This window comes from Amblyraja radiata, chromosome 15 (assembly GCF_010909765.2).
Source record: "Amblyraja radiata isolate CabotCenter1 chromosome 15, sAmbRad1.1.pri, whole genome shotgun sequence".
Classification (NCBI taxonomy): Eukaryota; Metazoa; Chordata; class Chondrichthyes; order Rajiformes; family Rajidae; genus Amblyraja; species Amblyraja radiata.
The window spans coordinates 55,147,827-55,271,855 of NC_045970.1; the positions used below are offsets into that span (position 1 = coordinate 55,147,827).

At 49.4% G+C, this 124,029-nt stretch overlaps 5 protein-coding genes across 5 annotated transcripts; 2 read left to right on the forward strand and 3 right to left on the reverse strand.

Annotated features, from left to right (window-relative positions):
- Positions 1-14,227: 14,227 nt before the first annotated feature.
- On the reverse strand, positions 14,228-21,661 carry LOC116981461 (gastrula zinc finger protein XlCGF17.1-like). Its single transcript, XM_033034513.1, has 3 exons — positions 21,570-21,661; positions 15,311-15,991; positions 14,228-14,725 (listed from the first exon to the last, which is right to left on the reverse strand). The coding sequence occupies exons 2-3, from the start codon at positions 15,941-15,943 to the stop codon at positions 14,228-14,230; spliced, it is 1,131 nt and encodes a 376-aa protein (XP_032890404.1). The 5' UTR covers positions 15,944-15,991; positions 21,570-21,661.
- A 30,154-nt stretch (positions 21,662-51,815) lies between these two features.
- On the forward strand, positions 51,816-56,782 carry apex2 (apurinic/apyrimidinic endodeoxyribonuclease 2). The gene is made up of 7 exons (XM_033034514.1): positions 51,816-52,090; positions 53,300-53,383; positions 53,570-53,741; positions 53,957-54,103; positions 54,951-55,020; positions 55,436-55,900; positions 56,081-56,782. Exons 1-7 carry the CDS (start codon positions 51,919-51,921, stop codon positions 56,711-56,713), a joined length of 1,743 nt encoding a protein of 580 aa, XP_032890405.1. The 5' UTR covers positions 51,816-51,918; the 3' UTR covers positions 56,714-56,782.
- A 6,858-nt stretch (positions 56,783-63,640) lies between these two features.
- Positions 63,641-85,477, reverse strand: LOC116981399 (zinc finger protein 239-like). Its single transcript, XM_033034450.1, has 3 exons — positions 85,335-85,477; positions 70,597-70,638; positions 63,641-64,938 (listed from the first exon to the last, which is right to left on the reverse strand). Exon 3 carries the CDS (start codon positions 64,817-64,819, stop codon positions 64,136-64,138), a length of 684 nt encoding a protein of 227 aa, XP_032890341.1. The 5' UTR covers positions 64,820-64,938; positions 70,597-70,638; positions 85,335-85,477; the 3' UTR covers positions 63,641-64,135.
- LOC116981398 (zinc finger protein 239-like) lies at positions 72,396-73,772 on the forward strand. The gene has a single exon (XM_033034449.1). The coding sequence runs from the start codon at positions 72,462-72,464 to the stop codon at positions 73,482-73,484; it is 1,023 nt and encodes a 340-aa protein (XP_032890340.1). The 5' UTR covers positions 72,396-72,461; the 3' UTR covers positions 73,485-73,772.
- Positions 83,899-115,461, reverse strand: LOC116981463 (oocyte zinc finger protein XlCOF6-like). The gene is made up of 5 exons (XM_033034515.1): positions 114,319-115,461; positions 86,090-86,776; positions 85,104-85,173; positions 84,581-84,796; positions 83,899-84,080 (listed from the first exon to the last, which is right to left on the reverse strand). The coding sequence occupies exons 1-5, from the start codon at positions 115,459-115,461 to the stop codon at positions 83,899-83,901; spliced, it is 2,298 nt and encodes a 765-aa protein (XP_032890406.1).
- Positions 115,462-124,029: the final 8,568 nt, after the last annotated feature.

Sequence of the window (124,029 nt, forward strand, 5' to 3'; positions counted from 1 at the left end):
AAACTGGACTTCCATTGCTATGCTGATGACACCCAGATCTATCTCAGCACCAAGTCCCCCCTACCACCCCCCTCTCTCCCATATCAACTCCTGCCTGTCAGCCATCAAATCTTGGATGCAACTCAATTTCCTTAAATTAAACAGTAACAAAACAGAATTTCTCCTCATTGGCTCCAAATCAACACTTACCAAAATTAACAACCCCACTCTCACTATTGACGGCACCACTGTCTCCCCATCTCCTCAGGCCCGCAACCTTGGCGTGATCTTTGACTCAACCCTCTCCCTTGAGCCTCACATCCGCCATGTTGTCAAAACATCATTTTTTCACCTCCGCAACATTGCCAAAATCAGACCCTCTCTCACACCTCCCGCTGCTGAAAGACTCATCCATGTCTTCATCTCCTCCCGACTGGACTACTGTAACTCTCTTCTCTTTGGCATTAATTCCAGCAACATCAACCGACTCCAACTGGTCCGAATGCAGCCGCCCGACTCATTACCCACACCAAATCCTGGCACCACATCACCCCAGTCCTCAAAGAACTTCACTGGCTTCCCATTTCCCACCGGATCATCTACAAAATCCTGGTCCTCACCTACAAAGCCCTCAACCACTTGGCCCCCCCTTATCTCACTGACCTCCTCTCCCCCTACCAACCCTCACGGTCCCTCAGATCCATTTCAGCCGGTCTCCTCTCCATTCTGAAATCCAACCTCTGCACTTTTGGAGACAGAGCCTTCTCCAGGGCAGCTCCCAGGCTCTGGAATTCCCTCCCACAATTGATCCGAACTTCTGAGTCCCTCACCATCTTCCAGTCCCGCCTCAAGACCCATCTCGTCACCTCTGCCTATCCTTAGTCCCATGTCCCCCTCCCCTTTGCATCTCTGTCTTACTGCTCTATTTTGTTTTGTTCTTGACTCACCATGTAAAGCGACTTTGAGTCCTTGAAAAGCGCTATACAAATAAAATGTACCATTATTATTATTATTATCTCCCACCCCTGTCCCATTGTGATATATTATGTAAATTAGATCCATTGTGCTTGTATATCTGTGAGATGTCTCTGTGACTCATGCAGCAGTTTGGTTTTAGTGGGACCACGTGAACGTTCCCGATGTTGTGGGAGTCCAGATGACACAAAGCTGGGTGGCAGTGTGAACTGTGGGGAGGACAATAGACAATAGGCAATAGGTGCAGGAGTAGGCCATTCGGCCCTTCGAGCCAGCACCACCATTCACTGTGATCATGGCTGATCATCCACAATCAGTACCCCCTTCCTGCCTTCTCCCCATATCCCCCGACACCACTATCTTTAAGAGCTCTATCTAACTCTCTCTTGAAAGCATCCAAAGAATTGGCCTCCACTGCCTTCTGAGGCAGATAATTCCACAGACTCACAACTCTCTGGGTTTTTTTCCTCATCTCCGTTCAAAATGCCCTTTTTCTTAATCTGTGGCCCCTGGTTCTGGACTCCCCCAACATTGGGAACATGTTTCCTGCCTCTAGCGTGTCCAATCCCTTAATAATCATATGTTTTAATAACATTCCCTCTCATCCTTCTTAATACCATGGTATACAAGTCCAGCCGACTCATTCTTTCATTATATGTCAGTCCCTCCATCCCGGGAATTAACCTGGTAAACCTACGCTGCACTCCCTCAATAGCAAGAATGTACTTCCTCAAATTTGGAGACCAAAACTGCACACATACTCCAGGTGTGGTCTCACTAGGGCCCTGTACAATTGTAGAAAGACCTCTTTGCTCCTATACTCAATTCCTCTTGTTATGAAGGATATTTTCCACACAGAGGGTGGTGGGTGTATGGAACGAGCTGCCGGAGGAGATAGTTGAGGCCGGGACTATCACAACGTTTAAAAGACACTTAGACAGGTACATGGATAGGACAGTTTTAGAGGGATATGGGCCGAATGTGGGCAGGTGGGACTAGTGTAGATGGGGCATGTTGGTCGGCATGGGAGAGTTGGGCCGAAGTGCCTTTGTTTGTGCCGTGCGACTGCTGAATTATTATCTTTTGCGGACTTTGGTATTTTCAAGAGTCAAGAGAGTTTATTGGCATGTGTCCCAGATAGGTCAATGGAATTCTTGCTTTGCTGCAGTACAACAGAATATGTAAACATAATACAGAACAGGAGATAAAAGTTCAGTGTGTCTATATACCATAGACCATATATATACACAATAAATAAACAGATAAAGTGCAATTGTAATAATAGACTGTTATTGTTCAGGGCTCATTTGTTGTCGTGTTTAATAGCTAGATGGCTATTTTGCACGTTTATTGATTAACCTGCAGCAGGTAAGAATTTGTAGGAAGAAACTGCAGATGCTGGTTTACACCGAAGATAGACGCAACATTTTGGAGTAACTCAGCGGGTCAGGCAGCATCTCTGGCAATGTTGCATGACCCTCTGAGTTACTCCAGCACGTTGTGTCCATTTGTAGGTAAGGGTTTGATTGTTCCAATGGTACCTGTGTCAATTGAACACGCCTGACTCTTGAGAATTTGTGAGGCGGCATGAGGGACGTGACGGGCGATGGAGAAATGCACGCTCTGTTTGGGCTGCTCCTGTCAATGCATGGGTGCAAGGGCGCATTGCATTGCAATGGCTGCATTGTAATGGGAGATGCATTTTGCAATGGTTGCATTGTAATGGGAGATGCATTTTGCAATGGCTACATTGTAATGGGAGATGCAATTTGCAATGGTTGCATTGTAATGGGAAATGCATTTTTGCCATGGTTGCATTGTAATGGGAGATGCAATTTGTAATGGTTGCATTGCAAAGGGAGAGGTTAAGCGGGGGGGGGGGGTTGTGGTGAGCGCTCTCGAATACTCACGGCACAAGCGACAGCAAGGTCTTTGTCCCTTTAAACTGGCTCCACACACACAGGGCTCTCAGCAACCGCAGGGTCCCCTGTTTAAAGTCCCATCCACCGAATTCCGATGCAATGCAACAAATGCAACCATCCCCTCACCGGCCCGGCTGCATTGACCGTCGGGCAGCATTTAAAACCAGACTCCGAGGCCGCTCGGCCGCGCAATCGGCCTCCTCCCCCATCGCAGACAATGAGTCCCGGGCCCACTGACGTCATCCATTGGCTGCGCCTGCGCGGCGCCGGCGCCCACGTTCCGTCCGCCTGACGCACGCAACGTCTGACGTCGGTCGACGAGAGAGATAAATGTCCTTTATTTTTATTTGCTTTCTCCGGTCCGGTTGGATTCACATCGACGACAAAAACATTTATTAAATGTCCATCTGTGAGTTCCAGCACTTATTAAAGCCTGGGATTGTCTGCGCATGCGTTATACTACACGCACAGGTGGATGAGAACTACATCTCCCGGCGTGCACTGCGCATCCAATATTCAGATTCAGATTCAGATTCAATTTTAATTGCCATTGTCAGTGTCTAGTACAGAGACAACGAAATGCATTTAGCATCTCCCTGGAAGAGCAACATAGCAAATTATTTGAATAAATAATAATAAGTGCATATAGATTAGAAGAGAAGATTACGGAGAGTCGGTTTGTCAAGGAGGACTCTCTCTAACTTCTACAGGTGCACAGTAGAGAGCATGCTGACCGGTTGCATCGTGGCTTGGTTCGGCAATTTGAGCGCCCTGGAGAGGAAAAGACTACAAAAAGTAGTAAACACTGCCCAGTCCATCATCGGCTCTGACCTTCCTTCCATCGAGGGGATTTATCGCAGTCGCTGCCTCAAAAAGGCTGGCAGTACCATCAAAGACCCACACCATCCTGGCCACACACTCATCTCCCTGCTACCTTCAGGTAGAAGGTACAGGAGCCTGAAGACTGCAACAACCAGGTTCAAGAATAGCTACTTCCCCTCAGCCATCAGGCTATTAAACCTGGCTCGGACAAAACTCTGATTATTAGCAACCACTTTCTGTTATTTGCACTACCAGTTTATTTATTCATGTGTGTATATATTTATATCATGGTATATGGACACATTTATCTGTTTTGTAGTAAATGCCTACTATTTTCTGTGTGCTTAAGCAAAGCAAGAATTTCATTGTCCTATACAGGAACACATGACAATAAACTCACTTGAACTTGAACTTGAAGTGTCCGTGGGGGGAGGTGATTGGCAGTCACCGAGGTACATTGTTGAGTAGAGTGACAGCCGCCGGGAAGAAGCTGTTCCTGGACCTGCTGGTTCGGCAACGGAGAGACCTGTAGCGTCTCCCGGATGGTAGGAGGGTAAACAGTCCATGGTTGGGGTGAGAGCAGTCCTTGGCGATGCTGAGCGCCCTCCGCAGACAACGCTTGCTTTGGACAGACTCAATGGAGGGGAGCGAGGAACCGGTGATGTGTTGGGCAATTTTCACCACCCTCTGCAGTGCCTTCCGGTCGGAGACAGAGCAGTTGCCATACCATACTGTGATGCAGTTGGTAAGGATGCTGTCGATGGTGCAGCGGTAGAAGTTCACCAGGATCTGAGGAGACAGATGGACCTTCTTCAGTCTCCTCAGGAAGAAGAGACGCTGGTGAGCCTTCTTGATCAGAGTTGAGGTATTGTGGGTCCAAGAGAGGTCATCGGAGGTGTTGACTCCCAGGAACCTGAAGCTAGAAACACGTTCCACCTCCGTCCCGTTAATGTGGATGGGGGTGTGCGTGCCGCTCCTGGACTTCCTGAAGTCTACAATGAGCTCCTTGGTCTTCTTGGAGTTAAGGGCCAGGTTGTTGTCAGCGCACCATGCTGCTAAGTGCTGGACCTCCTCCCTATAGGCCGACTCATCGTTGTTGCTGATGAGGCCAATCACCGTTGTATCATCTGCATACTTGATGATGGTGTTAGTACCATGTACAGGTGTGCAGTCATAGGTGAAGAGGGAGTAGAGGAGGGGGCTCAGCACACAGCCCTGTGGAACGCCGGTGTTCAGGGTGAGGGTTGAAGAGGTGTGCTTGTCTAACCTAACAGACTGGGGTCTGTTGGTTAGAATGTCCAGTATCCAGTTGCAGAGGGAGGGGTCGATGCCCAGGTTACCGAGTTTGGTGATCAGTTTTGATGGTATAATGGTGTTGAATGCTGAGCTGTAATCGATGAACAGCATTCTTACGTAAGTGTCTCTGTTGTCAAGGTGGGAGAGGGCGGAGTGAAGTGCCGTTGAGATGGCATCCTCCGTACTCCTATTCTTGCGGTAGGCAAACTGATAGGGATAGAAACATAGAAACATAGAAATTAGGTGCAGGAGTAGGCCATTCGGCCCTTCGAGCCTGCACCGCCATTCAATATGATCATGGCTGATCATCCAACTCAGTATCCCGTACCTGCCTTCTCTCCATACCCTCTGATCCCCTTAGCCACAAGGGCCACATCTAACTCCCTCTTAAATATAGCCAATGAACTGGCCTCGACTACCCTCTGCGGCAGGGAGTTCCAGAGATTCACCACTCTCTGTGTGAAAAAAGTTCTCTCATCTCGGTTTTAAAGGATTTTCCCCTTATCCTTAAGCTGTGACCCCTTGTCCTGGACTTCCCCAACATCGGGAGCAATCTTCCTGCATCTAGCCTGTCCAACCCCTTAAGAATTTTGTAAGTTTCTATAAGATCCCCTCTCAATCTCCTAAATTCTAGAGAGTATAAACCAAGTCTATCCAGTCTTTCTTCATAAGACAGTCCTGACATCCCAGGAATCAGTCTGGTGAACCTTCTCTGCACTCCCTCTATGGCAATAATGTCCAGTGTGGGAGGTAGGCAGCCTTTAAGGTGTGCCAGGACCAGCCTCTCGAAGCACTTGGTGGGGGTAAGTGCAACTGGGCGGAAGTCGTTGAGGCTTGCCGCAGTGGAGTGTTTTGGCACTGGCACGATGGAGGTGGTTTTAAGGCACGAGGGGACAACTGCTTGGGCAAGTGACAGGTTGAAGATGTCAGTCTAGACGTCTGTCAGCTGCGCAGCACAGGCCCTGAGCACGCGCCCGGGGATGCCGTCAGGGCCAGCAGCTTTACGTGCATTAGTCCTACTCAGTGCCACGTATACGTCGTAGGGGGTGAGTGTGAGACAACAGGTGCAGGAGTAGAGGCCATTCAGCCCTTCTAGCCAGCACCACCATTCAAGTTCAAGTTCATTGTCATAGACATAGAAACATAGAAAATAGGTGCAGGAGTAGGCCATTCGGCTCTTCGAGCCTGCACCGCCATTCAATATGATCATGGCTGATCATCCAACTCAGTATCCTGTACCTGCCTTCTCTCCATACCCCCTGATCCCTTTAGCCACAAGGGCCACATCTAACTCCCTCTTAAATATAGCCAATGAACTGGCCTCAACTATCTTCTGTGGCAGAGAATTCCAGAGATTCACCACTCTCTGAGTGAAAATGTTTTCCTCATCTCGGTCCTAAAAGATTTCCCCCTTATCCTTAAACTGTGACCTCTTGTTCTGGACTTCCCCAACATCGGGAACAATCTTCCTGCATCTAGCCTGTCCAACCCCTTAAGAATTTTGTAAGTTTCTATAAGATCCCCCCTCAATCTTCTAAATTCTATCGAGTACAAGCCGAGTCTATCCAGTCTTTCTTTATATGAGTCCAACAAACAGCTAACAATGGCCTTTCCTTTATCATCATTATTTTTTACCATATCTTTCATTCATTGTTTTTTTTATCTCTCCGCATTTCAGTCTATGTTCCCGATGTTGGGGGAGTCCAGAACCAGGGGCCACAGTTTAAGAATAAGGGGTCGGCCATTTAGAACGGAGATGAGGAAACACTTTTTCTCACAGAGTGTTGTGAGTCTGTGGAATTCTCTGCCTCAGAGGGGGGTGGAGGCCGGTTCTCTGGATATTTTCAAGAGAGAGCTAGATAGGGCTCTTAAAGATAGCGGAGTCAGGGGATATGGGGAGAAGGCAGGAACGGGGTACTGATTGTGGATGATCAGCCATGATCACAGTGAATGGCGGGTGCTGGCTCGAAGGGGCGAATGGCCTACTCCTGCACCTGCTGTACTATATTTCTTGTTTACCTTATCCCTAACCATTCTGAGGAAGGGTCTCAACCCGAAACGTCACCCTTTCCTTCTCTCCAGAGATGCTACCTGCCTGTCCTGCTGAGTTAATCCAGCTCTTTGTGTCTATCTTCGGTTTAAACCAGCATCTGCAGTTCCTTCTTACATATTTTAACTCCCCTTCCCATTTCCACACAGACATTTCCCACTCCGACCTCAGCATAAACGTCAGAGACTCCGAAAATCGTAAGACTACGTAAGGCTGTTCTCCGATCAGATTTAAGGGCTTCAATGAAAGAGGATCTGGCAGAAGCAATTCTGTTCCGAAGGACAAGTTATTAATAAAGTTTAGGTATGTTTAAGCAACAACTGCAGACGCTGGTAAAATCGAAGGTAGACAAAAATGCTGGAGAAACTCAGCGGGTGAGGCAGCATCTATGGAGCGAAGGAATAGGTGATGTTTCGGGTCGAGACCCTTCTATCATCAGACTGATGTGGGGGGGGGGGCGAAAAAGAAAGGAAGAAGCGGAGACAGTGGGCTGTGGGAGAGCTGGGAAGGGTAGGGGAAGGAGGGAGAAAGCAAGGACTACCTGAAATTGGAGAAGTCAATGTTCATAACGCTGGGGTGTAAACTACCCAAGTGAAATATGAGGTGCTGCTCCTCCAATTTGCGGTGGGACTCACTCTGGCCATGGAGGAGGCTCAGGACAGAAAGGTCGGATTTGGAATGGGAGGGGGAGTTGAAGTTCTGAGCCACCGGTAGATCAGGTTGGTTATTGGATATTAATTTTAGATATGTACTTTTTAGCAAACTTAATTACCTCTGCAATTAGTTTAAATTTCTATTGGACTTGAGAAAAAAAAAATTGTGTTAATTTAGCCATTTAGCTCATACCTGTGGCCTTCGTTTATTAAATTTTGGAGTAATGCTTTTATAATTTTAATTTAATTCAATGGAATTTTAATTTTGTCATAATCCTATATGTATTTTTTTTTCTTTTAGCATAATGAATTATGTTTTTTTCCCTCAAGAATAACCAATAAAAACAGCCACAATAGCATAGCTACAACCATTAGACTCATAACTCTATACTCACGACTGTGTAGCCGGACATAGTGCGAACTCCATCATCAAGTTCGCCGACAACACCACTGTTGTGGGACGAATCACTGATGGGGACGAGTCAGAGTATAGAAGTGAGATCGACCAATTGACCAAATGGTGCCAGCACAGTAACCTGGCTCTCAACACCAGCAAAACCAAGGAACTGATTGTGGACTTTGGAAGATACAGGATAGGGACCCACAGTCCTGTTCATATCAATGGGCTGATGGTGGAAAGGGTCAAGAACTTCAAATTCCTGGGCGTGCATATTTCCAAAGATCTCTCCGGGTCCCAGCACACTGATGCAATTATAAAGAAGGCACATCAGCGCCTCAACTTCCTGAGAAGATTACGGAGAGTCGGTTTGTTAAGGAGGACTCTCTCGAACATCTACAGGTGCACAGTAGAGAGCATGCTGACCGGTTGCATCGTGGCTTGCTTTGGCAACTTGAACGTCCAGGAGCGGAAAAGGCTGCAAAATGTTGTAAACACTGCCCAGTCCATTATCGGCTCTGACCTCCCTACCATCGAGGGGATCTATCTACAGTCGCTGCCTCAAAAAGGCTGCCAACTTCATCAAAGTCCCACACCATCCTGGCCACACACTCATCTCCCCGCTGCCATCGGGTACAAGGTACAGGAGCCTGAAATCTGCAACATCCAGGTTCAGGAATAGCTACTTCCCCACAGCCATCAGGCTATTAAACACATCAAACAAACTCTGAACTATAACAGCCTATTGCACTTTATCTATTTATGTATATACTGTATATATGGTCTATGGTATATTGACACACTGATCGGTTCTGTATTTATGCCTACTATATTCTGTTGTGCTGCAGCAAGCAAGAATTTCATTGTCCTATCTGGGACACATGACAATAAACTCTCTTGACTTGAACTTTAAGGACATGGGTTTAAATGGTAGCCAGATGATTAATTTAGTTCTTATGAAATGCCGTCTTGTGTATTGTGTGCAGTTTTGGTCTCCTAATTTGAGGAAGGATATTCTTGCTCTTGAGGGAGTGCAGCGTAGGTTCACCAGGTTAATCCCCGGGATGGCGGGACTGTCATACGTTGATAGAATGGAGCGGCTGGGCTTGTATACTCTGGAATTTAGAAGGATGAGAGGGTTTCTTATTGAAACATATAAGATTATTAAGGGTTCGGACACGCTAGAGGCAGGAATATGTTCCCGATGGTACACAAAAATGCTGGAGAAACTCAGCGGGTGCAGCAGCATCTATGGAGCGAAGGAAATAGGTGACGTTTCGGGCCGAAACCCTTCTTCAGAACGTCACCTATTTCCTTCGCTCCATAGATGCTGCTGCACCCGCTGAGTTTCTCCAGCATTTTTGTGTACCTTCGATTTTCCAGCATCTGCAGTTCCTTCTTGAACAATATGTTCCCGATGTTGGGGGAGTCCAGAACCAGGGGCCACAATTTAAGAATAAGGGGGAAGCCATTTAGAACAGAGATGAGGAAACCCTTTTTCACCCAGAGAGTGGTGAAGTCTGTGGAATTCTCTGCCTCAGTGGGCGGTGGAGGCCGGTTCTCTGGATACTTTCAAGAAAGAATTGCCCTGCCTTTGAAATCAAGCCGTCACAATCATGCACGAATAGTTAGCATTTAAAAAAAATATATATATACAGAGCAAAGTATATCAAGAGATAACCCTCTTAGAGATAGAGTCATAGAAACATAGACATAGAAAATAGGTGCAGGAGTAGGCCATTCGGCCCTTTGAGCCTGCACCGCCATTCAATATGATCATGGCTGATCATCCAACTCAGTATCCTGTACCTGCCTTCTCTCCATACCCCCTGATCCCTTTAGCCACAAGGGCCACATCTAACTCCCTCTTAAATATAGCCAATGAACTGGCCTCAACTACCTTCTGCGGGAGAGAATACCACAGATTCACCACTGTGAAAAAAGTTTTCCTCATCTCGGTCCTAAAAGATTTCCCCCTTATCCTTAAACTGTGACCCCTTGTTCTGGACTTCCCCAACATCGGGAACAATCTTCCTGCATCTAGCCTGTCCAACCCCTTAAGAGTCAAGGGATATGGGGAGAAGGCAGGAACGGGGTACTGATTGTGGATGATCAGCCATGATCACATCGAAAGTAGCGGTACTAGCTCGAAGGGCCGAATGGCCTACTCCTAAACTGATTGGGTATTTTAATGTAATCCTAGCAGATGTAGAATGATTATACCTAGGGGTGGGGTGTTTTGGGCATCGACTCCACGGCCCTGCTTGCAACATTGAACTCTCTAATTCTAGGCGTGTACAAAACTCCCTCCTCATATCATAGAAAATAGGTGCAGGAGTAGGCCTTTCGGCCCTTCGAGCCTGCACCGCCATATCCTGTCATGTGCCGCCAGACCATCCAATCAGAGCCCGGATATCCTCCACTTCCGGCACGTGACGAATGCCCACGCATCCTAGCCCCGACGGGCCGAGTGCCCCCGCCTTCCTCCCCAGACAACAACTGAGGGGGAAAAACACAGAAGAAACCTCTTCCAACCCCCGAATCCCTCAGGGAATGTCCCTGCCCTGCCAGTGAAATCAAGCCATCACAATCGTGCACAATCAGTTAGCATGTTTTTTAATATATATATATATATAGACAGAGGAAAGTATATCATGGGATAACACTGATTATTTGGGGGCCTATCTACATTTTTTTTGTTGCTTAAAAAACGACATTCATTTCATTGGAATACATCTTGGTTAACGAGTAAAAGTCCATGTTTACAGCAGCCGGGATCTTGCGGACGTCCAAGGGCGGGGAGCGAGATCCCACCGTTCGGAGTTGAGGGGGAACGGCCGGGGGATGGGAAGCCGTGACTCTGGATTAATCCTGACACCAGCGATCAGGAATGATGGAGAGATGGCCCACGGGGGGGGGGGGAATGGACACCACATTCTCGACAGGGCCAAGGAGGGCTTATATTAGGAACACTTCTCCATCCGTATCTCACCACGGATGGCTGACCTGCTGAGTTCTACCGGCACTTTGGAGGGGAATGGACAGGCGACGTGTCGGGTCTGGACCCTTATTTGGACTGATAGAGTCGGGGGGGAGGGAGCTGGAAAAAGCAGAATGGGTCGGGACAGACTCCAGGACTTGATTAGAAGGGGAGGAGGGGGGAGAGTCTTCTTAATTTGGAGAATTCAATTTTCTTGTCATTGGGCTGTAAGCTATGAGGAACTGTTCCTCCAGTTTGCATGTCACCTCACTCTGGCAATGGAGGAGGCCCAGGACAGAAAGATCAGTGTGAGAGTGGGAAGGGGAGTTAAAATGGCTGGCAAGCAGGAGATTCAGCAGGCCTTGGCGGACTGAGTGCAAGTGTAGGGTGAAATACACGCCTAGTCTAGATACAGGAACAGCAGATGTTGGTTTACAAAAAGACACACAATCTCCTGGAGTAACTTGCACCTCTGGAGAGCATGGACAGGCAACATTCTAGGTCAGGACCCTTCTTCAGACTGCTTGGTGTGGGGGGTGGAGAAAGTTGGAAAGGAGCGGTGGGAGTGTTCGCCTTAGATTCCCTTCCCTCTACAGATGCGGCCTGACCCACTGAGTTCCTCCACCGCATTAGAGGGAATGGACAGACGACGTTTTGAGTCAGGACCCTTCTTCAGACTGATTGGAGAGGGTGGGGGAAGGAAGCTGGAAAAGAGAGATGGGGGCTGGTCAAAGCCTGGCAAGTGATAGGTGGACACAAAATGCTGGAGTAACTCAGCAGGACAGGCAGCATCTCTAGAGAGAAGGAATGGGTGATGTTTCAGGTTGAGACCCTTCTTCAGCAGTGATAGGTGGATATAGGTGAGGGAGACACAAGAAACTGCAGATGCTGGAATCTTGCATAGAACACAATTTAGTTAGATGCACAGAATCTCTTGCCCTGAGTGGGGGAATCGAGGACCAGAGGACATGGGTTCAAGGTGAAGGGGAAAAGATTTAATAGGAATCTGAAGGTAACTTTTTTACACAGATGTATGGAACGAGCTGCCAGAGGAAGTAGTTGAGGCTGGGACTATCCCGACATTTAAGAAACAGTTATATACAGGTACAGGTACATGGATAGGACATGTCTGGAGGGATATGGACCAAACACAGGCAGGTGGGACTAGTGTAGCAGGGACATGTTGGTCGGTGTGGGCAAGTTGGACCAAAGGGCCTGTTTCCACACTGTATCACACTATGACTCTAACACAAAGTGCTGCAGTAACTCAGCAGGTCAGACAGCATCTGTGAACATGGATAGGTGACGTTTCACAGAGTGCTGGAGGAACTCAGCGGGTCAGGCAGCATCTGTGGAGAACATGGATAGGTGACGTTTCACAGAGTGCTGGAGTAACTCAGCGGGTCAGGCAGCATCTGTGGAGAACATGGATAGGTGACGTATCACAGAGTGCTGGAGGAACTCAGCGGGTCAGGCAGCGTCTCTGGAGAACGTGGATAGGCGATGTTTTGGGTGGAGAACCTGAAGAAGTGTCCCAACCCTAAACGGTGCCTATCCACGCTCTCCAGGGATGCTGCCTGACCCGCTGAGTTGCTTAAGTATTTGGTTTCCTTTATCAGAATGATGTCTTGATTACAGAGCATTAGCTATAGGGAGAGGCTGGACAGACGGGAATTGTTTCTCTGGAATGTCAGAGGCTCATGGGGAAACTTCATAGAAGAAAATATAATTATAAAGGGCATTGATAGTGAAGACAGTCAGATCCCTTTAGTCGAGGGTTAAATTATGAAAGTCTAGGCAGCATGTTTTTAAGATCATAATGATCTTAAAACCAACCAAAACCAAGGATGAGAGGAGATCTTATTGAAACATATAAGATTATGAAGGGTTTGGACACGCTAGAGGCAGGAAACATGTTCCCGATGTTGGGGGTCCAGAACCAGGGGCCACAGTTTAAAAATAAGGGGTAAGCCATTTAGAACGGAGACGAGGAAACACTTTTTCACCCAGAGAGTTGTGAGTCTGTGGAATTCTCTGCCTCAGAGGGCGGTGGAGGCCGGTTCTCGGGATGCTTTCAAGAGAGAGCTAGATAGGGCTCTTAAAGATAGCGGAGGCAGGGGATTTGGGGAGAAGGCAGGAACGGGGTACTGGTTGGGGATGATCCAGCATTTTGTGTCTATCTTAAGTCTACTCCGCCATTCAATCATGGCTGATCCACCTTTCCCTTCTGACTCCATTCTCCTGCCTTCTACCCATAACCTCTTTAGTTTCATTTAATTTAAAGATACAGCGCAGAAACAGGCCCTTCGGCCCTCTGCGTCCGTGCCGACCAGCGATCCCCGCACACTAACACTATCCTACACACACTGGGGACAATTTTTCCATTTACACCAAGCCAATTAACCTACAAACCTGCGCATCTTTGGAGCGTGGGAGGAAACCGAAGATCTCGGAGAAAACCCACGCGGGTCACGGGGAGAACGTTCAAACTCCGTACAGACAGCACCCGTAGCCGGACACGCTAGAGGCAGGAAACATGTTCCCGATGTTGGGGTGTCCTGAACCAGGGGGCACACAGTTTAAGAATAAGGGGTCGGCCATTTAGAACGGAGTTGAGGAAAACATTTTCTCACAGAGAGTGGTGAGTCTGTGGAATTCTCTGCCTCAGAGGGCGGTGGAGGCCGGTTCTCTGGATACTTTCAGGAGAGAGCTAGATAGGGCTCTTAAAGATAGTGGTGTCAGGGGATATGGGGAGAAGGCAGGAACGGGGTACTGACTGTGGATGATCAGCCATGATCACAGTGAATGGCGGTGCTGGCTCGAAGGGCCGAATGGCCTCCTCCTGCACCCGTTGTCTTTGTGGTGCACACACGGTGAGTGGTGGGGAAGGGATGGTACATGTGAAAACGCAAGGTGATGGCACGGCCAGGACTTCACCACACTGCCGTACGGTGATGGTTTGCGGCGAGCATGTGGCGGACATTCCCCGGCAGGGAGAGAGTCTGGGACTGTTCTTCGGGAGAGGAGGGGATTGAACAGGGCGCTGTTGGGGGGTTGGGTGGTGGGGGTTCTCCTTCAATCCCTCCCCCTCAGCGTGATGGAGCCGGACACAACCTCTCCCGCCTGGTGCCTTCCTTGCCCCTCCCCGCCACTTCAGTGGGGAACGGCAGCTTCCGCGGGGGCTGGAGTTTGAGGGGGGGTGTGGGTAGTGGTACCGCCCCCCTCACCCGCGCCCGGGGACCCCGCCTCCTCGGGTGCTGGCAGACCAGCCTCGGGAGAGGGGGCAGGACCGGGACCGGCCAGCTCCGCATTGGAGGAGAGGCCGCCGGGCGCGGGGGGGAAACCGCCGGCGTCGTCCGGCGCTGCCTCCCCGCCGTGCGTGGCCCGGTGAGCCCGGAGCGCTGAGGGACGTCCGAACACCTGGCTGCACTCGGGGCATGGGTGTGCACGGCGGCGCGCCAGCAGGGGGCGGCCGAAGGCCTTGCCGCGGGCGAATGGTCTCTCGCTGCCGTGAGCGCACCTGTGCAGCAAGAGCCCCGACGAGCGGGCAAAGGCCTTGCCGCAGTCGGTGCAGGAATACGGGCGCTCACCGGCGTGCAGCCGCCGGTGTGCCAGCAGGCCGGAGGAGCGGGCAAAACGCTCGCCACACAGCTGGCAGGTGAAGGGGCGTTCGGTGCTGTGCACGGCGCGGTGTGCCAGCAGGCTGGAGGAGCGGGCAAAGGCCTTGCCACAGAGCGGGCAGGTGAATGGGCGCTCGCCAGTGTGGACCCGCCGGTGCTCCAGCAGGTGGTCAAGGCGGGTGAAGCCCTTACCACAGGACGGGCAGGGAAAGGGACGCTCACCGCTGTGGGTACGCCGGTGCTGCCACAGGCTGGACATGCGGGTGAAACCCTTGCCGCACTCAGCGCACACAAAGGGTCTCTCTCCGGTGTGTATGCGCTGGTGCTCCCGCAGCCCCCGTGCGCTCTTGAAACGCTTGCCGCAGTGGGAGCAGCCGAAGAGTCGCTCGCCGGCGTGGGTCCGCCGGTGCTCCCGCAATGCCCGCGAGCTGTCAAACGCCTCACCGCAGTACGGGCAGTCGTACGGCTGGCCACTGGTGTGCACGCGCTGGTGAGACAGGGCGTGGGAGGCCATGGCAAAGCGCTCTCCACACACCGGGCAGGGGAAGGGACGGTCGCCGGCGTGCACCCGCTGGTGGGACAGCAGCTTGGAGGAGTGGGTGAAGCCCTTGCCGCACTGGGCGCAGGTGAAGGGGCGCTCGCCGGTGTGGGTGCGCTGGTGCTCCAGCAGGCTGTTGGAGCGGGTGAAGCCCTTGCCGCAGTCGCTGCAGGTGTAGGGCCGCTCCCCGGTGTGCAGGCGCCAATGCACCTTCAGGTCTGGCGACGTCTTGAAGCCTTTTCCGCAGTCGGAGCAGGTGAAGGGCCGCTCACCGCTGTGCACCCGCCGGTGACGCAGCAGCCCCGACGACTGGGCAAAGCTCTTGCCGCAGGTGGAGCAGCCAAAGGGCTTCTCGCCCGTGTGCACCCGCTGGTGGATCTTCAGGTCCTGCGCCGTCTTGAAGCCCTTGCCACAGTCGGAGCAGCCGAAGGGCCTCTCGCCGGAGTGCACGCGGTAGTGCCGCAGCAGGCTGTCGTAGCGGGTGAAGCCCTTCCCGCACTCCGAGCAGGCAAAGGGGCGTTCTCCTGTGTGCACCCGCCTGTGGGTCTCCAGCAGGCACGGGTACAGCCAGGTCTTGCCACACACGTCGCACTCATAACGCTTCTCCTTGTTGTGCCCCGCCATGTGGTCCTCCACTGCCGCCAGCCCCTCGAAGCTCAGCCCGCACACCGAGCAGATGTGGGGGTCTCCGGCAATCAGGCCGCCCTCCATGGCCGCTCACGTCCCCGTCTCTCCGTCCACGGTAATGGCTCCTAAACCCTGCAGGAGGGGAACATAGAGGGTCAACAAGCTGGCAAACAGGACATTACTAACACATATTAGGTGCGTTTATGGCGGAGAAACGGTTATATAATTCTGGGCGGCACAGTGGCACAGCTGCTGCCTCACCGCCAGAGACCCGGGTTCAAACCTGACTACGGGTGCTGTCTGTACGGAGTTTGTACGTTCTCACCTTGACCTGCGTGGGTTTTTACTCCGGGTGCTCCGATTTCCTCCACCATTTCAAAGACATTCAGGGTTGTAGATTAATCAGCCTCCACAAAATTGTTAAATTGTCCCTAATGTGCGTAGAACAGTGCTAGTGTACGGGGTGATCGCTGGTCAGCGCGGACTCCGTGGGCTGAAAGGCCTGTTTCCGCGCTGCATCTCTAAACTAAACTAAACCAAAGAAGAGTCTCGACCCAAAACGTCACCCATTCCTTCTCTCCACAGATGCTGCCTGTCCCACTGAGTTACTCCAGCACTTTGTGTTTATCTTCCCCACAGATGCTGCCTGTCCCGCTGAATTACTCCAGCAATTTATCATAGTCATAGTGATACAGCGCGGAAACAGGCCCTTCGGCCCAACTCACCCACACCGACCAACATGTCCCATCTGCACTAGTCCTACCTGCCCGTGCTTGGTCCATATCCCTCCAAACCTGCCCTATCCATGTACCTGTGCAACTGTTTCTTAGACGATGGGATAGTCCCAGCCTCAACTACCTCCTCTGGCAGCTTGTTCTATACACCCACCACCACCTGTGTGAAAAAATTACCTCTCAGGTTCCTATTAAAGCTTTTCTCCTTCACCTTGAACCCATGTCCTCTGGTCTTCGATTCCCCTACTCTGGGCAAGAGAGGCATCTATTCCTCTCATGATTTTGTACACCTCTATATATCCCCTCATCGTCCATGGAATAGAGACCCAGCCTACTCAACCTCCTCCTATCGCTCACACCCTCTAGTCCAGGTCTTCTTAAACTGGTGAATGGTTCACCCAAGGGTGAATGAAATTATTTTGGGTTGAATGAAGGGTGAACGACATAATTTATTCAGATATTTATATATATTTTTCTGCACTTAAAAAAGGCATTGCCATGAAAGTGGTGAAACATAGAAACATAGAAATTAGGTGCAGGAGTAGGCCATTCGGCCCTTCGAGCCTGCACCGCCATTCAATATGATCATGGCTGATCATCCAACTCAGTATCCTGTACCTGCCTTCTCTCCATACCCCCTGATCCCTTTAGCCACAAGGGCCACATCTAACTCCCTCTTAAATATAGCCAATGAACTGGCCTCAACTACCTTCTGTGGCAGAGAATTCCAGCGATTCACCACTCTGTGTGAAAAATGTTTTTCTCATCTCGGTCCTAAAGGATTTCCCCTTTATCCTTAAACTGCGACCCCTTGTCCTGGACTTCCCCAACATCGGGAACAATCTTCCTGCATCTAGCCTGTCCAACCCCTTAAGAATTTTGTAAGTTTCTATAAGATCCCCCCTCAATCTTCTAAATTCTAGCGAGTACAAGCCGAGTCTATCCAGTCTTTCTTCATATGAAAGTCCTGACATTCCAGGAATCAGTCTGGTGAACCTTCTCTGTACTCCCGCTATGGCAAGAATGTCTTTCCTCAGATTTGGAGACCAAAACTGTACGCCAGGTGTGGTCTCACCAATACCCTGTACAACTGCAGTAGAACCTCACTGCTCCTATACTCAAATCCTTTTGCTATGAATGCTAACATACCATTTGCTTTCTTCACTGCCTGCTGCACCTGCATGCCTACTTTCAATGACTGGTGCAGCATGACACCCAGGTCTCGTTGCATCTCCCCTTTTCCTAATCGGCCACCTTTTAGATAATAGTCTACTTTCCTGTTTTTGCCACCAAAGTGGATAACCTCGCATTTATCCACATTATACTGCATCTGCCATGCATTTTCCCACTCACCCAGCCTATCCAAGTCACCTTGCAGCCTCCTGGCATCCTCACAGCTAACAGCCCCCCAGTTTCGTGTCATCCGCAAACTTGGAGATGTTGCATTCAATTCCCTCGTCCAAATCATTAATATATATTGTAAATAGCTGGGGTCCCAGCACCGAGCCTTGCGGTACCCCACTAGTCACTGCCAGCCATTGTGAAAAGGACCCGTTTACTCCTACTCTTTGCTTCCTGTCTGCCAGCCAGTTCTCAATCCACTTCAATACTGAACCCACAATACCGTGTGCTTTAAGTTTGTATACTAATCTCTTATGTGGGACCATGTCGAAAGCCTTCTGGAAGTCTAGATATAACACAACCATTGGTTCTCCCTTATCCACTCTACTAGTTACATTCTCGAAAAATTCTATAAGATTCGTAGACATGATTTACCTTTCATAAATCCATGCTGACTTTGTCCAATGATTTCACTTTCCAAATGTGCTGCTATCCCATCTTTAATAACTGAATCTAGCAGTTTCCCCACTACCGATGTTAGACTAACTGGTTTGTAATTCCCCGTTTTCTCTCCCCCTCCCTTTTTAAAAAGTGGTGTTACATTAGCTACCCTCCAATCCTCAGGAACTACTCCAGAGTCTAAAGAGTTTTGAAAAATTATCACTAATGCATCCACTATTTCTGGGACTACTTCCTTAAGTACTCTGGGATGCAGCCTATCCGGCCCTGGGGATTTATCGGCCTTTAATCCATTCAATTTACCTAACACCACTTCCCGGCTAACCTGGATTTCACTCAGTTTCTCCATCTCATTTGACCCGCGGTCCCCTGCTATTTCCGGCAGATTCTTTATGTCTTCCTTTGTGAAGATGGAACCAAAGTAGTTATTCAATTGGTCTGCCATGTCCTTGTTCCCCATGATCAATTCACCTGTTTCTGACTGCAAGGGACCTACATTTGTTTTAACTAATCTCTTTCTCTTCACATATCTATAAAAACGTTTGCAGTCAGTTTTTATGTTCCCTGCCAGTTTTCTTTCATAATCTATTTTCCCTTTCCTAATTAAGCCCTTTGTCCTCCTCTGCTGGACTGAATTTCTCCCAGTCCTCTGGTAGGCTACATTTTCTGGCTAATTTGTACACTTCATCTTTTGTTTGATGTTTTTTTTCTCTCTAACTAATTTTCTAATTTCAAAGTAACAGGATATTACCCAAATTTACTGTATTTTTAGGATAGAAACATAGAAATTAGGTGCAGGAATAGGCCATTCGGCCCTTCGAGCCTGCACCGCCATTCAATATGATCATGGCTGATCATCCAACTCAGTATCCCGTACCTGCCTTCTCTCCATACCCTCTGATCCCCTTAGCCACAAGGGCCACATCTAACTCCCTCTTAAATATAGCCAATGAACTGGCCTCGACTACCCTCTGTGGCAGAGAGTTCCAGAGATTCACCACTCTCTGTGTGAAAACATTTCTTCTCATCTCGGTTTTAAAGGATTTCCCCCTTATCCTTAAGCTGTGACCCCTTGTCCTGGACTTCCCCAACATCGGGAGCAATCTTCCTGCATCTAGCCTGTCCAACCCCTTAAGAATTTTGTAAGTTTCTATAAGATCCCCTCTCAATCTCCTAAATTCTAGAGAGTATAAACCAAGTCTATCCAGTCTTTCTTCATAAGACAGTCCTGACATCCCAGGAATCAGTCTGGTGAACCTTCTCTGCACTCCCTCTATGGCAATAATGTCCTTCCTCAGATTTGGAGACCAAAACTGTACGCAATACTCCAGGTGTGGTCTCACCAAGACCCTGTACAACTGCAGTAGAACCTCCCTGCTCCTATACTCAAATCCTTTTGCTATGATAGCTAACATACCATTCGCTTTCTTCACTGCCTGCTGCACCTGCATGCCTACTTTCAATGACTGGTGTACCATGACACCCAGGTCTCGCTGCATCTCCCCTTTTCCTAATCGGCCACCATTTAGATAATAGTCTGCTTTTCTGTTTTTGCCACCAAAATGGATAACCTCACATTTATCCACATTATACTGCATCAGCCAAACATTTGCCCACTCACCCAGCCTATCCAAGTCACCTTGCAGTCTCCTAGCATCCTTCTCACAGCTAACACTGCCCCCCAGCTTAGTGTCATCCGCAAACTTGGAGATATTGCCTTCAATTCCCTCATCCAGATCATTAATATATATTGTAAATAGCTGGGGTCCCAGCACTGAGCCTTGCGGTACCCCACTAGTCACTGCCTGCCATTGTGAAAAGGACCCGTTTACTCCTACTCTTTGCTTCCTGTTTGCCAGCCAGTTCTCTATCCACATCAATACTGAACCCCCAATGCCGTGTGCTTTATTTTGTATACTAATCTCTTATGTGGGACCTTGTCGAAAGCCTTCTGGAAGTCCAGATACACCACATCCACTGGTTCTCCCCTATCCACGCTACTAGTTACATCCTCATTTACTGTATTTTTAGGATGTTCAAAAAGTTGAATAAAACAAACACTTAAGAAATGAGGGTGAACAAAAGTGCTGGATAAACTCAGCGGGTGCGGCAGCATCTATGGAGCGAAGGAAATAGGCAACGTTTTCGGGCCGAAACCCTTCTTCAGAAATTAGTTAATTTAATTTAACTTAATTTAAGTTTAATTTAACTTAAGAAATTAGTTAATTTATGTTTTTTGCTCATGTGTCAAAATAAATTCTATATAAAATTATACACAATGGAGAATAAGATGAAAATTACAAAAAAAACATAAGAAAATGTAGTCATAGAAACATAGAAAATAGGTGCAGGAGGCGGCCATTCGGCCCTTCGAGCCAGCAGCACCATTCATTGTGATCATGGCTGATCGTCCCCAGTCAATAACCCGTGCCTGCCTTCTCCCCATATCCCTTGACTCCACTAGCCCCTAGAGCTCTATCCAACTCTCTCTTAAATCCATCCAGTGACTTGGCCTCCACTGCCCTCTGTGGCAGGGAATTCCACAAATTCACAACTCTCGGTGAAAAAGTTTTTTCTCACCTCAGTCTTAAATGACCTCCCCTTTGTTCTAAGACTGTGGCCCCTGGTTCTGGACTCGCCCAACATTGGGAACATTTTTCCTGCATCTCGCTTGTCCAGTCCTTTTATAATTATATATGTTTCTATAAGATTCTGCCCCTCATCCTTCTAAACTCCAGTGAATACAAGCCCAGTCTTTTCAATCTTTCCTCATACGACAGTCCCGCCATCCCAGGGATCAATCTCGACAACCTGGTCCAGGGTGAATGAAATTATGTGATAAAGACTCAATGGTGAATGACACTGAAGTAGTTTAAGAAGCACTGGTGTAGTCCTTTGTGTCTGTGTTCTTCACCACAGATGCTGCCTGAACTCCCCCTCCTATCCCCCTCCCTCATCGCTCTCCACCCCCCTCACCCTCCATCATCCCCCTCTCATCTCATCCCCCCCCCCTCACCCTCCATCATCCCCCTCTCATCTCATCCCCCCCCCCCCCTCCCTTCCCGCTCCTCCCCCCGTGAGGCGGGACCATTTCTCCCTGAGGGGGCAAGGGTGAGGGGGGAAGGGGAGGGGATGGGGGAGGGGAGTGGGGGTAAAGGGGGGGGGGCCGCACCGACCTGGGGGCGCCGAGCATCCGGTAACCCCGTCGAGCCGCTCGTCCGCTCGCCCGCCCGGGGTCGCGCGCCCTCCGCCCTGACGTGCGCGCCGCCCCCTGCGCCGTGACGTCGCGCTCACCCCGCCCCCCTGCGCCGTGACGTCCGACTCACCCCGCCCCCCTGCGCCGTGACGTCACATTGCCCACCCTGCGCCGTGACGTCCGACTCACCCCGCCCCGCTGCGCCGTGACGTCCGACTCACCCCGCCCCGCTGCGCCGTGACGTCCTGATTACCCTGCCCACCCTGCGCCGTGACGTCCGACTCACCCCGCCCCGCTGCGCCGTGACGTCCCGTTCTCCCCGCCCCCACCCTGCGCCGTAACGTTCTGATCACCCCGCCCCCCTGCGCCGTGACGTCTCCTTACCCACCCTGCGCCGTGACGTCCTGATCACCCCGCCCCCCTGCGCCGTGACGTCCGACTCACCCCGCCCCCACCCTGCTCACCCCGCCCCCACCCTACGCCGTGACGTTCTGCCATCCCGCCCCCCTGCGCCGTGACGTCCGACTCACCCCGCCCCCACCTGCGCCGTGACGTCACCGCCAATCCGAGGGAAGATGGCGGATGATTTAAATGTCGAAGGTGGACGCGAAATGCTGGAGTAACAGCGGGATCTCGGGAGAGAAGGAACTGGGCGACGGGTCCACCACGGGGGGACGCGCAAACTCCACACGGACAGCGCCGGTGGTCGCCCTGCCCGGAGTCAGGCCCTTCGGCCCCTCATGTCTGTGCTACCCCGGGCTTTCTCCAACACAGCTTGCACTGTTCTGCACTGGATGTTGCATTTATTGCGTTTGTCATCACCGTATGTGCACTGTCTGCTCTGGCGGCTGCGTGTGAACGGACGATTTCATCGCCTCCCGGTCAATGTGCAGAACAACAAACTAATGAAGCATCTGGAACACAGTTCTCCTGGGTTGCTGCAGGCTGAAGCATCAAACTACTACCCTGTTCAGCCCCGTCAGTCCCACAGCACAGAAACACACAGCCATGCCTGTCGAAGCTAGTCCCACATGCCCACGTCTGGCCCCTCACCCTCTCTGCCTTCCCCACCCATGCCTTTAGAAAGGAGATGAGGAGGAATTTCTTCAGCCAGAGGGTGGTGAATCTGTGGAATTCATTGCCACAACGGCAGTGGAGGCCAAGTCACCAGCGTATTGTTTAGATTTTAGATAACAATCAGCACGGGAGCACCTTAAGGCTGCTGCTCAGCCCCCTGCTGTACTCACTCCATACTCATGACTGCGTAGCCGGACATAGTGGGAACTCTATCATCAAATTCACCGACGACACCACTGTTGTGGTACGAATCACTGATGGTGACGAGTCAGTGTATAGAAGTGGGATCGACCAATTGACCAAATGGTGCCAGCACAATAACCTGGCTCTCAACACCAGCAAAACCAAGGAATTGATTGTGGACTTTGGCAGGGGTAGGATAGGGATCCACAATCCCGTTTATATCAACAGGATGATGGTGGAAAGGGTCAAGAACTTCAAATTCCTGGGCGTGCATATTTCCGAAGATCTTTTCCAGCACATTGATGCAATTATAAAGAAGGCACATCAGCGCCTCTACTTCGCTTTGTCAAGGAGGACTCTCTAATTGCTACAGGTGCACAGTAGAGAGCATACTGACTGGTTGCATCGTGGCTTGGTTCGGCAACTTGAGCATCCAGGAGCGGAAAAGAATGCACAAAGTTGTGACCATTACCCAGTCTATCATCGGTCTGACCTCCCCACCATCGAAGGGATCTATCGCAGTCGCTGCCTCAAAAAGGCTGCCTACATCATCAAAAACCCACACTGTTATATTCTGAATGGCAGAATGAATAACAACTTACACGCTGGTTGCCTGGATCACGAGAGAGAGAATTATTACCCAACATTCCCTGCTTATATTGAACACCAACTCATTAACATATACATGAATATGTGTGAATACATTACACTGCGCTCTTTTTTTAAAGTATTAAATCTAAGTATTTAGTTACAATTTTGTTGTTGTGATACTTCATTTAAACCAGTATTTATGAAATCTTAAATGATAAACATAATATTTTTGTTTAAGAAGGAACTGCAGATGCTGGAAATTCGAAGGTACACAAAAATGCTGGAGAAACTCAGCGGGTGCAGCAGCATCTATGGAGCGAAGGAAATGGGCAACGTTTCGGGCCAAAACCCTTCTTCAGACTGATGGGGGGTGGGGGGCGGGGAGATGAAAGGAAAAAGGAGGAGGAGGAGCCCGAGGGCTGAGGGAGAGATAGGAAGGGGAGGAGACAGCAAGGGCTAACAGAATTAGGAGAATTCAATGTTCATGCCACCAGGATGCAGCCACCAGGATGCCCAAGTGGAATATGAGGTGCTGTTCCTCCAATATCCGGTGGTGCTCACTCTGGCCGTGGAGGAGGCCCAGGACAGAGAGGTCGAATACGGAATGGGAGGGGGAGTTGAAGTGCTGAGCCACCGGGAGGTCAGGTTGGTTAATGCGGACCAGATTGGAGGTGTTCGACGAAACGATCGCCAAGCCTCCGCTTGGTCTCACCGATGTAGATCAGCTGACACCTAGAGGAGATGCAGGTGAACCTCTTTCGCACCTGGAACGACTGCTTGTGTCTTTGAATGGAGTCGAGGGGGGAGGTAAAGCGACAGGTGTAGCATCTCTTGCGGTTGCAAGGGAAAGTGCCCGGGGAGGGGGTGGTATGGGAGGGAAGGGAAGAATTGACAAGGGAGTTATGGAGGGAGCGGTCTTTGCGGAAAGCAGACAAGGGGGGAGATGGGAAGATGTGGCCAGTGGTGGGGTCACGTTGGAGGTGGCGAAACTGACGGAGGACTATTTGATGTATGTGACGGCTATTGGGGTGAAAGGTGAGGACTAGGGGGACTCTGCCCTTGTTGAAAGTGGGGCGATGGGGAGAGAGAGCAGTGTTACGGGGTATGGAAGAGACCCTGTTGTGAGCCTCATCTATGGTGGGGGAAGGGAACCCCCGTTCCCTGAAGAATGAGGACATTTCAGATGCCCTGGTGTGGAACGCCTCATCCTGGGAGCAGATGCGGCGTAGACGAAGGAATTAGGAGTAGGGGTAGGAGTCCTTACAGGAAGCAGGGTGGGAAGAAGTATAGTCCAGATAGCCATGGGAGTCAGTGGGTTTATAGTGGTTGTCGGTCAGAAGTCTTACCACCTGCGATGGAGATAGTGAGGTCAAGGAATGGTGACTCAGGGGAGTGTCGGAAATGGTCCAGGTGTATTTGAGTGCCGGATGGAAGTTAGTGGTGAAGCGGATGAAGTCAGTCAGTTGTGTGTGGGGGCAGGAGGTGGCACTAAAGCAGTCGTCAATGTAACAGAGGTAGAGGTCGGGGATGGGGCCCTGGTACGCCTCGAACAAGGATTGTTCGACGTACCCGACAAACAGGCAGGCGTAGCTGGGGCCCATGCGTGTGCCCATAGCTACGCCTTGTATTTGGTGGAAATGGGAGGAGTCAAAAGAGAAGTTATTGAGGGTAAGGACCAGCTCCGTTAGGCGGAGGAGGGTGTCAGTGGCCGGGTATAGGTTGCTTCTCCGGTCGAGGAAGAACCGGAGGGCTTTGAGGCCATCCTGGTGGGGGATGGAGGTGTAGAGTGACTGGACGTCCATGGTGAAGATGAGGGGGTGAGGGCCTAGGGAATGGAAGTCCTGGAGTCGACGAAGAGCGTGTGAGGGGTCTTGAACATAGGTAGGGAGGGATTTAACCAAGGGGGATAGGATGGAGTCGAGGTATGTGGAAATAAGTTCGCTAGGGCACGAACAGGCAGAGACAATGGGTCTACCGGGACAGTCAGGTTTGTGGATTTTGGGGAGAAGGTAAAATCGGGCCGTGCGGGGCTGGGGAACGATGAGGTTAGAGGCTCGGGGGGGCAGGGAGCCGGAGTTGGTGATGGTGCTAGAGATGGTGGCCTGGTGCTCGTCTGTGGGGTCATAGTCCAAGGATAAGTAGGAGGAGGTGTCTTAGAGTTGGCGCGTGGCCTCAACCTTGTAGAGATCAGCGCGCCAGGCGACTACGGCACCTCCCTTGTCGGCAGGTTTGATCACCCAGTCTGGGTTGTAGCAGAGTGAGTGGAGTTCAGGGGGGGAGAGGTTAGAGTGAGCCAGGGGAGTGGAGAAGTTGAGGCGGTTGATGTCCTGCCGGCAGTTTAAAATTAAAAGGTCTAAAGCCGGAAGATGGCCATGAGGGGGGATCCAAGAGGAGGGGGTCCGTTGGAGATGGGAGAAGGGGTCATCACTGGGGGGGCGATGATTCCTGCCCATGGAAGAACGCTTTGATGCGGAGGCGACGGAAGAAGAGCTCCACATCGTGGTGGACGCGGAACTCATTGAGGTGGGGACGGAGGGGGACAAAGGTGAGGCTTCTGCTGAGGACAGACCGGTCGGTATCAGAGAGGGGGATGGTGAACACACGGCAAGGATGGGGCTTGGGGCCGGAGGAAGGCAGGTGAGTGGACTGAGGCCGAGGCGATGTCTGGTGGGGGGGGGGGGGGGTGGGGGGGGGGGGGCGGGGGGGTATGAGGACTGTAGTGTGGGTGGGGAAGAGCTGGGGTCACATGGTTTGAGGGGGAAGGGGAAGACCCAGTGGAACAATCAATCAATCAATCAATCGACCTTTATTGTCATCTTGCAAGGCAACAATTGTACAGTGCAAAATGAGAAGACGTTTCCCTGGGAATACCAGAGCATCGCACATAAAACTTAAACATTTCACACATAATAACAGTAAAAACAATCCAGTCCCTGATGAAACAGTATAAATAATTAAAAGCAGGTAAAACCACTGAGGTTCCCTGTGTTAGGGGGACTAGCACTAGGACCCAGCGCAGTCAAACCCTGAGGAGTTGGAGTCTGCAGCGTGGAGACTTCAGGCCCGGTGCTGAGCCTGGGATTCAGGTAAGGCGACGGCTGCGGTGTGCTGGTGGGCGGTGGAGTGGCGAGGGTCAGTGGAGTCGATGGTGGAGGCCCGCGGGGAGTGGAGTCCGGGTCAGCGGGCGGAGCGTGGGAGGTCCCGGTGGGCACATGGTCGGTGAGGCGGCGATATTCGGCGGTCCCGGTGAGGCGGCGAGGTCAGTAGGCCCCTGTGAGGCGGCGAGTTGAGTAGGCCCCGGTGAGGTTCGGCGGGCCTGGTGAGACGGCGAGGTCAGTAGGCCCCTGTGGGGCGGCGAGTTGAGTAGGCCCCGGTGAGGTTCGGCTGGGCCCGGTGAGGCGGCGAGTTGAGTAGGCCCCGGTGAGGTTCGGCGGGCCCAGTGAGACGGCGAGTTGAGTAGGCCCCAGTGAGGTTCGGCTGGGCCCGGTGAGGCGGCGAGTTGAGTAGGCCCCGGTGAGGTTCGGCGGGCCCGGTGAGACGGCGAGGTCAGTAGGCCCCAGTGAGGTTCGGCGGGCCTGGTGAGGCGGCGAGGTCAGTAGGCCCCTGTGGGGCGGCGAGTTGAGTAGGCCCCGGTGAGGTTCGGCTGGGCCCGGTGAGGCGGCGAGTTGTGTAGGCCCCAGTGAGGTTCGGCGGGACTGGTGAGACGGCGAGGTCAGTAGGCCCCTGTGGGGCGGCGAGTTGAGTAGGCCCCGGTGAGGTTCGGCGGGCCTGGTGAGGCGGCGAGTTGAGTAGGCCCCGGTGAGGTTCGGCGGGCCCAGTGAGGCGGCGAGGTCAGTAGGCCCCTGTGGGGCGGCGAGGTTCGGGGGTCACGTTATGGTGACGATAGTAGTCGGAGGAATCGGGGAGGTAGCGTGGGTCGGCGTAATCGGTGAGGGGGCGATAGTCAGAGTTAGTGGTGAGGCAGTGAGGATCGGGGTCATCGGTGGGCAACGTGAAGATCAGGCGGCAGTATCGACGTGGAGGTCTGGGCTGTTTCCACAATTCGGTGCAATTTCCTGATGCTTGCTGAACTTATTTATTTTTCTGGGGGGAGTTTAGTTTATTGTCATGTGGACTGAGGCATATGGTCAACATGGCCTGACTCTCTTCAGTTTAGCTTTATTACCATATATTCATCTTGAGAACCTACACGGCATGATTAGCTGGTTTGCCGATGGTACTAAAGTAAAATTGGTTAGTACAGTGTCGGGGGTTATGGGGAGAAGGCAGGAGAATGGGGTTAGGAGGGAGAGATAGATCAGTCATGATTGAATGATGGTGTAGACTTGATGGGCCGAATGGCCCAAGTCTGCTCCTACTTGTGGGAGGGTCTAGGACTAGAGGTCATAGCCTCTGATTTAAAGGACGTTTCTTTAGGAATGAGATGAGGTGGAATTTCTTTAGTCAGAGGGTGGTGAATCTGTGAAATTCTTTGCCACAGACGGCAGTGGAGGCCAAGTCGGCGGATAACATAGAAACATAGAAAATAGGTGCAGGAGTAGGCCATTCGGCCCTTCGAGCCTGCACCGCCATTCAATATGATCATGGCTGATCATCCACTCAGTATCCTGTACCTGTCTTCTCTCCATACCCCCTGATCCACAAGGACCACATCTAACTCCCTCTTAAATATAGCCAATGAACTGGCCTCAACTACCTTCTGTGGCAGAGAATTCCACGGATTCACCATTCTCTGTGTGAAAAATGTTTTTCTCATCTCGGTCCTAAAAGATTTCCCCCTTATCCTTAAACTGTGACCCTTTGTTCTGGACTTCCCCAACATCGGGAACAATCTTCCTGCATCTAGCCTGTCCAACCCCTTAAGAATTTTGTAAGTTTCTATAAGATCCCCCCCTCAATCTTCTAAATTCTAGCGAGTACAAGCTGAGTCTAGCCGAAGTCAAGCGAGTATAAGGCAGAGGTCGGAGTCGGGACTTTTTTTTATCGACTCCAGCAGCACCAAAATTGCTTCAGACTCCACAGCCCTGCTTCGGAGAGCCCGGAAGAAGGCTGGAAAGCAGGAAATCCAGGGTGGTTATCTCCGGTTTGCTTCCAGTTCCTCGTGCTGGTGATGGCAGGAAATAGGGGATCTGAATGTGTGGCTGAGGAGCTGGTGCAGGGAGCAGGGATTTAGATACTTGGACCACTGGGATCTGTTTTGGGGTAAGGGTGAATTTTACAAAATGGACGGGTTGCAGGCGGGGACCTGTATTGTGACCGGCAGCTTTGCCACTGCTACACGGGTGGATTTAAACTAAATAGTGGGGGGGTGGGGGGATACGGGAAGGGGGAGACGGGAGACAAACTGGAAATACAAGGATGGAGTTAAAGGGAAAGAGAGTGTAGGAAAAGTTAAGAAAAACACCAGAATTAACGGGGCAGAAAGCTCAAGAAGGGATAGGAGAGTATGGCCAAGTGAAATAGGAATCAATGTGAAAGGTGTGATGAGTAATGGATTAAAAGTATATATGAATGTGTGAAGTATAAGAAATAAAGTGAATGAGCTTGAGGCTCAGTTAGAAATTGGCAAGTATGATGTTGTGGGAATTACAGAGACATGGCTGCAAGAGGGCCAGGGCTGGGAACTGAATATTCAAGGCTATACATCCTATTGAAATGATGGGCAGAGGGGGTGGGGTAGCTCTGTTGGTGAGGAATGAAATTCAGTCCCTTGCGAGGGGTGACATAGAATCAGGAGATGTAGAGTCAGTATGGATAGAACTGAGGAATTTTAAGGGTAAAAAGACCCTAATGGGACTAATCTCCAGGCCCCCAAACAATAGCCTGGACATAGGACACAAGTTGAATCAAGAGTTAAAATTGGCATGTCGCAAAGGTAATGCTACGGTTGTTATGGGGATTTCAACATGCAGGTAGACTGGGAAAATCAGGTTGGCACAGGACCCCAAGAAAGGGAGTTTGTAGAGTGCCTTCGTGATGGATTCTTAGAGCAGCTTGTAATGGAGCCTACCAGGGAGAAGGGAATTCTGGATTTAGTGTTATGTAATGAACCAGATTTGATAAGGGAACTCGAGGTAAAGGAGCCATTAGTGGGTAGCGACCATAATAGGATAAGTTTTATAGACAATAGGTGCAAGAGTAGGCCATTCGGCCCTTCAAGCCAGCACCGCCATTCAATGTGATCATGGCTGATCATCCACAATCTACAATTTGAGAGGGAGAAGGGAAAATCAGAGGTGTCAGTATTGCAGTTGAACAAATGGGACTAACATAGCTGCCACGTAGTACGGATTTTCTGTATTTCGTAGGGAAATAGAAACATAGAAATTAGGTGCTGGAGTAGGCCATTCGGCCCTTCGAGCCTGCACCGCCATTCAATATGATCATGGCTGATCATCCAACTCAGTATCTTGTACCTGCCTTCTCTCCATACCCCCTGATCCCTTTAGCCACAAGGGCCACATCTAACTCCCTCTTAAATATAGCCAATGAACTGGCCTCAACTACATTCTGTGGCAGAGAATTCCACAGATTCACTACTCTCTGTGTGAAAAATGTTTTTCTCATCTTGGTCCTAAAAGATTTCCCCCTTATCCTTAAACTGTGACCCCTTGTTCTGGACTTCCCCAACATCGGGAACAACCTTCCTGCATCTAGCCTGTCCAACTCCTTAAGAATTTTGTAAGTAATGCGATACGAATACGGAAATACGAATTTGCGTTGTTAAATACTGATTAAAAATTTTTTTTTAAACGACCATGGCTAATCATTACAAGTCACTGCTGCACTGGCAATGTTGCAGGAAAATCGCCTTGGAATTTTACATTCTTAAAAAGCTCGGGTTTAATGAGCCCAGTCCATCATCGGCTCCGACCTCCCCACCATCGAATGGATCTATCGCAGTCGCTGCCTCAAAAAGGCTGCCAGCATCATCAAGGACCCACACCATCCTGGCCACACACTCATCTCTCCGTCGCCATCAGGTAGAAGGTACAGGAGCCTGAAATCTGGTACTTCCAGGTTCAGGAACAACAACTTCCCCACAGCCATCAGACTATTTAACACGACATCAAATAAACTCTGAACTGTAACAGCCTATTGCACTTTATCTGTTTATTTATGTGTATATATATGGTCTCTGCTATATAGACACACTGAACTGTTCTGTATTTATGCTTACAGTACTCTGTTGTGCTGCAGCAAGCAAGAATTTCATTGTCCTATTTGGGACACATGACAATAAACTCACTTGATTTGACTACTACAGAAAGATTGGAGTCATTTATCACTTGATTCAACTGAGATGAAAAATATTTATTAATTCCGCTGTTAGCAACTTGTTAATTGCCAGTAGTTAACACGTAGTTATACAATGAATCACCAATACATCAAACTGCATTCCTCAGTCAATATAATTGTGTTTTGACCAAGTATTAACGACGCCGTGTTCCTTTGAATAAAATTCACTGGACAATTTCTTAAAACTCACTGTCCTTAAGGACTCTGGACCAGGAGCACGGGCTTCTTCCTGGTGTGCAGATACAGTCATTCACCTATGTTATGTTTAAGAAGGAAGTGCAGATGCTGGAACAATCGAAGGTAGGCAAAACTGTTGGAGAAACTCAGCAGGTGAGGCAGCATCTCACCCGCTGAGTTTCTCCAGCATTTTTGTCCACCCACGTTATTTTGTAATTTGTACCTGTCATTTAGCGATGTTATATGAATTTTTATAAAAAAGTTTATGTGTGTTTTCTCTCTCTCGCCTTCAAGGTTAGTTCTTCTGTTTGCCTTTATTTGCTTCAGTTTTATTTAGTTTTATTTATCACTGGATCCCAGCATCACACGGGAGGGCTGGTCACCAACGCAATATTCCACCTCTCCACCAATTCCAATATTGCTCACCAGTGGGGGGGGGGGGGGGGGGGGGGGGGGGGGGGGGGGGGTGTATGGATGCTTGGGCAGGCATCCAACTGTTGCAACAATTTTAAAAGCCAAGCCAAGGCAAACAATTGGGCTGCAGACACCCGACAACCAAAATTCATTTTGTGAACACAAACTTGTTAAAAAGGGCTGCAGCCGCTTTACAGCCGCATCGTGGGGACTCACCGTGGAGTAGACGTGTGTTCAGTGTTATTCGCAGCTCAGTCTCTGCCAGACCCTCTTGCTTCCTGGGTCTGGCAGAGACTGAGTGAGGCACGACACTTCCTGGTTTTATAGTCCCTCCCCCAGCCGCCAGCGGGGGCAGCAGAGAGAATGGGGAATTTTGTAAAAACATTAATATCTCTCTCATTTTTCATCGACGGAAGAAATCCTCCGCACTCATACGGCGGAGGGGGGCTCTGAGCGAGGTGGCCAAAAATGACGGCCGTAGGTGGCGGCGTTCTCTCGGAAATCGCTGCACAGTCGGTCACAAGCGGTCAAGATCAGAGATTTAGTAATATAGATAGATGTTGTGGTTGTAGCTTTTGAACGTTTAAACGTATCGGATTTTAAAAATTCATATAAATTCATAGCGTTGCCCGACTATCTTTCACGACTTGACTCGTGCTCGAGAGATATGATTTCAGGATGCTCAGATGATCTTCTAATGCGGTCATTGTACGGAGCGCCAAATCCCTTCAGCTGTACCTGTAACTCAAGCTACGGGTGGATTAGTAGACCTTGAAGAGGCATTGCCACTTTGTTTTTATGTAGAGGGGTAATCGAGGTAAGGTATATGATGTGAGAGTAAAGTATCGTCTGTGGGGTAAAAAAATAAGTACGACTAACTCATCACCGCTGCTAAATGGCATCCACATCCACAGCTCACTGACTGAATGACACAGACGTCCTGACTGAAAATCACACCCTTCCGATCCATTATTTTAGGATGAGCCTTTCTAGAGAACATGCTACTTTTTGCTTCACCCATTTTCAAAACATAGAATTTAGAATTTGCTGTTTGATTGGTACAAGGAGACTACAAAGCTCGTAATATCTTTTTTTTTACACACTGTAACTTTCTACATTTCTACTTTGGGGTATGTATGTGGCAATTATGGCTCATGGAATTTTCTCCCACACTACTAATTATATTCGTAACAACATATTTAAATACAAGTGAAACTTTCCATCGTTCCGAACCCTTTAAAAAATGTCTGTAGAAGGGACTCGACCCTAAACGTCGCCTAGCCATTCCCTCCATACATAGACACAAAATGCTGGAGTAACACAGCGGGTCAGGCAGCATCTCTGGAGAGAAGGAATAGGTGACGTTTTGGGTCGAGACCCTTCTTCGGACCCTCCATAGATCCAGCCTGACCTGCTGAGTTCTCCAGCATTTTATGTTTTGCTCTTAAAATAAATCCGTGGTCCACTGAAGAAACAACATGATAGACCACTCTGTAAGTGCAAGTTTTGCTGTATACTTCATACAGTAGAGCACATCATAATACACCCTGAGTGAATTAATGGGGTTAGATGATTTTTTAAAATCTGTTGTCTAGAATTAATCGATACCCACCCGATGTACTTTATATCCGATTTAAATCGGAATTTCGATTTTTTTGTTTGTTTTCCTATTTGTCAATTTTTTTGTTGCCTGATTATTTGGCGGCCAATCAACTGCTGTCTCTAAGGGGGTTGCGTCCAATCACCGACCAGCTTCCCTTAAAATTCCCGTCCAATCAACAAATCGGTCTCCTCCCGTCCAATCAGTCGCTGTCTCCAGGGGCATTGTGTCCAATCACATAATGCGCTGGTCACTCGACGGCCAATCAGATGCAGTCTCCGAGGGGCGTTGCGACCTAATCACCGGCCAGCTTCCCTTACTGAAGCAGATGATGGCTGCAGCCAACAGAGAGAGAGAGAGATATGCAAAAAAACTGCTGTGGCCTATAATACACAATAAACTATTACAAATACACAATCAACAAGTTATGCATTCTTGTACTTATATCGGTATGACTGCACCTAAAAAAAATATTTTTCAGTAAAATGGCACCGCGTAAAATACTGATTTTCTCAGCAAAATACAGATTTTCGGGGTACTAGAATACTGAAATGCTCTGACATAACTTGGTAGCTCTGGACGAAGGAGCCATGAGGGAGGAGCTGGCCAAAGTTGACTGGATAGATACCCTAGCAAGGATGACAGTGGAACAGCAATGGTAAGCATTTCTGGGAATAATACAGAAGGTACAGGATCAGTTCATTCCAAAGAGGAAGAATGATTCCAAGGGGAATAAGGGGCGACCGTGGCTGACAAGGGACATCAGGGACAGTATAAAAATAAAAGAGAAGAAGTACAACGTAGCAAAGATGAGCGGGAAGGAAGAGGATTGGGCGACTTGCGAAGATAACAAAAAAGACAATACGGGGAGAAAAGAAGAGGTACGAAGGTCAGCTAGCCAAGAATATAAAGCAGGATAGTAAAAGTTTCTTTCGGTCTGTGAAGTGGAAAAAAATAGTTAAGACCAAAGTTATACCCTTGAAGACAGAAACAGGTGAATTTATTATGGGGAACAAGGAAATGGCAGATGAGTTGAACAGGTACATAGAAACATAGAAATTAGGTGCAGGAGTAGGCCATTCGGCCCTTCGAGCCTGCACCGCCATTCAATATGATCATGGCTGATCATCCAACTCAGTATCCCGTACCTGCCTTCTCTCCATACCCTCTGATCCCCTTAGCCCATTTATATCAACGGGTCGATGGTTGAAAGGGTCAAGAGCTTCAAATTCCTGGGCGTGCACATCTCTGAAGATCTTTCCTGGTCCGAGAACACTAATGCAATCATCAAAAAAGCACATCAGCGCCTCTACTTTCTGAGAAGATTACGGAGAGTCGGATTGTCAAGGAAGACTCTCTCTAACTTCTACAGGTGCACAGTCGAGAGCATGCTGACCGGTTGCATCGTGGCTTGGTTCGGCAATTTGAGCGCCCTGGAGAGGAAAAGACTACAAAAAGTAGTAAACACTGCCCAGTCCATCATCGGCTCTGACCTTCCTTCCATCGAGGGGATTTATCGCAGTCGCTGCCTCAAAAAGGCTGGCAGTATCATCAAAGACCCACACCATCCTGGCCACACACTCATCTCCCTGCTACCTTCAGGTAGAAGGTACAGGAGCCTGAAGACTGCAACAACCAGGTTCAGGAATAGTTACTTCCCCTCAGCCATCAGGCTATTAAACCTGGCTCGGACAAAACTCTGATTATTACCAACCACTTTCTGTTATTTGCACTATCAGTTTATTTATTCATGTGTGTATATATTTATATCATGGTATATGGACACATTTATCTGTTTTGTAGTAAATGCCTACTATTTTCTGTGTGCTTAAGCAAAGCAAGAATTTCATTGTCCTATACAGGGACACATGACAATAAACTCACTTGAACTTGAACTTGAACTCAATCTCCTAAATTCTAGAGAGTATAAACCAAGTCTATCCAGTCTTTCTTCATAAGACAGTCCTGACATCCCAGGAATCAGTCTGGTGAACCTTCTCTGCACTCCCTCTATGGCAATAATGTCCTTCCTCAGATTTGGAGACCAAAACTGTACGCAATACTCCAGGTGTGGTCTCACCAAGACCCTGTACAACTGCAGTAGAACCTCCCTGCTCCTGTACTCAAATCCTTTTGCTATGAAAGCTAACATACCATTCGCTTTCTTCACTGCCTGCTGCACCTGCATGCCCACTTTCAATGACTGGTGTACCATGACACCCAGGTCTCGCTGCATCTCCCCTTTTCCTAGTCGGCCACCATTTAGATAATAGTCTGCTTTCCTGTTTTTGCCACCAAAATGGATAACCTCACATTTATCCACATTATACTGCATCTGCCAAACATTTGCCCACTCACCCAGCCTATCCAAGTCACCTTGCAGTCTCCTAGCATCCTCCTCACAGCTAACACTGCCCCCAGCTTAGTGTCATCCGCAAACTTGGAGATATTGCCTTCAATTCCCTCATCCAGATCATTAATATATATTGTAAATAGCTGGGGTCCCAGCACTGAGCCTTGTGGTACCCCACTAGTCACTGCCTGCCATTGTGAAAAGGACCCGTTTACTCCTACTCTTTGCTTCCTGTTTGCCAGCCAGTTCTCTATCCACATCAATACTGAACCCCCAATGCCGTGTGCTTTAAGTTTGTAAACTAATCTCTTATGTGGGACCTTGTCGAAAGCCTTCTGGAAGTCCAGATACACCACATCCACTGGTTCTCCCCTATCCACGCTACTAGTTACATCCTCGAAAAATTCTATAAGATTCGTCAGACATGATTTACCTTTTGTAAATCCATGCTGACTTTGTCCAATGATTTCACCACTTTCCAAATGTGCTGCTATCCCATCTTTAATAACTGACTCTAGCAGTTTCCCCACTACCGATGTTAGACTAACTGGTCTGTAATTCCCCGTTTTCTCTCTCCCTCCCTTCTTAAAAAGTGGGGTTACGTTTGCTACCCGCCAATCCTCAGGAACTACTCCAGAATCTAAAGAGTTTTGAAAGATTATTACTAATGCATCCACTATTTCTGGAGCTACTTCCTTAAGTACTCTGGGATGCAGCCTATCTGGCCCTGGGGATTTATCGGCCTTTAATCCATTTAATTTACCCAACACCACTTCCCGGCTAACCTGGATTTCACTCAATTCCTCCAACTCCTTTGACCCGCGGTCCCCTGCTATTTCCGGCAGATTATTTATGTCTTCCTTAGTGAAGACGGAACCAAAGTAGTTATTCAATTGGTCCGCCATATCCTTGTTCCCCATGATCAACTCACCTGTTTCTGACTGCAAGGGACCTACATTTGTTTTAACTAATCTCTTTCTTTTCACATATCTATAAAAACTTTTGCAGTCAGTTTTTATGTTCCCTGCCAGTTTTCTTTCATAATCTATTTTTCCTTTCCTAATTAGCCCTTTGTCCTCCTCTACTGGTCTCTGAATTTCTCCCAGTCCTCCGGTATGCTGCTTTTTCTGGCTAATTTGTACGCATCATCCTTCGCTTTGATACTATCCCTGATTTCCCTTGTTATCCACGGATGCACTACCTTCCCTGATTTATTCTTTTGCCAAACTGGGATGAACAATTTTTGTAGTTCATCCATGCAGTCTTTAAATGTCTTCCATTGCATATCCACCGTCAACCCTTTTAGAATTAATTGCCAGTCAATCTTGGCCAATTCACGTCTCATACCCTCAAAGTTACCTTTCTTTAAGTTCAGAACCATTGTTTCTGAATTAACAATGTCACTCTCCATCCAAATGAAGAACTCAACCATATTATGGTCACTCTTGCCCAAGGGGGCACGTACAACAAGACTGCTAACTAACCCTTCCTCACTTTGGATCTTTCTTCACTAAGGAGGACACAAACAATCTCCCAGATGTACTCGTGGCCAGAGGATCTTGGGTGATGGAGGAACTGAAGGAAATTCACATTAGGTAGAAAATGGTGTTGGGTAGACTGATGGGACTGAAGGCTGATAAATCCCCAGGGCCTGATGGTCTGCATCCCAGGGTACTTAAGGAAGTGGCTCTAGAAATCGTGGACGCATTGGTGATTATTTTCCGATGTTTTATAGACTCAGGATCAGTTCCTGGGGATTGGGGATTGAGGTTGCAGGGTGACTTGGACAGGTTGGGTGAATGGGCAGATGCATGGCAGATGGAGTTTAATGTGGATAAATGTGAGGTTATCAACTTTGGTGGCAAAAACAGGAAGGCAGATTATTATCTGAATGGTGTCAAGTTGGGAAAATGGGAAGTACAACGGGATCTCGGGGTCCTTGTACATCAGTCACTGAAAGTAAGCATGCAGGTTGCAGCAGGCAGTGAAGAAAGTGAATGGCATATTGGCCTTCATAACAAGAGGAGTTGAGTATTGGAGCAAAGAGGTCCTTCTGCAGTTGTACAGGGCCCTAGTGAGATCACACCTGGAGTATTGTGTGCTGTTTTAGTCCCCTAATTTGAGGAAGGACATTCTTACTTTTAAGGGCGTGCAGCGTAGGTTCACCAGGTTAATTTCCTTGATGGTGGGACTGACAAATGATGAAAGAATGGGTCGACTGGGCTTATTTTGTTGTGGTTTACAAGACTCAAAGTTTGGATAAGATGACACAGACACGGAGAATTCTTCAAGAAGATGAAAAGCTTTATTTGCAAACAATTTGGCTTGGAACATTCAGAGCCACCACGGCCTGGCCATTCTCCAAATGTTCTCCGATTCATAATTTCAGACAGCGTTTTATTACAGTTTCAGTCCTTATCTTTGGCTGCTTAGCATGCATGTTTTACTAACTTTAATCTCTCACTGTCCTTGCCCTCTAATTTCTAATTTCTGAGCCTACCATGATGTTCTTAGCTAAAGCAAAATAAACTAAGCAGTAATTTGTTTTTGTGCCTTGACGTCTGATCACATAAAAATAGCTGACATCTGCGAGCTTTACTAAATGTTTTAAGCATATTGGTAAAATTAAGAAGTAACGTGATTCTTCTATATATATTCTATATAACTTCTATATAACTTCTATAGTATTCACTGGAAATTAGGATGAGAGGAGATCTTATAAAAACATATAAAATTCTTACATATAGATATAAGGACAGGGTAGAGGCAGGAAACATGTTCCCGATGTCCAGAACCAGGGGCCACAGTTTAAGAATAAGGGGTAGGCCCTTAGAACGGAGATGAGGAAAACGTTTTTCACCCAGAGAATTGTGAATCTGTGGAATTCTCTGCCACAGAAGGCAGTGGAGGCCAAGTCTCTGGATGCTTTCAAGAGAGAGTTAGATTTAGCTCTTGGGGCTAATGGTATAGCAAAAGGATTTGAGTATAGGAGCAGGGAGGTTCTACTGCAGTTGTACAGGGTATTGGTGAGACCACACGTGGAGTATTGCGTACAGTTTAGGTCTCCAAATCTGAGGAAAGACATTCTTGCCATAGATGGAGTACAGAGAAGGTTCACCAGACTGATTCCTGGGATGTCAGGACTTTCATATGAAGAAAGACTGGATAGACTCGGTTTGGACTCGCTAGAATTTAGAAGATTGAGGGGGAATCTTATAGAAACTTACAAAATTCTTAAGGGGTTGGACAGGCTAGATGCAGGAAGATTGTCCCCGATGTTGGGGAAGTCCAGGACAAGGGGTCACAGTTTAAGGATAAAGGGGAAATCTTTTAGGACCGAGATGAGAAAAACATTTTTCACACGGAGAGTGGTGAATCTCTGGAATTCTCTGCCACAGAAGGTAGTTGAAGCCAGTTCATTGGCTATATTTAAGAGGGAGTTAGATGTGGCCCTTGTGGCTAAAGGGATCAGGGGGTATGGAGAGAAGGCAGGTACAGGATACTGAGTTGGATGATCAGCCATGATCATATTGAATGGCGGTGCAGGCTCGAAGGGCCGAATGGCCTACTCCTGCACCTATTTTCTATGTTTCTATGTATCAAGGGATATGGGGAGAAAGCAGGAACGGGGTAGTGATTGTGGATGATTAGCAGTGATCCTATTGAAGGGCCGAATGGCCAACTCCACCTATTGTCTATGTTTCTATGTACAAGCTTTTCACGGCACATCACCGTCTAAATCTCTCCTGCGACTCAGTCTGAGAAAGGGTCTCAACCGTGAAACGTCGCCCATTCCTTCTCTCCAGAGATGCTGCCCATCCCTGCAGTTACTGAGTTACTGCAGCATTTTGTAACTGGCCCCCCTTGAGGTTTTATCTCAGGTTTGCAGCCTCTGCAGCTGCTGTAATTGTTTCCCCTTCCCCGTCGCAACCGTTGCTTGGGCAGGAGCTTCTTCTTCTGTCGTATGTCTTTGAGACCTGCAGCTCCGTTGAGGCGAGCCAGGCCAACGTGTCATGGTCCAGGTCAATCAGACCTAGTCCTCACCTTTCAACCCACCAGCCGTCACATACAACAAGTAATCCTCTGTCAGTTTTGCCACCTCCAACGTGACCCCACCACTCGCCACATCTTCCCATCTCCCCCCATGTCTGCCTTCCGCAAAGACCGCTCCCTCCACAACTCCCTTGTCAATTCTTCCCTTCCCTCCCGTACCACCCCCTCCCCGGGCACTTTCCCTTGCAACCGCAAGAGATGCAACACTTGTCCCTTTACCTCCCCCCTCGACTCCATTCAAGGACCTAAGCAGTCGTTCCAGGTGCGACAGAGGTTTACCTTCATCTCCAACCTCATCTATTGCATCCGCTGCTCTAGATGTCAACAGATCTATATCGGTGAGACCAAGCAGAAGTTGGGCGATCGTTTCGCCGAACACCTCCGCTCGGTCCGCACTAACCAACCTGACCTCCCGGTGGCTCAGCACTTCAACTCCCCCTCCCACTCCATATCCGACCTCTCTGTCCTGGGTCTCCTCCATGGCCAGAGCGAGCAACACCGGAAATTGGAGGAACAGCACCTCATATTCCGCTTGGGGAGTCTGCATCCTGGGGGCATGAACATTGAATTCTCCCAATTTTGTTAGTCCTTGCTGTCTCCTCCCCTTCCTCAGCCCTCCTGCTGTCTCCTCCCATCCCCCAGCCTTTGGGCTCCTCCTCCTTTTTCCTTTCTTCTCCCCACCCCCCCACCCCCCATCAGTCCGAAGAAGGGTTTCAGCCCGAAACGTTGCCTATTTCCTTTGCTCTATAGATGCTGCTGCACCCGCTGAGTTTCTCCAGCTTTTTTGTGTACCTTCAATTTTCCAACATCTGCAGTTCCTTCTTAAACACTCGTTCAACATTTGGTGGCCGGTGTTTGGGGCAACTGGTGATGATGTGCTCCACTGTCTGTGTTGGGTCCCCTCATTCGCAGGAGGCGCTCGCTGTCCACGAGGCCCCACCTCTTCATCCTACTCCATAGCGTCCGACGCCCGTCCTCAAGCGGTTGAGGGTTGTCCACTGCTTTCGGGGGAGGTCCTGGCCAGGGACGTCCATGGGGTCATTGATGTACTGGTGTAGCCTAGATGGTTCCGCTGACATCCACTGGTCTCTCCATCTCGTCTTGACCCAGGCGGCCTTAGAAGCGTCAGGTGTTGTGCAGAGCAGCTCTTGGGCTTGCGTGGCAAAGGGGCGCCGTGACTTGAGGCGCACTCGTTGTGGTGTCTCTGTGACGATCTGATGGAGGAGGTGGGATTCACAGGTCTGTGCCTTTCGAGAGAGGGCCAGCGTGGCTGCTTCTCGTCTGATGTTGGCTGGGGCGATGCTAGCGAGGACGGGCAGTTGGTTTACTGGGGTGGCTCATAAGCATCTGTCTTCCTTCTGTTGAGGGCAGCATCCAGCTTCTTGGCATGATGGATGGCTCCAATTGGCTGAGGGAGCTATCTGTTCGAGGTTCCCCTTACAACCCCCTTTGAACTCTCTACCTCAGAGGGCGGTGGAATGCCGGTTCTCTGGATAATTTCATGAGAGAGCTGGATAGGGCTCTTAAAGATAGCGGAGTTAGGGGATATGGGGAGAAGGCAGGAACGGGGGACTGATTGTGGATGATCAGCCATGATCACAGTGAATGGCGGTGCTGGCTTGAAGGGCCGACTGGCCTCCTCCTGCACCTATTGTCTATTGAAAGGGTTAAATGCTTTAAATATATAATATTTAAGAAGGAACTGCAGATGCTGGAAAAATCGATGGTAGACAAAAATGCTGGAGAAACTCAGCTGGGGGGGGGGGGGGGGCAGCAACTATGGAGCGAAGGAATCGGTGATGTTTCGGGTCGAGACCCTTCACACCCCCAAATATATAATAGAATCATTATGGGACTAGTTTGTAGCTTTGTATTTCTTCTTCAGCAGGCATTCTCCAATGGGAAGGTACCAACTGATGAGAAAGAGAAGCACAAACTTGCCCTTGTTTGCTATATATTGGGGTCGTGAGTAGTGCCTTTGGAATGTCTTGCCCTGAATGTACCCCAGACTTGTCCCGGACTGATGTGTGTTGAGACAATGACTAATGCCTTTGAAATGCCCTTGTCCTGTAAGTACCAATTGATACGAGGCAAGCTCAGACTATCCTAGAGTGATGTATATTGGCTGCATCTTGTGACCATGACTAATGTGCTTTGGAATGTGACTAACTGATACACAGTATAAAACACCCTGCGAGTCTTTGTTCATTGAAGTGCTAGCTCGTGGAAGTCGTGTGTCTGTTGCTTACTTGACTGGTGTATCCCCTACACTTCCGCCGGCTGATCATTCAGTAAAGCTTGAGGTGGTTTACCTAACCCATTGTGTATTGTCTGTTTGTAAGTAAAGGAACTTTATCACCTTCAAGCACTGGTAATGTTCACGCGTTAGTAATGTCCTGTTTGTCAGCTTGTTGTCCCTCTGTGTTCCCCTCCTGCAGGGTTTAGAAGCCGCTGCTGTAGACGGGACGTGAGCGGCCACTGAGGGCGGCCAGGGTGCCGGTGAGCCCCCCCCCATCTGCTCGGTGTGCGGGCTGAGTTTCGATGGAGGACCACATGGCGGGGCACAACAAGGAGAAGCGTTATGAGTGCGACGTGTGTGGCAAGGCCTGCCAGAAGCTGTGCCAGCTGAAGATCCACCGGCGGGTGCACACGGGAGAACGCCCCTACAACTGCTCTGAGTGCGGCAAGAACTTTGCCCACTACGGGACCCTGCTGGGGCACTACCGCGTGCACACGGGCGAGAAGCCCAATGTCTGCTCCACTTGCGGCAAGGGCTTTGCCCTGTTGTCGGGGCTACGGCAGCACCAGTGGGTGCACAGCAGTGAGCGACCCTTCACCTGCTCCGACTGCGGCAAAGGCTTCAAGTCGTCGTCGGACCTGTTGATGCACAGGCGCCTACACACTGGGGAGCGGCCTTACACCTGCAGCGACTGCGGCATGGGCTTCAAGACGACGCATGACCTGAAGGTCCACCGGCGGGTGCACACGGGCGAAAAGCCATATGGCTGCTCCACCTGCGGCAAGAGCTTTACCCGGTTGTCGACGCTACAGAGGCACCGGCAGGTTCATCGCAGTGAGCGGCCCTTCACCTGCAGCGACTGCGGCAAGGGCTTCACCCGCTCCGACATCCTGTTGCAGCACCAGCGCACCCACACCGGCGAGCGCCTCCATAAAAGGACCATGACTAATGCCTTGGTGTATGACCACGTGATCTACACAGTATAAAAGACCCTGTGAGTCTTTGTTCATTGGAGTGGTGCCTCGGGAGAGTCAAGTGTTTGTTGTTACTTGACTCGTTTATCCCCAACACTCCCGTCGGCTGAAGATCAGTAAAGCTTGAGTTTGTTTACCTAACCCATTGTGTGCTGTCTGTTTTTAAGTAGCGAAATTTATAATTGGCGTAGTCGGCAGGATCTCGCTGGGACCGTCAACGGAAGACTGCGTAAGAGGCTGCAGAGTGACCGGGACCAGACAGGGAGAAAACTGGGCTCTAGTCGGACCCCTTGAGACTGACCTCCCAAAGAAGCTCCCGGGAACATCTGTGGTCCCTCGTCAGAGGTTGATCTGGTTCCCTATCGAGATCCTTAAAAAAGAAATTTGAGGTAAGACCAAATTAAAATTGGAAAATAGAGTTAAAGTCGACAACCTACACTCCTACAGTAAGATTGTTACACCTAAGGTACTGGAAGAGAGAAGGTGGGATGCAGTGAGAAAGGGAGGGAAGCATGGAATGCCAACGTCCCCGGGTGTTGTACCTCTTGTGAACAGGTTCACCCACTTAGAAGCTGTCGGGACAGAAGACGTTTTAACACTGGGCGGCGGACTGGCTTGTGATGCGAATAGGGCTGTTGAGCCAAAACCAAAAAGGCCAAAGTCAGGCAACGCCATTGTAGTAGGAGACTCCATTGTGAGAGGTACGGACAGGGGTTTCTGCGGCAACAGACGGGATGCGAGGATGGTGTGCTGCCTTCCTGGTGCCAGGATCCAGGATGTCTCGGACAGAGTGCAGAAAATCCTCAAGGGCAAAGGTGAACAGCCGGAAGTGGTAGTGCATGTCGGCACAAACGATGTCGGAAAGAAGGGGATGAATATTCTGCAGGGTGACTTTAGAGAGCTCGGAAAAATGCTGAAAAGCAGGACCTCCAGGGTTGTTATCTCCGGTTTGCTTCCAGTTCCTCGTGCTGGCGAGAGCAGGAACAGGGAGATACGGGACCTGAATGTGTGGCTGAGGAACTGGTGCACGGGGCAGGGATTTAGATTCTTAGATCACTGGGATCTGTTTTGGAGTAAGAGGGAACTGTACAAAAGGGACGGATTGCATCTTAACAGGTGGGGGACCAGCATTCTGGCAGGCAGGTTTGCCACTGCTACACGGGTGGTTTTAAACTGAATAAGGGGGGTGGGGTGTCGAATGGGATAGTGGAGGATGGAGTTAAAGGGAAAGGGTTTCTTAAATGTGTGAGCGTAGAGACAGAGGGGTGTAAAATGAGGGTAGAAGCAATAGGTAGCAAGGTGAAAAGTAAAAGTGGCAGGCAGACAAATCCAGGGCAACAATTAAAAAGGGCCACTTTTCAGCATAATTGTATAAGGGGTAAGAGTGTTGTAAAAACAAGCCTGAAGGCTTTGTGTCTCAATGCAAGGAGCATTCGTAATAAGGTGGATGAGTTGAATGTGCAGATAGCTATTAATGACTATGATATAGTTGGGATCACGGAGACATGGCTCCAGGGTGACCAAGGCTGGGAGCTGAACATCCAGGGATATTCAATATTCAGGAGGGATAGACAGAAAGGGAAAGGAGGTGGGGTAGCGTTGCTGGTTAGAGAGGAGATTAACGCAATGGAAAGGAAGGACATTCGCTTGGAGGATGTGGAATCGATATGGGTAGAGCTACGAAACACTAAGGGGCATAAAACGCTAGTGGGTGTTGTGTACAGGCCACCTAACAGTAGTAGTGGAGTTGGGGATGGCATCAAACAGGAAATTAGAAATGCATGCAACAAAGGTAAAACAGTTATAATGGATGACTTCAATCTACATATAGATTGGGTGAATCAAATTGGCAAGGGTGCTGAGGAAGAGGATTTCTTGGAATGTATGCGGGATAGTTTTCTAAACCAACATGTAGAGGAACCAACGAGAGAGCAGGCTATTCTAGATTGGGTATTGAGTAATGAGGAAAGGTTAGTTAGCAGTCTTGTTGTGCGTGGCCCCTAGGGCAAGAGTGACCATAAGAGTTCGTCATTAGAAACATAGAAACATAGAAATTAGGTGCAGGAGTAGGCCATTTGGCCCTTCGAGCCTGCACCGCCATTCAATATGATCATGGCTGATCATCCAACTCAGTATCCCGTACCTGCCTTCTCTCCATACCCTCTGATCCCATTAGCCACAAGGGCCACATCTAACTCCCTCTTAAATATAGCCAATGAACTGGCCTCGACTACCCTCTGTGGCAGGGAGTTCCAGAGATTCACCACTCTCTGTGTGAAAAAAGTTCTTCTCATCTCTCCAATTAGGATGGAGAGTGACATTGTTAATTCAGAAACAAGGGTCCTGAACTTAAAGAAAGGTAACTTTGAGGGTATGAGAAGTGAATTGGCCAAGATAGACTGGCAATTGATTATTAATGGGTTGACGGTGGATATGCAATGGAAGGCATTTAAAGACTGCATGGATGAACTACAACAATTGTTCATCCCAGTTTGGCAAAAAAATAAATCAGGGAAGGTAGTGCATCCGTGGATAACAAGGGAAATCAGGGATAGTATCAAAACAAAAGATGAAGCGTACAAATTAGCCAGAAAAAGCAGCCTACCAGAGGACTGGGAGAAATTCAGAGTCCAGCAGAGGAGGACAAAGGGCTTAATTAGGAAAGGGAAACTAGATTATGAAAGAAAACTGGCAGGGAACATAAAAACTGACTGCAAAAGCTTTTATAGATATGTGAAGAGAAAAAGATTAGTTAAAACAAATGTAGGTTCCTTGCAGTCAGAAACAGGTGAATTGATCATGGGGAACAAGGACATGGCAGACCAATTGAATAACTACTTTGGTTCTGTCTTCACTAAGGAAGACATAAATAATCTGCCGGAAATAGCAGGGGACTGGGGGTCAAATGAGATGGAGGAACTGAGTGAAATCCAGGTTAGCCGGGAAGTGGTGTTAGGTAAATTGAATGGATTAAAGGCCGATAAATCCCCAGGGCCAGATAGGCTGCATCCCAGAGTACTTAAGGAAGTAGCCCCAGAAATAGTGGATGCATTAGTGATAATTTGTCAAAACTGTTTATATTCTGGAGTAGTTCCTGAGGATTGGAGGGTAGCTAATGTAACCCCACTTTTTAAAAAGGGAGGGAGAGAGAAAACGGGGAATTACAGACCAGTTAGTCTAACGTCGGTAGTGGGGAAACTGCTAGAATCAGTTATTAAAGATGGGATAGCAGCACATTTGGAAAGTGGTGAAATCATTGGACAAAGTCAGCATGGATTTATGAAAGGTAAATCATGTCTGACGAATCTTATAGAATTTTTCGAGGATGTAACTAGTAGAGTGGATAAGGGAGAACCAGTGGATGTGTTATATCTGGACTTTCAGAAGGCTTTCGACAAGGTCCCACATAAGAGATTAGTATACAAACTTAAAGCACACGGTATTGGGGGTTCAGTATTGATGTGGATAGAGAACTGGCTGGCAGACAGGAAGCAAAGAGTAGGAGTAAACGGGTCCTTTTCACAATGGCAGGCAGTGACTAGTGGGGTACCGCAAGGTTCAGTGCTGGGACCCCAGCTATTTACGATATATATTAATGATTAATGAGGGAATTGAATGCAACATCTCCAAGTTTGCGGATGACACGAAGCTGGGGGGCAGTGTTAGCTGTGAGGAGGATGCTCGGAGTCTGTAAGGTGACTTGGATAGGCTGGGTGAGTGGGCAAATGCATGGCAGATGCAGTATAATGTGGATAAATGTGAGGTTATCCACTTTGGTGGCAAAAACAGGAAAGTAGACTTTTATCTGAATGGTGGCCGATTAGGAAAAGGGGAGATGCAACGAGACCTGGGTGTCATGGTACACCAGTCATTAAAAGTAGGCATGCAGGTGCAGCAGGTAGTGAAGAAGGCGAATGGTATGTTAGCATTCATAGCAAAAGGATTTGATTATAGGAGCAGGGAGGTTCTACTGCAGTTGTACAGGGTCTTGGTGAGACCACACCTGGAGTATTGCGTACAGTTTTGGTCTCCTAATCTGAGGAAATACATTCTTGCCATAGAGGGAGTACAGAGAAGGTTCACCAGACTGATTCTTGGAATGTCAGGACTTTCATATGAAGAAAAACTGGATAGACTCGGTTTGTACTCGCTAGAATTTAGAAGATTGAGGGGGGATCTTATAGAAACTTACAAAATTCTTAAGGGGTTGGACATGCTAGATGCAGGAAGATTGTTCCCGATGTTGGGGAAGTCCAGAACAAGGGGTCACAGTTTAAGGATAAGGGGGAAATCTTTGAGGACCGAGATGAGGAAAACATTTTTCATACAGAGAGTGGTGAATCTCTGGAATTCTCTGCCACAGAAGGTAGTTGAGGCCAGTTCATTGGCTATATTTAAGAGGGAGTTAGATGTGGCCCTTGTGGCTAAAGGGATCAGGGGGTATGGAGACAGGATACTGAGTTGGATGATCAGCCATGATCATATTGAATGGCGGTGCAGGCTCGATGGGCCGAATGGCCTACTCCTGCACCTATTTTCTATGTTTCTATGTTTCTATGACAAGTGTTGTAAACTGTCAAAAGAAAGATGGTGGCAGATTGGCTCCGCAGGTAGAAAGCCTGTCGTTCCCAATTAAGGAAGTGTTAAAAGACACTGCAATAATGGGTAACAAGTTGGACAAAAGTGACGGGGGAACGCCTGCACAACATGTGTTATTTGAATCTGAAAAGTAATGAAGATTATAGAGTGTTAAGTTATGCAATTCCTTCTGCAGTTGTACAGGGCCCTAGTGAGACCGCACCAGGAGTAATGTGCGCAGTTTTGGTCCCCTAATTTGAGGAAGGACATTCTTGCTATTGAGGGAGCGCAGCGTAGGTTCACCAGGTTAATTCCTGGGATGGCAGGACTGTCATATGCTGAGAGAATGGAGCGACTGGGCCTGGACACTCTGGAATTTAGAAGGATGAGAGGGTATCTTATAGAATTATTAAGGGTTTGGACACGCTAGAGGCAGGAAGCCTGTTCCTGATGTTGGGGGAGTCCAGAACCAGGGGCCACAGTTTAAGAATAAGCGTTAAGCCATTTAGAACAAAGATTTTCACACAGAGAGTGGTGAATCTCTGGAACTCTCTGCCACAGAGGGTAGTTGAGGCCAGTTCATTGGCTATATTTAAGAGGGAGTTAGATGTGGCCCTTGTGGCTAAGGGGATCAGAGGGTATGGAGAGAAGGCAGGTACGGGATACTGAGTTGGATGATCTGCCATGATCATATTGAATGGCGGTGCAGGCTCGAAGGGCCGAATGGCCTACTCCTGCACCTAATTTCTATGTTTCTATGTTTCTATGAGGAAACACTTTTTCACACAGAGAGTTGTGAGTCTGTGGAATTCTCTGCCTCAGAGGGCGGTGGAGGTCAGTCCTCTGGATACTTTCTAGAGAGAGCTAGATAGGGCTCTTAAAGATAACGGAGTCAGCGGATTTGGGGTGAAGGCAGGAACGGTGTACTGATTGGGGATGATCAGCCATGATCACATTGAACTAGTTTAATGATACAGCGCGGAAACAGGTCCTTCGGCCCAAAGAGTCCGCGCCGACCAGCGATCGCCCGTTCACACACTAGTTTAATTTAGAGATACTGGGCGTAAACAATCCCCCCGGCCCACTGAGTCCCCACCTACAGCACCCGTGGTCAGGACGGAACCCGGGTCTCTGGCGCTGTGAGGCAGCAACTCTACCGCTGCGCCACCCTGCCGATCTGACTCAAAAAGACCGCATACACACACTCTCGACATCACCCAGACTGTGTGTGTGCATGAGAGGGTTTATATATTAGCGTCAGGGCGATCGCTGGTCAGTGTGTCCACGCTGCATCTCTAAACTAAACTGGTGTGTGAACGAGCTATCGCTGGTCGGAGCGGACTCCGTGGGCCGAGAGGCCTGTTTCCACACTGTATCTGTGAAGCTGAAACGATTAATTTTATTTTTGTCATTTAGGTGTCGATCTCGTACCAATTAAATCTATTTCTAACGTCGTAACATTACAGGAAGATATTAATAATAATAATAATAAATTTTATTTATGGACGCCTTTCAAGAGTCTCAAGGACACCTTACAAAAATTGAGCATGTAGAGGAAAAACATGTAAGGGGAATGAAATAAATAGTAGAGATATGACTAGTACACAAAGTAAAGACAGAATTCAATACAAAACACAGTATGAGGCAATTAATGCACAGATGAAAAGGGAGGGGGACGTGGGGCTAAGGATATTACAACTGAAAAATGCCGACAGGTATGTTCCCCCCCCCCCAGTATATATCCAAGAATCTACCTATGCACCTATAAGATCATCTGTAAGATCACCCCTAAAAGATCACTCCTCATCCTCCAGCGCTCCAAGGAATAAAGTCCTAGCCTGCCCCAACCTCTCCCTGTAGCTCAAGCCCCTCGAGTCCCGGCAACATCCTCGTAAATCTTCTCTGCGCCCTTTCCAGCTTGACAACATCTTTCCTATAACACAGTGCCCAGAACTGAACACAATACTCTAAATGTGGCAACGTGGCCTCCCAACTTCTAGACTCAATACTCTTCACTGTGTAAGTCCTGCCCTTGTTCGACGTCCCAAAATGCTACACCTCACACTTCTCTGTATTAAATTCCATCAACCATTCCTCCGCCCACCTGGCCAATCGATCCAGATCCTGCAGCGATCGTTCACAACCATCTTCATTACCTGCAAAATCACCAGAGTGTGTTATAGTGTGTGTTATATGGCGTGTGTTGTATGGTGTGTGTGTGTGTGTGTGTGTGTGTGTGTGCGTGCAGATAGACTGAGATGGGGGGGATGTGCCTTGGGGAGCCTGGACAAGATCCTGTCAGAGACAACACGGCTGTACGGCAAGACAACGTCACACTCGGCCTCCGACTACAGCACGTCTGACAGAGGGTGGAGCGCAGGACCTAGCGGCCCCGGGAATCTCCCCACCCCTCCACTCCCCTCCCCACCCCCACCACTTCCCCACTCCCCTCCACCACTCCACTCCCCTTCTCTCCCCTCCCCTCCGTTCCCACTCCACCCTTCCCCTCCCCACCACACCACTCCGTTCCCACCCTTCCCTTCCCCTCCCCACCAGTCCCCCCCCCCTCACCACCCCACCACACCCCTCCCCACCACTCCACTCTGTTCCCACCCCACCCTTCCACTCACCACCACACCCCTCCACACCACAATCCACCCTTCCCCACCACCCCTCCCCACCCACACTCCCACCCCTCCCCACCATTCCACTCCCCCAGCTGTATAACATTCCCTCCTAACCGCCCCTTCTTCACTCTGTGTAACGTTCTGTAGCCACATCAATAATCTGCATTCAATCCTCCTCCTGTGTTGTGTGCTGTTGCTGATCCTGTGGCTGCACTGTGTGTAGGAAGGAACTGCAGACGCTGGTTTACACCGAAGACAGACACAAAATGCTGGAGTAACTCAGCGGGACAGACAGGCAGCATCTCTGGAGAGAAGGAATGGTTGACGTTTCGGGTCGCGTCCCTTCTTCAGACTAAGTTTAGTTTATAGATACAGCGCGGAAAGAGGCCCTTCGTCCCACAGAGTCCGCACCGCCCAGCGATCCCCGCACACTAGCACTATCCTACACATACCGGGGACAATTTTTACATTTACACCAAGCCAATTAACCTACAAACCCGCACGTCTTTGGAGTGTGGGAGGAAACCCGAAGATCTCTGAGAAAACCCATGCGGTCACGGGGGGTGAACGTGGAAACTCCGTACAGACAGCACCCGTAGACAGGATGGAACCTGGGTCCCTGGGGCCGTGAGGCAGCACTCTACCACTGCGCCACTGTGCCGTCTGAAAAAGGGTTCCGACCCGAAATGTCACCTATCCATGTTCTCCACAGATGCTGCCTGACCCGCTGCGGGGAGCTTCAAGAAGCTAGAATCGCAGAGATAGTTTAGTTTATTGTTGCCACATGTACTGAGGTACAGTGAAAAGCTTGTTTGCATGCTATCCAGTCAGCGGAAAGACAATATGTGGTTACACAGAGTGCTGGAGTAACTCAGCAGGTCAGGCAGCATCTGTGGAGAACATGGATAGGTGACGTTTCACAGAATGCTGGAGTAACTCAGCGGGTCAGGCAGCATCTGTGGAGAACATGGATAGGTGACGTTTCACAGAGTGCTGGAGTAACTCAGCGGGTCAGGCAGCACCTGTGGAGAACATGGATAGGTGACGTTTTGGGTCAAGACACGTCTTCAGGGAGACAGATATACATAGAAACATAGAAAATAGGTGCAGGAGGAGGCCATTCGACCCTTCGAGCCAGCACCGCCATTCATTGCAATCATGGCTTATCGTCCCCAATCAATAACCCGTGCCTGCCTTCTCCCCATATCCCTTGATACACCTAGAGCTTTATCTAACTCTCTCTTAAATCCATCCAGTGACTTGGCCTCCACTGCCCTCTGTGGCAGGGAATTCCACAAATTCACAACTACTTGTGTGAAAAAGTTTTTTCTCACCTCGGTCTTAAATGGCCTCCCCTTTATTCTAAGACTGTTGCCCCTGGTTCTGGACTCGCCCAACATTGGGAACATTTTTCCTGCATCTAACTTGTTCAGTCCTTTTATAATTTTATATGTTTCTATAAGATACCCCCTCATCCTTCTAAACTCCAGTGAATACAAGCCTAGTCTTTTCAATCTTTCCTCATATGACAGTCCCGCCATCCCAGGGATCAATCTCGTGAACCTACGCTGCACTGCCTCAATCACAAAGATGTCCTTCCTCAAATTAGGAGACCAAAACTGTACACAATACTCCAGATGTGGTCTCACCAGAGCCCTATACAACTGCAGAAGAACCTCTTTACTCCTATACTAAAATCCTCTTGTTATGAATACAGCGAGAGAGGGTGTTGCAGAACTCTCGTCGGAGAGAGGAGAACTTCTTCAGAGTACGCACACCTTGAGGGCGAGGAGGGAGAAGTGAGGGAGAGGTGGGGATGGAGGGAGGGGGAATAAGAGAAAAACAATAAGGGGGTGAATGAGGGTGACCGGCCGCGGGGCGGCGCTGGTGTGTCCTGTCCTCCCGCTGCTCCTCCAGGCCGTGGGGCGGCGCTGCGGTGCCCGGTCCTCCCGCTGATCCTCCAGGCCGCGGGGCGGCGCTGCGGTGCCCGGTCCTCCCACTGCTCCTCCAGGCCGCGGGGCGGCGCTGCGGTGCCCGGTCCTCCGGGTGATCCTCCAGGCCGCGGGCGGCGCTGCGGTGCCCGGTCCTCCCACTGCTCCTCCAGGCCGCGGGAACGTGCCCGGTCCCGTTGCCGTGGAGACCGAGCCGCGGCCTAGCTGCGGCCATGAAGCCTGGGCCTCGCCTGCGCCTCCTGCCAGCTCCCGGGGCCGGGCCCGGCCGCCTGCGCCTCCTCACCTGGAACGTGAACGGACTCCGCACTCTCGGGCGGCGGCTGCGGCCGCGACTGGAGACGATGCGGGCGGAGATCAGCTGCTTCCAGGAGACCCGCGTCTCCCGTCAGTACTGGAGGGGGATGGGATGGGGGGGAATGAATGGGGGAGAGGGGGGTGAATAGAAGAAGGGGAGGGAGAGGATGGGGGAGGATAGGAGGGAAGGAGAGGGGGGGGCTGGGTACAAGAGTGAGTGAGGGAGGTTTCTTCTTGGTCCTGCAAAATATTCCAAATTGAATTTTAAGTAAGTAAGTTATTGGCCAAGTATTCACATACAAGGAATTTGCCTTGGTGCTCCGCCCACAAGTAACAACATGACATACAGTGACAGTTACGAATGACTCAGAAAACACTAAACATTATTAATAATAAAACATTAATGATAAAACACCATTGATCAAGCGTGTGAACAAACAAAATACCAGATCAAAGGGACGCTACAGATTTTTGGCTGTTGAGTAGAACAACTACTCATGGATGAAAGGTACACAAAAATGCTGGAGAAACTCAGCGGGTGCAGCAGCATCTGTGGAGCGAAGGAAATAGGTAACGTTTCGGCCCGAAACGTTCCACAGATGCTGCTGCACCCGCTGAGTTTCTCCAGCATTTTTGTGTACCTTCGATTTTCCAGCATCTGCAGTTCCTTCTTGAATACTCGTGGATAAAAACTGTTTTGATGTCTGGCTGTGGCAGCTTTGACAGTCCGGAGTCGCCTTCCAGAGGGAAGTGATTCAAAGTGATTCAACTGGAGGTGGTGGAGGGAGGACTTAAGCCAGAAGGGTTTTTGGGAAGAAAAAGCTACTTTAAATTTAGTTGCATCTGATTGGGTAACTATGGTAGGGTGAAGATTTTTCCATGCTTTAACTGTGCGGGGGAAGAACGAATTGCTGTACACAACTGTCTTGGTAGCTGGGATCTCAAATTGGATCGATGGAATGAACCCTCCCCAAGACAGACCTGTTTGACCTGTTTTTACAAAATGTTAAATGGTCTACTCGACATAGATTACGAAACCTACACCATACCCAAACCAATTAGGAGCAGACGAGGGCATTCGATCCAATTTGAGATTGCAGCTACCAAGACAGATGTGTACAGCAATTCATTGAAACAGTGATCTGATCTCCTCACCCTCTCCTTCCTCTTTCTCCCCCTCCCTCCTCTCTCCCCCTTCCCTCCTCTCTCTCCCCCTCCCTCCTCTCTCTCCCCCTTCCCTCCTCTCTCTCCCCCTCCCTCCTCTCTCTCCCCTTACCTCCTTCTCCCACCCCCCCTCAGGAGAGGGACTGACGGAGGAGTTGGCCGTTCTCGAGGGCTTCACCTCCTACTTCAGTCACAGCCGGACCCGACCCGGGTACTCGGGTGAGTGCTGGAGACCCCTCTCCCTCCACCCCCCTCACTGCCCCTCCCTCCATCCACCCCTCCCCATCCACCCCTCCCTCTCCCCCCATCCCCTCCCTCTCCCTCCACATCGCCGTCCTCCTCTCCCTCCCCCCCTCCGTTACCCCAGTATAGCCGCCCCGTCACCTCCCCTGCACCCCCACCCAGGTGTTGCCACGTACTGCAGGGATGAGGCGAGACCATTCTGGGCGGAGGAGGGTCTGTCGGGGCTGCTGACCCTCGGTGTCCGGGCCACGGGCATCGGCGAGGAGATGACCGACAGAGAGCTGAGGGAGCTGGACAGTGAAGGGCGGGCGGTGATCACCAAGCACCGCGTACGGTAAACGATTCCGGTACTTACGGGGGGGGGGGGGGCGGGGGGGAAGGGAGGGGCGGTGAGGAGGGGGGAGGGGGAGTGAGGGATGGGCAGTGAGGAGGGGCGGGGGGGAGGGAGGGAGGAAGGGAGGGGGGAAAGGGAAGGAGGGGGGTCGTGGTGAGGAGGGGGCGGTGAGGGTATGTGACCCCGTGTCTCTCTCCCTCTCTCTCTCCCCCCAGGCTGTGTGAGGGGGAGACGGCGACACTGGCCGTGGTGAACGTGTACGTCCCGCGAGCTGACCCAGACTGCCCGCCCCGCCAGCGGTTCAAACTGCGATTCCTACAGCTGCTGGAGGCCAGGGTCAACGGCCTGTTACAGGAGGGAGAGTAAGTAGTGACCCCTCACCATCCCCCCGTGACCCCCAACCCCTGCCGCAACCTCTGACCCCCCACTATGGCCTCCCACCCCCTCGTCACAACTCCATTTTGTGTCTATCTTCGGTTTAAAGCAGCATCTGCAGTTCCTTCCTACACGTGTGACGCTGAGGCTCTATAAGGCGCTGGTCAGGCTGCATTGGGAATATTGTGAGGAGATTTGGGCCCCATATCTGAGGAAGGATGTGCCAGCTCTGGAGAGGGTCCAGAGGAGATTTACAAGAACGATCCCAGGAATGAGTGGGTTAACCTATGATGAGCGTTTGTCGGCACTGGGCCTGTACTCGCTGGAGTTTAGAAGAATGAGGGGGGACCTCATTGAAACGTACAGAATAGTGAAAGGCCTGGATGGAGTGGATGTGGAGAGGATGTTTCAACTAGTGGGAGAGTCTAGGACCAGAGGGCTCAGCCTCAGAATGAAAGGATGTTCTTTTAGAAAGGAGATGAGGAGGAATTTCTTTAGCCAGAGGGTGGTGAATCTGTGGGATTCTCTGCCACAGACGGCGGTGGAGGCCACAAGTCAGTGGATATATTTAAGGCAGAGATAGATAGATTGTTGATTAGAGCGGGTGTCAGGGGTTATGGGGAGAAGGCAGGAGAATGGGGCTAGGAGGGAGAGATAGATCAGCTGTGATTGAATGGTGGAGTCGACTTGATGGGCTGAATGGCCTAATTCTGCACCTATCACATGACAATGACCGCGATCTAGCCCCCCAGAGAGTGACAAGGGCGGGGGTGGGAGAGGGGGTGGTCAGTGCTCCCAGTCTCACCCACCCTCACCCCTCTCTCCCCACCACAGACATGTGATTGTGCTTGGCGACCTCAACATTGCCCACAGGCCGATCGACCACTGTGACCCTGGAGACCTGGTAGGTGCGCGATGCCACGCTGTGTCCCACCTGCCCCGTCACCTCTCCCACCCCCCCCCGGCTCCCTCCCCCTCTCTCTCCCTCCCTCGCCCCCCACCCGCGTCCCTCCAACCCACCTATCTAGCCCCTCCCAAATTCCACCCGCCAGCACCGCCCCTATCTCCCGGGACCCTCGATCGGCCAAAGTCGCGCCACCCGGGACGAGACAATCGTTATTTTCCCACAATTTCTGCTCCCTCTCCTCCCCCTCTACCTTCCTCTCTCCCCCCTCTGTATTTCCATCTCTCTCTCTCCCTCTCTCCCCCCTCTCTTTCTCTCTCTCCCCCCTCTCCCTCTCCCTCGCTCCCCCTCTCTCCCTTTCTCTCTCTCTCTCCCCCTCTCCCCAGTGTTGACCTCTGCCCTCTCCCGGTTGTAGGAGCAGTTTGCGATGGACCCGTCCCGCCAGTGGCTGGACCGTTTGCTCAGTCCCGCGTCTGGGGGCCCGGGAGAGGAGGAGGGGGGAACGGCGGTGCCCGGCGAGGGGCCGCTGGTGGACGGGTACCGGCTCTGCCAGCCGGCGCGGCACGGCGCCTACACCTGCTGGCGTGTCAGCACCGGGGCGCGGGCCACCAACTACGGCGCCCGCATCGACTACCTGCTGGTGAGCCGCGCCCTGGCGCGACGCTCCCTCGCCCGCTGCGCCCTCCTGCCCGGCGTCACCGGCTCCGACCACTGCCCCGTCGTGGGCTGGTTCACTGCCCTCTCCCTCCCCTCACCCCTCACCCCCCCGCTCTGCACCAGCAACATGCCAGAGTTCACCGGAGTCCAGCAGAAACTTGTCCCCTTCCTCGTCAGGAGGGACCGGGGGCGGGGAGGGGAGGAGGGGGAAGAGGCAGAGAGAGAGGGGGGAGAGAGGGGGACAGACGGGGGTGGAGAGGGAGGAGGAGCGAGGGGAGCAGAGGAGGGGGAAGAGGCAGAGAGAGAGGGGGGAGAGAGGGATGGAGGGGGAGAGGAAGAAGGGGGGGCGAGGGGAGGAGAGGGGAATGGGAGGGAGAGGGGAGGAAGTGGAAAGAAGAGGGGAAGAGAGGCGGGAGAGGAAGAGGTGATGGTTGGAGAAGAGGGAGATCGGAAGAGGCTGGAGAGGGGAGGAGAGAAGGGGGTGGGGAGGGGGAGGGGAGGAGTGGGGAGGGGGAAGGGGAAGGGGACGAAGAGCAAGGTACATCCAGCCCCAGCCATTAACCTCCTCTCCTTCTTCAAACCCATCGCAGTGGCCCCGGCCCCTCCCCCCGACCCGGCCCCTCCCCTCGACCTCCCCCCATCCCCGGCCCCTCCCCTCGACCTCCCCCCCTCCCGGGGCCCTGCCGCCTTCTGGAAGGTTCTGCTGGGGGGCCGCCCCCCTCCCCCGCTCTGCACGGGTCACGGGGAGCCCAGCGCGCTTCGCACGGTCCGCAAGTCGGGCCCCAACAAGGGGCGGGGCTTCTACTGCTGCCCCCTCCCCCAGGGGCCCCCCGGTCACCCCTCTGCCCGCTGCACCTTCTTCCGCTGGGCGGAGAGAACCCCTTTACCCCACGCACCCCCAACAGAAGCACCCCTACCCCACACACCCCCAACCGAGCGAGCCACTCTAGCCCATGAACCCCCAACGGAAGCACCTCTACCCCACATACCCCCAACAGAGGGAGCCACTCGACCCCACGCCACTCTCGAAACATAGGAAAATAGGTGCAGGAGTCGGCCATTCGGCATTTCCTGCCAGCACCGCCATTCAATATGATCACGGCTGATCATCCACAATCTGTACCCCGTTCCTGCCTTCTCCCCATATCCCTTGATTCCGTTAGCCCCAAGAGCCCTATCTAACTCTCTCTTGAAAACATCCGGTGAATTGGCCTACACTGCCTTCTGTGGCAGAGAATTCCACAGATTCACAACTCTGGGTGGAAAAGCTTTCCCTCGTCTCAGTCTAAAATGACCTAACCCCAATCTCCAATAGAAGGGCTTGTAAGCCACTTTGTACAAAATATTCCTAATAAATAAACTATATTTCAGCACATAGGCTCTTCATTGGTCATTGAATATAGAGTGTAGAATGACACAGAATGCTGGAGTAACTCAGCGGGTCAGGCAGCATCTCTGGAGAGAAGGAATGGGTGACGTTTCGGGTCGAGACCCATCTTCAGGTCTATCTTCAGAAGGGCCTCGACCCGAAACGTCACCCATTCCTTCTCTCCAGAGATGCTGCTTGCCCCGTTGAGTTACTCCGGCATTTTGTGTCTATCTTCGGTTTAAACCAGCATCTGCAGTTCCTTCCTACAAATATTGAGTGGAGGTTGGGGGGTTGCGTTACAGTTGTACAAGACGTTGGTGAGGCCACATTTGGAGTATTCATGTCACAGGAGCAGAATTAGGCCATTCGGCCCATCAAGTCTACTCCACCATTCAATCATGGCTGAACTATCTCTCCCTCCCAACCCCATTCTCCTGCCTTCTCCCCATAACCCTGACACCCGTACTAATCAACAATCTACCTCTGACTTAAAAATATCCATTGACTTGGCCTCCAAGTTACTCTAGCATTGTGTGTCTACAATAGATATGGATGGGTAGTTAGAGATGTAAATATATATATAGCTATAGACTTATATAAATACTAGACAAAGTGGGCCCCGTCCCCTCAAAGACCAGTTGCAGTGGGGGGGGGGGGGGCAGCCTGCGGCATCACACACACACACTAACCACTCCCCCACGCACTAACCACTCCCATTGATATTATATTAATATTCATTCGCTCCTTTTACCCCATCCCTCGCCCTATCCACTCACTCATAGCCCCCAACTCCCAGGCGCGGCAGAGAGAGGGAAGGGCAGAGAGCCCCGAGTACCTATGAGAGAGAGGGGCAGAGAGAGGGAAGGGCAGAGAGAGAGGGAGGGGCAGAGAGAGAGGGAGGGACAGAGAGTCGGAAGAAGGGTCTCGACCAGAAACGTCATCCATTCCTTCTCTCCAGAGATGCTGCCTGTCCCGCTGTCTACTTCAATTTGTGTCTACCTTCAATTTAAACCAGCATCTGCAGTTCTTTTCTACACATTCATGTCTATTTATCCATATCTTTCTATTTATCTCTCTTTCTATCTACAGGTGTACATATATGTGTATGTATGTAGGAAGGAACTGCAGATGCTGGATATGTTTTTTCAACATGTTGAAAAATGTCCACGAGAGCCCCGAGTACCTACGAGCGGCTATTACCGTAATTCTCCGAGTTCGAATCGGGAAACTCGGGGGAATACTTAGAAACATAGAAATTAGGTGCAGGAGTGACAGTGGGCCTGTCCCACTGTACGAGGTAATTCAAGTAATTCAAGGGATACTGAGTTGGATGATCAGCCATGATCATATTGAATGGCGGTGCAGGCTCGAAGGGCCGAATGGCATACTCCTGCACCTAATTTCTATGTTTCTAAGTATTCCCCCGAGTTTCCCGATTCGAACTCGGAGAATTACGGTAATAGCCGCTCGTAGGTACTCGGGGCTCTCGTGGACATTTTTCAACATGTTGAAAAAACTTCACGAGCCGCTGAGAGACGTCCCGAGCTCCGATGTACCCGCTATGTACATTCTATGTACTTACCACGAGTTTGATTTTTTTTTAAACTTGGGAGAGCTCTTGGGTAAACTCGTATAGTGGGACAGGCACATAACTCAACGGGTCAGGCAGCATCTCTGGAGAACATGGAAAGGTGACGTTTCACAGAGTGCTGGAGTAACTCAGCAGGTCAGGCAGCATCTGTGGAGAACATGGATTGGTGACGTTTCACAGAGAGCTTTATTTAGTGTGTTTTAAAATGTCCTCTGGTTTGTTTTATGTGGGGGTGGGCTGGCAAAATATTTTTTTTCAATCCCTTACCTTGCCAGAGATGCGATTGCTTTCCGGATCGTATCTCCAGTCGCTCTGCTTGGAGCTGGCGGCCTTGCTCGAGACTGACTTGGAGCCCCACCGGGGGGCCGCGGACTTATCATCGGAGCCTACAATCCCTTGCCTGGGATCGACGCTCCAACCGCGGCCTGCGGATTGCAGCATCGAGGAACTCGCAGTCTCGGGAAGAGACTGATGTCAGGAAGCTCCAAGTCGCAGGAGGTTCGACTAACCCCGAAGTGGTGAAATCATTGGACAAAGTCAGCATGGATTTACGAAAGGTAAATCATGTCTGACGAATCTTATAGAATTTTTCGAAGATGTAACTAATAGAGTGGATAGGGGAGAACCAGTAGATGTGTTGTATCTGGACTTTCAGAAGGCTTTCGACAAGGTCCCACATAAGAGATTAGTATACAAACTTAAAGCACACGGTATTGTGGGTTCAGTATTGATGTGGATAGAGAACTGGCTGGCAAACAGGAAGCAAAGAGTAGGTGTAAACGGGTCCTTTTCACAATGGCAGGCAGTGACTAGTGGGGTACCGCAAGGCTCAGTGCTGGGACCCCAGCTATTTACAATATATATTAATGATTTGGACGAGGGAATTGAATGCAACATCTCCAAATTTGCGGATGACACAAAGCTGAGGGGCAGTGTTAGCTGTGAGGAGGATGCTAGGAGGCTGCAAGGTGACTTGGATAGGCTGGGTGAGTGGGCAAATGTATGGCAGATGCAGTATAATGTGGATAAATGTGAGGTTATCCACTTTGGTGGCAAAAACAGGAAAGCAGACTATTATCTAAATGGTGGCCGATTAGGAAAAGGTGAGATGCAATGAGACCTGGGTGTCATGGTACACCAGTCATTGAAAGTAGGCATGCAGGTGCAGCAGGCAGTGAAGAAAGCGAATGGTATGTTAGCATTCATAGCAAAAGGATTTGAGTATAGGAGCAGGGAGGTTCTACTGCAGTTGTACAGGGTATTGGTGAGACCACACCTGGAGTATTGCGTACAGTTTTGGTCTCCAAATCTGAGGAAGGGCATTATTGCCATAGAGGGAGTACAGAGAAGGTTCACCAGACTGATTCCTGGGATGTCAGGACTTTCATATGAAGAAAGACTGGATAGACTCGGCTTATACTCGCTAGAATTTAGGAGATTGAGGGGGGATCTTATAGAAACTTACAAAATTCTTAAGGGGTTGGACAGGCATAGATGCAGGAAGATTGTTCCCGATGTTGGTGAAGTCCAGGACAAGGGGTCACAGCTTAAGGATAAGGGGGAAATCCTTTAAGACCGAGATGAGAAAAACATTTTTCACACAGAGAGTGGTGAATCTCTGGAAGTCTCTGCCACAGAGGGTAGTTGAGGCCAGTTCATTGGCTATATTTAAGAGGGAGTTATACAGTGGCTTGCAAAAGTATTCATACCCCTTGAACTTTTCCACATTTTGTCACGTTACAACCACAAACGTAAATGTATTTTATTGGGATTTTATGTGATAGACCAACACAAAGTGGCGCATAATTGTGAAGTGGAAGGAAAATGATACATGGTTTTCAGATTTTTTTACAAATAAAAAACTGAAAAGCGTGGCGTGCAAAAGTATTCAGCCCCCTTTACTCTGATACCCCTAAATAAAATCCAGTGCAACCAATTGCCTTCAGAAGTCACCTAATTAGTAAATAGAGTCCACTTGTGTGTAATCTAATCTCAGTATAAATACAGCTGTTCTGTGAAGGCCTCAGAGGTTTGTTAGAGAACATTAGTGTACAAACAGCATCATGAAGCCCAAGGAACACACCAGACAGGTCAGGGATAAAGTTGTGGAGAAGTTTAAAGCAGGGTTATGTTATAAAAAAATATCCCAAGCTTTGAACATCTCACGGAGCACTGTTCAACCCATCATGCGAAAATGGAAAGAGTATGGCACAACTGCAAACCTACCAAGACATGGCCGTCCACCTAAACTGACAGGCCGGGCAAGGAGAGCATTGATCAGAGAAGCAGCCAAGAGGCCCATGGTAACTCTGGAGGAGCTGCAGAGATCCACAGCTCAGGTGGGAGAATCTGTCCACAGGACAACTATTAGTCGTGCACTCCACAAATCAGGCCTTTATGGAAGAGTGGCAAGAAGAAAGCCATTGTTGAAAAAAAGCCATAAGAAGTCCCGTTTGCAGTTTGCCACAAGCCATGTGGGGGACACAGCAAACATGTGGAGGAAGGTGCTCTGGTCAGATGAGACCAAAATTGAAGTTTTTGGCCTAAATGCAAAACGCTATGTGTGGCGGAAAACTAACACTGCACATCACCCTGAACACACCATCCCCACTGTGAAACGTGGTGGCAGCATCATGCTGTGGGGATGCTTTTCTTCAGCAGGGACAGGGAAGCAGGTCAGAGTTGATGGGAAGATGGATGGAGCCAAATACAGGGCAATCTTGGAAGAAAACCTGTTAGAGTCTGCAAAAGACTTGAGACTGGGGCGGAGGTTCACCTTCCAGCAGGACAACGACCCTAAACATACAGCCAGATCTACAATGGAATGGTTTAGATCAAAGCATATTCATGTGTTAGAATGGCCCAGTCAAAGTCCAGACCTAAATCCAATTGAGAATCTCTGGCAAGACTTGAAAATTGCTGTTCACAGACGCTCTCCATCCAATCTGACTGAGCTTGAGCTATTTTGCAAAGAAGAATGGGCAAAAATGTCAGTCTCTAGATGTGCAAAGCTGGTAGAGACATACCCCAAAAGACTTTCAGCTGTAATTGCAGCGAAAGGTGGTTCTACAAAGTATTGACTCAGGGGGGCTGAATACTTTTGCACGCCACACTTTTCAGTTTTTTATTTGTAAAAAAATTTGAAAACCATGTATCATTTTCCTTCCACTTCACAATTATGCACCACTTTGTGTTGGTCTATCACATAAAATCCCAATAAAATACATTTACGTTTGTGGTTGTAACATGACAAAATGTGGAAAGGTTCAAGGGGTATGAATACTTTTGCAAGCCACTGTATGTGGCCCTTGTGGCTAAAGGGATAGAATAGAATAGAATGCTATTTATTGTCATTCAAACCTAGGTTTGAACGAAATTTCATTTCTACAGTTTTTTACATTACAAAACAATCCAAGACCCACACTTAACACAGTTTACATAAACATCCATCACAGTGAGTCTCCAACATCTCCTCACTGTGATGGAAGGCAAAGTCTTTATCTCTTCCCTTTGTTCCTTCTCCCGCGGTCCAGCAGTCCAACTGCAGTGTCGAGACAAACTGGGGCTCCGATGTTAAAGCCCCCGGCGGGCGATGGTAAGTCCTGAGGCCGTTTAAGCCACGCCGGGCGATGTTAGGCCCCGGCTCCATGTCCTTAAACCCGCGATTCCAGCGGGAGAAGTCGCCGTTGCGGAGCTCGGAAAAGCGGTCTCCCACCTGGGACCTGCGAGCTCCCGAAGTTCCCGTCCACCGGGTCTGCGGCCGGTGCCTCCGAACTCCAAAGTCGGGTCACAGCCGCACGCCACCACAGCTCTTCCCGCTCCGAAGTTGGCCAGCTCCGCGATGTCAGTTACGCAGGCTCTGTAACTGGAGCCCTCAGGTTAGTCCCGGCCGGAGGTCGCCGCCGGCTCCACGATGTTAGGCCCAACGACATCCGAGACCCGACAGGGAATAGTCGGGTCCCCGCACAGGGAAGAGATTTAAAACGGTTTTCCCCACATATACACAGTTAAAAAAATAATAAAAACTAACTCAAAAACATACATTTAACAAGACAAAAATAAAAAAAGACAGACTGTAGTCAGTCGAGCCGCTGCCGTTAGGCGCCGCCACTGCAACTGATCAGGGGGTATGGAGAGAAGGCAGGTACGGGATACTAAGTTGGATGATCAGCCATGATCATATTGAATGGCGGTGCAGGCTCGAAGGGCTGAATGGCCTACTCCTGCACCTATTTTCTATGTATCTATGATCACCCGGCGCGGGGAGCTGTGATCCTCCTGATGCGGGAGCTTGATTGCCCCTATGCTGAGGGCCCGACCGCCGACCACGGGAGCCAAGATCGCCCAAATAACAGAAGGTTCAAGTGCCCCGACCGCGGGAGAACAAAGAAGAGAAGAGATTGAACTTTTTTTCGTCTTCCATCACAGTGAGGAATGTGGAGGAGTCACTGTGGTGGATGTTTATGTTAAAATGCATTTTGTGTGTCATGTTGCTTTTTATTGGTATGACTACGGCAAATGAAATTCCTCGTGTGTTGCAAAACATACTTGGCGAATAAAGTATGATTCTGATTACGATTAGGCCATTCGACCCATCTTGTCTGCTCCACAATTCAATCATGACTGATCTATCTCTCCCACTCAACCCCATTCTCCTGCCTTTCCCCCAATAACCCCTGACACCTGGACTAATCAGGAACCTGTTAATCTCCGCATTAAAAGGCACGAAATGGTGATGCAGCGGTATAGTTGCTGCCTCACATCGCCAGAAACCCGGTTCTATCTTGACTACGGGTGCTGTCTTTGTGTAGTTTGTACATTCGCCCCGTATCCTGCGTGGGTTTTCTCTGGCTGCTCCGGTTTCCTCCCGCATTCCAATGACGTGTAGGTTTGTCGTTTAATTGGCTTCTGTAAAATTTTCCCTAATGTGTTTGGATGTGACAATTGGCAGCTCTCGCTTGACCAGGTGCAGAAAAAGTTTGTGGGAATCGACAAAGTAAGATTGGACGTATTACCTACAGTCTGGGAATGTGACGAATTGCGGATGGTAAATGTAAACATGAAATGGGAGGAGATAACAAAGCTTGTTTACATTTCTGAGACGTTACAGTGGATCACCCGCGCCCTCTACCGCTAGTAGCGTAGATACGTTGTAGTAAATGGGAGGCTTATGATTGGCTCGGAATGGGGATGGTGGCGTGGGCCGCTTAAAAGATGAGATAGAATAATGTCAAGATTCTCTTGTTTTGCCTTTGATTTGTATTAACCATCTGTTGTTGAATAAGATTAACATAAGCGAACAGTATGAACAGACTAATTAAATAATTGGAGCCGATGTGGTGATAGAATGTTTTTGTAGAATAGTATCTAACAAAAGTAAATGGTGTGCAGACGCCTGTGCTGCTGTGCTGCTTCAGTTCTGTGGACAACTTGAAGCCTTTGCCGCAGTCGGAGCAGCCTATGGGCTTCTCGCCTGTGTGCACCCGCTATGTGGTTCTTCAGGTCATGTGCCCCCTTGAAGTCCATGCGGCAGTCATAGCAGCTGAAGGGCCTGGGGAAGGGACGGTCGCCGGTGTGCACCCGCTGGTGGGACAGCAGCCTGTGGGAGTGGGTGAAGCCCTTGCCGCACTGGGCGCAGGTGTAGGGTGCTCGCCGGTGTGGGTGCGCTGATGCTCCAGCAGGCTGTAGGAGCGGGTGTAACCCTTGCCGCACAGGGCGCAGGTGTAGGGGCGCTCGCCGGTGTGGGTGTGCCGGTGCTCCATCAGGCTGCTGGAGCGGGTGAAGGCCTTGCCGCAGTCACTGCAGATGTAGGGTCGCTCCCCGGTGTGCAGGCGCCTGTGCACCTTCAGTGCCGTGAACGACTTGAAGCCTTTGCCACAGTCGGAGCAGATGAAGGGCCGCTCACTGCTGTGCACCCGCCAGTGGACCCGCAACCCCGACAACCGGGCAAAGCCCTTGCCGCAAGTGGAGCAACCATAGGGCTTCTCGCCCGTGTGCACCCGTCGGTGGTTCTTCAGCTCATGTGCCGTCCGGAAGCTCTCGCCGCAGTCGGAGCAGTCGAAGGGGCGTTCTCCCGTGTGCACCCGCTGGTGGATCTCCAGCTGGCTCGGGTGCTGCCAGGCCTTGCCACACACGTCGCACTCATAACGCTTCTTGTTGTACCCCGTCATGTGGTCCTCCATCGAAGCTCAGCCCGCACACCGAGTAGATGGGGGTGGCGGGAGGGATCACCGGCATGCTGGCCACCCTCAATGGCCGCTCACGTCCCCGTCTTTCCATCCACAGCAACGGCTCCTAAACCCTGCAGGAGGGGAACACAGAGGGTCAACAAGCTGGCAAACAGGACATCACTAACGTGTGAACATTACTAGTGCTTGAAGGGGAGGTGGGTGGAAGGGCAGGAGGGCGAGTGTGGGGGAAGGGGGGAGGGTGAGAGTATGTGTGTGTGTGTGTGTACATGAGTACGTGTGCGCGTGTATGTGTATACATCTGTTCGTGTGTACGTATGTGTGTGCATGTACTTGTGTGTATGTGCGTGTACGTGTCCCACTAAGCGAGTAGTTGATCAGTACTCCCCACCACGGTCCTTGTGTGTGTGTGAACGTGTGTGTGCGTGCATGTGTGTCTGTGTATGTGTGTATACGTGTGTGTGTACCAATGCTTCCACACCTCAAAAAAAATTCCTGAAATAGAATCCCAAATTTCCTAGAATTTGATGTTATTTCCTGAAATGATCAAAAATGCTTCCTGCGTTGTATTTGTTGTTGTTGTTTTTCTTTCGCGGGCACACGTTAACAACACAAAGAACAAGGCAAAACAGATCTATGTAACTACACCGTAGCTGCCTACTTCTGTTACTCACTTGTACAATGTTACAAGCCTGGTGTCGCTCTTGTACTGTGTTTACAAGCCTGGTGTCGGGTCATGCCCGCTGCCAGGACTGGGTTCAGATTCAGGCGTTCCCGTTCCCACCCAGCGACAGGAGAACAGTCTCCCCGGGCCGCTGGCAGCGAACCCGCTCCCTGGATGCCAGGATGAAAGAGGTGGAGAGAGTGAGGGTGGACGGGGAGAAAGAGAGTCGGGGGAGAGAGAGGGAGGGTGGGTGGAAAGTTTATTGATTACCCTCCTGAGATGGGGGTTTATTGATTATGTTCAGCGTGGGGGAGAGATGGAGATGGAGAATGGGGAGAGGGCGAGTTTACTGATTATTTACCTCATATATCCACTCAGACAGAGGTTTATAACATTATTTACCCGTTTCTCCCCCAGATGTGTAGTTTATGTGGAGAATTACCTCAGTGTTCCTCACATATTGACACTCTTCCGCTCCCCTGCCGATTTATAACATTATTTACCCCAGGACACTGCTCCAGACGGCGAGTTTATATTATTTACCCCCAGACGTGTAGTTTATGTGGTGATTTACCTTAGATCTCCCCCAGACCGGGTTTATTCAGCTCCGCTGCTGATTTATAACGTTATTTACCTCAGTGAATAAGAGGGGGAGGTTTATAATGAGTTTGACCCCAGTTTTCCCCATACACGTGTGTTTTATGTGATGATTTACCTCAGTTCTCCCCCCATATTGACCCTATCCCGCTGCCCTGCTGATTTATAACATTATTTACCTCCGACCGCCGCCCAGCGGCGACGACACCAACTCCCGCTTTTCCGCCGCCATTTTCATCCGGTCGATGGGGAGGCTCGGCGGGCGGCCACCTTGGTGAGGGGTTGACGGCTGCCATCTTGGTAATGGGTTGACGGCGGCCATCTTGGTGGGGGGTTGACGGCGGCCATCTTGTTAGGGTCTCACCCTTCAAAACGCCATCTTGAGAAGGTGCCAATGACCTACTCACTTTTGACCCATTCTCCCCTCTAAAACTGTCTTGTCCACGTACCTGTCCAAGCATCTTAGGTTCCAACCCTTTGCCCACCAATGGCCGATCGATGTGTGGAGGAAGGATTCTGTGAATGCTGGTTTAAACCGAAGATAGACACAATGTGCTGGAATAACGGCACGACGGGCAGCATCTCTGGAGAGAAGGAATGGGGGACGTTTCGGGATCAGCAGAGGGATCTAGGAGCGCAGGGACACGGTCCCCTGAACGTTGTGTCACAGGTAGACAGGGAGTGTTGCGGAGCAGAGGGATCTAGCAGCACACGTACACAATAAGAAACATAGACAATAGGTGCAGGAGTGGGCCATTCGGCCCTTCGAGCCAGCACCGCCATTCAATATGATCACGGCTGATCATCCAAAATCAGTACCCCGTTCCTGCTTTTTCCTCATATCCCTTGATTCCGTTAGCCCTAAGATCTAAATCTAACTAAATCTAATTCCATCGGGAGGCGCCACCATATTGGCTGCCTCGCCAACGGTCTGTTCGTCCTCTTCTCTGTTATTATTTTAAGTATGTCTTGAATGTTTGTTTTAATGTTTCTTGGTATGTCTTCGTGTCACATCTCCGCCCCCCCCCCCCCCCCCCGCGGCTAACAGCGTAGAGTGGTGCGGCCTTTCCTGGAGTCCGGCCTGGAGCTTGAAGCCGCAGGCACGGCATGGCGCGGCGCGGACTTACCATCATGGAGCCTGTGATCCTTTGCCAAGGATTGCCTGCGAAGGGGCTCCAAACACGGGGCCTGTGGACTTTAACACTGTGAAGCCCGTGGTCTCCGGTAAGAAGAGGCCGACTCGGGGACTCCATGCCGCGGAGAGTTCCGATCCGACACCGGAGTTTCCAAAATCCTGACGAGAGGGGTTGAACAGCGGACCATCGGCAGCGGCAAGTGCGGAGGGTTCAACAGCCCCGACCACGGGTGAACAAAGGAGGAAGATGACTGAACTTTATTGCCTTCCATCACAGTGAGGAATGTTGATTCCACTGAGGTGGATGTTTATGTTAAACTTTATTTCATGTGCTGTGTGTATGTTTGTTTTTCACTTAGTATGGCTGTATGGTAACTCAAATATCACTGTACCTTTGGTGCATGAGACAATAAATTGAACTTGAACATGAAGGCGGGCAGTTTTGTTTAAGAAGGAACTGCAGATGCTGGTAAAATCGAAGGTAGACAAAAATGCTGGGAAAACTCAGCGGGTGAGGCAGCATCTGTGGATCGAAGGACGTTTTGGTTCGAGACCCTCCTTCAGACTGATGTGGGGGTGGAGGGAGGGGGGAGTGGGAAGACAAAAGGAAGAGGCGGAGACAGTGGACTGAGGGAGAGCTGGGAATGGGAGGGGAAAGAGGGAGAAAGCAAGGACTACCTGAAATTGGAGAAGTCAATGTTCATACCGCTGGGGTGTAAACTACGCAAGCAAAACATGAGGTGCTGCTCCTCCAATTTCCGGTGGTGCTCACTCTGGTCATGGAGGAGGCACCGGACAGAAAGATCAGATTCGGAATGGGAGGGGGAGTTGAAGTGCTGAGCCACCAGGAGATCAGGTTGGTTGTTGCGAACTGAGCGGAGGTGTTGGGCAAAGCGATCGCCAAGCCTACGCTTGGTCTCACCAATGTAGAGCATCTGACACCAAGAGCAGCGGATGCAATAGATGAGGTTGGAGGTCGGGCAGCGTTGTTGCCAACAACATACCCAACCCCGATGAGATTCATGCATTCTATGCACGCTTTAAACAGGTTGGTGGACTAAAGTCTTTCGCCCTGGCAACAGCCCCGGTTGCGCCTGTACCCACGGTCTCTAGTGCAGATATAAGATCTGCCTTCCCTGAGAGCGAGTCTGTGGAAAGCAACCGTCCCAATTGGAGTCCCCGGCTTGTAACCTCTCACTAATCCTTTCCAAAGTTCCCACCTGCTTTAAGAAGACCATTGACATCCCAGTGCCACAGAAATAAGCTCTGACATCCAACATCAAGAAGTGCTTCAAGAGGCTGGTGATGGTGCTTAACACCGGTGTCAAGGGTTATGGGGAGGGCAGGAGAATGGGGAATGAGGAAAAGCTTTCTCACCCAGAGAGTTGTGAATCTGTGGAATTCTCTGCCTCAGAAGGCAGTGGATGCCGGTTCTCTGGATACTTTCAAAAGAGATTTAGATTGGGCTTAAAGATAGCAGAGTTAATGGATATGGGGAGAAGGCAGGAACGGGGTACTGATTGTGGATGATCAGCCTTGATCACAGTGAATGGTGGTGCTGGCTCGAAGGGCCGAATGGCCTACTCCTGCACCTATTGTCTATTGACAATTCCCCTCATGATTTTGTACAACTCTATAAGATCACCCCTCATCCTCCTGCGCATCAAGGATTAGAGACCCAGCCTACTCAACCTCTCCCTGCAGCTCACACCCTCCAGTCCTTTGTGTCCATCTTCTCCACAGATGCTGCCAGACCCTCCCCACCCTCACACCCCTCCCCCTGAGTGCAGGAGGAGGTGGGGAGGGGGTGAGGGCTGAGTAGGGGGAGGTAGTGAGTGAGCGAGGGTTGAGTGGGGGGTGAGGGTGGGATGAGGGGGGGTTAGTAGGCGAGTGGGGGAGAGGGTGAGTGGGCGAGGAGGGTAGTGGAAGGGGTAAGGGGGGAAGAGGGGGAGGAGTGATTGTGGGCGACGGTGGGGGTAGTAGTTTGAGGGGGTGAGGTGTTTGAGGGTGGAAGGAGGGTGAGGGGGCGAGAGGGGGAGGGTGAGGGTGGGGAGAGGGCGAGAGGGTAAGTGGGAGGAGGTAGTGAGTGGGGGAGAGGGTGAGGGGGAGGGTAAGAGGGTGAGGATGAGAGGGGAGAGGGGGCGAGGGTGAGGGTGGGGAGAGGGCGAGAGGGTAAGTGGGAGGAGGTAGTGAGTGGGGGAGAGGGTGAGGGGGAGGGCGGAGAGGGGAGGGGGGAGGGTAAGAGGGGGAGGGTAAGAGGGTGAGGGCGGAGAGGGGGAGGGCGAGTCGGCGAGAGGGTGGGGACGGGTGAGAGTGAGTGGGGAGAGGGGTGAGTGCGCGATTGGGGGAGAGGGTGAGGCGGAGAGGTGGGGGGCGGGGTGAGGGGGTGGTCGTGGTGAGGGTGTGATGGGGGGTGAGAGAGTGAGGGGGAGAGGAGGCGGTGGGGGGGGGGGTCGTGGTGAGGGTGTGATGGGGGGTGAGAGAGTGAGGGGGAGAGGAGGGGGAGGGGGAGAGGCGGGGGTCGGGGGGAGGGTTGTGATGGGGGGGTGAGGGGGGAGGGGGAGGAGGGGGTGAGGGGGAGGGGGAGAGGAGGGGGTCGGGGTGAGGGTGTGATGGGGTGAGGGGGTGGTCGTGGTGAGGGTGTGATGGGGGGTGAGAGAGTGAGGGGGAGAGGAGGCGGTGGGGGGGGGGGTCGGGGTGAGGGTGTGATGGGGGGGTGAGGAGGGGGTCGGGGTGAGGGTGTGATGGGGGGTGAGGGGGAGGGGGAGAGGGAGAGGAGGGGGTCGGGGTGAGGGTGTGATGGGGGGAGAGGGTGAGGGGGGAGGGTGTGATGGGGGTGAGGGGAGGGGGAGAGGGAGAGGAGGGGGTCGGGGTGAGGGTGTGATGGGGGTGAGGGGGGAGGGGGTCGGGGAGAGGGTGAGGGGGGAGGGGGTCGGGGTGAGGGTGTGATGGGGGGTGAGGGGGAGAGGAGGGGGTCGGGGTGAGGGTGTGATGGGGGGTGAGGGGGAGGGGGAGAGGAGGGGGTCGGGGTGAGGGTGTGATGGGGGGTGAGGGTGAGGGGGTCGGGGTGAGGGTGTGATGGGGGGAGAGGGGGAGGAGGGGGTCGGGGTGAGGGTGTGAGGGGGGGAGGGGGAGGGGAGAGGGGGTCGGGGTGAGGGTGTGTGATGGGGGGAGAGGGAGGAGGGGGTCGGGGTGAGGGTGTGAGGGGGGGAGGGGGAGGGGAGAGGGGGTCAGGGTGAAGGTGTGATGGGGAGAGGGTGAGGGGGTCGGGGTGAGGGTGTGATGGTGGGTGAGGGGGAGGGGGAGAGGAGGAGGGGTCGGGGTGAGGGTGTGAGGGGGGGGAGGGGGAGGAGGGGGTGAGAGCGCCGCACCGACCTGGGCATCGGGGAACCGCCTCCAGCCAACCGTCCGCCCGCCCTGCGCCGTGACGTCTGTCCGCCCGCCCTCCCGCCCTGCGCCGTGACGTCTGTCCGCCCGCCCTCCCGCCCTGCGCCGTGACGTCGCCAGTGCGCGGGGGGGAGGGGCTGAGCTGACGCTGGTTTTAAACCGGAGGCGGACACAAGATGGCGGAGACACTCAGCGGGGAACGTTGAGAGAAACACAAGGGGGTTGGCGACGTTTCGGGGGGAGGTCGAGGCCCTTCTTCAGACTGAAGGTAGACACAAAATGCCGGAAACAGTAACTTTGTCATAGATGTTGGACCAAAACGCTGGAGAAACTCAGCGGGTGAGAGAGGCGGCGTCTGTGGAGCCAAGATGGGAATGGGCGACGTCTCGGGTCGACAACCTTGACGCTTCTTTCTTCCGACTGTTTTTCCCCGAGTCACAGATGTAATGTCTTGTGTGGGACCCTGTTGTGACTCGTCCCACATCTTATGAGAAGAGTTTATTGTCAACAACGCACAGAAACCTCTAGAACCTCTGCCATGGATGCCCTCCACCGAAAACGGTGTCTGAGACGGGCCGGGGAAATCATCAAGGACCCCTCTCACCCTAACCATCAAAGATCCTATAGCGCTATAAGATCTTTGCTAACCATGGACTGTTTACCCTCCTCCCATCAGGGAGGCGGTACAGGAGCCTCAGGTCTCGCACAAGCAGGCTGAGGAACAGCTTTTTCAACAACACCATTACACTGCTGAACTCGGAGTCCCGTCGCTAGCTATCTTTAGACTCTCCTATTTGTATACAGTTATTTGCCTATGTACCAGTTTAATTCATCCACAACCCACACATTGTTAACCAGTATTTTTATTTTGTATTTTTTATTTTTACTTCTACTATCTTGCACTATGACCAGACGCTAAACTGCATTTCGTTGTACCTGTACTCGTATTTGTGCAATGACAATAAAGTTGGGTTGAATTGAATTGAATTGAATTGAATAGAAGGTGACGTGTTGTCAGTCATGAGGCGCAGGCGCACTCGCCAGCTTCTCCTCCTGGCCTCAAGGGGGCGCTGGCTTTGACGTCACATCTCCCCCCTCAACCTTATTTACATTACCATAGTGTCACAGTGTGGGATTAGGGCCGAATGGCCTACTCCTGCACCTATTGTCTATGTTACCTTCTCCCAACTAACAATGACCTATTCTACATGTTCCTTGAACTCCATTCTCTTTGTCCTGTTTTCACTCCTTACACTTCCTTATCTCTGTACCTCCCATCAGACTGAAAAACGGTGCCGACCCGAAGCGTCACACATTCCTTCTCTCCACAGACGTTGCCCGACCTGCTGAGTGGCTCCCCCACTGTGTGACCTTCTTCCCATGATGCATGCCACCCCCCACGTAACTCTGTGCAATGGCAGGGGGTGGGGCCAGCAGTCCCCCTCGGATTGGCGGTGACGTCAGGGTGCCGGCTGTACACACGTACGTGCGTGCGGCTGACGTCACGGTGCAGGTCGGACTGGGATGCGGTTCCCAGATGTTCGGCGCCCTTCTCACCCCCCCCTACTGTCCAAACCCTACTTGCCCCACCCCCGTCACTCACCCCTTCATCCCTCCTTCCGCTCACACCCCCTCACTCCCTTCCCCATTTCTCCCCCCTACCCGTTACCTCCCTTCAAGCACGAGTAATGATCATGCGTTAGTGATGTCCTGTTTGCCAGCTTGTTGACCCTCTGTGTTCCTCTCGTGCAGGGTATAGGAGCCGTTGCTGTGGACGGAGAGACGGGAACGTGAGTGTCCATTGAGGGCGGCCAAGGTGCCGGTGTGTGCGCTGAGCTTCAGTGGATGACCACATGACGGGGCACAACGAGGAGAAGCTTTATGGGTGCGACGTGTGTGGCAAGGCCTGGAAGCACGCATGCAAGCTGGAGATTCACCGGCGGGTGCACACGGGAGAACGCCCCTTTGAATGCTCCGACTGCGGCAAGAAATTCCCCCGCTATGAGTCCCTGCTGCGGCACAACCGCGTGCACTCCGGCGAGAGGCCCTTCACCTGCTCTGACTGCGGCAAGAGCTTCAAGGTAGCGGATAGCCTGAAGGTCCACCGGCGGTTGCACACGGGCGAGAAGCCCTATGGCTGCTCCACCTGTGGCGAGACCTTTACCCAGTTGTCGGGGCTGTCGGTGCACCGGCGGGTGCACAGCAAGGAGCGGCCCTTCACCTGCTCCGACTGTGGCAAAGGTTTCAAATTGTCCGCGCAACTGATGATGCACAGACGCCTGCACACCGGGGAGCGGCCCTACACCTGCAGATACTGCGGCAAGGGCTTCACCCGCTCCACCAGCCTGCAGGTGCACCAGCGCACCCATACCGGCGAGCTCCCCTACACCTGCACCCAGTGCGGCAAGGGCTACACCTATTCCGCCAGGCTGCTGGAGCACCAGCGCATCCACACGGGCGAGCGCCCCTACACCTGCGCCCAGTGCGGCAAGAGCTACACCCTCTCCAATAGCCTGCTGGTGCACCAACGCATCCACACCGGCAAGTACCCCCACACCTGCGTCGTGTGCGGCAAGGGCTTCACCCACTCCTCGACCCTGCTATCCCACCAGCGGGTGCACACTGGTGACCGTCCCGTCCCCAGCCCGGTGTGTGGAGAGCGCTTTGCCAAGGCCTCCCACACCCAGTCTCACCTGCGCGTTCCCACCAGTGGCCAGCCCTATGACTGCCCGTACTGCGGTGAGGCGTTTGACAGCTCGCGTGGGTTGCGGCAGCACCGGCGGGCCCACGCCGGCGAGCAGCTGTCTCAAGAGCGCGCGGGGGCTGCGGGAGCACCAGCGGATACACACCAGAGAGAGACCCTTTGTGTGCACTGAGTGTGGCAAAGGTTTCACCCGCAGGTCCAGCCTGTGGCAGCACTGGCGTACCCACAGCAGTAAACGTCCCTTCCCCTGCCCATCCTGTGGTGAGGGCTTCACCCACCTTGACCACCTGCTGCAGCACCGGCCAGCGCCCCTTCACCTGCCCGCTATGTGCAAGGCCTTTGCCCACTCCAGCCGCTGACACTCCTCGGCATGGATAGGCACTGTTTAGGTAGACACAAAATGCTGGAAGGAATGGGTAACGTTTCAGGTCGAGACCCTTCTTCAGTCTCGACCCGAAACATCACCCATTCCTTCTCTCCAAAGATGCTGCCTGTCCCACTGAGTTAGTCCAGCATTTTGTCCTTTTTTTCAAAACAAGCATCAGCAGTTCCTTGTTTTTAAACCATTCTGGTTAACCATCTCTGCACCTTCCCCAAAACCTTCACATCAGTCCTGTAATGGAGTGACCAGAACTGTATGCAATACTCCAAATGCTGCCTGACCAATGTCCCTTAAAGCTGCATATATACATTCCTCTCTCCTTATCTCACACCCTTTTATCTCCTTATTTTCTCTCGCCTCTGTCATCTACTCCACTCATCTGCCGACCACCCCCTCATCTGTAAACATAGTGCCGGTCTGAAGAAGGGTCCTGACCTGAAATGTCACCTATCCATGTTCTCCACAGATGCTGCCTGACTCGCTGAGTTACTGCAGCACTCTGTGAAACGTCACCTATCCATGTTCTCCACAGATTCAGCCTGAACCGCCGAGTTAATGCAGCATTTCCTGTTACAGTGATACAGTGTGGAAACAGTCCCTTCAGCCCAACTGGCCCACACCTCCCAACATGTCCCAACTACACTAGTCCCACCTGCCTGCGTTTGGCCTACATCCCTCCAAAGCCGTCCTATCCATGTACCTGTCTAACTGTTTCTTAAACATTGGGATAGTCCCAGCCTCAGCTACCTCCTCCGGCAGCTCGTTCCATGCACCCACCACCTTTTGTGTGAAAATGTTCCCCCTCAGATTCCTATTAAATCTTTTCCCCTTCACCTTGAACCCTTGTCCTCGATTCCCCCACTCTGGGCAAGAGATTCTGTGCATCTAACTGAATTGTGTTCTATGCATGATTTCAGCATCTTCAGTTTCTTGTGTCTCCCTCACCTATATCCACCTATCACTGCTGAAGAAGGGTCTCAACCTGAAACGTCACGCATTCCTTCTCTCTAGAGATGCTGCCTGTCCTGCTGAGTTACTCCAGCATTTTGTGTCCACCTATCACTTGCCAGGCTTTGACCAGCCCCCATCTCTCTTTTCCAGCTTCCTTCCCCCACCCTCTCCAATCAGTCTGAAGAAGGGTCCTGACTCAAAACGTCGTCTGTCCATTCCCTCTAATGCGGTGGAGGTACTCAGTGGGTCAGGCCGCATCTGTAGAGGGAAGGGAATCTAAGGCGAACACTCCCGCCTCTCCTTTCCAACTTTCTCCACCCCCCACACCCAGCAGTCTGAAGAGGGTCCTGACCTAGAATGTTGCCTGTCCATGCTCTCCAGAGGTGCAAGTTACTCCAGGAGATTGTGTCTCTTTTTGTAAACCATCATCTGCTGTTCCTGTCTAGGCGTGTATTTCACCCTACACTTGCGCTCGGTCTGCCAAGGCCTGCTGAATCTCCTGCTTGCCAGCCATTTTAACTCCCCTTCCCACTCCCACACTGATCTTTCTGTCCTGGGCCTCCTCCATTGCCAGAGTGAAGTGACACGCAAACTGGAGGAACAGTTCCTCATAGCTTACAGCCCAATGACATGAACATTGAATTCTCCAAATTAAGGAGACACTCCCCCCTCCTCCCTTCGTAATCAAGTCCTGGAGTCTGTCCCGACCCCATCTCTTTTTCCAGCTTTATCCTTTGATTCATTCGGTCCAAAGAAGGGTCCAGACCCGACATGTCGCCTGTCCATTCCTCTCCAAAGTGCCGGTAGAACTCAGCAGGTCAGCCATCCGTGGTGGGAAACGGATGGAGATGTGTTCCTAATATAAGCCCTCCTTAGCCGTCGAGAATGTGGTGTCCATTCTTGGAATGGGAGGCAAGGTCCGAGCCGACCAGTCATCACAGCCCCCCCCCCCTCCCTTGGGCCATCTCTTCGTCATTCCTCTGTCTGATCGCTGGTGTCAGGATTAATCCAAGGCAAGGCAAGGCAACTTTATTTATATAGCACATTTCATACACGAGGCAGACTCAAAGTGCTTCACATAAAAACATGTCATACAATAAAATGAAATAATAAAATGAAATAAAATAGAAGAATTAAAAGAAAATAAAAGCAAAGTTAAAAATGCATTATAAAAAGTGCAAAAGTTAAAAGTACAATGTAGTTAAGATTTAGCTGAAAGCTAAAGTAAACATAAAAGTTTCCAGTCTTGTTTTAAAAGTGGTCAAAGTTGAGGCAAGTCTTAAATCTTCAGGAAGTTTATTCCAGCTATTTGTTGCATAGTAACTAAATCCTGCTTTCCCATGTTTTGTATTTACTCTGGGAATCACTAACAGATTGGTCTCAGAAGATCTTAGGCTTAGGTCTTAGGAAGATCTTAGATCTAGAAGGCTTATATAGTGGAAGCATGTCAGTGATATACTTTGGTCCTAAACCATGTAGTGATTTATAGGTGAGCAGCAGGATTTTGAAATCAATTCTCTGACATACAGGGAGCCAATGTAAGGATTTAAGAATTGGTGTAATGTGTTCAAATTTTTTGGTCTTTGTTAGAACTCTAGCAACAGCGTTCTGAACAAGCTGTAGCTGCCTGACAGTTTTTTTCGGAAGACCTGCAAGGAGACCGTTACAATAATCTAGCCTACTAGTAATAAAGGCATGTACAAGTTTTTCTAAGTCTTGAGCTGACATGAGTCCTCTTAATCTTGCTACGTTTTTGAGGTGATAGTAGGCCGATTTTGTTACTGATTTGATGTGACTGTCGAAATTTAAATCTGAATCCATAATGACCCCAAGATTTCTGGCTTTGTTTGAAGTTTTCAGGGACAGAGGGTGAAGGTGTTGGGTTACTTTAAGCCTTTCTTTTTTAGCACCAAAAACAATTATCTCCGTTTTGTCCTTATTTAGTTGGAGGAAATTTTGGCACATCCAGTCTTTGACTTGCTCAATGCACTGGCACAGCAGATCTATGGGGCGATAGTCATTTGGTGATAGCGCTACATAGATTTGAGTGTCATCGGCATAGCAGTGGTCAATATTATTATTTTGCATGATTTGCCCTAGTGGGAGCATGTAGATGTTGAATAAAGATGGCCCTAAGATCGAACCTTGCGGGACTCCACACGTCACGTTGGTTGGTTCTGATACAAAGTCGCCAATGGGAACAAAATAGTTCCTATCTTGTAGATATGACCTGAACCAACTTAAGACTGTGCCTGAAAGCCCCACCCATTTTTCCAACCTGTCCAAAAGTATTGAGTGATCAACAGTGTCGAATGCAGCACTGAGGTCTAATAGCATTAATATTGAAACTTTGCCAGAGTCTGTGTTAAGACAGATGTCGTTTACAACTTTAATAAGGGCGGTCTCGGTGCTATGAAGAGGTTGAAATCCTGACTGGAAGTTGTCGTAGCAGCCAGTTGAAGCCAGGAAGTGATTAAGTTGCTGGAGGACAACTTTCTCAATGATTTTACTTATGAAAGATAGGTTTGATATTGGTCTATAGTTGTTAATAATAGAGGCATCTAGGCTCCGCTTTTTTAAAAGGGGGTTAATAATTGCAGTTTTCAAGGCTTTTGGGAAATTGCCTGATTGAAGAGAGCTGTTAACTATTTGCAGTATGTCTATTGCTAGGCAGTCAAAAACATTCTTAAAGAAGTTGGTAGGTAAAGCATCGGCAGCAGGTGGATGGCCTTAGTTGTGTCACCGTTTCCACAAGAGTTTTAGAGTCTATGACATTAAAGCATGTCATCATTGCCACGTTACTTTTGCCTAAACAGGGTGGTGATCCAACATTTTTATTTGAAGCGGAGATATTAATGGCACGTCTGATGCCTTCAATTTTATCAGTATAAAAGAATGCAAACTCATTGCATTTCTGCGTGGAATGGAGTTCAGGTGGTATTTGAATAAATCCAGAGTCACTGCAAAAAAAAAAAAGTAGATTGGCCCCCAAATAATCAGGGTCAACCGGGTAGCGCCACCAGCACTGGCTGCCTCGCCAACAGTCTGTCTGTCCCTTCTACTGTTTTTATTATTTTAAGTATGTTTTAAAAGTATGTTTTAGTGTTTCTTGGTTTGTTTTATGTGGGGGGTGCGGGGGAATTGGGGGAAACTTTTTTTCAGTCACTTACCTCGACGGAGATGAGATTTTTCTCCGTGTCGTATCTCCGTCCCCCCTTGCGGCCTAACAATGTGGAGTGGTGCAGCCTTTCCTGAAGACCGGCCCAGAGCTTCAAGCCACGGGCGCACGGACTTTAACATCACGGAGCCTGTGATTCTTTGCCGAGGATCGCCTGTGAAGAGTTCCAACCGCGGGGCCTGTGGACTTTAACACCGTGAAGCCCGCGGTCTTCGGTAAGAAGAGGCCGACTCGGGAGCTCCGTGCTGCGGAATGTTCCAATCCATCCCGACGCCGGAGTTTCCATCATCCCGACACGAGGGCTTCGGACATCGGACCGTCGGCAGCGGCGACTGCGGAGGGTTCAACAGCCCCGACCACGGGTGAACAAACGAGGAAGATGATTGAACTTTATTACCTTCCATCACAATGAGGAATGTGGATTCCGCTGTGGTGGATGTTTATGTTAAATTTTATTTTACGTGTCTGTGTGTCTTGTTGCGTTTTACTTAGTATGGCTGTATGGTCACTCCAATATCACTGTACCTTAATTGGTGCATGTGACAATAAATTCAAACTTGAACTTGATCAGCTTTCCTCTATATATATTAAAAAAAAAAGAATAATGCTAACTGATCGTGCACGATTGTGACGGCTTGATTTCAAAGGCAGGGCAGGGACATTCCCTGAGGGATTCTGGGGGGGTTGGAAGAGGTTCCTTCTGTGTTTTTCCCCTCAGTTGTTGTCTGGGGAGGAAGTCGGCAGCACTCGGCCTGTTGGGGCGAGGATGCACGGGGGGAAGGCTGAGCTCGGATTGAGGCTTGGAAGGCTGAGCTCGCCTCCCCTGCCACGATCTGTGGGGAGAGTGCAGTGGTCGCCCTGCCCAAAGACACGCTTTTAAGCCCCTCGTCCGTGCTGCCCCGGGCTTTCTCCAACAAAGCCTTGCAATGTTCTGCACTGGATGTTGCATTTATTGCGTTTGTCATCACAGTGTGTACACTGTTTCCTCTGGTGGCTGCGTGTGAACGGACGATTTCATCGCCTCCTGGTTGATGTGCAGAACAACAAACTAATGAAGCACCTGGAACGCAGTTCTCTTGGGTTGCTGCAGGCTGAAGCATCAAACTACTACCCTGTTGAGCCTCATCAGTCCCACAGCACAGAAACACACAACCATGCCCACCGAAGCAAGTCCCGCATCTGGCCCCTCACCCTCTCTGCCTTTCCCACCCATGCCTTTAGAAAGGAGTTGAGGAGGAATTTCTTTAGCCGAAAGGTAGTGAATCTGTGGAATTCATTGCCACAGACGGTGGTGGAGGCCAAGTCACCGGGTCTAGATTTTGGAGATACTGCGCAGAAACAGGCCCTTCGGCCCACCGAGTCCTTGCCGACAAGTGATCACCCCGTACACTAGCTCCATCCTACACACACTAGGGGCAATTTTACAAAGCCAATTAACCTACAAACCTGCACATCTTTGAACCTGGAGAAAACCAACACAAGTCAGTGGGAGAACTCTGGCAGCACTGCACCCCTGCTTCTGTGTCATTAAAGAAGTCAATCTGGATCTCTCCTTTTGCAATTGGCAACTTTAAAACATGAATTGATTGTTTGTCCTTCAGCCTTTTTATCATCTCTCCTATTTCCTCCGCTGTTGCTGGAGGTCTAGTAGCTACAGTCAAGTGTGACAACAACTTAGTGTCTCCCATCTCAAATCGATCCTTCTGGTTTTGGGAGAGGTGGATCATTATTCCTAATCCCGGAACCCCAAAGAACAAATAAGGGGTCACTGTTAATTGTTTGAGTTTATTCAACCAGGGGGAGACTTTCCTGGTATCCGGGATTAGGGAGGCATGTATATAATGCAGTGCAATGTGTTTGCTTATGTTCTTGGCTGGTTTCAACAAGATACTGTAAATACTGGCCTTTTGAATCCTGCACTCTTTACAGAGCACAATGGATTTGATTAACCAATTGACTGTACGGATTGCTACTAAATAGCCAACAATATAGGGGCATCTTTTGCCCTTGTTCTTCCTCCTTAATTAAATTTAGCAATTGATGTGTCTGCATTTGAGGGAGTTCCATAAACATACCGTCTGCAGTAAGACTGCTCCCAGTTTACACAGAACCTGACTTCCCAGTAACTGGAGTGGGGCCGTTCTAGAGATGATAAAAGTATCAGTAAGTGGCTTGCCATTTATCCTAGTACGAGTGGGTTACATAGAAACATAGAAAATAGGTGCAGGAGTAGGCCATTCGGCCCTTCGAGCCTGCACCGCCATTCAATATGATCATGGCTGATCATCCAACTCAGTATCCTGTACCTGCCTTCTCTCCATACCCCCTGATCCCTTTAGCCACAAGGGCCACAACTAACTCCCTCTTAAATATAGCCAATGAACTGGCCTCAACTACCTTCTGTGGCAGAGAATTCCAGAGATTCATCACTCTGTGTGAAAAATGTTTTTCTCATCTCGGTCCTAAAGGATTTCCCCTTTATCCTTAAACTGCGACCCCTTGTCCTGGACTTCCCCAACATCGGGAACAATCTTCCTGCATCTAGCCTGTCCAACCCCTTAAGAATTTTGTAAGTTTCTATAAGATCCCCCCTCGATCTTCTAAATTCTAGCGAGTACAAGCCGAGTCTATCCAGTCTTTCTTCATATGAAAGTCCTGACATCCCAGGAATCAGTCTGGTGAACCTTCTCTGTACTCCCGCTATGGCAAGAATGTCTTTCCTCAGATTTGGAGACCAAAACTGTACACAATACTCCAGGTGTGGTCTCACCAATACCCTGTACAACTGCAGTAGAACCTCACTGCTCCTATACTCAAATCCTTTTGCTATGAATGCTAACATACCATTTGCTTTCTTCACTGCCTGCTGCACCTGCATGCCTACTTTCAATGACTGGTGTAGCATGACACCCAGGTCTCGTTGCATCTCCCCTTTTCCTAATCGGCCACCTTTTAGATAATAGTCTACTTTCCTGTTTTTGCCACCAAAGTGGATAACCTCGCATTTATCCACATTATACTGCATCTGCCATGCATTTTCCCACTCACCCAGCCTATCCAAGTCACCTTGCAGCCTCCTGGCATCCTCACAGCTAACAGCCCCCCAGCTTCGTGTCATCCGCAAACTTGGAGATGTTGCATTCAATTCCCTCGTCCAAATCATTAATATATATTGTAAATAGCTGGGGTCCCAGCACTGAGCCTTGCGGTACCCCACTAGTCACTGCCTGCCATTGTGAAAAGGACCCGTTTACTCCTACTCTTTGCTTCCTGTCTGCCAGCCAGTTCTCAATCCACTTCAATACTGAACCCACAATACCGTGTGCTTTAAGTTTGTATACTAATCTCTTATGTGGGACCATGTCGAAAGCCTTCTGGAAGTCTAGATATAACACATCCATTGGTTCTCCCTTATCCACTCTACTAGTTACATTCTCGAAAAATTCTATAAGATTCGTAGACATGATTTACCTTTCATAAATCCATGCTGACTTTGTCCAATGATTTCACCACTTTCCAAATGTGCTGCTATCCCATCTTTAATAACCGAATCTAGCAGTTTCCCCACTACCGATGTTAGACTAACTGGTTTGTAATTCCCCGTTTTCTCTCCCCCTCCCTTTTTAAAAAGTGGGGTTACATTAGCTACCCTCCAATCCTCAGGAACTACTCCAGAGTCTAAAGAGTTTTGAAAAATTATCACTAATGCATCCACTATTTCTGGGACTACTTCCTTAAGTACTCTGGGATGCAGCCTATCCGGCCCTGGGGATTTATCGGCCTTTAATCCATTCAATTTACCTAACACCACTTCCCGGCTAACCTGGATTTCACTCAGTTCCTCCATCTCATTTGACCCGCGGTCCCCTGCTATTTCCGGCAGATTCTTTATGTCTTCCTTAGTGAAGATGGAACCAAAGTAGTTATTCAATTGGTCTGCCATGTCCTTGTTCCCCATGATCAATTCACCTGTTTCTGACTGCAAGGGACCTACATTTGTTTTAACTAATCTCTTTCTCTTCACATATCTATAAAAACTTTTGCAGTCAGTTTTTATGTGCCCTGCCAGTTTTCTTTCATAATCTATTTTCCCTTTCCTAATTAAGCCCTTTGTCCTCCTCTGCTGGACTGAATTTCTCCCAGTCCTCTGGTAGGCTACATTTTCTGGCTAATTTGTACACTTCATCTTTTGTTTTGATACTATCCCTGATTTCCCTTGTTATCCACGGATGCAATACGTTCCCTGATTTATTCTTTTGCCAAACTGGGATGAACAATTGTTGTAGTTCATCCATGCAGTCTTTAAATGCCTACCATTGCATATCCACCGTCAACCCTTTAAGAATCAATTGCCAGTCAATCTTGGCTAATTCACCTCTCATACCCTCAAAGTTACCTTTCTTTAAGTTCAGAACTCTTGTTTCTGAATTAACAATGTCACTCTCCATCCTAATGAAGAACTCAACCATATTATGGTCATTCTTGCCCAAGGGGCCACGTACAACAAAACTGCTAACTAACTCTTCATCATTACTCAATACCCAGTCTAGAACAGCCTGCTCTCTCGTTGGCTACTCTACATGTTGGTTTAGAAAACTATCCCGCATACATTCCAAGAAATCCTCTTCCTCAGCACCCCTGCTAATTTGATTCACCCAATCTATATGTAGATTGAAGCCACCCATTATAATTGTTTTACCTTTGTTGCCACATTTCTAATTTCCTGTTTGATGCCATCCCCAACTCCACTACTACTGTTAGGTGGCCTGTACACAACACCCACTAGCGTTTTCTGCTCCTTAGTGTTTCGTAGCTCTACCCATATCGATTCCACATCCTGCAAGCGAATGTCCTTCCTTTCCATTGCGTTAATCTCCTCTCTAACCAGCAACGCTACCCCACCTCCTTTCCCTTTCTGTCTATCCCTCCTGAATATTGAATATCCCTGGATGTTCAGCTCCCAGCCTTGGTCACCCTGGAGCCATGTCTCCGTGATCCCAACTATATCATAATCATTAATAGCTATCTGCACATTCAACTCATCCACCTTATTACGAATGCTCCTTGCATTGAGACACAAAGCCTTCAGGCTTGTTTTTACAACGCTCTTACCCCTTATACAATTATGTTGCAAAGTTGCCCTTTTTGATTTTTGCCCTGGATTTGTCTGCCTGCCACTTTTACTTTTCACCTTGCTACCTATTGCTTCTACCCTCATTTTACACCCCTCTGATAAAGGTTCTGATAAAGGTTCTATCATGTGAACACCGGTAACCTCAATAGTATTAATATTTGACTGACTGACGGGGATGTCCACAGAGGGGGCCACAGATGACATCGTGGCTCCGGTATCGACCAGAAGGTCTAAATGGCAGTCACCTAGCTTGACTGCAGCCATGGGTGCTTCTTCCATTGATTTAGACAATCTGATCACAGCCGCCTGGACCACCTTACCTCCGCGGCATATATTGAAGGGACATATTGCTGCCAGTTGCTTTGGTATTATACGCACAGGTCCCTCATTTTGCTTAACACTTGCTTTCTCCTCCTCTAGAGGCTGGTGTTTTTTCTCCATCCCTGTCCATCTGCTTATTATTTCAATTAATTTTAAAGTTACAATTATCACTCCAACTATCACCAATAACACTTCCATGACAAATATTAATTGTGCTCCCATCTTGCCAAACCATTTTGTTTTTAGTAGGACAGAGATAGCTTATAACTTCCCCCATCCGGCCAATCTACATTTGATCGATTAGCTAGATTACCACAAATATTTTCTGGACATTGGTCATCTCCGTTTTTTATTACCATATCTGCTGGTGATCCCGGTGGAACAATGGGATCTCCTATCTGTTCCCGGTGTCTTTTGGTCTGTTTTATCACCTTGGCAATGTTCTTTCTTATCTGCATCTTTCCCTCTTGGACCACCTGATTCTTTTCCTCAGGCCTCCCTCTATCAGCAGGATCAGATTTCTCCGATCTTTACTCCGTCTGCAAACCTCGAAGTCACCTTTCAATTTCTGTAGTGCGCTTTACGGCACCTGCTTCCATTTATCTTATAGGTATCTTGGCTCAGTGTGAGTCACCGGCCGGATAGCACAGCAGTGAGCGGCCCTTCACCTGCTCCGACTGCCCCTTCTCTGGGAAGCCCCCTGTCCCTCTTTCAGTGGGGACTATTTTATCATTCCCTTTTATTTCCCCATGTAATCGTTCAAATCCCGTTACAATTGGGATCCTGCTGACTACGCCAAACTCTGTGGAAGAAATTAATTTCGAGGGAAATTAAAGGAAAACAAAAAATAACAGACTTTGCAGGTTTGCTTCAAGAGACTTTATTGCATGATATAATGGAGATATGGCGGCAGTAATCTGCCCACCAGTTCTCTGACTTCACAGCAGAATTAACCGACAGTTATACTGTGCAGTAAACAAAAGTTAGAAACTACTCTACGAAAATATTCTATCAACTACACGGGTGCCAATTATTTCATTAGTCATAACATACTTTTCACTTATGTTAATCTTATTCAACAACAGATGGTTAACATAAAGTCAAACACAATACAAGGGGCATCTTGACATTATTCTATCTCACCTTTCAGGCGGCCCACACCACCATCCCCTCTCCAAACCAATCATAAGCACCCTTTCCTTAACTTATACAATTCCAATCAAAATTAAGAAAGAAAGGATATTAATTTTTCTTCCACACCGCCGGTGCACCCGCAGCCTCGACGAATTGAACATTTCTTGCCGCAGGTGGAGCAGCCAAAGGGTTCCTCGCCCGTGTGCACTCGCCAGTGGGCCCTCAGGTCATACCCTGTCTTGAGGTCCTTGCAGCAGTCGAAGCAGCCGAATGACCTAGTGAAGGGACAGATGTGTACCTGCTGGTGGGATAGCTGCTTCGGGGAGCGGGTGAAGCCCTTGCCGCACTGGGCATAGGTGAAGGGGTGCTTCGTGCTGCAGTAGGCTGTAGGTGCGGGTGAAGCTCTTGCCGCAGGTGGAGCAGGTGAAGGGCGTCTCGCCGGAGTGCACGCGGTTGTGCCGCAGCAGGGTCTCGTTTCCGGTGAAGTTCTTGCCGCACTCCGAGCAGTCGAAGGGGCGTTCTCCCGTGTGCACCCGCCGGTGGATCCCCAGCTGGCTCGGGGTGCTGCCAGGCCTTGCCACACACGTCGCACTCATAATGCTTCTCCTTGTTGTGCCCCGTCATGTGGTCCTCCACCGAAGGTCAGCCCCTCGAAGCTGAGCCCGCAAACCGACCAGATGGGGGGGCTCACCGGCATCCTGGCCGCCCTCAATGGCCGCTCGCATCCCCGTCTCTCCATCGACAGCAATGGCGCCTAAACACTACAGGAGTGTTTGAAGAGGGGGAGGGGGGAAGGGAGTGAGGGGGGTAAGGGGTTGAGCAGGGGGGGTTGAGAGGGGGCTGAGCTGGTGGGGGGGGGGGGGGGGTGCCACACCGACTTGGGTGCGCCGAGCATCCGGGAACCGCATTGAGCCCCCCGCACATCTGCCGTGAACTCAGCCGCATGCACAGACGACACCTACGACCGGTGCCCTAACGTCACCGCCAATCCGAGGGGGACTGCCGGCCCCACCCATTGCCATTGCGCAGAGTCACGTGGGGGGCGGCGCGCATCATGGGAAGAAGGTCACACAGTGCTTCACTCAGCGGGTCGGGCAGCGTTTGTGGAAAGAAGGAATGCGTGACGTTTCGGGTCGACACCTTCAGTCTGATGGGAGGTACAGAGATGAGGAAGTGTAAGGAGTGAAAAGAGGGCAAAGGGAATGGAGTTCAAGGAAAATGTAGAATCGATCATTGTTGGATAGATCAATGGGAGGCCACCATCGACTCCACAGTCAAAAAAGCCCAACAGAGGATGTACTTCCTGCGGCAACTGAGAAAACACAATCTGCCACAGGCAATGATGGTCCAGTTTTATTCTGCCATCGTAGAGTCTGTCCTCACCTTCTCCATCATGGTCTGTATATCCGTTGGTGCTCCTGCAGCCCCCGTGTGCTCTTGAAACAGTGGGAGCAGCCGCTCGCCGGTGTGGGTCCGCCGGTGCTGCCGCAACCCCCGCGAGCTGTCAAACGCCTCACCGCAGTACGGGCAGTCGTAGGGCCGACCACTGGTGTGCACCAGCTGGTGAGACAGGGCGGGGGAGGCCATGGCAAAGCTCTCTCCACACTCTGGGCTGGGGACGGGACGGTCGTTGTCATGTATCTGCTGGTGGGACAGCAGCTTGGAGGAGCAGGTAAAGCCCTTGCCGCACTGGGCGCAGGTGAAGGGATGCTGGCCGGTGTGGGTGAGCTGGTGCTCCAGCAAGTGATGGGACTGAGTGAAGCTCTTGCCGCAATCGCTGCAGGTGTAGGGCCGCTCCCCGGTGTGCAGGCGCCTGTGCATCTTCAGGTTCGTGGACGACTTGAATCCTTTGCCGCAGTCGGAGCAGGTGTAGGGCCGCTCCCCGGTGTGCAAGCGCCAGTGCATCTTCAGTTCCGAGGATGACTTGAAGCCTTTGCCGCAGTTGGAGCAGGTGAAGGGCCGCTCACTGCTGTGCACCCGCCAGTGGATCTTCAGCTCATACATCGTCTTGAAGCTCTTGCCGCAGTCAGTGCAGCCATAGGGCATCTCGCCCGTGTGCACCCGCCGGTGGATCTTCAGCTGGTGTGCCCTCTTGAATTCCTTGCCGCAGTCGGAGCAGTCGAAGGGCCTGTGGAAGGGACGGTTGCTGGCATGCACCCGCTGGTGCACCAGCAGGATGTTGGAGCGGGTGAAGCCCATACCACAGTCGTTGCAGGTGTAGGGCCGCTCTCCGGTGTGCAGGCGCCTGTGCATGAACAGATCCGGTGACGACTTGAAGCCTTTGCCACAGTCCGAGCAGATGAATGGCCGCTCACTGCTGTGCACCCGCCGGTGCACCCGCAGTCCCGACAACCGGGCAAAGCTCTTGCCACAGGTGGAGCAGTCATAGGGCTTCTCGCCCGTGTGCACCCGCCGGTGTTTCTTTAGCTCATGCGCTGTCTTGAAGCTCTTGCTGCAGTCGGAGCAGCCAAAGGGGCGTTCACCCGTGTGCACCCGCCGGTGGATCTCCAGCTGGCTCGGGCACTGCCAGGCCTTGCCACACACATCACACTCATAACACTTCTCCTTGTTGTTCCCCTTCATGTGGTCCTCCGCCGATGCTCAGCCCCTCGTAGCTCAGCCCGCACGCAGAGCAGATGGGGGAGGGGGTTCACCGTCACCCTGGCCAATGGCCGCTCACCAATGTCCGCTCACGTCCCCGTCTCTCCGTCCACAGAAACGGCTCCTAAACTCTGCAGGAGGGGAACACAGAGGGTCAACAAGCTGGCAAACAGGACATTACTAACGTGTGAACATTACTAGTGCTTGGGGGGGGGGGGGGAAGGTGTCAGAGGAGGAGGGCGGGAAGAGGGGATGAAGGGGTGAGTGAGGGGGGGTAAGTGGGGGTGAGTGGGGGGGGGGGTAAGTATGGGTTGGGTCAGTGGTTTCGAGATAGACACTTCAGTCTGATGGGAGATACAGAGGTAAGGAAGTGTAAGGAGTGAAAACAGGACAAAAGGAATGGAGTTCAAGGAAAATGTAGAATAGGTCATTGTTAGATGGGTGAAGGTAACATAGTAAATAGATGCAGGAGTAGGCCATTCGGCCCTTCGAGCCAGCACCGCTGTTCAACATGACCATGACTGATCATCCAGAATCAGTACTCCGGGCGGACAAGGGTGACATTGTACAAATGGGGCTACATCGAGGGTACAACAACCTGTGGCTGTGGCACACAGACCCAGACAATGCAACACCTACTGCAATGCCCATTGCTGGATAATCCATGTACTACTGCAGACCTTGCACTTAACACTCCAATAGCACAACGATGTGTACAGCAGTGGCGAGTCACTATATAGCATAAGGACACAAAGCACCCCGTTCCTGCTTGCTCCCCATATCCCTTGATTCCGTTAGCCCTAAAGGCTAAATCTACCTCTCTCTTGAAAACATCCAGAGAAATGGTCTCCACTGCCTTCTGTGGAAGAGAATTTCAGATTCAAAACTCTGGGTGAAATCTTTTTCCTCATCTCAGTCCTAAGTGGCCGACCCCTTATTCGTAAACTGTGACCCATGGTTCTGGACTCCCCCAGCATGGGGAACATCGACAAGTTGACAAGTATTCCGAAACATGAAACGTTGCCCATATTTTCCCCCCAGCACTTCATACCTATCTTTGGCAGACACAAGGAACTGCAGATGCTGGTTCATACACAAAAAAGACACAAAGTACTGGAGTAACATATTAGGTCAGGCAGCATAGAAACATAGAAAATAGGTGCAGGAGGAGGCCATTCGGCCCTTCGAGCCAGCACCACCATTCATTGTGATCATGGCTGACCGTCCCCTATCAATAACCCGTGCCTGCCTTCTCCCCATATCCCTTGACTCCACTAGCCCCTAGAGCTCTATCTAACTCTCTCTTAAATCCATCCAGTGACTTGGCCTCCACTGCTCTCTGTGGCAGGGAATTCCATAAATTCACAACACTCTGGGTGAAAACGTTTTTTCTCACCTCAGTCTTAAATGACCTCCTGTTTATTCTAAGACTCTGGCCCCTGGTTCTGGACTCGCCCAACATTGGGAACATTGTTCCTGCATCTAGCTTGTCCAGTCCTTTTATAATTTTATATGTTTCTATAAGATATCCCCTCATCCTTCTAAACTCCAGTGAATACAAGCCTAGTCTTTGCAATCTTTCCTCATATGACAGTCCCGCCATCCCAGGGATCAATCTCGTGAACCTATGCTGCACGGCTTCAATCACAAGGATGTCCTTCCTCAAATTAGGAGACGAAAACTGTACACAATACTCCAGATGTGGTCTCACCAGAGCACTATACAACTGCAAAAGAACCTCTTTACTCCTATATTGAAATCCTCTTGTTGTGAAGGCCAACATTCCATTAGCTTTCTTCACTGCCTGCTGTATCTGCACGCCAACTTTAAGTGACCGGTGTACAAGGACGCCCAGGTCTCGCTGCACCTCCCTCTTACCTAACCTAACCCCATTGAGATAATAATCTGCCCCCTTGTTTTTGCCACCAAAGTGGATAACGTCACATTTAGAGAGTACCCCGGTGGCTGTACACCTTGACAATAAATACTCCTGTTTGAGTACTGTTGGGGGGGACAGCCTACCTGGGGGTAGCAACAGCGGCCGGGCCTCCGGTACAGAGACCGGCCCTGTTGCTCATAAGGGAAGGGAAAAGAAGAGGGCAATAGTAATAGGGGACTCTATAGTTAGGCGATTCTGTGGACGCAGTCAGGAGACCCGGATGGTAGTTTGCCTCGCTGGTGCCAGGGTCTGGGATGTGTCTGAACGTGTCCAAGATATCCTGAAATGGGAGGGAGAGGAGCCCAAGGTCGTGGTACATCTAGGTACCAATGACATAGGTAGAAAAAGAGAAGAGGGCCTGAAAGGAGAATTTAGGGAGTTAGGAGGAGAGTTAAGGAGAAGGACTGCAAAGGTAACAATCTCGGGATTACTGCCTGTGCCACGTGACAGTGAGAGTAGGAATGGAGGGAGGTGGAGGATAAATGCGTGGCTGAAGGAATGGTGCAGAGGGCAGGGATTCAAGTTTCTGGATCATTGGGACCTCTTTTGTGGAAGGAGTGACCTGTACAATATCCTGACGGGGAGATTTGCAAAGGCTACTGCGGAGACTTTAAACTAGAACGGTTGGGGGGGGGGGGGGACTCAAATAGAGAAAGCTAGTAGACAGTGTGTGATGCAGGAGGCAGAGATGGGAAGCACTCAGACCCAACATGTAGAAAAGAAGAAAACAATAATAAACAGAGAATAAGAGGTGGTGGGGTTCTTAAATGTGTGAGCAGAGAGACAGAGGGGTGTAAAATGAGGGTAGAAGCAATAGGTAGCAGTGACAGAGGGAGGAGCGACCTCCGTGTGGTGAGTTAAAAAACCCATCGCGGGGCTTGTCTCAACAGAGGCCCGGGAGCCGTGACAGAGGGAGGAGCGACCTTCGTGTGGTGAGTTAAAAACCCATCGCGGGGCTTGTCTCAACAGAGGCCCAGGAGCCGTGACAGAGGGAGGAGCGACCTTCGTGTGGTGAGTTAAAAACCCATCGCGGGGCTTGTCTCAACAGAGGCCCGGGAGCTGTGACAGAGGGAGGAGCGACCTTTGTGTGGTGAGTTAAAAACCCATCGCGGGGCTTGTCTCAACTGAGGCCCGGGAGCCGTGACAGAGGGAGTTGCGATCAAAATCTGCAACGTTCCATTCGCAGATCTCACTTCCAGAGAAGGAGTCTAGTGGAAGCCTCTGATTGGTCAAACGGACTAGAGGAAGCAGCTGATTGGCTTGTATCCCGGGTAAGGCTTTATTGTATTTGGACAAGGGGGAGAATGAGGGCCAGGGCAGTTTACTGTTCTGGATGTCAGATGTGGGAGGTCATGGAGTCTGAGTGCCCTCCAGACGTCCACATCTGCGCCAGGTGCGTCGAGATGGGGCTCCTAAGGGACCGTGTTAGGAACCTGGAACAGCAACTTGATGACCTCTGTCTGCTCAGGGAGAGCGAGGAGGTCATAGATAGGAGTTACAGGGAGGTGGTCCCTCCAAGACCACGGGAGACAGAAAACTGGGTCACAGTTAGGAAGGGCAACGGGCAGAGGCAGCGACTGGTGAGTACCCCGGTGGCTGTACACCTTGAAAATAAGTACTCATGTTTGAGTAAAGGTGGGGGAGACAGCCTACCTGGGGGCAGCGACAGCGGCCGGGCCTCTGGCATAAAGACCGGTCTTGTTGCTCAGAAGGGTAAGGAAAAGAAGAGGAGGGCAATTGTAATAGGGGACTCTATAGTCAGGGGGTCGGACAGGCGATTCTGTGGACGCAGACAAGAGACCCGGATGGTAGTTTGCCTTCATTGTGCCAGGGTCAGGGATGTGTCTGAACGTGTCCAAGAAATCCTGAAATGGGAGGGAGAGGAGCCTGAGGTTGTGGTACATATAGGTACCAACGACATAGGTAAAAGAAGAGAAGAGGTCCTGAAAGAAGAATTTAGGGAGTTAGGTAGTGAGTTAAGGAGAAGGGCTGCAAAGGTAACAATCTCAGGATTACTGCCTGTGCCACGCGACAGTGAGAGTAGGAATGGAGCGAGGTGGAGGATAAATGAGTGGATGAGGGACTGGTGCAGTGCGTATGGATTCAAGTTTCTGGATCATTGGGACCTCTTTTGGGGAAGGTGTGACCTGTACAGAAAGGACGGGTTGCACTTGAACTCGAGGGGGACCAATATCCTGGCGGGGAGATTTGCAAAGGCTACTGGGGAGACTTTAAACTAGTATGGTTGGGGGGAGGGACTCAAATTGGGAAAGCTAGCAGTCAGTGTGTGAGGCAGGAGGCAGAGAATGGTAGCACTCTGACCCAAAATATAGGGGAGAGAGAAGAAAAAGACAATAAACAGAGAATAAGACAGGGTGGTTTTCTTAAATGTGTATATTTTAATGCTAGGAGCATTGTAAGAAAGGTGGATGAACTCAGAGCCTGGATTGACATCTGGAAGTATGATGTTGTGGCGATCAGTGAAACATGGTTGCAGGAGGGCTGTGATTGGAAACTAAATATTCCAGGATTTCGTTGCTTCAGGTGTGATAGAATTGGAGGGGCAAGAGGTGGAGGTGTTGCATTGCTTATCAGGGAAGATATTACAGCAGTGCTTTGGCAGGATAGATTAGAGGGCTCGTCTAGGGAGGCTTCTTGGGTGGAACTGAGAAATGGGAAAGGGGTAGCAACACTTATAGGGGTGTATTATAGACCGCCAAATGGGGAGCGAGAATTGGAAGAGCAAATATGTAAGGAGATTGCAGATATTAGTAGTAAGCACAAGGTAGTGATTGTGGGAGATTTCAATTTTCCACACATAGACTGGGAAACACATTCTGTAAATGGGCTGGATGGGTTGGAGTTTGTAAAATGTGTGCAGGATAGTTTTTTGCAGCAATACATAGAAGTACCTACTAGAGAAGGAGCGGTGCTGGACCTCCTGTTAGGAAATGAGACGGGTCAGGTGGCAGAGGTATGCGTTGGGGAACAGTTCGGGACCAGTGATCACAATACCATTAGTTTCAATATAATTATGGAGAGGGTCAGAACCGGACCTAGGGTTGTGATTTTTGATTGGAGAAAGGCTAACTTTGAGGAGATGCGAAAGGATTTAAAAGGAGTAAATTGGGACATTTTGTTTTATGGGAAAGATGTGGAACAGAAATGGAATACATTTAAAGGTGAAATTTTAAGAGTACAGAATCTTTATGTCCCTGTTCGGTTGAAAGGAAATAGTAAAAATCGGAAAGAGCCATGGTTTTCAAGGGAAATTGGACACTTGGTTCGGAAAAAGAGGGAGATCTACAATAATTATAGGCAGCATGGAGTAAATGAGGTGCTTGAGGAGTATAAAGAATGTAAAAAGAATCTTAAGAAATAAATTAGAAAAGCTAAAAGAAGATATGAGGTTGCTTTGGCAAGTAAGGTGAAAGTAAACCCAAAGGGTTTCTACAGCTATATTAATAGCAAAAGGATAACGAGGGATAAAATTGGTCCATTAGAGAGTCAGAGTGGACAGCTATCTGCAGAGCCAAAAGAGATGGGGGAGATATTGAACAATTTCTTTTCTTCGGTATTCACCAAGGAGAAGGATATTGAATTATGCGAGGTAAGGGAAACAAGTAGAGTGTTGATGACCTCTGTCTGCTCAGGGAGAGCGAGGAGGTCATAGATAGGAGTTACAGGGAGGTGGTCCCTCCAAGAGGAGGGACCACCTCCAGTATAGCTATGGAAACTATGAGATTCAAAGAAGAGGAAGTACTGACACTTTTGAGAAATATAAAAGTGGATAAGTCTCCAGGTCCGGACAGGATATTCCCTAGGACATTGAGGGAAGTTAGTGTAGAAATAGCAGGGGCTATGACAGAAATATTTCAAATGTCATTAGAAACGGGAATAGTGCCGGAGGATTGGCGTACTGCGCATGTTGTTCCATTGTTTAAAAAGGGGTCTAAGAGTAAACCTAGCAATTATAGACCTGTTAGTTTGACTTCAGTGGTGGGCAAATTAATGGAAAGGATACTTAGAGATAATATATATAAGCATCTGGATAAACAGGGTCTGATTAGGAACAGTCAACATGGATTTGTGCCTGGAAGGTCATGTTTGACTAATCTTCTTGAATTTTTTGAAGAGGTTACTCGGGAAATTGATGAGGGTAAAGCAGTGGATGTTGTATATATGGACTTCAGTAAGGCCTTTGACAAGGTTCCTCATGGAAGGTTGGTTAAGAAGGTTCAATGGTTGGGTATTAATGGTGGAGTAGCAAGATGGATTCAACAGTGGCTGAATGGGAGATGCCAGAGAGTAATGGTGGATGGTTGTTTGTCAGGTTGGAGGCCAGTGACTAGTGGGGTGCCACAGGGATCTGTGTTGGGTCCACTGTTGTTTGTCATGTACATCAATGATCTGGATGATGGTGTGGTAAATTGGATTAGTAAGTATGCAGATGATACTAAGATAGGTGGGGTTGCGGGTAATGAAGTAGAGTTTCAAAGTCTACAGAGAGATTTATGCCAGTTGGAAGAGTGGACTGAAAGATGGCAGATGGAGTTTAATGCTGATAAGTGTGAGGTGCTACATCTTGGCAGGACAATCTGCACAGTTCCCTGAAAGTGGAACTCATGTAGATAGGGTGGTAAAGAAAGCTTTTGGTGTGCTGGCCTTTATAAATCAGAGCATTGAGTATAGAAGTTGGGATGTAATGTTAAAATTGTACAAGGCATTGGTGAGGCCAATTCTGGCGTAGGGGGTACAATTTTGGTCGCCTAATTATAGGAATGATGTCAACAAAATAGAGAGAGTACAGAGGAGATTTACTAGAATGTTGCCTGGGTTTCAGCAACTAAGTTACAGAGAAAGGTTGAACAAGTTAGGGCTTTATTCTTTGGAGCGCAGAAGGTTAAGGGGGGACTTGATAGAGGTCTTTAAAATGATGAGAGGGATAGACAGAGTTGACGTGGATAAGCTTTTCCCACTGAGAGTAGGAAGATTCAAACAAGGGGACATGACTTGAGAATTAAGGGACAGAAGTTTAGGGGTAACATGAGGGGGAACTTCTTTACTCAGAGAGTGGTGGGTGTGTGGAATGAGCTTCCAGTGAAGGTGGTGGAGGCAGGTTCGTTTTTATCATTTAAAAATAAATTGGATAGTTATATGGACGGGAAAGGAATGGAGGGTTATGGTCTGAGCGCAGGTATATGGGACTAGGGGAGAATACGTGTTCGGCACGGACTAGAAGGGTCGAGATGGCCTGTTTCCGTGCTGTAATTGTTATATGGTTATATGGTTATATAGCAAGGTGAAAAGTAAAAGTGGCAGGCAGACAAATCCAGGGTAAAAATCAAAAAGGGCAACTTTTCAACACAATTGTATAAGGGGTAAGAGTGTTGTAAAAACAAGCCAGAAGGTTTTGTGTCTCAATGCAAGGAGCATTCGTAATAAGGTGGATGAGTTGAATATGCAGATAGTTATTAATGACTATGATATAGTTGGGATCACGGAGACATGGCTCCAGGGTGACCAAGGCTGGGAGCTGAATATCCAGGGATATTCAATATTCAGGAGGGATAGAGAGAAAGGAAAAGGAGGTGGGGTAGCGTTGCTGGTTAGAGAGGAGATTAACGCAATAGAAAGGAAGGACATTAGCTTGGAGGATGCGGAATCAATATGGGTAGAGCTGCGAAACACTAAGGGGCAGAAAACGCTAGTGGTTGTTGTGTACAGGCCACCTAACAGTAGTAGTGATGTTGGGGATGGCATCAAACAGGAAATTAGAAATGCGTGCAACAAAGGTAAAACAGTTATAATGGGTGACTTCAATCTACATATAGATTGGGTGAATCAAATTGGCAGGGGTGCTGAGGAAGAGGATTGTATGCGGGATAGTTTTCTAAACCAACATGTAGTGTAACCAACGAGAAAGCAGGCTATTCTAGACTGGGTATTGAGTAATGATGAAGAGTTAGTTAGCAGTTTTGTTGTACGTGGCCCCTTGGGCAAGAATGACCATAATATGGTTGAGTTCTTCATTAGGATGGAGATTGACATTGTTAATTCGGAAACAAGGGTTCTGAACTTAAAGAAAGGTAAGTTTGAGGGTATGAGATGTGAATTGGCCAAGATTGACTGGCAATTGATTCTTAAAGGGTTGATGGTGGATATGCAATGGAAGGCATTTAAAGACTGCATGGATGAACTACAACAATTGTTCATCCCAGTTTGGCAAAAGAATAAATCAGGGAAGGTAGTGCATCCGTGGATAACAAGGTAAATTGAATGGATTAAAGGCCGATAAATTGCCAGGTCCGGATAGGCTGCATCCCAGAGTACTTAAGGAAGTAGCTCCAGAAATAGTGGATGCATAAGTGATAATTTTTCAAAACTCTTTAGATTCTGGAGTAGTTCCTGAGGATTGGAGGGTAGCTAATGTAACCACACTTTTTAAAAAGGGAGGGAGAGAGAAAACGGGGAAGTACAGACCAGTTAGTCTAACATCGGTAGTGGGGAAACTGCTAGAGTCAGTTATTAAAGATGGGATAGCAGCACATTTGGAAAGTGGTGAAATCATTGGACAAAGTCAGCACGGATTTATGAAGGGTAAATCATGTCTGACGAATCTTATAGAATTTTTCGAGGATGTAACTAGTAGTGGATAAGGGAGAACCAGTGGATGTGTTATCTCTGGACTTTCAGAAGGCTTTCGACAAGGTCCCACATAAGAGATTAGTATACAAACTTAAAGCACACGGTATTGGGGATTCAGTATTGATGTGGATAGAGAACTGGCTGGCAAACAGGAAGCAAAGAGTAGGAGTAAATGGGTCCTTTTGAGAATGGCAGGCAGTGACTAGTGGGGTACTGCAAGGCTCAGTGCTGGGACCCCAGCTATTTATAATATATATTAATGATTTGGACGAGGGAATTGAATGCAACATCTCCAAGTTTGCGGATGACACGAAGCTGGGGAGCAGTGTTAGCTGTGAGGAGGATGCTAGGAGGCAGCATGATGACTTGGATAGGCTGGGTGAGTGGGCAAATGCATGGCAGATGCAGTATAATGTGGATAAATGTGAGGTTATCCACTTTGGTGGCAAAAACAGGAAAGTAGACTACTATCTAAATGGTGGCCGATTAGGAAAAGGGGAGATGCAACAAGACCTGGGTATCATGGTACACCAGTCATTGAAAGTAGGCATGCAGGTGCAGCAGGAAGTGAAGAAAGTGAATGGTATGTTAGCATTCATAGCAAAAGGATTTGAGTATAGGAGCAGGGAGGTTCTACTGCAGTTGTACAGGGTCTTGGTGAGACCACACCTGGAGTATTGCGTACAGTTTTGGTCTCCTAATCTGAGGAAGGACATTCTTGCCATAGAGGGAGTACAGAGAAGGTTCACCAGACTGATTACTGGGATGTCAGGACTTTCATATGAAGAAAGACTGAATAGACTCAGCTTGTACTCGCTAGAATTTAGAAGATTGAGGGGGGATCTTATAGAAACTTACAAAATTCTTCAGGGGTTGGACAGGCTAGATGCAGGAAGATTTTTCCCGATATTGGGGAAGTCCAGGAGAAGGGGTCACAGTTTAAGGATAAAGGGGAAATCCTTTAGGACCGAGATGAGAAAGACATTTTTCACACAGAGAGCGGTGAATCTCTGGAACTCTCTGCCACAGAAGGTAGTTGAGGCCAGTTCATTGGCTATATTTAAGAGGGAGTTAGATGTGGCCCTTGTGGCTAAAGGGATCAGGGGGTATGGAGAGAAGACAGGTAGAGGATACTGAGTTGGATGATCTGCCATGATCATATTGAATGGCGGTGCAGGCTCGAAGGGCCGAATGGCCTACTCCTGCACCTATTTTCTATGTTTCTATGTTATACTGCATCTGCCACATATCTGCCCACTCACTCCACCTGTCCAGGTCACCCTGCAACCTTATAACATCCTCTTCACAGTTTACACTGCCACCCAGCTTTGTGTCATCCGCAAACTTGCTAGTGTTGCTCCTAATTCCATCTTCCAAATCAATAATATATATGGTAAACAGTTGCGGCCCCAACACCGAGCCTTGCGGCACTCCACTCGCCACTGCCTGTCATTCTGAAAAGGACCCGTTCACTCCTACTCTTTGCTTCCCGTCTGCCAACCAAATTTCTATCCATGTCAACATCCTAGCATCTCTGGTCAATGTGAATAGGTGATGTTTCAGGTCTGCAGAAAGGTCATGACCCAAAAATGTCCCCTATCTGTGTTCTCCACAGACGCTGCCCGACCTGCTGAGTGACTCCAGCTCTCTGTGACCTTCTTCCCATGATGCATGCTGCCCCCCACGTAACTGCGCAATGGCAGGGGCCGGTGACATCAGGGCGTTATGCGTAGAGATGAAGTCACGGCGCAGGGCGGCTCACGTGCGGGTGGGAGGATCGGCGCGGTGCCCGGATGCTCGGCTCCCCCAGATTAGTGCGGCACCTCCCCCCTCACACCCCTCCCCCTTACCACACACCCCCTCACCCCCACTCCCCTCCCCCCACCACACAACCCCTCACCCTCACTCCCCTCACCACTGCCCCCCCACCACACACCCCCTCACCCTCACTCCCCTCACCCCTCCCCCCCACCACACACCCCTCACCCTCACCCCCCTCACCCTCACTCCCTCCCCCCCACTCCCCTCCCCCCTCACCCGCACTCCCTTCCCCCCTCACCCCCACTCCCCGTCCCCCACACCCCTTCCCCCCTCAAGGAGAACTACTCCGCTTCGTGAGGAAGAGGGGGGTGGGGGGATGGTCAGGCAGCATCTGGAGAAGATAGACACAAAGGACTAGAGCAGTGCTTCTTAAACTAAAGGCAGACAAAAATGCTGGAGAAACTCAGCGGGTGAGGCAGCATCTGTGGATTGAAGGAATAGGTGATGTTTCGGGTCGAGGTCCTTCTTCAGACTATTTCAGTGTCATTCACCCTTGACTAGATTTTTTTATGTTTTGGGGTAATTTTCATCTTACTCTCCCTTGTCTATCATTTTATATAGAATTTATTTTGCCACATGAGCAAAAAACATCAATTAACTCATTTCTTAAGTGTTCAAGAAGGAACTGCAGATGCTGGAAAATCGAAGGTACACAAAAATGCCGGAGAAACTCAGCGGGTGCAGCAGCATCTATGGAGCGAAGGAAATAGGTAACGTTTCGGGCCGAAACCCTTCTTCAGACCCATTTCTTAAGTGTTTGTTTTATTCAGAACATTAAAAATAAAGAAGTTAGGGATAGAATAAAACTAAAAGAAAAGATCTGGGAAAGTCTATGAAAGTAAGCATGCAGGTACAGCAGGCAGTGAAGAAAGCGAATGGCATGTTGGCCTTTACACCAAGAGGAATATAGGAGCAAAGAGGTCGTTCTGCAGTTGTACAGAGCCCTAGTGAGACCACAGCTGGAGTATTGTGTGCAGTTTTGGTCCCCTAATTTTTTGAGGAAGGACATTCTTGCTATTGAGGGAGTGCAGAGTAGGTTTACAAGGTTAATTCCCGGGATGGCGGGACTGTCATATGCTGAGAGAATGGAGCAGCTGGGCTTGTACACTCTGGAGTTTAGTAGGATGAGAGGGTATCTCATTGAAACATATAAGATTGTTAAGGGTTTGGACACGCTAGAGGCAGGAAACATGTTCCCGATGTTGGGGGAGTCCAGAACCAGGGGCCACAGTTTAAGAATAAGGAGTAAGCCATTTACAACGGAGACGATGAAACACTTTTTCTCACAGAGAGTGGTGAGTCTGTGGAATTCTCTGCCTCAGAGGGCGGTGGAGGCCGGTTCTCTGGATACTTTCAAGAGAGAGCTAGATAGGGCTCTTAAAGATAGCGGAGTCAGGGGATATGGGGAGAAGGCAGGAGCGGAGTACTGATTGGTAATGATCAGCCATGATCACATTGAATGGCGGTGCTGGCTCGAAGGGCCGAATGGCCTACTCCTGCACCTATTGTCTATCTGTCTCTCTCTCTCTGTCTGTCTCTCTGTCTGTCTCTCTCTATCTCTGTCTATCTGTCTCTTTAGTCTCTCTCTATCTGTCTAGCTGTCACTTTCTCTCTCTCTCTCTCTCTCTCTCTCTCTCTCTGTCACTCTCTCTCTCTCTCTCTCTCTGTTTCTCTGTCTGTCTCTCAGTCTCTCTGTATCTCTATCTCGCTCTCTGTCTCTCTCTTTGACTCTCTCTGTCTCCCTCTCTGCCTCTCTATCTGTCTCACTCTTTGTCTCTCTATCTCTGTCTCTTTCTCTCTCTCTGTCTCTCTGACGTTCTCTGTCGTTCTCTCTGTCTCTCTTTCTGTATGTCTCTCTCTCTCTGTCTCTCTCTATCTATCTCTATGTCTCTCTCTCTGTCTCTATCTATCTCTATGTCTCTGTCTCTCTCTGTTTGTGTGTCTCTCTCTGTCTAGCTCTCTATCTATCTCTATGCCTCTCTCTATCCATCTCTACGTCTCTCTCTCTGTCTCTCTCTATCTATCTCTCTGTCTCTCTCTGTCTAGCTCTCTATTTCTCTCTCTGTCTATCTCTATATCTGTCTATCTCTCTCTCTCTCTCTGCCTGTCAGGAAAGCTGTGATTAAAATGCATGTGAAGGGCACACTGAGAACAACATCCTCCACCCCCCCCCCCCCCCCCCGACCCAGGCTCACCTCAAACCAATAGTGTCACAAATATCAAAGAGAATCCAACAATTTGTTCTATTTCCTTTCTTTTGCTGGCCTTTGTTATTTTGACTATTTATTTTAAATGCTGATGACATCATTTGGTGAATGCGGGTTGGAGAATTTCCTGGGCATTTAAATGCAAGGGAGGGGGGATTCATCAACACAGCAAGATAAAGCTACAGTTAATTTCATCATCTTTGTCCATTTCACAAAGAATGTTAAGTACCGGGCCCACCTATTTCTACCCCCACAGATAGCAACAGGATATTTTCTGGGCATAAAACACAAATTAGGAATCCTTCCTTCTGTAACTGAAATGCCAGGCGCATTTGCCTGGGCTGGGCTTGTATACTCTGGAATTTAGAAGGATGAGAGGGAATCTTATTGAAACATATAAGATTATTAAGGGTTTAGACATGCTAGAGGCAGGAAACATGTTCCCGATGTTGGGGGAGTCCAGAACCAGAGGCCACAGTTTAAGAATTAGGGGTAAGCCATTTAGAACGGAGAAGAGAAAACATTTTTTCACTAAGGGAGTTGTGAGTCTGTGGAATTCTCTGCCTCAGATGGCGGTGGAGGCCGGTTGTCTGGATAAAATACAGCAGGCATTTAATGTACAGCTTTAACCCAAAATCAGAAAAATAAGTGGGTAATTTATCAATGTAAATGCAAGGTTATACAGGACACTGGGAGCTAGACAAAAATGCTGGAGAAACTCAGCGGGTGAGGCAGCATCTATGGAGCAAAGGAATAGGCGACGTTTCAGTCTGAAGAAGGGTCTCGACCGAAACATCACATATGCCTTCGCTCCATAAATGCTGCCTCACCCGCTGAGTTTCTCCAGCATTTTTGTTCACCTTCGATTTTTCCAGCATCTGCAGTTCTTTCTTAAACAAAAGGAAACTGGGAGATCACCCTTCACCTTCTATAAATAGTCCCCTGGATCTTTAATGCACACTTGAACAAATGAAGCAGCTTCAAGCCTTTAGTTCATATCCGAGGCACGTATAGCCATACAAAGATCTTGAGGTCAGGAAGTTGAAAACCACCTCCAGTTTAGAAGCTGGAATTAGTTTGAGGTTAACTGGGCAGTGAGCTGATGGGCAAGTTTGCAGACAGCACCAAGATAATGTACTAGAGTTGAGGCTGTCAGTAGCATTTGCCTGCAACAGATGTATCTTGATGTATTGGGGACAGGGCTTCAGATTTCACTCTGACGAGCTGCAAGAATGCTGAACATGCACCTTGTGGGGAAAAGAATGGAACCTGCAGAAAAAAACATCTAGAAAAAGAGAAAGATCTGACTTATTCTTACACGAAGATCTCTCAGTATTCAAGAACAACAAAGTGACAAAGTGAATAGGTCGCAGTCGGTGGAAAGTGCCCTCTTTAGGGAATGCTTATCGAATCACAGGCAATTTGTTTTAGCACGAGAACTAACCCGGAGTTGTTGCTTACCGTGTGTCCTTGGCCACAGAGGGGAGCCTCCCCTGGGCATCAGTAGGGACCAAAGGAACTGTCGACAAGATCAAAACTCACAGATCAGGCCGCAGAAACCCACAGCGAAATTCACTGGCAGCCTCGTGAAAATCACATCCAACGGCAATGAAACCAAACTTGCTTCAGATCAACAGGACACTCCTGCTGCTCTCTGTATAACATGTAGATGCTAACTATAGATACAACTCACACAAGAAGAAAGGGGGCGGAGAGGTTTCCAGCTCCGATTGTGCCTGCTCTCTGTCTCTTGCTTGCAACGACTGCTCAGATCAGGATATGAAGCCAATCTGTGAGGGGGGGAAACAGCTTGCGAGGCGCGCACTAATTCCCAAACTCAGAATCACAGGATGGTGACATGTGAACAGTCAGGAAACCAGTGGGGTCTCAGAGAAGAATAACTGCCGGCTGCAGGCTCTGAGATAACAACACGTTGTTTACCCACTCCACCAGCTTCACTCATCAATCAGGACCTTGCCTTAAACAGGGAGAAGCTGGCTCCCATGTAGAAGGGGGCAGATCTCCAGTGAACTGGATGCAGTTAGCAGCATCGCAGACGGAAATTAACCCTCTCTTTGGCCACAAACACCGACTTAGAATGTTTGGGACAGGAAAAAAACAGATGGAGAGTGGCTGTAGGAAGCAGCTCAGGAAGAAGAGCAGGATCTCAGAACCCAAAAGAACAGACACTCTCTTTAAACTGGTTTTATTTTCCTTCCTCAGTTTGGACTCTTGCACTTTTCTGTCCCATGCTATACTCAACAGGCAATAAAACTCCACACAGGCTGTGGTATACTTAACCCCAGGGTCTTGTTCAGATTATCGGATGCTGAAAGCCTTCAACACTGCTCAGATTGTAGGATCTGCAGACCCCAACAGTGGAGTACTGTGTGCAGTTTTGGTCCCCTAATTTGAGGAAGGACATTCTTGCTATTGAGGGAGTGCAGCGTAGGTTTACCAGGTTAATTCCCGGGATGGCGGGACTGTCATATTCTGAGAGAATGGAGCGGCTGGGCTTGTACACTCTGGAGTTTAGAAGGATGAGAAGTGATCTTATTGAAACATATAAGATTATTGTTGTGAGGTAAATGAAACTTTCACTACTCGTAATTTACTTAACTTTATTTAAGGTTTAAGCAACTTATTTCTTTAATACATAAACTCAGAAACGTCTGGCAAACATGGCTGATTCCGCATGCGCAACACTTCGCACATGCGCACACTCCGGAAATGTCCTGCACATGCGCACACTCTAGAATAGATGCGCACATGTGCCCACTTCATTCACCCCTCCTATTTATAAGTTGAGACGGTCAGGAGGTTTAATACATCTTGATGACCGTCGCAGCACTGGAGCTTCAGGAGATACCGGTGTTTCAATAGCTGGGGGTAGATATATTGCTTGGTCATCAACTTCACTCATATTGTTATTTAGATTTTCAATTTTAGAATTTCTTGTAGAAGTTTCCATAGGGGATGCTGGAAGTGTTGGAGGAAGTTCCCGATTAGTGTTATGAAGAAGTGACGGAGCTGATGGAGGAAGTTCTCGATCAGTGTTATCAGGAAGTGACGGAGCTGATGGAGAAGATGGACATGGTGCAAGGTCACCAGGTGAGACAGTTGACTGACGTCCATCCCGATACTTGATAGTTGCATAATAAGGGTTGACACCAGTCAGTGCAACTTCATCAACAAAAAGCTCATCTAATCGGACATAATGACGAAGCAATACAGGCCCAGGGCTCGTCAACCATGATGGCAGAGAAGTACCACTAGAAGAACGCCGTTTGAAGTTAAAGAACCGCTCGTGTGGAGTAGTATTGGTAGCAGTTGACAGTAGAGATCTGATGGAGTGTAATGCATCTGGTAGAACACATTCCCACTGCTGATCTGGTATATCATTTGACTTTAAAGCCAGATTCACTGCTTTCCAAATGATTCCGTTATACCTCTCAACCTGACCATTTCCAATAGGATGATATGGTGTTGTTTTACTTGTTGCAATTCCTCTCTTAGAAAGGTAGTCCTTTAAATCTTTTGACATGAATGAGGTGCCCCTATCAGAATGTATGTAACTTGGAAATCCACAGAATGAAAACAGTTGATCTAAACATTTGATAACCGCAGTAGCTGAAATATTTGGACAAGGAAAGGCAAATGGAAACCTCAAATATTCGTCAACTAAGGTAAGTATATAAACATTTCGTGAGGAGGATGGTAAAGGCCCTTTGAAGTCAATACTCAAACGTTCCATAGGTTGAGTAGCTTTGATCAATCTTCCTTCTTCAGGACGGAAGAACCTTGGTTTTAATTCAGCGCAGATTCTACATGAAGCACACGTCATCTTCACATCTTCTGTAGAGAAAGGTAAGTTTTTGGAATGAACATAGTGTAACAAACGAGTGACTCCAGGATGACACAGCCCATTGTGAAGATCAGTGAGTGCAGAAGAATGAACAGAGGCACAAAATGTTCGAGTTAATGTGTCCGGAGCAACATTATCCTTACCAGGGCGGTACTCAATTGAATAACTATATGCAGATAATTCAATCCTCCATTCATGAATTTTACTATTTTTAATCTTCGTTCATTTCTGATTATCCAGCATAAAAGCTACTGAACGCTGATCTGTTATCAAAGTGAAGTGCTGGCGAGCAAGGAAATTACTCCAGTTCCTCACTGCTTCAATAATTGCTGTAGCTTCCTTTTCGACGGATGGGTGGTGCAATTCACTACCTTGGAGAGTACGAGACATGAAAGCAACTGGTCGTCCTCCTTGATTTAATGTTGCTGATACTGCTAAATCAGAGGCATCACATTCAACAACAAAGGGGAGATCCTCATCGATGGCGTGTAATGTCGCAGATTCCAATTGTTTCTTTAAAGAAGTAAAGGCACCAATTGCTGTAGAGTCAAGGGGGAAAGATTTTGCTCTAATCAAAGGTTGAATTTTGTCAGAAAAATTTGGTGTTCATTTAGCATAATATGCAAACATCCCAAGAACCCTTCGTAGAGAGTTTAATGTACCTGGAACAGGTATCTCTTGGAGTGGGCGGAGTCTTTCTGGATCAGGCTTGATTATATCATTTCCAACCCAATAACCAAGAATATTAATTGATGACACTGATGTTATTGACTTAGCCTCATTTAATGTTAGATTTTTAAAATGTACAACTTCTAAAAACCGTTGTACATTTTCATCATGTTCAGTTTGGTCTTTTCCTGCAATAGTTATATTATCAAGATAAGGGAAAGTATCTTTAAGGTTTTCCTGTTCAACAAGTTTGTCCATCTCTCTCTGAAAAACAGCCACGCCATTAGTTACCCCAAAAGGAACTCTGCAGTAGTGATATAATTTCCCATTTGCTTCAAACGCAGTGTATTTCTTCTCTGATTCCTTCAAAGGAATTTGATAGTAAGCACTTTTTAAGTCAAAAGTAGAGAATATCTTATACTTAGCTAATGTATTGATAATCTCTTCTATACGAGGTAATGGATATGCATCAAGCTCCGTGAACTGGTTTATAGTTTGAGAGTAATCAATGCAGAGTCTCTTTCTATGTCTCTCCAAGGGGTCCTTAACCACGACAACTTGTGCCCTCCAAGGGGAAGAACTGGGTTCTATAATCCCTTCTTGTAAAAGATTAGTTACTTCTGTGTTGATAAAGTTCCTATCGTCTTTACTAAAATATCTTGATTTTGTAGCAATTGGCTTGCACTTGGAGGATAAATTAGTGAATAATGAAGGACATTCAACAGATGCAGCAGAAAAACCACAGAATACTGGTGGCTTTGACAATACAAGATCAGGCATAGTTCCTTCATACATTATTTGAAGTGATCTGTGCAGTTTCTGGAAATCCTGACCTAGAATTATATCGCTACACAAATTTTTCAAAATACTAAGACATACAGATTTATAGCTAGTTTTGTTCAAAATAAAGTCTACAATACAAGATCCTATAATTTGAGTATTGAGAGTTGTCAGAGCCATCGAGATTTCTCTATTTGAAGGAATTATAGTTGGATTTAGTCGGGACACAACTAGTTCACTTATAAAACTTTCTGAACTGCCAGAATCAAGTAGTACATTAAGTGTATGGCCATTAATGGATACCGTTGTAGCTGCATGAGACACGCTCTGAGGAAATGCAGCTGTAATTGCACATAAAGAAGGCATACACATGGCAGCTGTCACACTTTTAGTAGTTGCTTTGGACTTGCATACTCTAGAATAATGTCCCTTCTTGCAACAACTATTACAAGTTGCCTCTCAAGCAGGACATGTCTCTCTTATGAATATTACCCCCGCAAAAGTAACACTTCCTTTTTGAATAATTATATGCTGCAGCAAGTGCACCTTTATCAGTAGGAATTGTTTCAGCTTGCTCCATATTAGTACGTGGAAGAAATTCTTTTGTAGTAGTTGCAGCAGAATACACATTAGATGAGCCATAAGCATCTGAATTTTTCTGAGCCAAGTCTAAAGAGTAAGCTTGATTGTAAGTTGACTGTATATCCAAGGTTTTGTTTTCTAATAGTCTGTCGTATTAAAGGCGATGCCAAACCATTGATAAAAGAGTCTCGATAACTTCCTGTCGATATTCATCAGCCGTAACTGCTTTGAAGACAGTCGTTACAAGTCTTTGAAGTTCTTATAAAAATTCATCAATTGACTCACCAGGTTTTTGTTTCCGAGTAGCAAGGAGGTGTCGAGCGAATATCACGTTGGGTGTCTTAACGAAGAGTTTGCTTAGTACATCAATAGCAGAATCATAAGTTGTACATTCCTTTATGTAATCATATACATCAGAAGAGACGAAACTTATTAATGTCTTGAGTCTGTCTGGCGCATCATTGCCACACTCATCAAAGAAGTTATTTAGTATACGAAGCCAGTGCTTCCAATTCTTTGCAGCAGCAGGTGAGTTGGGATCCAGATCCAAGCGCTGTGGTTTCAATAGTTTCTCCATCCCAAGTCGGTCTGTTTAACTTCTAAGATAAGTTGCTTAAATTGTTGTGAGGTAAATGAAACTTTCACTACTCATAATTTACTTAACTTTATTTATGCTTTAAGCAACATTTCTTTAATACATAAACTCAGAAACGTCTGGCAAACATGGCTGATTCCGCAGGCTTTTCCCACCCGAAATACTTTGCACATGCGCACACTCCGGAAATGTCCTGCACATGCGCACACTCTAGAAATGTCCTGCACATGCGCACACTCTAGAAGAGCTCCGCACATGGGGCGCTGACCTGTGCGCGGCTGCCCAGCCTGCAGCTGTCTGTCTTTTCATCTTTTTTTTTATTTTTAGTTAGTTAAAGTGTTTTTGTTTCTGGAGTTCTAGACTTTTTTATGTGGGGGGTGGGGGGGGGGGGGGGGGAAGGGAAGGGGGAAACTACCTTTCAGGGTCCCTACCTGGTCGGAGAGGCAGCTTTTCTCCGGGCTGCAGCTTCGACCCGTCCTCGCGGCCTACCAGCAGGCCTGGAGCGGCGTTTCCTGTCGGGGACCTGCCCAGAACCACGGCTTCGGCAGCGGCACAGCGCTGGAGCGCTATCGTGGATGCGGGCGATGCCTTGCCTGGGTCGCCGCGCTGGAGCTCCGGTGAGCTGAAGACCGCCGGTAAAACATCGCGGAGCTGCGGGTTTGAGGAGCGGCCAGCTGCGGGCGGCGGCGCCGAAACTGTACACTGGGAGCCTGGGATCTCTCGACTGAGATCGCCAGTTGTGGAGCTCCAACCGGCGCGGCCTTGTTGGCTTCGGAAGCCGCGGCCTCCAGTACGGAAGCGGCCGTTCCAGGGTTCCCAGGCCGCTGCGAGGATTCTCCCGACGCCGGAGCAACATCACCCGGCGAGAACGGCCTGGAACATCGGGCCTCCGTAGAGGCAACTGTGGAGGCCTCAATGGGCCCGACTATGGGTGAACTGGGGTTGGGGACTGGACTTTGTGCCTTCCCTCATGGTGGGAGCCATTGTGGGGGGATGTTCTTTATGTTTAAAACTCTTATTAATGTTATGTCTGTATTCCTTCTTCATGTGCTGCAAAATGGCAAGAAGCATTTCACTACACCTAGGTGTATGTGACTAATAAATAATCTTTGAACCTTTGAACATGCGCCCACTTCAATTATTAAGGGTGTGGACACGCTAGAGGCAGGAAACATGTTCCCGATGTTGGGTGAGTCCAGAACCAGGGGCCACAGTTTAAGAATAAGGGTAAGCCATTTAGAACGCAGATGAGGAAACACTTTATCCCACAGAAAGTTGTAAGTCTGTGGAATTCTCTGCCTCAGAGGGCGGTGGAGGCAGGTTCTCTCGATGCTTTCAAGAGAGAGCTAGATAGGGCTCTTAAAGATAGCGGAGTCAGGGGATATGGGGAGAAGGCAGGAACGGGGTACTGATTGTGGATGATCAGATATCTTCTTCTTGCGTATGGTGTGCACAGCCTAAAGTTGTAGGACAACTTGTTCTATTTGATCTTATTTGACTGTGCACGCCGGGTTGATTACATTAGTCAAAACAGGACGGACCACGTGAAGGTTGCAATCTTCCACCCCGATGATCAGCCATGATAACATTGAATGGCGGTGCTGGCTCTCTACCCCCGCGCCTCTTTCAACCGGACCTCCTCCCCCCGGTGCGGCAATGAGCCTGAGTCCCGGTCCCCGCCCCCGCTCACCCCGGCAACCCCCACCCGCTCGGCTCACCGACAACTGTATTACACTCCCCCCCCCCCACACACACAACTGTATTACACTCTCCCCCCCCCCACACACACACAACTGTATTACTCTCCCACCCCCACACACACACACAACTGTATTACACTCCCCCCCACACACAACTGTATTACTCTCACCCCCCCCCCCACACACACACACACAACTGTATAGGTAGCTTTCACGGCAGTCGGGTCACGACCCATGACCTGCACTGTTGCTCCGCACGGGATAAGCGTGTGAGACATTTATCCTACTTCAGAATTCCGAGCTATTTACAATATATATTAATGATTTGGACGAGGGAATTGAATGCAACATCTCCAAGTTTGCAGATGACACGAAGCTGGGGGGCAGTGTTAGCTGTGAGGAGGATGCTAGGAAGCTGCAGGGTGACATGGATAGGCTGGGTGAGTGGACAAATGCATGGCAGATGCAGTATAATGTGGATAAATGTGAGGTTATCCACTTTGGTGGCAAAAACAGGAAAGTAGACTATTACCTAAATGGTGGCCGATTAGGAAAAGGGGAGATGCAACGAGACCTGGTTGAGTTCTTCATTAGGATGGAGAGTGACACTGTTAATTCAGAAACAAGGGTTCTGAACTTAAAGAAAGGTAACTTTGAGGGTATGAGACGTGAATTGGCCAAGATTGACTGGCAATTGATTCTTAAAGGGTTGACGGTGGATATGCAATGGAAGGCATTTAAAGACTGCATGGATGAACTACAACAATTGTTCATCCCAGTTTGGCAAAAGAATAAATCGGGGAAGGTAGTGCATCCGTGGATAACAAGGGAAATCAGGATAGTATCAAAACAAAAGATGAAGCGTACAAATTAGCTGGGACTGGGAGAAATTCAGAGTCCAGCAGAGGAGGACAAAGGGCTTAATTAGGAAAGGGAAAATAGATTATGAAAGAAAACTGGCAGGGAACATAAAAACGGACTGCAAAAGTTTTTATAGATATGTGAAGAGAAAGAGATTAGTTAAAACAAATGTAGGTCCCTTGCAGTCAGAAACAGGTGAATTGATCATGGGGAACAAGGACATGGCAGAACAATTGAATAACTACTTTGGTTCCGTCTTCACTAAGGAAGACATAAATAATCTGCCGGAAATAGCAGGGGACCGGGGGTCAAATGAGATGGAGGAACTGAGTGAAATCCAGGTTAGCCGGGAAGGGGTGTTAGGTAAATTGAATGGATTAAAAGCCGATAAATCCCCAGGGCCAGATAGGCTGCATCCCAGAGTACTTAAGGAAGTAGCCCCAGAAATAGTGGATGCATTAGTGAGAATTTTTCAAAACTCTTTAGATTCTGGAGTAGTTCCTGAGGATTGGAGGGTAGCTAATGTAACCCCACTTTTTAAAAAGGGAGGGAGAGAGAAAACGGGGAATTACAGACCAGTTAGTCTAACATCGGTAGTGGGGAAACTGCTAGAGTCAGTTATTAAAGATGGGGTAGCAGCACATTTGGAAAGTGGTGAAATCATTGGACAATGTCAGCATGGATTTATGAAAGGTAAATCATGTCTGACGAATCTTATAGAATTTTTCGAGGATGTAACAAGCAGAGTGGATAACGGAGAACCTGTGGATGTGTTATATCTGGACTTTCAGAAGGCTTTCGACAAGGTCCCATATAAGAGATTAGTATACAAACTTAAAGCACACGGTATTGGGGGTTCAGTATTGATGTGGATAGAGAACAGGCTGGCAAACAGGAAGCAAAGAGTAGGAGTAAATGGGTCCTTTTCAGATTGGCAGGCAGTGACTAGTGGGGTACCGCAAGGCTCAGTGCTGGGACCCCAGCTATTTACAATATATATTAATGATTTGGACGACGGAATTGAATGCAACATCTCCAAGTTTGCGGATGACACGAAGCTGGGGGGCAGTGTTTGCTGTGAGGAGGATGCTAGGAAGCTGCAAGGTGACATGGATAGGCTGGGTGAGTGAGCAAATGCATGGCAGATGCAGTATAATGTGGATAAATGTGAGGTTATCCACTTTGGTGGCAAACACAGGAAAGTAGACTATTACCTAAATGGTGGCCGATTAGGAAAAGGGGAGATGCAACGAGAACTGGGTGTCATGGTACACCAGTCATTGAAAGTAGGCATGCAGGTGCAGCAGGCAGTGAAGAAAGCAAATGGTATGTTGGTATTCATAGCAAAAGGATTTGAGTATAGGAGCAGGGAGATTCTACTGCAGTTGTACAGGGTATTGGTGAGACCACACCTGGAGTATTGCGTACAGTTTTGGTCTCCAAATCTGAGGAAAGACATTCTTGCCATAGAGGGAGTACAGAGAAGGTTCACCAGACTGATTCCTGGGATGTCAGGACTTTCATATGAAGAAAGACTGGATAGACTCGGCTTGTACTCGCTAGAATTTAGAAGATTGAGGGGGGATCTTATAGAAACTTACAAAATTCTTAAGGGGTTGGACAGGCTAGATGCAGGAAGATTGTTCCCGATGTTGGGGAAGTCCAGGACAAGGAGTCACAGTTTAAGGATAAAGGGGAAACCATTTAGGACCGAGATGAGAAAAAAAAATTCACACAGAGAGTGGTGAATCTCTGGAACTCCCTGCCACAGAAAGTAGTTGAGGCCAGTTCATTGGCTATATTTAAGAGGGAGTTAGATGTGGCCCTTGTGGCTAAAGGGATCAGGGTGTATGGAGAGAAGGCAGGTACAGGATACTGAGTTGGATGATCAGCCATGATCATATTGAATGGCGGTGCAGGCTCGAAGGGCCGAATGGCCTACTCCTGCACCTATTATCTATGTTTCTATGTCCCTTCTTCAGACATTTTTTAAATGGTTCAGAAAGATCGAAAATTTCACGTATTTAAATATGTTGTTACGAATATAACTAGTAGTGTGGGGGGAAATTTCATGAACCATAATTTCCACATACATCCCCAAATGTAGAAAAGTAGAAAGTTACAGTGTGTAAAAAGAAATAGGTATAACGAGCTTTATAGTCACCTTGTACCAAATCAAATGACAAATTCAAAATTCTATATTGGACGCCATGACGGTAATAGCGAGCACATTAAGATGGCGCGAAAAATTACCCATGACGTACTACGGCTTTTTCGCCGAGTGGAGTATCTCGCTCCGCTCTATGATCTTTGGCTCAGAATGCGGCAAGAACTTCACCCGATACAAGACCCTGCTGTGGCAAAAAAGCGTGCACTCCGACCTGAAGGCCCACCGGCAAGTTCGCCCCTCCCATCCTCATCCTCCCCCCTCATCCATCCGCTCCCCTTCCCCCACTCACCTTCCCCCTCCCCCTCATCCTCCCCCCTCATCTTCCCCCCCCCCTTACTCACCCCCTCATCCTTCTCCCCTCATCCTTCCCCACCCACCCTTCCCCTCACTCCCCCCTCACCCTCTCACCTAGTAAGTAAGTAAGTAAACTTTATTTATATAGCGCATTTTAAGACAATTTGCATTGACCCCAAAGCGCTTCACATAATTTAAATAATAATAAGTTCCATAGAAAAAGGTTTTAAAAAAAATGAATAAAAATGGACACAACATATTACAGAGTTCAACACAAACATCCCCCCACAGCAGAATCAAAACATTTCCACTGCGGGGGAAAGGCACCGAGACCCTGACCCCCCTCACCCAGACCCTTCCCCCCCTCCCCCTTCATCCTTCCTTCCCTCCCCCTCACCCTTCCCCCAGGGGGAACCGGATCAACCTCACGTGACGGACACGCGGCTCTGATTGGTCGGGGGGGGCGGGGCCTGACCCCTTGTGACGTCTGGGCCTGGCCGTGCTCCCATTGTTCGCTGGCACTGTCCGTCAGTGAGGGGGGGGGGGAGGGACGGGACCTGGTCGCCGATCACGTGAAGCGGGGCTGTTGCGTTGCCACCTCCGATGGGATGAGGCACCATGCTTGAAATGGTATGAAACTGCACTTGAATTTGGTGGCCTTGTACCCGGCTTGAAGTGGTATGAAACTGCACTTGAATTTGGTGGACCTGCACCCTGCTTGAAGTGGCATGAAACTGCACTTGTATTTGGTGGACTTGCACCCTACTTGAAGTGGTATGAAACTGCCACTTCAGCCCACAACATCCATACTAGCGCTCCAGAAAGCCCCCCACCCCATATTGGAATTGGTGGAGAGGTGGAATATTGCGCTGGGGGACCAGCCCTCCCATCGGGTCCCATTTAGTCTAGTAATATATATATATATACACACACACACACACACAATTTCCCTCCTGGGATTAATGAAGTTCTATCGCAGAGTATCGTCTGTGTAGGAACAGCAGATGCTTGTTTAAACTGAAGATAGACACAAAAAGCTGGAGTAACTCAACAGGTCAGACAGAATCTCTGGACAAAAGGAAAATATTACATTTTGGGTTGGGTCTGAAATAGGTTCCTGCACACCTTTGGAATGTGGAAGGAAACAAGAGCACCCGGAGAAAACCCCTGCGATCAAAGGGAAAAGGAGCAAACTCCATACAGACAGCACCCATATTCAGGATCAATTCCGGGTCTCTGGCAATTTTAGGCAGCAACATTATGGCCAATGTACTGCCCCATAGACTTGAACTGAATTAAAACATACAGTAGCTGTAAAGGGGAACATAGCGTCACTTAGAGATTTAAGACTGAAAATGGATAGTTTCTTTTTTTTAGTAACCAAAGTTATCAACGCATAATTTTTTGTGTGTGTTGGAAACTAAAATATAGTGGCACAGCTGGTGGACTTGCTGCCTCACACACCAGAGATCTGTGTTTGATCCTGTCCTCGGGCACTGTCAGTGTTGAATTTGCACATTCTCCCTGCAAGCGTGTGGGTTTCCTCCCACATCCCAAAGACGCATTGGCTCTGTAGGTTAACTTGTCTCTGTAAAATTGCCCCTAATGTGTAGGGAGTGGGTGAGGAAAGTGGGATAACAGAACTTGTGTGAATGGGTAGACAAAAATGCTGGAGAAACTCAGCGGGTGAGGCAGCATCTATGGAGCGAAGGAAATAGGCGCCGTTTCGGGTCGAGACTTTTCTTCATACTGATGTGAGGGTGGGGGGGGAAGAAGGAAGAGGCGGAGACAGTGGGCTGAGGGAGAGCTGGGAAGGGGAGGAGAAAGCAGGGACTACCTGAAATTGCAGAAGTCAATGTTCATACCGCTGGGGTGTAAACTGCCCAAGTGTAATATGAGGTGCTGCTCCGCCAATTTATGGTGGGCCTCACTCTGGCCGTGGAGGAGGCCCAGGACAGAAAGGTCGGAATCAGAATGGAAGGCAGAGCCACCGGGAGATCAGGTTGGTTAATGCGAACTGAGCAGAGGTGTTGGGCGGAATGATCGGAAAGCTTACGCTTGGTCCCACCGATGTAGAGCAGCTGACACCTAGAGCAGCGGATGCAATAGATGAGGTTGGAGGAGGTGCAGGTGAACCTCTGCCTCACCTGGAAAGGCTGCTTGGATCCTTGAATGGAGTCAAGGGGGTCGGTAAAGCGACAAGTGTAGCATTTCCTGTGGTTGCAAGGGAAAATGCTAGGAGAGGGGTGGTTTGGGTGGGAAGGGACGAATTGAGCAGGGAGTTACGGAGGGAACGGTCTCTGCAGAAAGTCGACGGGAGGAGATGGGGAGATGTGGCCAGTGGTGGGATCCCATTGGTAGACAAAAAACCTGGAGAAAAACAGCGGGGAAAGCAGCATCTATGGAGCGAAGGAATAGGCGACATTTTGGGTCGAGATCCTTCTTCAGTCTGATGTCGGGGACGGGGGGGACGGGACGGGAAAAAGAAAGGAAGAGGCGGAGACAGTAAGCTGTGGGAGAACTGGGAATGGGAGGGGAAGGAGGGAGAAAGCAAGGACTACCTGAAATTGGAGAAGTCAATGTTCATACCGCTGGGGTGAAAACTACTCAAGCGGAATATGATGTGCTGTTCCTCCAATTTGCGGTGGACCTCACTCTGGCCATGGAGGAGGCCCAGGACAGAAAGGTCGGATTCGGAATGGGAGGGGGAGTTGAAGTGTTGAGCCACCAGGAGATCAGGTTGGTTATTGCGAACTGAGTGGAAGTGTTGTGTGAAACGATCGCCAAGCCTGCACTTGGTCTCACCGAGGTTGATCATACTCTGAATAATCCAACCACATTTTTGTTTGGAAGTGGAAAGAAAAAATAGAAATTGCATTTATTGCAATGTGTAAAAAGAGTTGAGATACTGTATTATAATTTTGCTGCATGTCATTGTAGTACATATCATATCTTGATTGGTGAATATGTTTAGTTTGTGACTTTATTTGAAGCAAAAATAATATGTGAAAGCTTCATTGAGCATAATTCCGACTGTTAAATACGCACTTCGTCTGAGCACATTATCGGCAACGTCATGCAAGCCATCTTAAATGACCACCTAAACCGTCATTTGGCAACCTAAAAAGCTGCCATGGTTGCCGGCTGACAACAGAAAAAAAGTTAAGTGAGCGCCCCTTCGAGGCGTTCGCTGGTGTGGGTGCGCTGGTGCGCCTGCAGGCTGCCGGATCGGGTGAAGCTCTTGCCGCAGTCGCTGCAGGTGTAGGGCCGCTCCCCGGTGTGCAGGCGCCTGTGCACCTTCAATTCCGTGGACGACTTGAAGCCTTTGCCGCAATCGGAGCAGGTGAAGGGCCGCTCCCCGGTGTGTACGCGCCAGTGCACCGTCAGGTCCGTGGACGACTTGAAGCCTTTGCCACAGTCGCTGCAAGTGTAGGGCCACTCCCCAGTGTGCAAGAGCCTGTGCACACTAAGTTCCGTGCACGACTTGAAGCCTTTGCCGCAGTCGCTGCAGGTGTAGGGCCGCTCCCCGGTGTGCAGGCGCCTGTGCACCTTCAGCTCCGAGGACGACTTGAAGCCTTTGCCACAGTCAGAGCAGGCGAAGGGCCGCTCACTGCTGTGCACCCGCCGGTGCTTCTTCAGTTCATTCGTCGTCTTGAAGCTCTTGTCGCAGTCGGAGCAGCCATAGGGCATCTCGCCCGTGTGAACCCGCCGGTGGATCTTCAGCTGGCCTGCCCTCTTGAAGTCCTTGCCGCAGTCGGAGCAGCCAAAGGAACGCTCGCCGGTATGGGTCCGCTGGTGCTCCAGCAGATAGCTGGAGCAGGTGTAGCCCTTGCCGCACTGGGCGCAGGTGTATGGGCGCTTGTCGGTGTGGGTGCGCTGGTGCTCCAGCAGGACTTTGGAGCGGGTGAAGCCCTTGCCGCAGTCGCTGCAGGTGTAGGGCCGCTCCCCGGTGTGTAGGCGCCTGTGCATCAACAGGCCCGGCGACGACTTGAAGCCTTTGCCGCAGTCGGAGCAGGTGAAGGGCCGCTCACTGCTGTGCACCCATTGGTGTTGCTGTAGCCCCGACCACCAGGCAAAGTTCTTGCCACAGGTGGAGCAGCCATAGGGCTTCTCGCCCGTGTGCACCCGCCGGTGGGTCTTCAGGACCTGCGCCGTCTTGAAGGTCTTGCCGCAGTCGGAGCAGTCGAAGGGGCGTTCTCCCGTGTGCACCCGCTGGTGGATCTCCAGCTGGTACGGGTGCTTCCAGGCCTTGCTACACACGTCGCACTCATAACGCTTCTCCTTGTTGTGCCCCTGCAGCGTCAGGTGGTCCTCCATCGAAGCTCAGCCCCTCGAAACTCAGCCCGCACACTGAGGAGATTGGGGGGGGGGGGGGGCTCACCGGCACCTTGGCCGCCCTCAATGGCCTCTCACATCCCCATCTCTCCATCCACAGCAACGGCTCCTACACCCTGCAGGAGGGGAACACAGAGGGTCAACAAGCTGGCAAACAGGACATTACTAACGCGTGAGCATTACTAGTGCTTGAGGGGGGGGGGGGGGGAGGGGTTGTGAGGGTGAGAAGGGGGGATGTGGGGGAGAAAGGAGGGGGCGAAGGAGCAGAGAGGTGGTGAGGGGGCACGTGGAGGGGGGAAGGGGGATGAGGACGGTGGAAGTGAGGGGAGGGGAGAGGGAGGTGGGGGTGAGGAGACAAGTGGTAGAAGGGGGCCCACTTTGACCAGAGGGAACGAGCATCCGGGCACCACGTCCGTTAATCCTGGCCAAATTGGAGAGGCTAGGACTTCAAAATGGGGTAAAAGCTTCAGGGTTGCGGGGAGATTTGGTCAATTTGGAATTGCTCTCTGCAGAGCTGAGGCAAGCTGCGGAGAGGTGCCAGCGTGTCTAGACCATAGATACATTTTGCAAGGAAAGAATGAGAACATCTGCAGACCCTGTCAATTAGATGCAAAATGCATAGAATGGATTGGATGGCTGCAAACCAGAAATACACCTTGTAAATAATTGTAAATAATGTTGCAGAGTTCCACTTTGCCGAGTGTTGATTGGATGAGGTATTGAGCCTTGTCTGGGATTCCTGCAGATCAGGGTAAATGCTTATGTTGGATTCCTTGAGAAGTCCAGTTTGAATACAATGTATTAAGCTGCTGTATTATTGGGTAGGGAAATGCCTGTTATGTATGGAGTTAATCGATATCTGTAATTGGTTTAAGAGTCCACCCCCATGTGGTTCGGCCCCTCGAGGTCCCGGGATATATAAAAGTCCACTACCACGAGATCCAGCGTCGATCTTCTGGAAGAGCGCTTGGAATTGCGTGACCTTCTGGAGTGTCTCTGTCTGAGCGAAGCCTAGAGGGCTTGAACAGGCAGACACGAGGATCGAACCCGCGGTGGGATAGGTACAGTGGTTGAACTGTAACGCGCTTTTGGTAAAATAAACATTGGTTATTTCAAGTGCTTCATTCAGTGTTTTTACGGAAACTAGACTGGGAGAGAGCTTAGAAATTAGCAATTATCACATCGAGCCCGCCCACACGTCCTCCCGCCAGCTGCCCTGTGCCGTGACGTCTGCCACACGTACGGCGCGCACGACCGGCGGCCTGACGTCACCCCCAATCCGAAGGGGACTGCCGGCACCGCCCCGCCAGTGATTGGCGCTGAGCCACGTGGGGGAGCGTCATGCATCATGGGAAGGTGACAGAGTGCTGGAGTAACTCAGCGGGTTGGGCAGCGTCTGTGAGGAACGTGGATTGGTGACGTTTCACAGAAACATAGACAACAGTTGCAGGAGTAGGCCATTCGGCCCTTCGAGCCAGCACCACCATTCAATATGATCATGGCTGATCATCCACAATCAGTACCCCGTTCCTGCTTTCTCCCCATATCCCTTGATTCCGTTAGCCCTAAGAGCTAAATCTAACTCTCTCTTGAAAACATCCAATGCATTGGCCTTCACTGCCTTCTGTGGCAGAGAATTCCAGATTCACAACTCACTGGGTGAGTTTTTCCCCATCTCAGTCCTAAATGGCCTACACCTTATTCTTAAATTGTGACCCCTGGTTCTGGACTCCCCCTAACACAGGAACATGTTTCCTGCATCTACCCTGTTCAATCCTTTAATAATTTTACATGTTTCCATAAGATCTGCTCTCATCCTTCTAAATTCCAGTGAATACAAGCCCAGACTACCCATTCTTTCATCATATGTCAGTCCCGCCATCCCGGCAATTAACCTTGTGAACCTACGCTGCACTCCCCCAATAGCAAGTACGTCCTTCCTCAAATTAGACCAAAACTGCACACAATACTCCAGGTGTGGTCTTGATAATATTGGCCAAATACATATGTCATTAAATGGAGGATCTCTGCATTTGCAAAGCCTGCTTGTTCTCTTTCTGTGAGAAGCTGCAGGGCCATGAGTCTCATGGCTCCAGGGTATCTGGACCCTGGGAGGAAGTTAAGTACAAGGTGATGTCCAGACGTCCTCCCTATTGATAATATGTATGAGGGTTTTGCAGAAAGAGCTGAGCAGGGTTGCAAATGCAGATTAGGATTGGTTATGGAATGGGATGTTGTAAAGCATTGTTCATTATGTTGCAGAGTGTTTGTGCTGTTATCTTGTGATTGGTCAAAGTATGGAGCCTTGTTCACAATGTTTATACTACCTGGGGAAATGTTTCTTTACTTTGGTGAACTGTCTTCCAACTAGAACCTATGTAATGGGGAACTTTGTGATTGGGTTAGGGAGCTGTCAATAAATGTATTATATTTATTTGTGATTGGCCTGTAGGGGTTGTCCCCCCCCCCATGTATTTTCGTGCCACGGTTCGATACAGTATAAAAGAGGGGACACTACATGGATCGGAGTCGATCTCCTGGACGTGCACTTGGGACTGTGTTGACTGTCTGGAGGTGTGTATTCGCACGAAACTGAAGGGCTTGGACGAGTAGAGACAAGGATCGGACCCACGGTGTTGGTTAGGTATCGTATAGGAAGTTTGTTTGTGTGAGTGAGAATAAAGAAGTAGTTGATCCAGTGCTTGACTCAGTGTTTTACTGAACTAGACTAAGGGGGTAAACTGTAGGAGCAGAATTACCATCTCACCAGGGCCCTGTACAACTGCAGAAATACATCTTTGCTCCAAAACTCAACTCCTCTCGTTATGAAGGCCAACATGCCATTAGCTTTCTTCACTGCCTGCTGTACCTGCATGCTTACTTTCAGTGACTGATGTACAAGGACACCCAGGTCTCGTTGTACTTCCCATTTTCCTAACCTGACACCATTCAGTTGATAGAGATTGCTGGAGTGATCCAATTTTGCCTACTAATCTCCTATGTGGGACCTTATCAAAGTATCTCCAAAATTTCAGGTATACTTCATCCACTGGCTCTCCCTTGTCCATTTTCCAAGTTGCATCCTCAAAAAATTCCACAATAGTCAAGCACGATTTCCCCTTTGTAAATCCATTCTATTACTGCTATCCAAATGTGCGGCTATTTCATCTTTTATAATTGACTCCAGCATCTTCCCCACCACCGATGTCAGGCTAACTGGTCTATAATTCCGTTTTCCCTCTCCCTCCTTTCTTAAAAAATAGGATAACATTAGCTACCAATCCACAGGAACTGGTCTTGAATCTATAGAACATTGGAAAATGATCACCAATGCATCCACGATTTCTAGAGCCACCTACTTAAGTACCAGGGGATTTATCAACCATCAGTCCCATCAGTCTACACAACACCATTTCCTGCCTAATATTAATTTCCTTCAATTTCTCCATCACCCTAGGTCCTGGGAGATTGGATCTGTCTTCACTAAGGAAGACACAAACAAACCTGTTCAACTCCTCTGCCATTTCCCTTTAGTTCCCTGTCCCCCCCCCCCCCCCCCCCCCCCGTGGCAAGTATGATGTTGTGGGAATTACAGAGACATGGGTGCAAGAGGGCCAGGGCTGGGAACTGAATATTCAAGGGTATACCTCCTATCGAAAAGACAGGCAGGTGGGCAGAGGAGGTGTTAGTGATGAATGAAATTCAGTCCCTTGCAAGAGATGACATTGAATCAGGAGATGTGGAGTCTATGGATAGAACTAAGGAATTATGAGTAAAAATACCCTAATGAGACTTATCTGCAGGCCCCCAAATAGTAGCCTGGATATAGGGTGTAAGTTAAATCAGGAGTAAAAATCGGCATGTAGTAAAGGCAATGCTACGGTTGTTATGGGAGATTTCAACATGCAGGTAGACTGGGAAAATCAGGTTGGTACTGGACCCCAAGAGAGGGAGTTTGTGATGGATTCTTAGAACAGCTGTATTGGAGCCTACATGGGAGAAGGCAATTCTGGATATAGTGTTATGTAACAAACCGGATTTGTTAAAGGAACTTGAGGTTAAGGAGCCATTAGGAGGTAGTGACCATAACATGGTCAAGTTTAATCTACAATTGGAGAGGGAGAAGGGTAAATTGGAAGTGTCATTATTACATTTCAACAAAGGGGACGATGGAGCTGGCCAAAGTTGACTGGAAAGATACTGTGGCAGGGATGACAGTGGAACAACAATGGCAGGTATTTCTGGGAATAATACAGAAGGTGCAGGATCAGTTCATTCCAAAGAGGAAGAAAGAGTCCAAGGGGAGTAAGGGGCGACCGTGGCTGACAAGGGACGTCAGGGACAGTATAAAAATAAAAGAGAATCACATCGTAGCAAAGATGAGCGCGAAGCCAGAGGATTGGGTAATGTTTAAAGAGCAACAGATGATAACTAAAATGGCAATACGGGGAGAAAAGATGAGGTACGAAGGTAAGCTAGCCAAGAATATAAAGGAGGATAGTAAAAGCTTCTTTAGGTATGTGAAGAGAAAAAAAATAGTTAAGACCAAAGTTGGACCCTTGAAGACTGATAAAGATGAATTTATTATGGGGAACAAGGAAATGGCAGATGAGTTGAACAGGTACTTTGGATCTGTCTTCACTAAGGAGGACACAAACAATCTTCCTGATATAGTAGTGGCCAGAGGATCTAGGGCGACAGAGGAACTGAAGGAAATCCACATTAGGCAGGAAATGGTGTTGTGTAGACTGATGGGACTGAAGGCTGATAAATCCCCAGGGCCTGATGGTCTGCATCCCAGGGTACTTAAGGAAGTGGCTCTAGAAATCGTGGACGCATTGGTGATCATTTTCCAATGTTCTATAGTTTCAGGATCAGTTCCTGTGGATTGGAGGGTAGTTAATGCTATCCCACTTTTTAAGAAAGTGAGAGAGAAATGGAATTATAGACCAGTTAGCCTGACATCGGTGGTGGGGAAGCTGCTGGAGTCAATTATAAAAGATGAAATAGTGGCACATTTGCATAGCAGTAACAGAATTGGTCTGAGTCAGCATGGATTTACGAAGGAATCATGCTTGACCAATTTTATGAGGATGTAACTAGGAAAATGGACAATGGAGAATCAGTGGATGTAGTGTCGCTGGACTTTCAGAAAGCATTTGTTAAGGTCCCACATAGGAGATTAGTGGGTAAAATTAGAGCACATGTTATTGGGGGTAGAGTGCTGACATGGATAGAAATTTGGTTGGCAGACAGGAAACAAAGAGTAGGGATTAACGGGACACTTTCAAATGGCAAGCAGTGACTAGTCGGGTACCGCAAGGCTCGATGCTGGGACAACTATTTACAATATACATTAATGATTTAGATGAAGGGATTAAAAGTAACATTAGCAAATTTGCAGGTGACACAAAGCTGGGTGACAGTGGGAACTGTTATGTGGATGCAGGGTGACCTGGACAGGTTGGGCGAATGGGCAGATGCATGGCAGATGCAGTTTAATGTGGATAAATGTGAGGTTATTCACTTTGGTGGCAAAAACAGGAAGGCAGATTATTATCTGAATGGGAATGGGAATAGGAAAGTTTGGAAAAGGGGAAGTACAACGGGATCTGGGGGTCCTGGTTCATCAGTCAATGAAAGTGAGCATGCAGGTACAGCAGGCAACGAAGAATGCGAATGGCATGTTGGCCTTCATAACAAGAGGAGTTGAGAATAGGAGCAAAGAGGTCCTTCTGCAGTTGTACAGGGCCCTAGTGAGACCACACCTGGAGTATTGTGTGCAGTTTTGGTCCCCTAACTTGAGGAAGGACATTCTTGCTATTGAGGGTGTGCAATGTAGGTTTACAAGGTAAATTCCCGGGATGACAGGACTGTCATATGCTGAGAGAATGGAGCAGCCGGGCTTGTACACTCTGGAGTTTAGAAGGATGAGTGGAGATATTATTGAAACATATACGATTATTAAGGCATTGGACCCGTTAGAGGCAGGAAACATGTTCCCGATGTTGGGGGAGTCCAGAACCAGGGGCCACAGTTTAAGAATGAGGGGTCGGCCATTTAGAACGGAGACGAGGAAACACTTTTTCACCCAGAGAGTTGTGAGTCTGTGGAATTCTCTGCCTCAGAGGGCGGTGGAGGCCGGTTCTCTGGATGCTTTCAAGAGAGAGCTAGATAGGGCTCTTAAATAGACAATAGGTGCAGGATTAGGCCATTTGGCCCTTCGAGCCAATGATAGTGGAGTCAGGGGATATGGGGAGAAGGCAGGAACGGGGTACTGATTGTGGATGATCAGCCATGATCATATTCAATGGCGGTGCAGGCTCGAAGGGCCGAATGGCCTCTACTCCTGCACCTGTTGTAAATATATAAGCATCTGGAGACGCTGCACCGCGGCCTCCCGCCGTCAGGGGGCGCTGCACACCCGGAGGACCAGAGGGCGCCCAGACCTCCCTCGGGCCGCCGGCCGCAGGATCGCCCTCGGGAAGGGAAGGGGAAAGGACGCGAGGCCGGGCGGCGGCGGCGGCGGCGGCGGCGGCTGTTCCTACCTGAGCTCCTCCCCGGCGTTGACCGGAGGCCTCGTCCCGACGGCGGCGACAACGCACCGGCCCCGCCCCACGTGACCGGCGACCAGGCCCCGCCTCCCCCACACTGACGGGCAGCGCCAGCGGCCAACGACGTCACACAGGACCAGGTACCGCCCCCTCCCGGCGTCCGACCAATCAGAGCCGCGTTCCCCACCCCCCAGCGTCAGACACCGCGTCTGATAGGTCGAGCCGTAAGCTCCGCCCTACGGACAGACAGCTCGCTCCGCCAATCGGAGCCGCGTTCCCGCCCCCCAGCGTCGGATAGGTCGAGCCGTAAGTCCCGCCCTTCGGACAGACAGCCCCCTCCGCCAATCGGAGCCGCACATCTCGCCCTAGCAACGGTTGCCATGACGCGTTCGGCTCGCCCCCGAGGCTCCTGCACCAGGTGCTGGGGAAAGTAAGGAAGTGTGTTGGTATTCACATACAAGGAATTTGCCTTGGTGCATAGAACATAACAAGAGGATTTCAGTATAGGAGTAAAGAGGTTCTTCTGCAGTTGTTTCGGGCTCTGGTGAGACCACATCTGGAGTATTGTGTACAGTTTTGGTCTCCTAATTTGAGGAAAAACATCCTTATGATTGAGGCAGTGCAGCGTAGGTTCATGAGATTGAAACATAGAAAATAGGTGCAGGAGTAGGCCATTCGGCCCTTCGGCCCTGCACGTTTTACTTCTCTCATGTAGATGAGTTACCTATCACTTAAGGGGACATTCGGAAGGCTACTCGCACTGACAGACTTTTGTCAAGAATGAGGAATATGTTACAAATGGATAGCCAAACAAATTGCCGAATTCAGAGGCAGAACTGAAACCATTCTTTGTACGTACGAATGAACTCTCAGTAGACCAAGGTTGTGTCATGTGGGGAGCGAGAGTTGTAATCCCTAAAAAATATGGAGTAAAATTGCTAGGAGATCTTCATGATCAGCATTTGGGAATGTGTCTCGAAGCTATCTATGGTTGCCTGGTCTAGGTCTTCTTCTTCTTGCGTATGGCGTGCACAGCCTAAAGTTGTAGGACAACTTGTTCTATTTGATCTTATTTGACTGTGCATTTGTCGAAACAGGGCGGACCACGTGAAGGTTGCAATCTCCCACCCCGCCTGGTCTAGGTAAGGACATAGAACAAATTGTGAAAGAGTGTAGCACATGTCAAGTAGTTGGAAATAATCCACCAACCGTACCGCTACAGCACTGGAAATGGCCGGCTAGAGTGTGGCAAAGATGACACTACAAAGTTTTTACTACAGGCAAGCCCAGTACAGAGAAGAGCAGCCGAGGAAAGGTACTCTGAGAAGTTGAGGAGCAAGTTTTCAGCTAGTGACTCTTCTTCAGTTTGGAAGGGCTTGCAAGAAATCACCAGCAACAAGAGGAAAGCCCTCCTCTCCTTGGACAATCGTCAGCTGATCAATGACCTGAAAGAGTTCAACTGCAGGTTTGAGAAACAGAAACTTAACTCTGGTACCCCCCCCCCCCCCTCAACCACTTCACACCTACTTGCAGCCTGACTCCAGTCTGCAAAGACGGGGCCCTTCCCCACCCACTCCTCCCCAACCACTACTTCATGACTACCTACGGCCTGACTCCAGTCTGCAAAGACTGGTCCCTCATCCACTACCCATCTCCTCCTTGCTGCCCAACATCACTTCTCCATCACCAATGATAGATATTGAGGAGGTGGAGAGGCTATTCAGAAGACAGAAAAGCCAGAAATCTCCAGGACCGGACAATGTTTCCCCCTCTACCCTTAAGGTCTGTGCCGAACAACTGGCTACGGTCTACAGACATTTTCAACCAGTGCCTGCAAACCTGTACTGTCCCTGCCTGCTTCAAAGTCTCCACTATTGTCCCGGTACCCAAAAAGACAACGATTACTGGTCTTGAAAGACGTGTGCTGCACAAGCTAAAAAATATCACAAACCCCCTGCTGGGCCCTCTGCAATTTGCATACTGGGCCGACAGATCA

Coding starts and splice junctions, on each gene's coding strand:
- LOC116981461 (XM_033034513.1), bottom strand. CDS start 15,943: ATGGAGGGCGGCCTGATTGCCGGAGACCCCCACATCTGCTCGGTGTGC. Junction 14,726..15,310: donor GCCCCTTCACCTGCGCCCAG/TGCGGCAAGGGC, acceptor TTCACCTGCCAG/CTGTGTGGCGAGCGTTTTGC.
- apex2 (XM_033034514.1), top strand. CDS start 51,919: ATGAAGCCTGGGCCTCGCCTGCGCCTCCTGCCAGCTCCCGGGGCCGGG. Junction 53,742..53,956: donor ATCACCAAGCACCGCGTACG/GTAAACGATTCC, acceptor CTCTCCCCCCAG/GCTGTGTGAGGGGGAGACGG. Junction 54,104..54,950: donor GGCCTGTTACAGGAGGGAGA/GTAAGTAGTGAC, acceptor TCCCCACCACAG/ACATGTGATTGTGCTTGGCG.
- LOC116981399 (XM_033034450.1), bottom strand. CDS start 64,819: ATGGAGGACCACATGACGGGGTACAACAAGAAGCGTTATGAGTGCGAC.
- LOC116981398 (XM_033034449.1), top strand. CDS start 72,462: ATGACGGGGCACAACGAGGAGAAGCTTTATGGGTGCGACGTGTGTGGC.
- LOC116981463 (XM_033034515.1), bottom strand. CDS start 115,461: ATGGAGGACCACCTGACGCTGCAGGGGCACAACAAGGAGAAGCGTTAT. Junction 85,174..86,089: donor GCGCCCAGTGCGGCAAGGGC/TTTACCTGCTCC, acceptor ACACTCCTGTAG/TGTTTAGGCGCCATTGCTGT. Junction 84,081..84,580: donor CTTTGGCTGCTCCACCTGCG/GCAAGAAATGTT, acceptor TTTCTTCCACAG/AGTTTGGCGTAGTCAGCAGG.